The sequence below is a fragment of the Cetorhinus maximus genome, chromosome 10, assembly GCF_964194155.1.
Source record: "Cetorhinus maximus chromosome 10, sCetMax3.hap1.1, whole genome shotgun sequence".
Classification (NCBI taxonomy): domain Eukaryota; kingdom Metazoa; phylum Chordata; class Chondrichthyes; order Lamniformes; family Cetorhinidae; genus Cetorhinus; species Cetorhinus maximus.
In genome coordinates, this window is record NC_135888.1 from 136,072,634 (window position 1) to 136,194,529 (window position 121,896).

General features: G+C 41.9%; 2 protein-coding genes and 2 pseudogenes across 2 annotated transcripts; all 4 read left to right on the forward strand.

The window, feature by feature from the left end:
• The first annotated feature begins 8,872 nt into the window (after positions 1-8,872).
• Positions 8,873-19,033, forward strand: LOC144686074 (protocadherin-10-like). The gene is made up of 2 exons (XM_078551231.1): positions 8,873-11,105; positions 18,877-19,033. Exons 1-2 carry the CDS (start codon positions 8,976-8,978, stop codon positions 18,892-18,894), a joined length of 2,148 nt encoding a protein of 715 aa, XP_078407357.1. The 5' UTR covers positions 8,873-8,975; the 3' UTR covers positions 18,895-19,033.
• Positions 19,034-42,841: 23,808 nt separating this feature from the next.
• On the forward strand, positions 42,842-45,280 carry LOC144685379 (protocadherin-10 pseudogene; annotated as a pseudogene).
• A 1,622-nt stretch (positions 45,281-46,902) lies between these two features.
• LOC144685380 (protocadherin-10 pseudogene) lies at positions 46,903-49,389 on the forward strand (annotated as a pseudogene).
• Positions 49,390-50,419: 1,030 nt separating this feature from the next.
• Positions 50,420-121,144, forward strand: LOC144685381 (uncharacterized). Its single transcript, XM_078549777.1, has 8 exons — positions 50,420-52,986; positions 53,733-53,740; positions 54,289-56,833; positions 68,932-68,990; positions 75,363-75,592; positions 105,147-105,257; positions 112,710-112,809; positions 117,844-121,144. The coding sequence occupies exons 1-8, from the start codon at positions 50,527-50,529 to the stop codon at positions 117,998-118,000; spliced, it is 5,670 nt and encodes a 1,889-aa protein (XP_078405903.1). The 5' UTR covers positions 50,420-50,526; the 3' UTR covers positions 118,001-121,144.
• Positions 121,145-121,896: the final 752 nt, after the last annotated feature.

Consider the following 121,896-nt stretch of genomic DNA (forward strand, 5'->3'; position numbering starts at 1 on the left):
TCGAATTTCAATGTGCCTCTGTTCACCAATCAGAAGCTGAGATGTGATTGGGGATCCGGACTGCCCCCTTCACTACCCACCATCACGCACGATCAGACGCAGTGTAAAATTGGATAGCGAGCAGCTCGGTAGGATTTCTGCACGAATCCACTGGCAATTTTAGACAAAAATAGAAGATTTAAATGGAATAATCCGAGCGATTCGTAAAATATTCAGGTATTTGCTGCATCGCAGTTGTTCCGGCTTTATAATATATTGCGAAAACTGTAAAAAGGATAATTCATGGTACGGGCACGTTCTGAAACAAGGGGAATGTTTCTCGCTGGAAATGAGATATAAAATATATTGGTTGCTGAAATGCCAATTATTTTACTGTGTATTCTCCTGGTGGAATCTCGTGTTTGGGCAGATTCGTTACTCGATTCCTGAGGAACTGCAACTGGGCTCCTTTGTTGGGAATATCGCAGATGATTTGGGTTTAGATATAAAGCAGCTCTCGGCTCGCCGTTTTCGGATTGTACCCGGTCCCAGGAAACAATACGTGGACATAAATTTGGACACTGGCATTTTATTTGTAAAGGAGAAAATTGACAGAGAACAGATTTGCGGGCCTAGTTTGAGTTGTGTGATTTCCTTGAACGGTTTGCTTGAAAATCCCTTAAAGCTATACCAGGTTGAAGTGGAGATTCTCGATGTGAATGACAATGCTCCCAGTTTCCCAAAGACACAAATCCGCCTTGAAATCTCAGAGCGTTCTACGCCGGGAACGCGTTTTCCCTTCGAGTCCGCGCACGATCCGGACATTGGAACTAATTCATTACAAACCTACGAGATTCTTTCGAACGATTATTTTATTCTCGATGTGCGCAGTGGAGAAGGAAAGTCGCCAGTATTGGTGCTGCAGAGTTCCTTGGACAGAGAAACGGAATCCAGCCACATGTTAACGTTAATAGCCAAGGACGGCGGGGTCCCTGTGAGATCCGGCACGGTTCAGGTCACAATCATAGTGAAGGATACAAACGACAACGCCCCTGTTTTTCCCCAGTCAGTTTACAGAGTCAGCCTATTGGAAACGGCACCCACAGGGACTCGGGTAATCATATTAAATGCCACTGACTTGGACGATGGTCCCAATGGAGAGATAAGGTACTCGCTCAGTGGCCATTCTTCTGCTAGAGTTCGGGAACTTTTTGACGTGGATTCCAAAACTGGTGATATCAGATTAAAGGGGAATCTGGACTTTGAAGAGAACAAGGCCTTTGAGATTAACATACAGGCAATAGACAAGGGTTCAGACGCAATGTCCGGGCACTGTGATGTGCTGGTGGATATTATTGATGTGAATGATAACGCACCTGAGGTGACATTGACGTCTTTGTCCAGTACAATCTCAGAAAATGCTCCAGTTGGAACTGTAGTCGCTCTGTTCAGTGCAGCAGATAAAGATTCTGGACGGAATGGGCAGGTAAAATGTCAAACATCAAATAAACTACTCTTTAAACTGGATTCTTCTTTGAAGAATTATTACGCATTACTTGTTCAACATTCTCTAGATCGTGAAAATGCCTCCAAGTATGACGTCACTATAACATGCACCGATTCAGGAAATCCTCCTCTCACATCCAAGAATACCATTCGGGTGGAGGTTTCAGATATAAATGACAATGCTCCACGGTTTACACAGTCTTTATACACAGCAAGCGTCATTGAGAACAATGTTATTGGCGCTTCTATATTTTCCATTACAGCCTTTGATCCAGATGTTGGACAGAACGCTCGACTTAAATACTCTATGCTGGAGATGCAAGTTCAGAACGCCTCGGTATCCACTTACATCTCTATTAACTCGGAGACTGGGGTCATCTTAGCTCAGAGATCCTTTGACTACGAAAAATTGAAAAACTTTCAGATCCAAGCTCGGGCCATGGACTCTGGAACCCCACCACTCGCCAGTAATGTCTCAGTGAATGTTATTATCCTTGATCAGAATGACAATGTTCCAGTGATCGTGCGTCCATTAGCCGAATATGGGTCAACAGCAGTAGAGACAATATCCAGGTTTGCAGAACCAGGCTACTTGGTTACCAAGGTATCAGCCACTGATGCTGACGCCGGTCAGAACGCTCGCCTTTCTTATTCCATTTTTCAGGCTACCCAACATAACCTTTTTACTATTTCACGAGACACTGGAGAAATTTGGACTATCCGTCGTATTGCCAATAAAGATGCCTCTAAGCAAAGGTTGGTGATTGTGGTAAAAGATAATGGAACACCATCACTTTCTGCCACAGTGACCATCATCTTATCTGTGGTAGGTGGTGACACTGAAATATTCCCCAGCGTCAGTGGATCGTCTGAAGATGAAGGGTTCACTCCTGATCTGAGCCTTTCCTTGGTTATAGCATTAGGAGTAATTTCTACCATCTTTCTCGTGATTTTAATTATCCTCGCTGTGAAGATTCGTAAAAGCAGAAATGTTTTGGGTGGTCAGCACTGTTCCCTGGGTGTTTGTTGCTGCTTTGAAACGAGTAATTCTCTGAATGGAATTCAAAAGGCCAGTAGAAACCTTCAGATACCCCCGAACTATGTTGAAGTATTCGGGGGTGATCCACTTTCCCAGAGTTTCCGCTATGAGTCATGTTCAACATTGCAGTCACCAAAGAGAGACTTCATAACCCCCAACACACGCAGATCATCTACAGACAAGAATTCTGCCCGGAATGAGTCTAACAGGAAAGAAGACACGAAAGTGATTAATTTTGAAAAGTACAGCAACTCTGTAAACAACGAGGTGAGGTGCTTTTAGGAAGTGAATAAGGTCTTCACTGATTTGATTTGAATGCATAGATGTACTTAGGGAAATACGTACCTGTTGAATTCAATAGGATAGTTGTAATACCTTAAATGGATCTTGATCAGCTTTCTGCCATATTTCCAAATCCTTTCAACATCTCTGTACCAACGCAATGTAATGGCATCTTGTAGGATGAATTTGCATTGTTTCTTGATTATATGTAACTTGTTACATTGTCAAGCCAAGTTAATAAGGTGTTCTGGGTGCCCACCATGCCTGTCGGCACTGTCTAACTCAACTGGAGGTTACTTCAATGCATGAGAATTGTTGACTTTTTTTGCACACTCTGAACTTTAAACTGCAACTATCTTGTGAAGAGCTTTGTGCGTGCATGAAATTGTGCAAGTAAAGAACACTTTCGCTGATAGTGGATTAGCAGTTCCATACAGGTCCTGTAAAACAGTTGATTAGTTCCTCGTTGTCACGGTCTCAGCATACTAGTTCTGATTATCTAATATCAGCATGTTTTTGCGTAAAGGATCATTCCAAATTGATCAGCTTGTCCAAGATGACCATGTTTCAATTAGACTGCAGAAATAGTGACTTCGGGTCAATTCAATGTTTTTCAAAAATCCATTTTGAATTCTTTTGCTGTCAACAGGGAATCAATGCCATAGTTCTTCGAACTGATGTTTAGAGCCCTGTGATTGGAGATCTTCTGACATGCTTAAACATGTGAAACAAAATCTCCCTGTTTAGTAGAGTCTGCACGCGAGACAACCGCCCAGCTCCAGTCACTCACTTTGATGCCATTGCGCTCTCAGGGTATGGTAGAAACCTGGTATCTGGAACATCTGGCCCTTAACAGCATAAAGTGAGATGATAATTTTACCAGTTAGTCTGAGTGGAATTGAAGCCACTGCATTAGAGCCAAATGGGCCATGTGCTCACACAGCACGGGAAACTTCACTCATGGATTTGAAATTTGATCAGCAGTTTTTAAAACTGCGGCCAAACCTGGCATAACTAAGATCAAGTTGGGTAATTCGAATAGGGATTTATAGGATTGGGAACTCACCACAACATAAGCATGCTGTAATAGTCCTGTTAATAATATTCACAGTTCCATAAATATACAGCTAATCAGTTTCAATGTTCAAAAAATAAGCTAAGTAACTATATTGTTGGCACTTTCTAAACCAACTGCAGTATACTTAAATGTATGGGAATTGTTGATTTGTCTCACAAACTCTAAATGTTTCAATGTAACTGTCTTGTGAGGGACTCTACTTTCACAAAATCATGCAAGTGCTTTTGATGATAATAGAATATCAGTTCCTCACAGGTCCTGTAAACTAGTTGGTTAGTTCCTCGTTATCACAGTCCCTGCTCAGTAGTTCTCATTAAGTCATATCAACATGGCTCTGAGTGTCAGTTCATTTTAATTCCATCGGGTGATGAAGTATAATTCCACCAACCATCCAAATTGAGAAAACATTTATGAATCATTCGCAGCCAGGAAGCACAGAAATCCTAAGACTGTTTAAGTAATGAGAGTCTGCACTTAACAAAGAACAGAATTCTCTGAGTTGCATGAGCTTGGGCAGATCAAAGGGTATTGTTAATGAAGATTTTCAATGCACAATTGACAACAGTTCAGAAGTGAGACTGCTTCTGGATTTTATGATTCATCGAGTTGATGGCAGTTTGTCTAAATGAAGCAAGAATTGGTTTGGTGCTGGAAGGCAGTACAAGGCAGCTTAATCACTTTAGGGTGCTATGATATTCAAAAACGTCCTGATTTTGTTTATTTTTTATTTATTCACGGGATGTGGGCTTCGCTGGCTGGGCTAGTATTTATTGCTCATTCATAGTGGCCCTTGAAAAGGTGATGGTGAGCTGCCTTGTTGAACTGCTGCAGTCCATGTGGCATAGGTGCATCCACAGTGCTGTTAGGAAGGGAGTTCCAGGATTTTGACCCAGCGACAGTGAAGGAATGGTGATATATTTCCAAGCCAGGATGGTGAGTGACTTAGAGGTGGTGGTGGTGGTGGTGGTGGTGTTGCGATGTATCTGCTGCCCTTGTCCTTCTAGATGATAGTGATCATAGGTTTGGTAGGTGCTGTCGAATGAGCCTTGGTGAATTCCGGCATTGCATCTTGTAGATGGCACACACTGCTGCTACAATGCATCAGTGGTGGAGGGGTTGAATGTTTGTGGAGATGGTGCCAATCAAGCGGGTTGCTTTGTCCTGGATGGTGTCATGCTTTTTGAGTGCTGAGGAAGTTGCAATCATCCAGGCAAGTGGGGAGTATTCCATTTCAGTCCTTACACGTGCCTTGTAGACGGTGGAGAGGCTTAGAGGAGTTACTCGCCTCATGATTCCTCGCCTCTGACCTGCTCTTCTAACCATAGTATTTATATGGCTAATCCAGTTCAGTTTCTGGTCAACGGTCATTCCCAGGGTGTTGATAGTGGGGGAATTCAGTGATGGTAATGCCATTGAACATCAGGGGGTGATGGTTGGATTCATGCTCCTGGAGATTGCCATTACCTGATACTTGTGTGGTGCGAAAGTTACTTGCACTTCTTTGGCCAAGCTTGGACATTGCTCAGGTCTTGCTGCATTTTGACATGTATTGCTTCAGTATCTGAGGAGTCGCAAATGGTGCTGAACATTGTGCAATCATCAGCGAGCATCCCCACTTCTGACCTTATGATGGAAGGAAGCTCATTGATGAAGCAGCTGAAGATGGTTGGGCCGAGGACACTACCCTGAGGAACTCCTGCAGTGATGTCCTGGAGCGGAGATGACTGACCTTCAACAACCACAACCATTTCCTTTTTTGCTAGGCATGAATCCAACCAGAGGAGAGCTTTCTCCCTTGTTCCCATTGACTTCAGATTTACTAGTGCTTCTTGACGCCATACTCGGTCAAATGCTAGTTAGCTAGAACTGGCGCACTGAGACGGTAATAACAAGAACCAAGCAGATTTACAGTACCTGGCTGAAATTGCGAGGCTGTTGCTGAGGAAAGTGTCCTGTACTTGCACATTATGTGCATGCTCAGATTTCCTCGCAAGATATTTGAATATTTAGGGTGTGCAGAACAAAGTCAACACTTCCCATGCATTTAGGTTTTGCAAGTGACTGGAGAATTTCCTGACGTATTCTTCATGGACCCTTTCTTGGTTACCAACTTTTTACAATGCTTGTAAATCATATGAACACGATATAGCTGTGTAATCACTTTTCCCAGTGACGTATAGTGTGTGGGCAGATAGTGAGGTGAAAGAAAAATAATTATTTTCAGAATTAAATGGAACAATTATACAGATTGTTTAAAGATATGAAATGGATTTAAGATGCATAAAAATAGACTAATGCGCATATGATCGAGTACCAAAAGTAAGAAAAATGGGCGTGATCAAACAGCAAAAACTGAAATCAACTGGGCAATATGAAAGCGGCAGTAATATAGCAAATTGAAACTATAGAAGTATTGGAAGTTAATGGTTTTGAGTCATGAAAATGTATTATGAACATTAGAACAAGGAGCAGGAGTAGATCATTCAGGCCCTCGAGCCTGCTCCCCGATTTAATAAGATCATGGCTGGTCTGTTGGTAACTTAAAATCTGCATCCCACCTACCGCCGATAACCTATCACCCCCTTGCTTACCAAGAATTGATCCACCTCTGCCTTAAAAATATTCAGATACTCTGCTTCCACCATCATACGAACATACGAACAAGGAGCAAGAGTATTATGCTGATGTTACGCAAATTAATTAGAAGGCCCGTTCTGAAGTATGGTCTGTAATTTTGATCAAAGCTGTATTTCCTGCCTTAGAAATTGAAAGGTAACCATGATGATTTTAGCTCTTTGGGTGTTTTCGAATACCTTAAGGAATTACATGCATACTACACATTAGAAAAGGCGATGGAGGTGTCCATGTGCGCATTCCTTTAAGATATTGAGCTCGAAAGGTGATTGAAGATAATAAACTACTTGGATCCTTGGATCTGAGTGTAAGACGATGGGCGCTGTGCTTATTATAAAAGTCTCAATAATTGTGCAATGTTCAGGGTTAGAACATATATTTTTTCACAGGTTAATGGATGTTTGACGCAGGGATAGGAGTTCATGATTGATCAAATGACATTCTAATAAGATGGTTAGCTCGATGTTTGGACGAGAAGAGGAGGATTATGGAAATATCAGTGCTGCAGTGTCGATTCATTAGTTTTATAGGAAAACAAGGATATCATTTAGAGTTCTTTTATGAGAATCAATATCTGCTTGAGGATAAGAACATAATAAATAGGAGCCATTTCCAGACACCCAGGCCATTCACCCCTTCGAGCCCATTGTGCCCTTCAATGAGATTATGGCTGATCTTCTACTTCAAGAAGATTTTCCTGCATTATCCCCGTATCCATAGATGTTTTTAATAAGTAGAAATCTATCGATCTCAGTCTTGAACATACTCAATGACTGAGCCTCCACAGCCCTCTGGGGCAGAGAATTCCAAAGATTCACCACCTTCTTGAGTGAAGAAATTCCTCCTCATCTCAGTCCTAAATGACCTGCCCCTTATCCTGAGGCTGCATCCCCTGGTTCTAGGCCCCTCAGCCAAGGGAAAATCCTTCCTGCGTCTATCCTGTCCAGCCCTGTAAGAACATTGTATGTTCGAATGAGATCACTCAGAGATAAAGGCCCAGACTATTTAATCTTTCCTCACAGGACAAGCCCTCCACCCCAGGAATTAATTTAATGAGTCTTCGTTGCACTCCCTCTATGGCAAGTATATTTTTCTTTTGGTAAGGGCACCAAAACTGCACACAATATTCCAGGGGTAGTCCCACCAAGTCTCTATATAATTTCAGTGATGCATCTTTACTCGTGTACTTAAATCATCTTGTAATGAAGGCCAACATACAATTTGTCTTCTTAATTGCTTGCTTTTCTGCATGTTAGCTTTCAGTGACTCATGGACAAGGGCAGCCAAGTCCCTTTGAAACTCACTGCTTCCCAGCATCTCACCGTTTAAGAAATGCTCTATATTTCTGTTTTTCCTTGCCAAAGTGAATAACCTCATGTTTCCATACAATACATCCCACCTAACAAAAATTTTGCCAACTCACTTAGCCACTCCAAATCCTCTTTAAGTGTCTTTGCATCCTCCTCACAACTCACACTTCCACCTAGTTTTTGTGTCATCTCCAAACTTGGAAATATTACATTTAATTCCCACCTCCAAATCATTGATAAGCATTGTGAACAGCTGGGGCCCAAGCATTGATCCTTGTGGTACCGCACTAGTCACAATGAAGCAACCTGAAAATAACCCATTTAATCCTCCTCTCTGTTTCTCTCCACAAAACAGTTTTCACTCGACGTCGGTACATTATCCCCAATCCCATGTGCACTGATTTTGTTTACTAATCTCTTGCGTGGGTCCTCATCAAAAGCTTGCTGAAAGTCGAAATATACCACAACCATCAGTTCCCCCTTCTCTATTCTGTTAGTCACATTGAATTGACATCATGACGAAATAATGAAACAGATTCTGAACTGGGTGAAATTAACAGAACGAGTGAGTTAAGCTGACTCCTCAGGTTCCAATTTATTTTTTATTTTGATTTCTTTTATTGTTTTTTATACAAACCAGAGGCTTAAACTGTTGATTATAATTGAGCCCTAGAGATAAGTTCGCAAGAGATGGAAGGAATGCAGAATAGTAAAACAAACCCTTTAATCAATTTTCAGTAGTGCAACAATAAATGTATACTTCTGTGGTTGTTTCAGAACATCCAGCTTTAAGAAATGAGCGCTGTTCTGATTGGTCGAATTTCAATGTGCCTCTGTTCACCAATCAGAAGCTGAGATATGACTGGGGATCCGGACTGCCCCCTTCACTACCCAGCCACCAACACGCACGATCAGACGCAGTGTAAAATTGGATAGCGAGCAGCTCGGTAGGATTTCTGCACGAATCCACTGGCAATTTTAGACAAAAATTGAAGATTGAAATGAAAAAATAAGTGCGATTCGTAAAACATTCAGGTATTTGCTGCATCGCAGTTGTTCCGGCTTTGTAATATATTGATATAACTGTAAAAAGGATAATTCATGATACGGGCACGTTCTGAAACAAGGGGAATGTTTCTCGCTGGAAATGAGATATAAAATATATTGGTTGCTGAAATGCCAATTATTTTACTGTGTATTCTCCTGGTGGAATCTCGTGTTTGGGCAGATTCGTTACTCGATTCCTGAAGAACTGCAACTGGGCTCCTTTGTTGGGAATATCGCAGATGATTTGGGTTTAGATATAAAGCAGCTCTCGACTCGCCGTTTTCGGATTGTACCCGGTCCCAGGAAACAATACGTGGACATAAATTTGGACACTGGCATTTTATTTGTAAAAGAAAAAATTGACAGAGAACAGATTTGCGGGCCTAGTTTGATTTGTGTGATTTCCTTGGACAGTTTGCTTGAAAATCCCTTAAAGCTGTACCAGGTTGAAGTGGAGATTCTCGATGTGAATGACAATGCTCCCAGTTTCCCAAAGACACAAATCCGCCTTGAAATCTCAGAGCGTTCTACACCGGGAACACGTTTTCCCCTCGAGTCCGCGCACGATCCGGACATTGGAACTAACTCATTGCAAACCTACGACCTCCTTCCCAACGATTATTTTATTCTCGATGTGCGCAGTGGAGAAGGAAATTTGCCAGTATTGGTGCTGCAGAGTTCCTTGGACAGAGAAACGGAATTCCGCCACATGTTAACGTTAATAGCCAAGGACGGCGGGGTCCCTGTGAGATCCGGCACGGTTCAGGTCACAATCATAGTGAAGGATGCAAACGACAACGCCCCTGTTTTTCCCCAGTCAGTTTACAGAGTCAGCCTATTGGAAACGGCACCCACAGGGACTCGGGTAATCATATTAAATGCCACTGACTTGGACGATGGCCCAAATGGAGAGATAAGGTACTCGCTCAGTAGTCATGCCTCTGCTCGAGTTCGGGAACAGTTTGACGTGAATTCCAAAACTGGTGAAATCAGATTGAAAGGGAATTTGGACTATGAAGAGAACAAGGCCTTTCAGATTAACGTACAAGCAATGGATAAGGGTTCGGACGCAATGTCCGGGCACTGTAATGTTTTTGTGGATATTATTGACGTGAATGATAACCCGCCTGAGGTGACATTGACGTCTTTGTCCAGTACAGTCTCAGAAGATGCTCCAGTTGGAACTGTAGTCGCTCTGTTCCGTGTAGCAGATAAAGATACGGGAACGAATGCGCAGGTACAATGCCAAACATCAAATAAACTACCCTTTAAACTAGAATCTTCTTTGAAGAATTATTACGCATTACTTGTTCAACATGCACTGGATCGTGAAAATGCCTCCAAGTATGACGTCACTATTACATGCACAGATTCAGGAAATCCCCCTCTCACATCCAAGAAAAGCATTCGGGTGGAGGTTTCAGATGTAAATGACAATACCCCGCGGTTTACACAGTCTTTATACACAGCAAGCGTCATGGAGAACAATGTTATTGGCGCTTCTATATTTTCCATTACAGCCTTTGATCCAGATGTTGGACAGAACGCTCGACTAAAATACTCTATCCTGGAGACGCAAGTTCAGAACGCCTCGGTATCCACTTACATTTCTATTAACTCGGAGACTGGGGTCATATTAGCTCAGAGATCCTTTGACTACGAGAATTTGAAAAATTTTCAGTTCCAAGCTCAGGTCATGGACTCTGGAACCCCACCACTCGCCAGTAATGTCTCAGTGAATGTTATTATCCTCGATCAGAATGACAATGTTCCAGTGATCGTGCGTCCATTAGCCGAGTATGGGAAAACAGCTGTAGAGACAATATCCAGGTTTGCAGAACCAGGCTACTTGGTTACCAAGGTATCGGCCACTGATGCTGACGCCGGTCAGAACGCTCGCCTTTCTTATTCCATTTTTCAGGCTACCCAGCATAACCTTTTTACTATTTCACCAGACTCTGGGGAAATTTGGACTATCCGTCGTATTGCCAATAAAGATGCCTCTAAGCAAAGGTTGGTGATTGTGGTAAAAGATAATGGAACACCATCACTTTCTGCCACAGTGACCATCATCTTATCTGTGGTAGGTGGTGACATTGAAACATTCTCCAGCGTCAGTGGATCGTCTGAAGATGAAGGGTTCACTCCTGATCTGAGCCTTTCCTTGGTCATAGCATTAGGAGTAATTTCTATCATTTTTCTGGTGATTTTAATTATTCTCGCTGTGAAAGTTCATAAAAACAGAAATGTTTTGGGTGGTCAGCACTGTTCCCTGAGTCTTTGTTGCTGCTTTGAAACGAGAAATTCTCTGAATGGAATTCAAAAGGCCAGTCGAAACCTTCAGATACCCCCGAACTATGTTGAAGTATTCGGGGGTGATCCACTTTCTCAGAGTTTCCGCTATGAGTCATGTTCAACATTGCAGTCAACAAAGAGAGACTTCATAACTCCCAATACATGCAGGTCATCGACAGACAAGAATTATTTTCGGAATGATTCTATCAGGAAAGAAAACATGAAAATGAGTAATTCCGAAAATTACAGCAACAATGTAAATAGTGAGGTGAGATGCTTTTAAAAAGTCAATAAGACCTTCTCAGACTTAATTTCGCTTTATAGATATATTTAAGGAAATCCTGCACGTTGAAATAAAATGATAGAAGTATTACCTTACAGCCCTCTTTTGCAGTTTTGTGCCATGTTTCTATTTCCTGTCAACATCCGTGTGTCATACTGTGTAATGGTATCTTGTAGGTTGTATTTGCATTATTTTATGATTACATGTAAATTATTACACTGTCAAGCCGAGTTTGCATTTTTTTCTGGGAGGCTATGTTGTCTGTTGGCATCTGCTGTACAACCTGGGGTTTCCTTAAATGCCACGAATTGTTGCCTATATCCAACACACTTTAAACATTTAAATCTCACCAACTTGTGAGGAACTCTGTGCATACACGAAACCATGCAAGTACAGAACATATCACTTGATAGAAGAATAGGAGTTCCACATAGTCCTGCAAACCTGTTGGCTAGTTACTAGTTGTTGCAGTCATAGTGCAGTAGTACTAATTAACTAATATTATCATGTTTCTGGGAATCGGTTTATTCTAAATTGATCCGGTAGCCCTATATTATTCCACTTCATTTAAGCTACATAAAAACTGACTTTGGGCTAATTCAATAATTAAAAGATATTTGGATTGCTTTAGTGTCGACAGGGTATAAGTGTCATATTTCTTGGAACTGATATTTAGATACCAGTGAAAAGAGACCAATTCACATGCATAAAGAAATGGAAAGTATGCTCACTGTTTAGGGAACATTTCAGATGAGATTGTTGTCCAATTCCACTCACACCTTAGATGCCATTACACTCTAAAGGTACGTAGAAGTTTGGTACCTGTAGTGTCTGGCCCTTAACAGCTGAAAAGATGATGATTTCATCCAATTAGTCTGAGCTGAATTGAACCCCCTGCAGTATTCAACAAGGGCTGTCTGATAATGCATTATGTCAAACATCTCTCCTGGATTTGAAATTTGATCAACATTTGTTGAAACTGCAGCCCAACTTTGCATATTTAGAACAGAAAGTTGCAGGTTTGGTAAATCACTGCAACATAAGTATAATGAAATAGACACTTAGAGTGGACCTGCTGACATTTTTCAGACATCTATGAATAAAGCACCTAGGGATCTAAGGACAACTATTCAGTTTCAATACAGTGTTAAAAAAAAAACTAACGAACTATACTAGTGATTATATTCGAGTCCACCTAACATGCAAATTGAGAAAACATTTCGGAATCATTTGCAGTTACAAGTGACAGCTGGTGAGTACAGAAATGCTAAGACAGGTTTGCAAATGATAGGCTCCAAATGAAATATATTAACATATCCTGGGAGTTACCTAAGCGAGGATAAATATAGAGCTATCATTAAGGAAGATTTTCAGTGGACATTTCACAACAGTTCAGAAGTGAGAATGGTTCTGCATTTTAAGACTCATAGAATTGATGGCAGATTGTCTCGAGATGAAATGAAGATTGATTTACTGCCAGAAGACTGTCATGATTTTCCTAGGATACAAGGCAACCTGATCAGTTTAGATTGATCCGATATTCAAAAATGTCCTGATATTAATTGGTATAACTCACACACTGATGCCATAACCACTAAGAACTAACCATCTGGTTTAGAGCATCTAGCTGAAATTCCTAGGCTGTTGTCAAAGAAAGTGTTCAATACTTGCACCGTTATGTGTATGGCCCGAGTTCCTCACAAGGTACTTACATTTCAACATTTACAGTATGTGGAATCGGGTCAACATTTCCTATGCATTTAACTTTAGAAAGGATCAGTGAAACACCCTGGCACGGTCTTCATAGACGTTTCCCAGTGGCACACAGATGTGTGGGCAGGTTATAGAAAAATGATTATTTTCAGCGACATTTAACAACTATAAAAATTCCTTTAAGATACAAAATGTATTTGTCGTGGATAAAAATAAGCTAATATGTGTATGATCAGATACAATGAGTAAGAAGATGTGAGTGATCAGATATTAAACACTGAAAGGGCGTAGTCAATGAGAAAGAGTTGGTAATATAGCAAATTAGGAATGTAGAAACACTTAAAAGTTAATGGTTTAGAGTCATGACAAATTATTATGCAAATCAATTACTTGGCCAATTCTGGATTGTGGTCTGTAGTATTGATCAAAAATATATTTCCTGCCTTAGAACTTGAAAGTCGAATATGATGATTTTAAGCATTTGGAATTAGGTGTCTTTGAACAGTTTAAGGACCGAGATGTATGGTTCACTTTCATTTTAGAAAAGAGGATAAAAGGGTCATGTATGCGTGCATTTAAAATATTGAACGCTATAGATGAAATTGAAGATAACAGACGATTACCTTGGACCTGAGTGTAAGACCAGAGGGGTGTGCTTTAGGAATATAATTCTCGATATTCATGCAAGATTCAAGATTCAAACACATTTTTGTACATGTTAATGCATATGTGGCTCAGAGAATGGAGTTTATGTTAGGTCGTGAACACTCTAATCAGATGGTTAGCTGAATGGAAGAGAAGTGGAGGATATGGAAATTTCAATACAGTAGTCCCAATTGATAAAGTTTACAGGAGATTGAGGGGAAAAATTAGTCTTCAGTATTGCTGAAAAAAGAGGCATGTAGTCGATGCCTTTCATCTTCTACTTATCGGGACAGGTGCAAGAATGGTAAATTTCAAAGGGACCAACAATTTATGCTGCATGAGAAAAGGGTGCTGATTGTTTGGCAATTGACTCCGACTGGTCGAGGCATTTCCACAGAGATCCATTGACCCCCATGTTTCTGTTTAAATCACAAATGTACAGTGCCCGGGCATGTTCCCTTTCCCTGCAGACAACAGCTCCTTCTGTATGAATATATGTAGCTCCTAGCAAGGCTAAGAGAGCAAAATTACGAGCTCAAATGATAATCTTAAATTCATTATTGGTGTAATTCTTAGCACAGTCGGGATTGTTGAGCAAACGCTGGCCAATTGCAGAATCATATCTAACATTAGCCATTATATTCTGCGTTTTGGAAGCATGGGCTGGTTGACTATGGTTATGAGCCGAATGGACACAGAGTTTCACACAATTCACCAGCTGTTGGGATGAACAGCTTGTGTACCTGACATCGCACTAGTAGTGAAATTCATATACGAGGTTACTCCTTTGTGTGTTAGGAAGAACATCTGATTGGCTTGAGCACAGCATCCTGTTAGTGAAAAATGTAACTCGTGTTGCTACTGCATAGTAGCTGTGTGAAACAGCAAGCTAGCTGCTAACTGTTGCCCTTTGTTTTCAGATACCTAACCCTTCCAGGGATATGTAAGGTAGACTGGGCACCAACCAGCCAATATTCAACCAGCCCATGCTTGCAAAACTCAGAACTTAATGTCTAACATTAGACATAATTCTGTAATCGGCAGGATTTGCTCACCAATCCCGAATGTGCTACGAATTACAATAACCACCAATTCAAGATTATCAGTCGGGCTCGCAATGTAGCTCACTTAGACTTGCTAGGATCTTCGTATGTTTGTACACAGAGCCCTGTCCTCTGCAGGCTAAAGGGGAATCTCCACGCCTTTTTCAAATAAAACAGAAGTGTTGGGGCAAGTGCATTCTCCATGGCAACACGTCACAGAATCACAGATTTTTCACGCTGCTTATCGTCTCTGCACCCGCTCTCTAAGCATTTCAACTTAGTGCCAATCTCCTGCCCTTTCCCCATGACCCTGCACATCGTTTCTATTTAAATAATCATCCAATGCCCTCTTGGATGCTTCAGTTGAACCTGCCTCCACCACACTTCCAGGCAGTGCATTCCAAACCCTAACTACTCACTGTGTGAAAAAGCTTTTTCTCAACTCACATTTGCTTCTTTTGCAAAACACTTTATAATTGTGCCCTCTAGTTCACGATTTGTTTACGAGCGGGAACATTTTCTCCCTATCTAATCTGTCCAGACCCCTCATGATTTTGAAAACTTCTATCAAGTTTCCTTTTAGCCTTCTCCTCTCCGAGGAAAACAGTCCCAAATTTCCAATCCTTCCTCATAACAGAAGTGCCTCATCCCTGGAGCCATTCTCGTAAACTTCTTCTGCACTCTCTCCAATGCGTTCACATCCTTCCTATAGTGTGCTGCCCAGAACTGTACACAATACTTCAGCTGAGGTCTAACCAGTGCCTTATATAAGTTCATCATAACCTCCCTGCTTTTGTACTCTATACCCCTATTAATGAAGCCTAGAATACAGTATGCTTTAGAAACAGCTCTTTCTACCTCTCCTGCCACCTTTAATGACTTGAGCACATATACACCCAGGTATCCCTGATCATGCACGCCCTTTAGAATAGTACCATTTAGTTTATACTGTCTCTCCATGTCCTTTGTCCCAAAATGTACCACAACACTCCTCCACAAAGAACATTATCTGCCACCTATCTGCCCACCCCACCAAAGTGTCAATGTCCTTTTGAAGTTCTACACTGCCCCCCTCACAGTTTACAATTTCCCCAAGTTTTATGTCATCCGCAAACATTGAAATTGTCCCCTGCACATCAAGATCTAGATCATTTATATCCTCCGGACCTTGATCATTCAGAGTCGACATTCCAACATATTAGGAACCTCTCCTCATGCGCTATAAATTATTTCGCCCTTAAAAATTGGCATTCTTGCATTTGTCCTGATGAGTGCAAATCGGAAAAGCTTCGACAATAGGTCTCTTTTTGAGCAGTACTCAAGTGCTGTACTAAAAAGTGACGAACTTACTCTCCCTTTAGTGAGATTCAATAGCCTCTTCGGGATGGAAAGCTGTGACAGAAGAATCATACACGGTTTATAAATTGAATTAAATTAATTGGGCCAATGAGTTATGCTCGCTCGTTAGGTGCCTATTTATTTGTATTTTCATTGTTTCCATCGCATATTCCACAACACTGACAGTTAGGATGTTTGTTATAATTGGGTTCCAGAGATCTTTTTCAGAGATAATGCAGATTACTGAAAGAAATTCTTCATTCCATTTTTAATTGTACAACAATAAATCTAAGCATCTGTGCATATTTCAGGACATCTAGCTTTAAGAAATGAGCGCTGTTCTGATTGGTCGAATTTCAATGTGCCTCTGTTCACCAATCAGAAGCTGAGATGTGATTGGGGATCCGGACTGCCCCCTTCAATACCCAGCCACCAACACGCACGATCAGACGCAGTGTAAAATTGGATAGCGAGCAGCTCGGCAGGATTTCTGCACGAATCCACTGGCAATTTTAGACAGAAATAGAAGATTGAAATGGAATAATCCAAGCGATTCGTAAAACATTCAGGTATTTGCTACATCGCAGCTTTAAAATATTTTGATATAGCTGTAAAAAGGATAATTCATGGTACAGGCACTTTCTGAAACAAGGGGAATGTTTCTCGCTGGAAATGAGATATAAAATATATTGGTTGCTGAAATGCCAATTATTTTACTGTGTATTCTCCTGGTGGAATCTCGTGTTTGGGCAGATTCGTTACTCGATTCCAGAGGAACTGCAACTGGGCTCCTTTGTTGGGAATATCGCAGATGATTTGGGTTTCGATATAAAGCAGCTCTCGGCTCGCCGTTTTCGGATTGTACCCGGTCCAAGGAAACAATATGTGGATATAAATTTGGACACTGGCGTTTTATTTCTCAAGGAAAAAATTGACAGAGAACAGATTTGCGGGCCTAGTTTGAGTTGTGTGATATCATCGAACGGTTTGCTTGAAAATCCTTTAAAGCTGTACCAGGTTGAAGTGGAGATTCTCGATGTGAATGACAATGCTCCCAGTTTCCCAAAGACACAAATCCGCCTTGAAATCTCAGAGATCGCGACGGCGGGAACACGCTTTCCCCTCGAGTCCGCGCACGATCCGGATATTGGAACTAACTCAGTGCAAACCTACGAGATTCTTCCAAACGATTACTTTATTCTCGATGTGCGCAGTGGAGAAGGGAAGTTGCCAGTATTGGTGCTGCAGAGTTCCTTGGACAGAGAAACGGAATCCCGCCACATGTTAACGTTAATAGCCAAGGACGGCGGGGTCCCTGTGAGATCCGGCACGGTTCAGGTCACAATCATAGTAAAGGATGCAAACGACAACGCCCCTGTTTTTCCCCAGTCAGTTTACAGAGTCAGCCTATTGGAAACGGCACCCACAGGGACTCGGGTAATCATATTAAATGCCACTGACTTGGACGATGGTCTCAATGGAGAGATAACGTACTCGCTCAGTGGCCATTCATCTGCTCGAGTTCGGGAACTTTTTGACGTGGATTCCACAACTGGAGAAATCAGATTAAAGGGGAATCTGGACTATGAAGAGAACAAGGCGTTTGAGATTAACATCCAAGCAATGGACAGGAGCCCGGATGCAGTTCCAGGACACTGTGATGTTTTTGTGGATATTATTGATGTGAATGATAACGCGCCTGAGGTGACATTGACGTCTTTGTCCAGTACAATCTCAGAAAATGCTCCAGTTGGAACTGTAGTCGCTCTGTTCAGTGCAGCAGATAAAGATTCGGGACGGAATGGGCAGGTTCAATGTCAAATATCAAATAAACTACCCTTTAAACTAGATTCTTCGTTGAAGAATTATTATGCACTATTTGTTCAACATTCACTGGATCGTGAGAATGCCTCCAAGTATGACGTCACTATTACATGCACAGATTCAGGAAATCCTCCTCTCACATCCAAGAAAAACATTCGGGTGGAGGTTTCCGATATAAATGACAATGCCCCACGGTTTAAACAGTCTTTATATACAGCAAGTGTCATGGAGAACAATGTTATTGGCGCTTCTATATTTTTCATTTCAGCCTTTGATCCAGATGTTGGACAGAACGCTCGGCTAAAATACTCTATCCTGGAGACGCAAGTTCAGAACGCCTCGGTATCCACTTACATCTCTGTTAATTCGGAGACTGGGGTCATATTAGCTCAGAGATCCTTTGACTACGAGAAATTGAAAAACTTTCAGTTCCAAGCTCAGGCCATGGACTCTGGAACCCCACCACACGTCAGTAATGTCTCAGTGAGTGTTATTATCCTTGATCAGAATGACAATGTTCCAGTGATCGTGCGTCCATTAGCCGAATATGGGTCAATAGCAGTAGAGACAATATCCAGGTTTGCAGAACCAGGCTACTTGGTTACCAAGGTATCGGCCACTGATGCTGACGCCGGTCAGAACGCTCGCCTTTCTTATTCCATTTTTCAGGCTACCCAGCATAACCTTTTTACTATTTCACCAAACACTGGGGAAATTTGGACTATCCGTCGTATTGCCAATAAAGATGCCTCTAAGCAAAGGTTGGTGATTGTGGTAAAAGATAATGGAACACCATCACTTTCTGCCACAGTGACCATCATCTTATCTGTGGTAGGTGGTGACACTGAAACATTCTCCAGCGTCAGTGGATCGTCTGACGATGAAGGGTTCACTCCTGAGCTGAGCCTTTCCTTGGTCATAGCATTAGGAGTAATTTCTATCATTTTTCTAGTGATTTTAATTATTCTCGCTGTCAAGGTTCATAAAAGCAGAAATGCTTTGGGTGGTCAGCACTGTTCCCTGAGTCTTTGTTGCTGCTTTGAAACGAGAAATTCTCTGAATGGAATTCAAAAGGCCAGTAGAAACCTTCAGATACCCCCGAACTATGTAGAGGTATTCGGGGGTGATCCACTTTCTCAGAGTTTCCGCTACGAGTCATGTTCAACATTGCAGTCAACAAAGAGAGACTTCATAACCCCCAATACATGCAGGTCATCGACAGACAAGAATTATCTCCGGAATAAGTCTCTGAGGAAAGAAAACACTGAAATGATTAATTCTGAAAATGACACCAACCCTGCAAACAATGAGGTGAGGTGCTTTAGCGACGTCTGTGAGATCTTCTCAGATTTGATTTGGATATACAGATATATCTGGGAACATCCTGCACGTTGAAATTAATAGGATCGAATTAATAACTTGAAATCAACATTCGCAGCTTTCTGCGCTTTGTACTTCATGACAGCGGCCCTGTATCATTAGTGTGTAGTGGTATCTTGGAGGATATATTTGCATTCTTTCGTAATTATATGTAACTTGCTGCATTTTCAAGCTGAGTTTAAAATGTGTTGTGCAATTCCATGTTGTCTGTTGACAATTTATAAACCCACTTTAATTACTTAAATGTATCAGGAATGATGACTTTGTTCCACACTCTTTTAATGTTTAAATCTTGTGAGGATTGTGTGTATTCACGAAACCGTGCAAGTACCGAATACTTTTATTTTTGTTGATAGTGCAATAGCAGGTTAACCCAGGTCCTGTAAACTAGTCAGTTAATTCCTAGTTGTCAGGGTCACAGTTCGGTAGTTCTCACTAACTAATATAAACATTCTCGGGGGTTACCACTGACCAGAAACTGAACCGGCCCAGGGATATAAATACTGTTACCACAAGAGCAGGTCTGAGGCTGGGAATTCTGTAGAAAGTATCTCACCTCCTGACTCCCCAATTTCTGTGCACCATCTACAAGGCACAATTCATGAGCGTGATGTAATTGCCTGGATGAGGGCAGCTCCAACAACACTCAAGAAGCTCGGCATTGTCCAGGACAAAACAGTACACTTGCCTGGCAACCCATCCATCACCTTCAACATTCACTCCCTCCACCATCGATGCACAATGGCAGCAGTGTGTACCATCTGCAAGATGCACTGTAGCAACTCAACAAGGCTCCTTCAACAGCACCTTCCAAACCTGGGACCTCTACCTTCTAGAAGGACAAGGGCAGCAGACACATGGCAATGCCACCACCTGGAAGTTCCCCTCCAAGTCACTCAACAGCCTGACTTTGAAATATACCGCCATTCCTTCACTGTCGCTGGGTCAAAATCCTGGAACTCCCTTCCTAACAGCACTATGGATGCACCTACACCACTTGGACTGCAGCGGTTCAAGAAGGCAGCTCACCGCCACCTCCTCAAGGGCAATTGGGGATCGGCTATAAATGCTGGCCTAGCCAGTTATGCCCACATCCCATGAACAAATAAAAAAAGTCAACAGGTTTCCAACTGTCAAATCATTCTACATTGATCAGCTAGTCCTACATCGTTAGGCTTTAGTTAAGCTGCTGAAAAGCTGACTTAAATCAAGTTAATATTTAAAACATATTTATTTTGAATCTTTTTATTGTCAGCAGGGTATAGGTGTCGTATTTCTTCGGACTGATATTTAGATACCCAGTGAAAAGAGATTTGTTTACGTGCGTAAACAAGTGGAAAAATCCTCGGTGTTTGGGAAAGGCTGCAGGTGGGTCCACAGTCTAAATCCACACATCCTTCAGATCCCATTGCATTCTAAAGTGATGGTCGAAATTTGGTACCTGTAATGTCTGATGCTTAACAGCAATAAAGGGAGAAGGTAATTTCATCCAATTAGCATGGTTGGAATTGAAACCCCTACATTTAAGCAAAGAGGGCTGAGTGCTCTTGCAATATGCCAACCTTCGCTCCTGGATTTGAAATTTGATCAACACATGTAAAAATGTGGCCCAAATTTGCATGAATAAGATCAAGGTGGGTAATTAGAACAGGAGATTGTAGCTTTGGTGAATCACCACAAAATAATGGTTAGAAAATAGTAATTTATAGTGGACCGACTAACATTTTTCAGAGTTCTACGAATGCAGCAATTTGGCTCCGTAGGACAACCAATCTGTTTCAGTATTCAAAAAGAAGTAACAAACTATACTGCTGATAAGTCCGCTGGCCATCCAAATTGAGACATTCTGAATCATTCGCAGGACACTGCAAGTGACAGTCAGGGAGCAGAGAAATTCTAAGATGCTTTTAGAAATGATAGGCTGCTCCGTAAAATATAATAGAATTCCCAGAGAGTTGTCTAAGCTAGGGTAAATTCATAGGCATTGTTAACGAAGATTTTGAATGGACATTTGGCAGCAGTCCAGAAGTGAGAATGGTTCTGGATTTTAAGACTAGATAGCATGTTGTTTAGACGAAATGAACAATGCCTTGCTACGAGAAGACTGTGATTTTTCTAAAAGCCAGTACAACCTGGTCAATTAAGATGATCTGCTCTTCAAAAACGTCCTGATATTGATTGGTTAGAACTGTTGCCCCGACACCATAACAATTAGAAACAAACCAGGTTTACAGTGCCTGGCTGAAATTCGTAGTCTGTTGTCAAGGAAAGTGTCCTTTAATTGCATGGTCCTGTGCATGCTCAGAGTTCGTCACAGGATACTTACGTTTGAGCATTTAGAGTGTGTGGAATGAAGTCAATGCTTCCTATGTGTTTAAGTTTAGAAAGTGACAGGAGAATTTCCTGGCATGGATCCTGTCTCGGGTCCCGAGCTTTGTTTGTAAATCACACTGTAGTCATGTAATTACTTTCCCCAGCGATGCATAGGTGTGGGCGGATGGTGAGGTGGAAGAAAATGATTGTTTTCAGAGTCATATTTAACAATTATGAAAATTGTTTTAAGCTATGAAATGCATCTAATGTGGATCAAAATAGGCCAATACGTATATGATCGGGTAGCAAAAGTAAGAAAAAACGGAAGCGATCAGATATTAAACAGGGAAAGTGTCTTTGCAATGAGAAAGAGATAGCAATATAACAAATTGAAAACAGGCAATACCTAGAAGTTAATGGTTTCGAGTCAAAGCGGGTTATTATGCTTACATTATGCAAATTAATTATATGGCCAATTCTGGAGTATGGTCTGTCGTATTGATGAAAAATATATTTCCTGCCTTAGAACTGGAAAAGGGACCATGCGGATTGTAGATCTTTGGGATTAGGTGTTTTCGAATAGTTTAAGGATTTACATTATACTACACTTTAGAAGAGGGTGGAGGGGATCATGTATGCATGCCGTGAAAATATTGAAGATGATATTGAAGATGTCAGACCACATAACCTGGACCTGAAAGTAACACTGTGGGTGGGGGGTTAACTATATTATTACCGATATTCATGCAAGGTCCCAGGTAAGAACACATTTTTTCACAGGCTGGTGGATATGTGGAGAGAATTGAGATTATCGTAGGTCAGATAACCTACTATTCAGATGCCTAACCGTATGTCTGGAAGGGAAACGGATGAACTAAGAAGTGTCAGTACAGCAATGTCCAGTGTTTAATTGTATAGGAGAATGACGAAATCAATTAGTCTTTCATTGGTGAGGATTAACAGCAACTTGGGGATGGAAAACCATAACGCAATATCCTAGATGGGTTATAAATTGAAATGAATTAATGTGGCAATAAATTGTGATGACTCGTTAGGTTCTTATTTATTTGTTTTTCGATTTCTTGCATCGCATATTCTATGAGCTTGAGTCTTAAGATCTTCGTTGCAATTCAGTCCTACAGTAATTTTGGCAACAGACAGAAGCAATATAAGGTAGTGAAAGAAAAACTTCATTCAAATTTTAATTGTGCAACAATAAATCTAAAATCTGCGCTGATCTCAGAACTTCCAGCTTTAAGAAATGAACGGTATTTTCATTGGTCGAATTTCAATGTGACTCTGTTCGCCAATCAGAAGCTGAGATGTGATTGGGGATCCGGACTGCCCCCTTCACTACTCAGCCACCATCACGCACGATCAGACGCAGTGTAAAATTGGATAGCGAGCAGCTCGGTAGGATTTCTGCAAAAAAAACCACTGGCAATTTTAGACAAACACAGAAGATTTAAATGAAATAATCCGAGCGATTCATAATCATTCAGGTATTTGCTACATCGCAGTTTTTCCAGCTTTAAAATATATTGATATAGCTGTAAAAAGGATAATTCATGATACGGACACGTTCTGAAACAAGGGGAATGTTTCTCGCTGGAAATGAGATATAAAATATATTGGTTGCTGAAATGCCAATTATTTTACTGTGTATTCTCCTGGTGGAATCTAGTGTTTGGTCAGATTCGTTACTCGATTCCTGAGGAACTGCAACTGGGCTCCTTTGTTGGGAATATCGCAGATGATTTGGGTTTAGATATAAAGCAGCTCTCGGCTCGCCGTTTTCGGATTGTACCCGGTCCCAGGAAACAATATGTGGACATAAATTTGGACACTGGCATTTTACTTGTAAAGGAGAAAATTGACAGAGAACAGATTTGCGGGCCTAGTTTGAGTTGTGTGATATCCTTGGACGGTTTGCTTGAAAATCCCTTAAAGCTGTACCAGGTTGAAGTGGAGATTCTCGATGTGAATGACAATGCTCCCAGTTTCCCAAAGACACAAATCCGCCTTGAAATCTCAGAGCTTTCTACGCCGGGTACGCGCTTTCCGCTCGAGGCTGCGCACGATCCGGACATTGGAACTAACTCATTGCAAACCTACGAGCTCATTCCGAACGATTATTTTACTCTCGATGTACAGATGCGCAGTGGAGAAGGGAAGTTGCCAGTATTGGTGCTGCAGAGTTCCTTGGACAGAGAATCGGAATCTCGCCACATGTTAACGTTAATAGCCAAGGACGGCGGTGTCCCTGTGAGATCCGGCATGGTTCAGGTCACAATCATAGTGAAGGATGCAAACGACAACGCCCCTGTTTTTTCCCAGTCAGTTTACAGTGTCAGCCTATTGGAAACAGCACCCACAGGGACTCGAGTAATCATATTAAATGCCACTGACTTGGACGATGGTCCCAATGGAGAGGTAACGTACTCGCTCAGTGGCCATTCTTCTGCTAGAGTTCGGGAACTTTTTGACGTGAATTCCAAAACTGGTGAAATCAGGTTAAAGGGGAATCTGGACTATGAAGAGAACAAAGCCTTTGAGATTAACATACAAGCAATGGATAATGGTCCTGACGCAGTTCGCGAGCACTGTGATGTGCTGGTGGATATTATTGATGTGAATGATAACGCCCCTGAGTTGACATTGACGTCTTTGTCCAGTACAGTCTCAGAAGACGCCCCAGTTGGAACTGTTGTCGCCCTGTTTAGTGCAGCAGATAAAGATTCTGGACGGAATGGGCAGGTACAATGCCAAATATCGAAAAAACTACCCTTTAAATTAGATTCCTCTTTGAAGAATTATTATGGATTACTTGTTCAACATTCACTGGACCGTGAAAATGCCTCCAAGTATGACGTCACTATAACATGCACGGATTCAGGAAATCCTCCTCTCACATCCAAGAAAACCATTCGGGTGGAAGTTTCAGATATAAATGACAATGCCCCACGGTTTACCCAGTCTTTATACACAGCAAGCGTCATGGAGAATAATGTTATTGGCGCATCTATATTTTCCATTACAGCCTTTGATCCAGATGTTGGACAGAACGCTCGGCTAAAATATTCTATCCTGGAGACGCAAGTTCAGAACGCCTCGGTATCCACTTACATCTCTATTAATTCGGAGACTGGGGTCATATTAGCTCAGAGATCTTTTGACTACGAGAATTTGAAAAACTTTCAGATCCAAGCTCAGGTCATGGACTCTGGAACCCCACCACTGGCCAGTAATGTCTCAGTGAATGTGATTATCCTTGATCAGAATGACAATGTTCCAGTGATCGTGCGCCCATTAGCCGAATATGGGTCGACAGCAGTAGAGACAATATCCAGGTTTGCAGAACCAGGCTACTTGGTTGCAAAGGTATCGGGCACTGATGCTGACGCCGGTCAGAACGCTCGCCTTTCTTATTCCATTTTTCAGGCTACCCAGCATAACCTTTTTACTATTTCACCAGACACTGGGGAAATTTGGACTATCCGTCGTATTGCCAATAAAGATGCCTCCAAGCAAAGGTTGGTGATTGTGGTAAAAGATAATGGAACACCATCACTTTCTGCCACAGTGACCATCATCTTATCTGTGGTAGGTGGTGACACTGAAACATTCTCCAGCGTCAGTGGACCGTCTGAAGATGCAGGATTCACTCCTGATCTGAGCCGTTTCTTGGTCATAGCATTAGGAGTAACTTCTACCATTTTTCTAGTGATTTTAATTATCCTCGCTGTGAAGGTTCATAAAAGCAGAAATGCTTTGGGTGGTCAGCACTGTTCCCTGAGTCTTTGTTGCTGCTTTGAAACGAGAAATTCTCTGAATCGAATTCAAAAGGCCAGTAGAAACCTTCAGATACCCCCGAACTATGTAGAGGTATTCGGGGGTGATCCACTTTCTCAGAGTTTCCGCTATGAGTCATGTTCAACATTGCAGTCAACAAAGAGAGACTTCATAACCCCCAACACATGCAGGTCATCCACAAACAAGAATTATATCCAGAATGACTCTTTGAGGAAAGAAAGCACGGGAAAGGTTATCTCTGAAAATTACAGCAATGCTATAAACAACGAGGTGAGATTCTTTTGAAAAACGAATAAGATCTTCACGGACCTGATTTCAATGTACAGAGATTTTGTGGGGAAATCGTGCACGTTGAATTGAAAAGGATGGAAGCAATACCTTAAGTGGATTATTTAGCTTTCTGCAATATTTCTATTTCCTGTCAACATCTATTTTTCATGCTATCTAGTGGTATCTTGCAGGTTGTGTTTGGGTTGTTTTGTGATTACATGTATCATGTTGCATTGTCAAACCGAGGTTTAATTTTGTCCTGGGAATCCATGTTGTTTGTTGGCGCTTTGTAATCCTGCTGAATTTTTATTAAAATTAAGGGAATTTTCACTTTGTTCAACAAACTCTCAACTTTTGAATGTAACTATCTTACGAGGAACTCTGTGCATTCACGAATCTTTGAAGTACAGAACCCTCTAATCGGTAATTGAATAGCACTTTCACACAGTTCCTGTACACTGTTTGGTTAGTTCTTAGTTGTCATAGCCTTAGCGCACTAGTTCTCCTTAACTAATATCAGCATGTTTCTGATATTAGAACTTATCATTCTAAGTTGATCAGATAGTCCTATATTATTTTGAACGAAGATTTTCAATGGACATTTGACAGCAGTCCAGAGATGATACTGCTTCTGGATTTTAAGATTCATAGAATTGGTGGCAGATTGCCTAGATGAAATGAGACTTAGGTTGATGCTAGAAGACTGTGCTGATTTTCCTACAATACAATCTGATCAATTTAGGATGATCTGCTATTCAAAAACTCCTGGATATTGATTAGAACTGCTGCGCTGAGACGTTAACAATTAGGAGCTAACCACTTTTGCAGTATCTGGCTGAAACTGTTAGTCTCTTGTCAGGGAAAGTGTCCTTTAATTGCCCAGAGTTCCTCACAAGATATTTACGTTTGAGAATTTAGAGTGTGTGGAACAACATCGATACCTCCTATACATTTAAATTTTGAAATTGACAGGAGAGCTTCCTGGCATGTTTTTCATGGATCCTTTCTTGGATACCAACCTTTCACACAATGTGTACATCATATGGACACGATGTAGCTCTGCAATTACTTATCCCTGTGGTGCAAAGGTCTGTGAGCCAATTGTGATGAAACAAAAATGATTATTTTCAGAGAGACATTTAACAATTATAAAAACTGCTTTAAGCTATGAAATATATTTAATGTGGATCAAAGTAAGCTAATACATATATGATCCAGGAGCCAGAGTAAGAAAGAATGGGGGCAATTATACATTAGACAGTGAGAGGATCTTAGCAATGAGAAAGAGTTAATAATATAGCAAATTGAAAATGGGGAAGTACCTGAAAATCAATGGTTTCGAGATATGAAAAGTTATTATGCAAATTTATTATGTGGCCAATTCTGGAATATGATCTGTAGCATTGATAAAAAAAAAGTATATTTCTTACCTTAGAACTTGAAAGCCACGCATGATGGTTTTAGGCCTTTAGCATTGTGTATTTTCGAATAACTTAATGAATTACATGTATGATACACTTTGCAGCAGAGATTGAAGGCGTTCATGTATGCATGCCTTTAAATTATTGACCTCCATGGATAAAATTGAAGATAACAAAGTACTTATCTTGATTGTATGACTGGGGTAGGGGTGAGCGGGGTGGGGTGCAGGGTGTGCCAAATATACAATTCTCGATATTGATACTAAGTGCGAGATTCGAATACATATTTTTCACATGATAAAGCATTTGAGATGCAAAAATGGAGATTATTTAGCTCCAAAAGCACCCAATTAAGGTGGCTAGCCGAATGTCTAGAAGAGAAGTGGAGGATATTGGAAGCATCAAATGTATCAAGAATCAAGTATCATCCCTGGTGACCAAGGTTGGGAACTGAACATCCAGGGATAGTCAGTGCTTAGGAAGGAAAGATAAATAGGGAAAGGAGGTGGGGTAGCACTGTTAGTAAAGGAGGAAATCAATGCCATAGTGAGGAAGGATATTGGCTCGGAAAATCAGAATGTGAAATTTGTTTGGGTGGAGGTAAGAAACACCAAGGGGCAGAAAACGTTTGTGGCGTTCCCTATAGGCCCCCAAACAGTAACAGAGGTGTAAGGGAAGGCATTAAACAGGAAATTAGAGATGCATGTAATAAGGATGCAACTGTAATCATGGGTGATTTTAATCTACATATAGATCAGACAAACCAAAATAACAATAATACCGCAGAGGGGGACGTCCTGGAGTGTGTACATGATGGCATTTTAGACCAATACGTTGAGGAACCAACTAGAGAGCAGCTTAGACTGGGTATTGTGCAATAAGAAAGAATTCATTAACAATTTTTTGTGGGGCCCCTTGGGGAAGAGCGACCATAAAAGGATAGAATTATCCATTAAGATGCAGAGTGAAGAAGTTGAATCCGAAACTAGGGTCTTGAATCTAAATAAAGGGAACTATGAGGCATGAGTTGGCAATGATGGATTGGGCAACATTAATAAAAGGGTTGATGGTGGATAGGCAATGGCTAATAATTAAGTAACATATGCATGAATTACAACAATTATTAAATCCTGTCTGCTGCAAACATATAAAGGAAAGGTGGCTCACCATGGATTACAAAATAAATTAGGGATAATATTTGATCCAAAGAGGAGACGTATAAAATTGCCAGAAAAAGCAGCAACACTGAGAATTGGGAGCAGTTTAGAATTCAGCAAAAGTGAACAAAAAGATTGATCAAGAAGAGGAAAATTAAGTATGAGAGTGAACTTGCAAGGAACATAAAAGCTGTCTGTAAAAGCTTCTTTAAATATGTGAAGAGAAAAAGATTAGCAAAGACAAATGTAGGTCCCTTACAGTCAGAAACGGGGGAAATTATAATGGGGAACAAAGAAATGGCAGAAGAATTCAACACATATTTTGTTCTGTCTTCAGAAAAGATGACACAAATTATTTCCCGGAAATATTAGGGAACCAAGGGTCTAATGAGATGGAGGAATTGAAGAAAAACAGTATTAGTACAAAAAAAATGATCCTAGAGAAATTAATGGAGTTAAAGGCTGAAAAATCTCCAGGGCCTGAGAAACTACACCACAGAGTCCTAAAGGAAGTGGCCCTGGAAATATTGGTTGCATTGGTGGTCATCTTCCAAAACGCTATAAACTCTGGAGCAGTTCCTACACATTGGAGAGTGGCAAATGTAACCCCACTGTTTAAAAAAGGAGGGAGAGAAAAAAACAGAGAATTACAGACCAGTTAGCCTAACATCAGTGGTGGGGGAAATGCTAGAGTCTATTATAAAAGATGTGGTAACAGAACACTTGGAAAGGATTAACGGGATTAGACAAAGTCAGTGTGGGTTTATGAAAGGGAAATCATGCTGAACTAAGGATTTTTGAGGATGTAACTAGTAGAATAGATAAGGGAGAACCACTGAATGTGGTGTATATGGATTTCAAGAAGGCATTTTATAAGGTCCCACATAAGAGGCTAGTGGGCAAAGTTAAAGCACATGGGATCGGGGTAATATACTGGTACGGATTGAGAATTGGTTGACAGACTAGAAACAGGGAGTAGGAATAAATGGGTCTTATTCTGGATGGCAGGTGGTGACTAGTGGTGCGCCACAGGGATCAGTGCTTGGGCCCCAGTTATTCCTGATGTATATAAATGACTCGGATGAGGAAACCAAATGCAATATTTCCAAGTTTGCTGACGACACAAAACTGGGTGGGGTTGAGAAGGAGGATGCAAGGAGGCTTCAGGGCGATTGGGGCAAGTTGTGTGTGTGGGCAAACACATGGCAGATGCAGTATAACGTGAATATATGTGAAGTTATATGCTTCAGAGTGAAAAACAGAAGGGCAGAGTATTATTTAAATAATGATATATTGGGAAATGTGGATGAACAAGGGGATCTGGGTGTCCATATATACCAGTCAATGAAAGTAAACAGGCAGGTGCAGCAAGCAATTAGAAGGCAAATAGTATGTTGGTCTTCATTGCAAGAGCGTTTGAGTTCAGAAGTAGGGATGTTTTACTGCAGTTATACAAGGCCTTGGAGAGACCACACCTGGAGCGTTGCGTGCAGTTTTGGTCTCTCTACCTAAGAAAGGATATACTTGCCATAGAGGGAGTGCAGCGAAGGTTCACTAGGCTGATACTGGGGATGGCAGGACTGTCATATGAGGAGAGATTGGTTCGACTGGGCCTGTATTCACTAAAGTTTAGAAGAATGAGAGGGGATCTGATTGAAATGTATAAAATTCTAACAGAGCTAGACAGACTGGATGCAGGGAGGATGTTTCCCCAAGTTGGGGAGTCTAGAACCAGGGGCCACAGTCTCAGGATACGGGGCAGGTCATTAGGACTGAGATGAGGAAAAAATTCTTCACTCAGAGGGTGGTCAACCTGTGGAATTCTCTACCACAGGAAGCTGTGGAGGCCGGGTCACTGAGTATATTCAAGAAAGGAATTGATATTTTTTTGAACATTAAGGGCATCAACGAGTATGGAGAGAAAGCAGGAATATGTCTTGAGAAAAAGGATCAGCCATGATCACCTTGAATGGCGGAGCAGGCTTGAAGGGCCGAATGGCCTTCTCCTCCTAGTTTCAATGTATCAGTACAGTAATGCCCAGCCCTTAATTGTGTAGGAGAACGAGGAACTAGTTTGGTCTTTGTTTGGTGAGCATTATCAGCTATTTGGGGATGGAAAACCATAACGGAATTTTCCCAGCTAGATTGTAAATTCAATTAAATGAAGGGGACAAATGAATTAAACTGACTCCTTAGGTTCTTAATTATTTATTCATTTCTTCTGTCGTATATTCTATAAATCTGACACTTAAGCTGTTTGTTGTAATTTGGTTGTAGAGAAATTCTAGGCAAAAGACAGAAATAATGCAGAACATTGAAAAAAATCTTAATTCAAATTTTAATTGTGCAACAATAAATCTAAGAATCTGCTGATCTCAGGGATTCAAGCTTTAAGAAATGTACAGTAATTTCATTGGTCGAATTTCAATGTATCTCTGTTCACCAATCAGAAGCTGAGATGTGATTGGGGATCCGGACTGCCCCCTTCACTACCCATCCTCCATCACGCACGATCAGACGCAGTGTAAAATTGGATAGCGAGCAGCTCGGTAGGATTTCTGCACGAATCCACTGGCAATTTTAGACAAAAATAGAAGATTTAAATGGAATAATCCGAACGATTCGTAAAACGTTCAGTTATTTACTACGTCGTAGTTGCTCCGGCTTTAAAATATGTTGATATAACAGTAAAAAGGATAATTCATGGTACGGACACGTTCTGAAACAAGGGGAATGTTTCTCGCTGGAAATGAGATATAAAATATATTGGTTGCTGAAATGCCAATTATTTTACTGTGTATTCTCCTGGTGGAATCTCGTGTTTGGGCAGATTCGTTACTCGATTCCTGAAGAACAGCAACTGGGCTCCTTTGTTGGGAATATCGCAGATGATTTGGGTTTAGATATAAAGCAGCTCTCGGCTCGCCATTTTCGGATTGTACCCGGTCCCAGGAAACAATATGTGGATATAAATTTGGACACTGGCATTTTATTTGTCAAGGAAAAAATTGACAGAGAACAGATTTGCGGGCCTAGTTTGAGTTGTGTGATTTCCTTGAACAGTTTGCTTGAAAATCCCTTAAAGCTGTACCAGGTTGAAGTGGAGATTCTCGATGTGAATGACAATGCTCCCAGTTTCCCAAAGACACAAATCCGCCTTGAAATCTCAGAGCTTTCTACGCCGGGAACGCGGTTTCCCCTCGAGTCCGCGCAAGATCCAGATATCGGAACAAACACATTGCAAACCTACGAGCTCATTCCGAACGATTATTTTATTCTCGATGTGCAGATGCGCAGTGGAGAAGGGAAGTTGCCAGTATTGGTGCTGCAGAGCTCCTTGGACAGAGAAACGGAATCCCGCCACATGTTAACGTTAATAGCCAAGGACGGCGGTGTCCCTGTGAGATCCGGCATGGTTCAGGTCACAATCATAGTGAAGGATGCAAACGACAACGCCCCTGTTTTTCCCCAGTCAGTTTACAGAGTCAGCCTATTGGAAACAGCACCCACAGGGACTCGGGTAATCATATTAAATGCCACTGACTTGGACGATGGTCTCAATGGAGAGATAAGGTACTCGCTCAGTGGCCATTCTTCTGCTAGAGTTCGGGAACTTTTTGACATGAATTCCAAAACTGGTGAAATCAGGTTAAAGGGGAATCTGGACTATGAAGAGAACAAAGCCTTTGAGATTAACATACAAGCAATCGACGTGGGTTCTGAGGCAATGTCCGGGCACTGTGATGTGCTGGTGGATGTTATTGATGTGAATGATAACGCCCCTGAGGTGACATTAACGTCTTTGTCCAGTACAGTCTCAGAAGATGCCCCAGTTGGAACTGTAGTCGCCCTGTTCAGTGAAGCAGATAAAGATTCTGGACAGAATGGGCAGGTTCAATGCCAAATATCAAATAAACTACCCTTTAAACTAGAATCGACTTTGAAGAATTATTATGGACTACTTGTTCAACATTCACTGGATCGTGAAAATACCTCCAAGTATGACGTCACTATAACATGCACGGATTCAGGAAATCCTCCTCTCACATCCAAGAAAACCATTCGGGTGGAGGTTTCCGATATAAATGACAATGCCCCACGGTTTACACAGTCTTTATACACAGCAAGCGTCATGGAGAACAATGTTATTGGCGCTTCTATATTTTCCATTTCAGCCTTTGATCCAGATGTTGGACAGAACGCTCGACTAAAATACTCTATCCTGGAGACGCAAGTTCAGAACGTCTCGGTATCCACTTACATATCTATTAACTCGGAGACTGGGGTCATATTAGCTCAGAGATCCTTTGACTACGAGAAATTGAAAAACTTTCAGATCCAAGCTCAGGTCATGGACTCTGGAACCCCAACACTCGCCAGTAATGTCTCAGTGAATGTGATTATCCTTGATCAGAATGACAATGTTCCAGTGATCGTGCACCCATTAGCCGAATATGGGTCAACAGCAGTAGAGACAATATCCAGGTTTGCAGAACCAGGCTACTTGGTTACCAAGGTATCGGGCACTGATGCTGACGCCGGTCAGAACGCTCGCCTTTCTTATTCCATTTTTCAGGCTACCCAGCATAACCTTTTTACTATTTCACCAGACACTGGGGAAATCTGGACTATCCGTCGTATTGCCAATAAAGATGCCTCCAAGCAAAGGTTGGTGATTGTGGTGAAAGATAACGGAACACCATCACTTTCTGCCACAATGACCATCATCTTATCTGTGGTAGGTGGTGACACTGAAACATTCTCCAGCGTCAGTGGATCGTCTGAAGATGAAGGGTTCACTCCTGATCTGAGCCTTTCCTTGGTCATAGCATTAGGAGTAATTTCTACCATTTTTCTGGTGATTTTAATTCCACTCGCTGTGAAGGTTCATAAAAGCAGAAATGTTTTGGGCGGTCAGCACTGTTCCCTGAGTCTTTGTTGCTGCTTTGAAACGAGAAATTCTCTGAATGGAATTCAAAAGGCCAGTAGAAACCTTCAGATACCCCCGAACTATGTTGAGGTATTCGGGGGTGATCCACTTTCTCAGAGTTTCCGCTACGAGTCATGTTCAACATTGCAGTCAACAAAGAGAGACTTCATAACCCCCAATACATGCAGGTCATCGACAGACAAGAATTATTTCCAGAATGAATCTGCTGGTAAAGAGCACCCAGGGTTGATGAATTCTGAAAAGCGCAGCAACATTGTGAGCAATGAGGTGAGCAGCTTCGAAAAAGAGAATAGCTTCCACGCAGATTTCATTTGGATGTATGGTTGCTGTTGGGAAAATCCTGTTCCTGTAAATGGGAGAATGCAAATGTTTTCTTCAAACCATTTTTTCTTTTCATTTTTTGGTGCTATATCCATGTGTGTCAAAAGCCCTTTTAATGATTTGTTGCGGTATCTTATGGGATGTGTTTAGACTGCTTTGTGATCCGATGGAATTCCAATGCATTGTCAAACTGGTTCTAACAAAAGCTCTGTGGTCCGCATAATTCCGTGGATACTTTCTAAACGCACATGCGTTTATTTAAACGCGTGGAATACGTAGGCGTTATCTACACTCTATGATCATTTATCTTTCAACTGTTTAGCCAGGAACTCTGAGTTTGCATGTAACCTTGACGGCAGAATTGTTGTGCCAGCCAAACCTGTAAGGCCGTTACGTATCTGGTATAGGTCCAATAAAAGGAGATCTGAATGTTGCTGAGGATTCTGATCGGCATTCCTCTCTCCGCCATCATTTCTACAAAAAATAATAAACCTACTGATCATCTGTATACTTGCGGGTCCCTCCTCTGCATAAAAATGTTCTCTTTTATCCACGTAAAAGCAGTTGCAACGCTCCAAAGTGCTTCATGGCATATGCAGTACTTTAAGATCTTTTTTCGTAACTTGATAGTGTTCTATATAAATGCAACTTCTTTAAAACTTTAAAGAGAGGAATTCCGAGGATGTAGCAGGGTGGGATTGAGGGGGAGAGAGTCTTGGTAGGACCAGCGGTGGGTGGGATGCTTTAGGGTCGGAGGAGCATTGATGTCCACTGGCATCTGAAAAGTGCACTGAGGTCACAGGACCCCAATGTGTATACCTCATTGAGGTCGCCATCCATTTTTAATACCATTGGCAATGGCTGCAGGTGGATTGGCAGTCTTCAGTAGTGCACTGCTATTTTTCCTGCGTTGCTATCTTATTCCTTCCCAAAGCAAGGATGAAAAGTAGTCCTCGGCTTCCCTGATGCATGCATTGATGCATAAGTGCCGAGTAATAATGAGAACAGTCGTCCAGTTTCACTGTGCGCCGCTTGCAAGCTGTATTCAGTACAACTTCAACCTGTCCCATTTCTCCCCGCCACCACCCTCCCCCTATCCCCTTCGTGCGTATACAGTGCCAACCACAATCCACCTTGCTCTCGGATCAGTGACTGAAATCATACTTCTCAAGCTTTTCTGTTCTCCAGTCAATCCTGTTGTTGAGTCATAAAATATGGCCGCTGTGGATCAGTAGGCAATAAATATTATGCATGGCCAAGTACGAGGTTAAACTCAAATCAATGCATTTAATGTAGAAAAGCGCAGAAAATTAATGGCTTGCGTAATAAGTAGTGTCCGAAGAAATGTGTTTTGTTAAGCGAGAAGGAAATGCTTATCGGATATTCACTATAAAACATTCCCAAGGAGCACTTTACCTGAGGGAGCTAAAATTATGAAGGAAAAAAGAAACCCATATTTTAAATTGCACAACAATAAATGTTAACTGATACAAAATGATTTGTCAAGACATTCTAGCTTTAAGAAGTGGTCCGTACGGTGGTTGGTTGAACGTGAGAGCACTCTTGTTAACCAATCAGAAGCCGGGATGTGACTGGAGATCTTGACTGCCCCCTTGCCTGCTCACCAACCATCACACACAATCAGGTTCAGTGTAAAACCAAATGGCGAACTGCGTAGCATCTGTGAGGTCTTTGCGGCTATTGAGAGTTTTCAGGAAAGATAGGAATGCTTGTCGGGGGTAGTCTGAGTGAGGCACAAATCGTGCAGTTATTTTATACATTGTAGCTCCTTCTCTCCAAGAAAATGATATATAAAGACCTCAATTTTAAGAATTGAATCAACGGCGCTGCATAGCGCTGAAGCAGTTGGAATGCTTTGTGCCGGCGATGGGATATTATCAAATATATTGGTGGCTAACTTGGCAACTGGTGCATTGCGTGTCCCTTTTCTGGGCTGTTGTTTCTGGACAGATTCGCTATTCGATTCCCGAGGAGCTACCACCGGGCGCTTTTGTCGGAAATATTGCAGACGACCTAGGATTACGTGCAGAACAGCTCCCCGCTCGCAATTTTCGGGTTGTGCCTGGTCCCCGGAAGCAGTATTTGGAGGTAAATTTAGACAATGGGATTTTATTTGTGAAAGAAAAAATCGACAGGGAACAGCTCTGTGGGGCGGTCCTCGTGTGCATGTTATCTTTGGAGGCCGTGATCGAAAACCCATTGAACGTGTATCACATCGAAGTGGAGATTTCCGATGTAAACGACAACGCTCCCAGTTTTCCAAACAGCCAGTTTCGCCTTAAAATCTCTGAGCTTGCGGCACCGGGAGCGCGCTTTGCCCTGGAGTACTCGCACGACCCCGACGTTGGAACCAACTCCCTGCAAACCTACCAGCTGGTTGCTAACGAATATTTCGCATTAAATATTGATTCGCGTGGCGGGGAAGGGAAGTTGCCAGTACTGGTGCTGGAACGGTCCTTGGATAGAGAAAAGCAATCGACTCACAGGTTAGAGCTTCTTGCTAAAGACGGCGGGATTCCCCCAAAGTCGGGCACTGCTGAAATAATAATTACAGTGCAGGATGCAAACGACAACGCACCAGTCTTCCCAAATTCAGTTTACCGAATTAGTCTGTTAGAAAACTCACCTAAAGGGACGTTGCTTATCAAGCTAAATGCCACTGATTTAGATGATGGTCCCAACGGAGAGATATTGTACTCTTTCAGCAGACATACCTCAGCTAGGGTCCGTGGTCTGTTTAGTGTGGATTCCAAAAATGGTGAAATCAGAGTTAAAGGACCTTTGGATTATGAAGAAGACAGTGTCTTTGAGATTAACGTAGAAGCAATGGACCAGGGTCCGAATCCAATTCCTGGATACTGTCACATTTTAGTTAATGTTATTGATGTAAATGATAACGCACCTGAGGTGACGCTAACTTCTTTGTTCAGTCCTGTCAGTGAAGACTCCAAACCCGGGACTGTGATTGCCCTGATCAGTGCATCGGACAAAGATTCTGGAGAGAATGGGCAGGTAGACTGTGAAATCGCAAATAACCTGCCTTTCAGGTTAGATTCCTCTCTAAGGAACTATTACACATTGCTGTCCCGTCAGCTCTTGGATAGAGAAAATATTTCAAAGTATGACCTTTCCATTATCTGCAGCGATTCAGGGTCTCCTCCCCTGTCATCCAGGAAAACCATTCGAGTGGAAATCTCGGACATAAATGACAACGCGCCACGCTTTACACAGACTCCCTACACAGCCTATGTGATGGAAAACAACGTGATTGGGGCTTCAGTCTTCGCAGTGACGGCTCTCGATCCAGATTTGAACCAGAATGCCCGATTATTCTACTCTATCCTCGAGAGCCACGTTCAGAACGAGCCGGTGTCCAGTTACGTCAACATCAATTCCAAAAATGGGGTGATATTTTCTCAGAGAACGTTTGATCACGAACAACTGAAAAATTTTCAGGTCCAAGTGCAGGCACGGGACTCTGGGCCCCGACCTCTCATGTGCAATACTTCGGTGAACGTAATTATCCTCGATCAGAATGATAATGCCCCGGTGATCGTCCATCCTCACATGGAGTACGGCTCAACAGCATTGGAGACAGTGTCAAGGTTCACAGAGCCAGGCTACCTGGTCACTAAGGTCACCGCCACTGACGCTGACTCGGGCCAGAATGCTCGACTTTTTTACCAGATTCTCCAGTTTACTGACCCAGGACTTATCACCATCTCACCTGATACAGGAGAAATCTGGACAATCCGTGGCATCGCGAGTAGAGATGCAAATAAGCAAAGGCTGGTTGTCGCGGTAAACGACAATGGGACACCAATGCTCTCTGCTACAATGACACTCATCTTGTCAGTGGTGGAGGGAGATACAGAAATGCTCTCTGATATGAGCAATTTATCGGAAAATCCTGGCTTGACTAATGATACAAGTTTTTACATAGTTATATTTTTAGGGATAATCTCGTCCATTTTTCTAGTCGTTTTAATTGCTCTTGCAATTACAGTACATAAAACCAGGAACGGTTTTGGCGGCTATACCTGTGCTCTGGATATGTGTTGTTGCTTTAGAACGAGGAATGGGATTCAGAAAGCCAGTCGAAATATCCAGATACCCTCGAACTACGTCGAGGTATTTGGAGGCGATCCACTTTCCCAACGTTTCCGCTACGGGACCTGCTCGATTTCAGATTCGACCAAAGGAGAGTTATTGTACTCCGACAGGTGTAGTTCTTCTATCGGCAAGAATAATACCAGCAATGAAACTATGTGGGATAAAGAAAAACCACCAGCATCACATTCCACCAATTGTAGGAACATTAGTGAGGTGAGCTAGTTGTATTGTAACTTCCGAAGTTACAGCAGTTCTCAAGAAGTCATATTGGACAAACGTTAACTCCGTTTCTCTCTCCACAGATGCTGCTAGATCTGCTGAGTATTTCCAGCATTTTCTGTTTTTATTTCATATTTCCAGCATCTGCAGCATTTTGCTATTGTATTATAACTTTATTAGTTATATCTGAATCCACAAACATCCATTGTAAAGTTCGTCGAAATGTTTCTTTGGTAGCGTTGAGTTTCAATAGATAAACTTGTTAAATCTCGTTTTGCCCTTTCTACTCACCCTGCGCTAAGCAAACTCCAAACTCTGCGTGGTATCCATGAGAATGCTTCCCCAATAACGCAAGGTGAAATAATTGTGGCTCTTGGCTTTATTGTCCCCACCATTTTAACTCCCATTAATTGGGTAAATGAGCAGATAAGCCATTTTGGTTGGGAGTTAAATATTGACCAAGACATTGGAAAATCTCTCCTGCTCTTCTTTGAAAATGCCACGTAATTTTTACACCCACCTAAGATGATTGCACAATGTTCAGCACCATTTGCGACTCATCAGATACTGAAGCAGTCCATGTCCAAATGCAGCAAGACCTGAACAATATCCAGGCTTGGGTTGACAAGTGGCAAGTAATATTCGTGCCACACAAATGTCAGGCAATGACCATCCTCAACAAGAAAAAATTCAACCATCGCCCCTTGATGTTCAATGGCATTACCGTCATTGAATTCCCTACTATCAACATCCCGGGGGCTACCATTGACCAGAAGCTGAACTGGACTAGCCATATAATTACTGTGGCTACAAGAGCAGGTCAAAGGCTAGAACTCATGTGATGAGTAACCTACCTCCTGACTCCCCAAAGCCTGTCCACCGTCTATAAGGCACAAGTCAGAAGTGTGACAGAATACACCCCACTTGCCTGGATGAGTTCAGCTCCGACAACTCTCAAGGAGCTTGACACTATCCAAGACAAAGCAGCCCATTTGATTGGCAACCAGAAACATTCACTCCCTCCACCACTGATGCACGGTAGCATCAGTGTGTACCATCTACAAGGTGCATTGCAGAAATTCACCAAGGCTCCTTCGGCAGCACCTTCCAAGCCCATGACCACTACCATCTAGAAGGACAAGGGCAGCAGATAGATGGGAACACCACCACCTGGAAGTTCCCCTCCAAGTCACTCACCATCTTGACTTGGAAATGTATCGCCGTTCCTTGTCCCTGTCACTGGGTCAAAGTCCTGGAACTCCCTTCCTAACAGCTCCATGGGTGCACCTACACCACATGGACTGCAGCGGTTCAAGAAGGCAGCAACACCACCACCTTCTCAAGGGGAATTAGGGATGGGCAATAAATGCTGGCCCAGCCAGCGAAGCCCACATCCCGTAAATGAATAAAAAAAAGAGGGGGCAGATGGGTTTAATGAAGGTTCACCACAGTGATTCCTGGGATGATGGAGTCGCCCTTTGAGGAGACAGTGAGGAGACTGGACCTGCATTCTCTCGAGTTTATAAAAATGAGAAGTGGTCCGGTAGAAACATACAACACCCTTAAAGGGCACGACAAGGTAGATGATTGAAGGATATTTCCCCTGGCTGGGGGGGTCTAGAACCAGGGGACAGAGTCTCAGAATAAGGGGCAGGCCATTTAGGACTCAAATGGTAGCGGCTCTTTGGAATTCTGTACCCCAGAGGTTTATGGAGGCTTAATCATTGATTAAGTTCAGGACAGAGAATGATAGATTTCTATTTAGTAAAGACATCAAGGGATATGAGGACAGCGTGGGAAAATGGCATTGAGAAGGTCAGTTGAATAGCAAAGCAGGCTCAGGAGGCTGAATGGCCTCCTCCTGCTCCTATTTCCTGTGTTCCTATGTTTCAATGTCATGGCCCATTGTACATCATGTCAATTTATTGTTCATATACGATAAAGATGCAATCAAATAAGAGGAAGATGTCCAACAGAGGCTACTTAATGGTCAGACTTGGATGTGATGTCATGTATGTTGCTGATCTATAGTTGATGGATGTTGTGACACTAATAGGTTGATAACGTGTTACATTGAGGAGTGTTATTTCGTTTTGATTGGGCTGCTTTTGCTTTGGTGAAAGGATGCTGACATCAAAGGCACACTAATAGAAAGAGGTATGCGTGTGCGCACAAACAATAATGTGATGCATAGATAGCCCGCAAGGCAAATAACAAACAACATTGCAGCCCTATTCAGGAGGATTGAAATATCTCCCTGATAACTGCAACTACGGGTATCAAGTCCAGCTCAATGTTAATAAATGAACAATAAATGAAAAAGTAGAAACTGAAAAATATATCTCGGTGCAATGCTATATGCACGGAAAAGCGTATTGGGTTGTATATTCAGAGAAATGTGGCAGAAATTGAAATAATTTGTATTATTATGCAAAGGGAGTTGGCCAGAAGTTTTCTAAAATTCAATTTATACTATTACCTTTGGAACAATGCAGCAACGTCAAAAGATTGTGGACATCTGCAGTTTTATAAGGAAAAGCAAATAAATTTAAGCTCGCTACTGTAAAATTAATAATAATTTGAGGTGACCTAACAGGTAGTGAAGGAAACCGACAGGTATCATTAGGTAAATTGTTAATTATCGTAATTATTTCAAATGATAGGGCCACTTATTTTAAAGATAGGTGTTTTTAGAAGTAAGTAAGCAAGTCAGACAAATGGTGGAGTTGTGCGTGTACTGTGGGGATGGACATGAATCAACTCAATTCAGTGCAAGAAGAAAAAAGTATGAAAGAGAAGGTGGAAAGGTGGCAGGAAGTTATGTTATATGCAGCTGAAAAATGCTATTGTTCTGAGTAGCAATTTATTGCTCCTAAAATTCCGTACATTCCTCTGAGTGGCTTTATTACTTGGGATCAGATTGACATTCCATGTAAACAATCCATTGTAGCATCAAATACTCTTATGTTAGGTGTAATACAGCTACCTGTGCAGTAAAGCATTAAATACTCACAGGTGAGGTGTAATACAGCTACCTGTGCAGTAAAGCATTAAATACTCCCAGGTGAGGTGTAATACAGCTACCTGTGCAGTAAAGCATTAAATACTCCCAGGTTAGGTGTAATACAACTACCTGTGCAGTAAAGCATTAACTACTCACAGGTTAGGTGTAATACAGCTACCTGTGCAGTAAAGCATTAAATACTCCCAGGTTAGGTGTAATACAGCTACCTGTGCAGTAAAGCATTAAATACTCCCAGATTAGGTGTAATACAGCTACCTGTGCAGTAAAGCATTAAATACTCACAGGTTAGGTGTAATACAGCTACCTGTGAAGTAAAGCATTAAATACTCACAGGTTATGTGTAATACAGCTACCTGTGCAGTAAAGCATTAAATACTCCCAGGTTAGGTGTAATACAGCTACCTGTGCAGTAAAGCATTAAATACTCCCAGGTTAGGTGTAATACAGCTACCTCTGCAGTAAAGCACTAAATACTCCCAGGTTAGGTGAACAATCATGAAATATAATGAAAGAAAGAAGCTTGTACTTATGTGAAGTGGAAATGGGAACTCTGAAAGTGCAACACATTTGATCATGTCCTATTAAGGTGAGAAGAGGATTAGCTGAAGCGGTCTTGTCACATGAAGTTACTTCCAGTAAAATTTCAGTTTATTTAAAAGAAGTGGTCTTAAAATGGCATGAAGCATCAAATACTCTCACAGTATGTACAACACATAAAGCAAAAGAACCAGAGGGGAGGTGAGGAGATTTTCTTTTACACAGCGAGTTGTTAGATCTATAATATAAAGTCTGAAAGGGTAGTGATCACTTGTGACTTTCAAAGGGGTGTTGGATATATAGTTGAAATTAATCATTTGCAAGGCTATTGGGAATAAGCAAGGGGGTGGGATTAATAGGATTGCTCTTGCAAATAGGCAGTACAGGCATGAGGGATCAAATATCATTCTTCTGCATGATACAATTCTATGATCTTCCCTGCCCAGTACCCTAGCTCCATTAGTGCACCTATTCAGAACTGAGTTCTCTCTGCTTAAACTTTTTGTATATTGCTCCCAAAAAGTTAGCGGACCCACATGTTAATAATGTAGAGAGGACGCGGATCCATGCTTCGAAGTTTACAAAAAGTTAGTGCTAACCCAGTGATGTGTTCTTTCTCTTCAGGATCTCATATGATAAAATTATGTTAAAAGACTAGATAAAGCCAATGAAAGGACAATAATATCAGAGAGTTTAGGATGTGGCTAAGTGCCCTCAGTGGTCTCTAAGCAGGAAGAATTTTCCTATGTCCATTGTATCCATGGCCATAAAATAATTTTTCAGAAAGAAGAAAAAAATTCAAAGCATTAAAAAGGTGTGTTATATTTTTAGTTGTACAACAAAAAAAGGAATTAATAACGCTTTAGCAGGACATTCTAGCTTTAAGAACTGAAAGGTGTTCTGATTGGTTGAATAAGAGTCCGCCAATCAGAAGCTAATAAGGGCCTGGTGGTCCTGACTGCCGCTTCCCTTCCCATCCACCATCACATACGACCCGAAACAATGTGAAATTGGAAAGCGAGCTACGGAGGGTTACAGCAGTTTTCTCGGATGGGTTTTAGCAACAAAATGAAAACCTTTCTGAAACCATTTCGACGATTTCTTTAAAATGAAGGTATTTTTTATGCATTGCAGCCTTTTTAGCAAAGACAGTAGACATTCATAATTTTAACCTGAGGAGAAGCCGAACGCCACGGAGCCGTGCTGAAACAATTGGAATGTTTAACACTGGCGATGAGATGTTATAACGCATTTTGTTTTTTAAAATGGAACCTGCTATCTTGCATGTTTATCTCCTGGGATCTAGTTTCAGGAGAAATTCGTTATTCGATTCCTGAAGAATTGCAACTGGGTGCGTTTATTGGGAATATTGCAGACGATTTGGGATTAGATGTTAAACAGCTTTCGGCTCGGAATTTTCGACTTGTATCAGGTCCAAGAAAGCGGCATTTGGAAGTCAATTTAGACAATGGGATTCTGTTTCTAAAGGAAAAAATTGACAGGGAACAACTCTGTGGCCCTAGCCTCACTTGCGTTTTGTCTTTGGAGGCCGTGCTTGAGAATCCTCTGAATCTTCACCAAATCGAAGTGGAGATTCTGGATATAAATGACAACGCTCCCAGTTTTCCAAAGAGCCAGATCCGCCTTGAAATCTCCGAAGTTGCTGCGCCAGGAACGCGTTTCGCCCTCGAGTGCGCGCACGATCCGGACGTTGGAACCAACTCCGTACAAACCTACCAGCTCGTTGCAAATGAATACTTCTTGCTGAATGTTGAGGCGGGTATTGGGGATGGAAAGTTACCCGTGCTGGTGCTGGAAAAGTCCCTGGACAGAGAGAAGCAATCGACCCACAGGTTACTGCTATTAGCCAAAGATGGCGGGGTACCCGAAAGATCTGGCACTGCCCAGATCAACATCATGGTTGAAGATGCCAATGATAACGCGCCGCTTTTCCCTCAGCCGGTTTACAGAATCAACCTGTCAGAGAATGTGACCAAAGGGGCCCTAGTACTCCAGGTAAATGCTACCGATTTGGATGATGGCTCTAATGGGGAGATTGTGTACTCTTTCAGCAGCCATACAACTGCCAGGGTCCGTGAGCTGTTTGGTTTGGATTCCAAAACTGGCGAAATAAGAACTAAAGCGAATTTGGACTATGAGGATATTAGTGTTTTTGAGATTATTGTACAAGCAAAGGACAAGGGCGCTCACGCGACTCCGGCGTACTGTAACGTTGTATTGAATATTATTGATGTAAATGATAACGCGCCTGAAGTGACACTGACTTCTTTGTCCAGCCCGGTTCCTGAAGACTCTCTGCCTGGGACTGTAGTGGCTCTGATCAGCGCGTCAGACAGAGATTCCGGTGAAAATGGGCGGTTGCGATGTCTAATCGGAAACAATCTTCCTTTCGCGCTGGATTCGTCCTCGAAGAAGCATTTAAGATTGCTCACCCAGGGCCTGCTGGACCATGAGTACATCTCCACCTACGACGTTACTCTCACCTGCAGTGATGGAGGGTCCCCGCCTCTCACCGCCAACAAAACCATCTTGGTTGAAGTTTCGGACAAGAATGATAACGCACCACAATTTGCGCTGCCTTCCCTTACAGCGTACGTGATGGAGAACAACAATATCGGTGCGTCCGTTTTCTCCGTGACAGCATTTGATCCGGACACAGGTCAGAACGGTCGTCTCTCCTACTCTATCCTGGAGAGTCGGATTCAGAGCGAATCAATAAGCAAATACATCTATATTAACGCAGAGAGTGGCGTGCTATATTCCTATAGACCTTTTGACTATGAACAATTAAGAAAAATTCGGTTTCAAGTCCAGGCGCGTGATCATGGAGTCCCGCCACTCGCCAGCAACGTTTCTGTCGACATCGTTATACTCGACCAGAATGATAATGCCCCAGTGATCGTGCATCCGATAGCGGAGCGCGGGGCAACAATGACAGAGACGGTGTCCCGATTCGCGGAACCAGGGTATCTGGTGGCTAAGGTGACGGCCACTGATGTGGACTCTGGACAAAATGCTCGCCTGTCCTACCGGATCCTCCGTGCTACTGACTTGGAGCTCTTTACAATTTCACTGGAAACGGGGGAAATATGGACAAGCCGTAGTATTACAAAGACAGATGCACCCAAGCAGAGGTTGGTCATCATTGTAAATGACAATGGAACCCCAGCCCTTTCTGCGACAATGTCTATCATCCTGTCAGTGGTAGAGGGGGATGCAGAAATGCTCAACGGCCCAGGCAGCTTGTCTGAAAACCCAGACTTCACTTCCGACACAAGCCTCTACTTAGTCATATCGTTAGGGATCATCTCATCCATTTTTCTGGTGGTTTTAATTATTCTAGCTATTAAAGTTCATCAAAGCAGAAATACTTTTGGTGGGCACAGTTGTGTTTTGGGGACGTGCTGTTGTTTTGCATCAAGGCCCTCGCGGAATGGAATTCAGAAAGCCAGCCGGAACCTCCACATCACCCCCAACTATGTTGAAGTATTTGGGGGCGATCCGCTGTCCCAAAGTTACCGCTATGAGACATATTCACGTTCGCTAAAGAGGGACCTCCAGTTTCCCAACACGTGCTGTTCGGAAAAGAATAAAGCCAGGAGTGAAATCATTGCAAACGGGGGGAAAGCATCTTTCTCAAATTCGGAGAATGCTATGCTTAGTGAGGTGAGGTGCCTGAATGGAAAGAAAATTCGATCTTAATCGGGCAAATGCAGATGGAATGGTATCAGGAATTTAGAACACTCGTTTTACTGCTTTATGTTTTTCCTTATGGCTATTTACTCAACGGCTCAGATGTGGGGTAACAAATAGACATTTTAATATTCGTTTACAGGTAAACAGCTGTTGTGGCTATCTCTGTCACTGTTCTGCACCCCCATTACCACGCACAGTGAGACATTTTCTAAATTGGGTGCTTCACTGCTGCAGCTAAGACATCTGATTGTGAGCTCATAAGAAATAGGAGCAGGAGTAGGCCATTCGGCCCATCGAGTCTGCTCCGCCAATCATGGTTGATCTGATTGCGGCATTCATGCCACTTTCTTGTCTGTCCCCCATGTCCCTTGACTCCCTTGTCAATCAAAAATCTGAATATATTCAATGACCCAGCCTCCACTGCTCTCTGTGGAAGAGAATGCCAAAGGTTAGCGAGCCACGGAGAGAAGAAATTCTTCTTCATCTCCACCTTAAATAGGAGGCCCCTAACCTTTAAACTCTGCTCCCTAGTTCTAGATTCTCCCACGAATGGGAACATCCTCTCAGCATCTACCCTGTCAAGTCCCTACTCAGAGTCTTATATGTTTCAGTCAGTTCACCACTCATTCTTCTAAACTCCAATGTGTTTAGGCCCAACCTGCTCAACATTTCTTCCCTTCATCCCACTTATAAGACTAACTTATGGGGCTAAATATGAACGATTGTCATTGGCTCAGTAATTATGTTTAACGGTCCATCATAGGTATTTCATTATTTGTTTACATGTTTCTGTTCTGAAACCAAGGCCCATAATATGGGGCGGTATTACTGTTGCAACCACCTAATTTCAACTCAATGTGGGGGTTCGGGAGAGGGGTCCAGGTGGAAATGTATTATGTTTTGCGCCAATAGTTTATTAAAATTCACACCTCCTAATTTTTTCTCGATAGCATTTTCGTCACCCGATAGCCACAATACGTCCAAGTGAATTAGATATGTTTAATGGAGAAATGAATTCAACACCCTGAGCACTGTGGTGAATCAAACGTTCGGCTCATCAATGAAGCATTCAGTGAAGTGTATTGTTCGATCGGGTTCCGATATCCTGTCAACTAAGTGTCAAATCTATTCAAAATATAATTATTAATGTTATTGAATGAAAACAGCTCCAAAATGGCGAAGGAAACGGTTAGTTAGATTTTACATTGCACAACAATAAATGTAAATATTGCGCAAAGGTTTTGAAAGACAGTCCAGCTTTAAGAAATGCTTAGTGTGGTGATTGGCTGAATGCAAGTCAGCCCTTTTGACCAATGAAAAGCTGTACTGTGACTGGAGATCCTTACTGCCTTACCCTCCTCTTCCGCCATTATATACGACCAGATAGTGTGTAATGTTGGATAGAGCTGCGTCTCGTTACATTACGTTTTCTACATTCATCCACTGGCGTTTTTAGAAGGAATAAGAAGGTTTGTCAGAAATAATTTCGCCGATTTATTTTTTTAAATGTACGTTTGTTCATGCAAACCAGTTGTTTCGCCAAAATGAACACGTAATTCACTCTTTTGCGAGGAATTATTCAACGGAGCCGCGTTGTGCTCAATCACTTGAAATGCTTTGTGCTGGAAATGGAATATTATAAAATATATTGGCTATTGAAATGGCAACTTCTATATTGTATCATCTCGTCCTGGGAAGGAGTTTCTGGACAGATACGTTATTCAATTGCTGAGGAACTGAATGTGGGCGCCTTTGTCGGGAATATCGCAGAGGATTTGGATTTGGATAAAAAGGAGCTCTCCGCTCGCGGCTTTCAGGTTGTGCCCGGTCCCAGTAAGCAGTATATGGACGTAAATTTAGACAATGGGATTTTGCTTGTGAAGGAAAAGATAGACAGAGAGCAGCTCTGTGGGCCGAGCCACACTTGCACATTGTCCTTGGAAGCCGTGATTGAAAATCCCCTGAATGTGTACCATTTTCAAGTGGAGATTCTGGATGTAAATGACAACGCTCCGACTTTCCCAGAGAGCCAGTTCCGTCTGGAAATCTCAGAGGTGGCTGCCCCGGGAACGCGCTTTGCCCTGGAGTGCGCGCACGACCCGGACGTTGGAACCAATTCCGTACAGAGCTACCAGCTGGTAGCCAACGAGTATTTCAGCCTGGATGTCGAGACGCGCGGTGGGGACGGAAAGTTACCGGTTTTAGTCTTGGAAAGACCCCTGGACAGAGAAAAGGAAAATACACACAGGTTAGTGCTAATTGCGAAGGACGGAGGGGTTCCTGAGAGGTCAGGCACTGCTGAAATAATGATTGCAGTGGAAGATGCCAACGACAACGCACCTGTTTTCCCCCAGTCAGTCTACAGGGTCAGTTTGCTGGAGAATGTACCTAAAGGAACATTGGTGATCAAACTAGACGCCTCTGATTTGGATGCGGGTCTCAATGGGCAGGTAGTTTATTCATTTAGCAGTCACACTTCGAATAGAGTCCGTGAACTTTTTGGCCTGGATCCAAAAACTGGTGAAATCAAAATTAAGAAGAATTTGGACTATGAAGTAAACAGTGTTTTTGAGATTAATGTACAAGCAAAGGACAAGGGACCTCACGCAACCCCTGTATACTGTCACGTGGTGCTTGACATCGTTGATGTGAATGACAACGCACCTGAGGTGACCCTAACATCTTTGTTCAGTCCTGTCAGTGAAGACTCTCCCCCTGGAACGGTGGTGGCTCTGATCAGTTCAACAGACAGAGACTCGGGAGAAAACGGACACGTACAATGTCAGGCCCCAAATGGCCTTCCCTTTAAACTGGATTCGTCCTTAAACAACTACTACAGATTAGTTACCAGGGAGGCGCTGGATCGGGAGCGTGTATCAAACTACAGTGTAACTATCGTGTGCAGGGATGCGGGAATCCCCACACTCACCTCCAACAAAACCATCCTGGTGGAGGTTTCTGATACAAATGACAATCCACCCCAGTTTCCTCAGCCTTTATATACAGCTCATGTGATGGAGAACAATGCTATCGGTGCGTCCATATTCTCGGTGAGTGCTTTCGATCCGGATTTAAATCAGAACGCTCACCTGTCCTACTTTATCTCGGAGACTCTGATTCAGGGCAAGCCGGCCTCCACTTATGTCTCCATTAACTCGGTCAGCGGTGTCATCTATTCTCAGAGAACTTTCGACTACGAGCATCTCAAAAACTTTCGAATCCAAGTTCAGGCGCGGGACTCTGGAGCCCCGCCACTTTCTGGCAACACTTCAGTGGATATAATTATCCTCGACCAGAATGACCACGCCCCCGTAATCGTGCAACCGTTACCCGAGTTCGGCTCCACGGTATTAGAGACGGTATCCCGGTTCGCAGAACCAGGCTACCTGGTTGCCAAAGTTTCTGCTACTGATGGTGACACAGGTCAGAATGCCCGCCTTACTTACCAGATTCTCCAAGCTACTGACGCTGGCCTTTTTACTATTGCACCAGACACAGGGGAAATTTGGACTATCCGTAACATAATGAATAATGATGCTACTAAGCAAAGGTTGGTAATTGGGGTTAAAGACAATGGATTACCTCCGCTTACAGCCACAGTGACATTAATCTTGTCTGTGACGGGAACTAATGTACAAATGCTCTCCGATGTGGCCAATGAAGATCCTGGGTTCGTTTCTGATACCAGTTTTTACCTGGTCATTACTTTAGGCATCATCTCGACCATTTTTCTGGTGATTTTGATTACCCTCGCTATCAAGGTCCACAACACCTCTTCTCTGGACACGTGTGGCTGTTTTGCAAGAAACTCCCGACATGGAATTCAAAGGGGCGGCAGAAGTCTTCAGATACCACCGAACTATGTTGAAGTGTTTGGGGGTGATCCACTCTCTCAGAGTTTCCGTTACGATACATGCTCAACTTCACACTCCACAAAGAGAGATTTCACGCCTTCCAACAGATGCAGCATGTCTTCACGGAAGAACGACGTCCCAAGTGGTATTTTGGGGAATGGAGATACCCCTGGGGCACCAAACACTGCGCAGTACAGGAACTCTGTGAATAATGAGGTGAGGATCTTATTCGAGGCCGAAGAGAACACCTCATGGGTTTGATTTGGAAGTACAAATATCCACCGAAAAAATATCGATCCTGGAGATCGGATTATACCCAAGAGGGAATCCTTTCAATCTGCTTTGCTATCTGAATGCCCAGTCGCTAATCCTGGACCAGCTCCTGTGCTATTCAATAAGCTGTCCTTCGGTGCGTTCATATGGCTTTACCATCACGCTGATTGTGCCTGTTAGAGAAAGTTACCATTGTGTAAGTGTGGATAAAGCACAATCCACAAACCCACCTGTAACATGCTTTCATCTAAACTTTAGAAAAAGAAAGAAACGAAAGATTGCTCACTCTAGAATTCCACCTGGGTCTGTGATGTTAAAAGAAATTAGGTATCAGTGCTCTGATGGGCGTACTCCATATGGTTGGCATGAGTTATAGTCTTACATTTACATTTACCATCTTTATGGAGAATTATAACATCGCATGTTTCTCTCAGGGAAATATTCAAATCAACTGAATATATAATTAATAGACTCAGTGGGGTTTAAACGTTGCAGGTGAACAAAGTGTGATCCTGGCAATTTGTGTTGAAAGGGGCCTGAGGCAAGATTTTCTGGGGTTTCAGTCTAGTCCCATAATGCCTCATTAGGAAAGAGATAACACAAGTTCAGGTTTTTTAAATGAATTCCGACGAAGCAATTCTTAGAAAACCCACTAAAGTTTGGAAAAATCGCCAAAATAATTCAGGAAAAGATAGGAGAAATTTAGATTGCACAATACTAAATGTAAATATCACGCAGCGACTCACAGAGGCATTGCAGCTTTAAGAAATGTTCTGTATGGGGATTGGTTGAATCCCAGCTCACCAATGAGAAGCTGTAATGTGTCTGGAGATCTTGACTGCCCTCTTCCCTCCCCATCCACCATTACGTACGATCAGATACAGTGTAAAACCAGCATAGCGAGCTGCGCGGCGCTTCACTGGGTTTTGTGTTCGCATATATTGGTAATTTTTAAAAGAAATCTGCAGAATAGAACGAAATCTCAGTGATATTTGAAAGAAATACAGGTATCTTTATTAAATATCGCCCCCTTTTATCGTTGAAAATGGTTTATATTGAATCTTATTCCAAGAAATGATTGAATGGCGTCTCGCGCTGAAGTAATTGGAATGCTTTGTGCGGGAAATGGGACTTTCTGAAATATGTTGGCTGTTAAAATGGTCACTTTTATGCTGTGTGTTGTCCTCCTCGGTTCTGGTTTCGGGACAAATTCGCTATTCAATTCCTGAAGAACTGCAACTGGGCGCCTTTGTTGGGAATATCGCAGACGATTTGGGTTTGGACGTGAAAGAGCTCTCGGCTCGCAGTTTTCGGATTGTGTCTGGTCCCAGGAAGCAGTATCTGGATGTAAATTTGGACAGTGGGATATTGTTCGTGAAAGAAAAAATTGACAGGGAACAGCTCTGTGGGCCGAGCCCCATTTGTACATTGTCCTTGGAGGCTGTGATCGAAAATCCCTTGAACGTGCATCATTTTCAAGTGGAGATTCTGGATGTAAATGACAACGCTCCCAGTTTCCCCAAAAGCCAATTCCGTTTGGAAATCTCAGAGGTGGCCGTGCAAGGAGCGCGTTTTGCCCTCGAGTCGGCGCAGGATCCGGACGTTGGCATCAACTCCTTACAAACCTACCAGTTAGTGGCTAACGAATATTTCACAATAGACATCCAGTCGCGCAGTGGAGATGGCAAGTTGCCAGTCATAGTGTTGCAAAGGCCGCTGGACAGAGAAAAACAAAGGACACACAGGTTAGTGCTAATTGCCAAGGATGGGGGCATCCCTGCAAAATCTGGAACTGTCCAGATAATTATTACCGTCCAGGATGCTAACGACAACGCGCCCGTGTTCCCACAGTCAGTATATCGGGTGAGGCTACTGGAAAATGCACCCAAAGGAACTCTGGTAATCAAATTAAATGCTACTGACTTAGACGACGGTCCCAACGGAGAGATTGTATATTCTTTCAGTAGTCACGCCTCCGCCAGAGTCCGTGAACTGTTTAACGTGGATTCCAGAACTGGGGAAATTAGAATCAAAGGTAACTTGAACTATGAAGAAAACAGGGTTTTTGAGATTAACGTGCAGGCGATGGACAAGGGGCCTTATGCAACCCCTGTGCACTGTGATGTGCTGGTGAACATTACTGATGTCAATGATAACGCACCTGAGGTGACTTTGACTTCGATGTTCAGTCCTGTTAGCGAAGGCTCTCCGCCTGGGACCGTGGTGGCCCTGTTTAATGTGGAGGACAAAGACTCGGGTGATAATGGGCAGGTCCAATGCCAAATTGTAAATGGCCCTCCTTTCAAACTAGATTCTTCTTTGAAAAATTATTACAGGCTGGTCACTCAGCAGCCACTCGATCGCGAAAATATCTCAAAGTACGACATTGCAATCCTATGTAGCGATAGAGGAATCTCTCCCCTCACAACCAAGAAATCCATCCGGGTGGAACTTTCCGATATAAATGATAACGCGCCCCGCTTTACGCAGCCTTCTTACACAGCCTACGTGATGGAGAATAACCTTATTGGCTCTTCCATCTTCTCAGTGACAGCTTTTGATCCTGATTTAAACCAGAACTCTCGCCTGTCCTACTCCATCCTGGAAACTGGGGATCAGGACCTGCCAATTTCCGCGTATGTGCACATTAATTCAGAAACTGGTGTTATCTATTCTCAGAGAACGTTTGACTATGAACAAGTTAAGAACTTTCAGATCCAGGTCCGAGCAGAGGACTCTGGGGCAGTACCACTGACCAGCAACGCCTCAGTGGACATTATTATCCTTGACCAAAATGACAATGCCCCGGTTATCACACACACATCTCCAGAGTATGGCTCTACGGTGATAGAGACTGTATCGAGACTCGCAGAGCCAGGTTACCTGGTTGCTAAAGTATCCGCAACCGATGCAGACTCTGGCCAGAACGGTCGCCTCTCTTACCAGATCTTTCAGGCTACTGATCCTGGACTTTTTACTATTTCATCGGACTCGGGGGAAATATGGACAATTCGTGGTATTCTGGACAAAGATCTCAGTAAGCAAAGGTTGGTCATTGTAGTAATGGACAACGGGGCGCCATCACTTTCAGCTACAATGACCATCATTATATCAGTGGAACAAAGCAAAACAGAAATGTTATCCGAGGTGGACAGTTTATCTGAAGGACATGTTTTTGCTTCGGGTACAAACTTTTATTTAGTCATATCTCTCGGCTTACTTTCCGTCATTTTTCTGGTCATTTTAATTATCCTCGCTATTAAGGTTCACCGAAACAGACCTGGCGTTGATAGCTGTATCTCTTGCCAGGGCACCAGTTGCTGCTTTGAGGCAAGAACTCAGAAGGCCGGGAGGAGCCTTCAGATTCCTCCAAACTACGTGGAAGTGTTTGGGGGCGATCCACTGTCCCAGAGCTTCCGCTACGACACGTGTTCATCCTCGGATACGGTCAAGAGAGACTTCATGTTTCGCAACATGTATAGTTCACACGCCGGCAAGAAGAACACCTACAGAGGCCCTACTGGAAAGGAAGAGAACCCACCGGTGCTGAATTCTGACCATTCTAGAAACACTGCTAGTAGTGAGGTGAGACATCCCTCTGAAGGGTGGGACGGGAGAACACGGAATGTGTTTGATTCTGATGTACTCATATCACCCTAAGGATTTCTACAGGTGCAGATGAAGAGATGGGAGAGATGCTGCCTAAGCTATCAATATTCCTCGCTTTTTAAATTCTACATCATTATCTCTGACCAGGCTCAACGCTAGAGGCGTCTTACCATTTCCTTGATAATTAATCCATTATATTTATAATTATAATTGTTATCCAGCATGAAGGTATCTTTAAAATGCTTTGGTACACAATGCAGAATCCATTATTTATAGACAAAAAAGAACAACATGTTTGAGATGCTGACAGGCTGTTTGCCAAGGCTGGAAATGCAGGATTAATGGTCACAGTCTCAGAATGACGGGTCAGTCATTTTGGACCGAGATGAGGAGGAATTTCTTCGCTCAGAGGGTTGTGAATCTTTGGAATTCCCTACCCTAGAAAGCTGTGGATGCTCAGTCACTGAGCATATACAAAACTGAGATGGGTAGATTTGTAGGCATGAAGTGAGCCAAGGGCTGTAGGGATAGGGCGAGAAAGTGGAGGCGATGAGTTAATTGAGCCATGATCTTACTGAATGGTGGGGCAGGTTCGATTGGCCCTCTGCTCTACACCTGTTCTTATTTCTTATGTTCTTATGGTTTAATGACAATAGAAATATTAGACTGTTTTCTGAAGCATTTATGCCTACCTAATGAACAAGCTCCTGTGTTTTGTGCAGGATCCTTCGTAAGGGACAAACAGTTAACAGATCCACGTTAAAGGGGTATCTCACCTTGGCCACAACCTGCTATGCCATTTACCTGAAAATAACAGCAAGCTTCATTAGCCTTGCTTTTTATTTTGTCAGCAAATCTTGTCCCATAGTTTAAAAGATTCCTTGGCAGAGAAAATAAAGTCAAAATATTGAAGGAAATGTTGGAGATATTTTTGGTTGTACAACCATAAATGTTACTTTTACGCAGAGGTTGACAAAGCTGTTCTAGCTTTAAGTAATGTTTAGAGCAGTGATTGGTTGAATGTGAACATGCCTACGTTCACCAATCAGAAGCTAGAATTTGCCCGGAGATCCTCTTTCCCTCCCCATCCACCATCAACGTAAGATCAGCCACAGTGTAAAAAATGGACAGCAAGCTGCGGATCGCTATATTACTATTTGTACGTGCATCTATGGATGATTTTAGAAACTATAAGAACATTTGTCACAAATAACGGCAGGATGTTCAAATAGTACAGGTATTTTGCAAATTATAGGTCTCTTAAAATGATATATAAAGCAGTTTATTGAGGCGAATTGGCGAACGGAGCGGTGCTGCGCTGAAGCATTTGAAATGTTTTTCGCTGGAAATGGGATGTTATAAAATATATTACTTGGTAAAATGGCAACTGTTGTACAGTGTATTCCCCTTTTGGGTGCTGGTATCGGGACAGATTCGCTACTCCATTCCTGAAGAGCTACGACTGGGCGCCTTTGTTGGGAATATCGCAGGCGATTTGGGTTTAGACGTGAAAGAGCTCTCGGCTCGGAATTTTCGAATTGTGCCTGGTCCCAGAAAAAGCTATTTGGATGTCAGTTTAGACAATGGGATTTTGTTTGTGAAGGAGAAAATTGACAGAGAGCAGCTCTGTGGGTCGAGCCCCACTTGCCTATTGTCTTTAGAGGCTGTGATCGAAAATCCTTTGAATGTCTACCGAGTGGAAGTGGAGGTCTTGGATGTAAACGACAACGTTCCCCATTTCCCAAAGAGCCAAATCCGCCTTGAAATCTCTGAAGTGGCGGCACCGGGCGCGCGCTTCCCCCTCGAGTGCGCGCAAGACCCGGACGTTGGAACCAACTCCCTGCAAAGCTATCGGCTGGTGGGAAACCAGTACTTCGCACTCGACATTGAGAGCCGCAGCGGAGACGAGAAGCTGCCAGTGTTAATGCTTGAAAGGCCACTGGACCGAGAGAAAGAGTCAACCCACAGGTTAGAGTTAATTGCCAAGGATGGCGGGGTCCCTCCAAGGTCCAGCACTGCTCAAATAATAATCGTGGTACAGGATGCCAATGACAACTCTCCTGTGTTCTCCCAGTCGGGTTATAGGGTCAGCCTGAATGAAAACGTGCCCAAAGGAACATTGGTGATTGAACTTAATGCAACTGACTTGGATGATGGTGCTAATGGTGAGATAGAATATTCTTTTACCAGTCATACCTCCGCTACAGTGCGTCAACTGTTTGGTCTGGATTCCAAAACTGGGGAAATCAGAGTGAAAGGGAATTTGGACTATGAGGAAAACAGTGCTTTTGATATCAACGTTCAAGCAATAGATAAGGGGCCTTATGCAGCTCCTACATACTGTCATGTACACGTGGACATTACTGATGCGAATGATAACTCACCTGAGGTGATAGTGACTTCTCTGTTCAGTCCAGTTCGTGAAGACGCTGTGCCCGGGACTGTGGTAGCTCTGATTAGCACCACAGACGAAGACTCAGGAGAAAATGGTCAAGTTCATTGCCAAATCCCAAATGACCTTCCCTTTGAATTAAGTTCTCCCTTAAAGAACTATTACAAATTGCTAACCCAGGAACAACTGGACCGTGAAAATACCTCCAAGTACGACATCGCTATTCTCTGTAGTGATTCAGGATCGACTCCTCTCACTTCCAAGAAAACGGTGCAGGTGGAGATCTCAGACGTGAATGACAACGCGCCACGTTTCAAACAGTCTGCCTACACAGCCTATGTGATGGAGAATAACATTATCGGAGCCTCTATCTTTTCGGTGACAGCGTCTGACCCGGATTTTAACGAGAACGCTCGAATATCTTATTCCATTCCGAGGGAGCTGATCCAGGATGAGTCCGTGGCCAGCTACGTGTATATTAATGCAGAGGATGGAATCCTGTTTTCTCAGAGAACTTTTGATTACGAGGAACTCAAAGACTTTCAGCTCCGGGTTCAGGCTCGGGACTCTGGAGTGCCACCACTCAGCAGCAATGTTTCGGTGGTGGTTGTTATCCTTGACCAGAACGACAATGCTCCGGTGATCCTGCATCCGCTACCTGAGTATGGGTCAACAGTAACAGAGACAATGTCCCGCTTTGCAGAACCTGGTTACCTGGTTACCAAGGTGTCTGCCATCGATGCTGACTCCGGCCAGAATGCTCGCCTCTCTTACCAGATTACCCAGGCTACTGACCCAGGGCTTTTCACAATTTCGCCGGACACAGGCGAAATCTGGACAGTGCGTGGTATTGGGGACAAAGATGCAACGAAGCAAAGGTTAACAATCGTAGTCAAAGACAACGGAACACCACCGCTTTCAGCGTCCATGACTATCAGTTTATCGGTGTTCGATGGGGACACACAGCTGCTTTCTGACGTTAGCAATTTGACTAAAGATCCTGGATTTACTTCCGATTTGAGCTTTTACCTGGTGATATCCTTAGGGATAATTTCGTCCATTTTCCTGGTAGTTTTAATCGCCCTGGCTGTGAAAGTGCATCAAAGCAGAACTGGGTTTGGTGTTTACAGTTGTGGCTTGGACGCCTGTTTCTGTTGTGAATCAAGAAATTCGTTCAATGGGACCCAAAAAGCCAGCAGAAACATTCAGATACCTCCGAATTATGTGGAGGTATTCGGAGGCGATCCACTTTCGCAGAGTTTCCGCTACGAGACATATTCAACTTTGGGTTCGACTAAGCGAGACTCCGCCTTTCCCAACACGTGCGGTTCATCTGTATTGAAATATAACGTCAGGGGTGAAAATATTGAGAAGGAAAAAAATCCACACACGTCACCTTCTGCAAATTATAGAAACCCTGTAAACAGTGAGGTGAGGTGTTATTTCAAAAGGGCAAAATAAATACCTCACAAGTTTGGTTTGGTTGCTCTTAAATCCACGGGAGAAGTCCGACGGATAGCTAACTATTTCCGTGTAGTAACGTGAAGTTGAAGGTGATGCTAAACGTTACAATCTGAGTACCTTATGTTATTTACTTGTACTTTCTGAACTAGCAATATATCGTTTAGTGGCACCTCCTCGAGGGGGAGGGGACGCTCAGCTTTATTTACCATTAATACATAATGATCGTTCCCAATTGGAAAAATATACAAAATATTATTCTAATGTGTAACACAGAAAATGTTATATGATAAACAAATACATCTACCAATGAGGAATTTTGAAAAAAAATCAGCAAAATACTATCACCTTATTAGCATTACTCCAATTGCTGAATTCAAATTTGACCTAGGAAAAGTTGTAAAAATCACATTTCTTAATGTTATTTTTTGTTGAGGAAGAGCCAACATCTGAAATAAAAACAGAAAATGCAGATCATGCACCATCTGTGAAGAGAGAAACAGAGTTAATGTTTCAGGTCAACGGCCTTTCATCTGAACTGGGAAAAGTTAGAAATGTAATAGGTCTTGAGCAAGAGATGGTTGGGACAAGGTTAAATGAAGTTTTGTCATAGGGTCTTTTTATTCCTTCACGGGATGTGAGCTTCGCTGGCTGGGCCAGCATTTATTGCCCATCCCTACTCTCCCTTGAGAAGGTGGTGGTGAGCTTCCTTCTCCAACTGCTACAGTCCATGTGGTGTAGGTACACCCACAGTGCTGTTAGGGAGGGAGTTCCATGATTTTGACCCAGTGACAGTGAAGGAATGGCAATATATTTCCAAGTCAGGGTGGTGAGTGGCTTTGAGGGGAACTTGCAGGTGGTGGTGTTCCTATCTATCTGCTGCCTTTGTCCTTCTAGATGGTACAGTCATGGGTTCGGAAGGTGCTGTCGAAGGAGACTTGATGAATTCCTGCAGTGCTTCTTGTAGATGGTACACATTGCTGCTACTGTGCATTGGTGGTGGAGGGAGTGAATGTTTGTGGATGTGGCACCAATCAAGTGGGCTGCTTTGTCTTGGATGGTGTCAACCTTCTTGAGTGTTGTGGGAGCTGCCCTCATCCAGGCAAGTGGTTTAGTCCAGGGGGCTGTAAAGTGTCTAATTTAAAGATGAGGTGCTGTATTCACTGCTCACAACGTGGTCAACTCTCAGATTGGGTGACTGCTTTGTGGATCACCTCCGTGTTTCTAGTGGCCTTTCACTTTAATTCACCACCTTACTCTTACGCTGACATCTCTGTCCTCAGCCTGCTGCACTGTCCCAGTGAAATTCAATGTAAGCTTGAGGAACAGCTCCTCAACTTTCATTTAGAAACTTTACATTGAGTTCAGCAACTTCAGACCATAACCTCAGCCCACATTTTATTTCCTTTTCTTTGCTTGCTTCAGCTTTTCTCTTACTTTTGCTTTCAGTCAGCAGCACACCTGCTCTAAGGACTTTTTTTGTTTCTTTGTTTCTTTTCTTGCCCCATCTCCATTCCTCTTGGCCCTGGAAAAACTTTATTCTTTGTCATTCAATCTTCATGTCCTTTACCCTATCACAGGTCTTCCTTTGCCCTTGTCCACCCACCCCTTGCCCAAAAACTAGTAAATTCCCTGTTCTGATGAAAGGTCATCAATCCAGAACGTTAACTCTGTTTCTCCCTCCACAGATGCTGCCTGACCTGCTGAGTATTTCCAGAATTTTATGTTTTTGTATCACTTATGTCTGGTTCAGAAGTCAGATTATCAAAAATGAATACAAGAATAAGACAAGTGAAGCTTTCATATTCGGCATAGGGTTGAAATAGATCGATTGGGGATTCTGGCTAAAATCACTAGCTAGTAAATTTGCCTACGTGACGACATGTGTTCTGCAAGGAATATAGAGATAGATGGTCCTTAAGTTCCCCTACCTGAGGCTTCTCTTGAAAATATTTTCGCTGGGACAATCAGATTTCTAAAATAATGGATCAGCGATGCTGGCTAAAATTTTGATTGCACAGCAATAAATGTTCAACTTCTAAGGCTGCCAGCTTTAAGAAATGCTGCCTATTGTGATTGGCTAAAGACGAATGTCGCTCCATTCGCCAATCAGAAGCTGAATGGCCACTGGAGATCCCGACTGCCCCCTTCCCTTCCTATTCGCCATCACATAGGATCAGCTACAGTGTGAAATTGGGTAGCGAGCCGTGTGACATTATGTCAGGTTTTGTATGTCTAACTATCAGTGATTTTAGAAGAATTGAGGATATTTATCAGAAATTATCTCGGAGATTTATCACAACTACAGGTATTATGGTACAATGTAGCTCTTAATTTTAGATTTTGAAAAAAATGATACGCAATTATTTTATTCCAGTGAATAATTGGGTAGCGCTGTGACGTGCCGAAGGAATTGAAATGCTTTGTGCTGGAAATGGGATTTTATAAAATATATTGGCTGTTAAAATGGCAACTATTGTGTTTAGTGCTCTCCTCCTGGATTGTGGTTTCTGGTCAGATTCGGTACTCGATTCCTGAGGAACTGCAGCGGGGCGCCTTTGTTGGGAATATCGCGGCCGATTTGGGTTTAGATGTAAACCAACTCTCGAGCCGGAATTTTCGGATCGTGTCGGGTCCCAGGAAACAGTATTTCGACGTAAACTTAGACAGCGGGATTTTACTTGTAAAGGAGACCATTGACAGGGAACAGCTCTGTGGATCGAGCCTCGGTTGCTCTTTGACCCTGGAGGCTGTGATTGACGAGCCACTGAATGTCTATCATGTCGAGGTGGAGATTCTGGACATAAACGACAACGCTCCCCATTTCCCAAAGGAGCAGTTCCGTTTGGAAATATCCGAGTTGGCGGTGCCCGGATTCCGCTTCCCACTCGAGTCTGCGCACGATCCAGATGTAGGCACCAACTCCTTGCAAACCTACCAATTAGCTCCGAACCAATATTTTAAGCTGGATGTACAATCTCGCAGTGAGGACGGTAAACTCCCAGTTTTAGTGATGGGGAAGCCTCTTGACAGAGAACAGCAGCCCACACTGCAGTTACTGCTCACGGCCACCGACGGGGGCAATCCAGAGAGGTCTGGCACTGCCCAGATTGTCATCCATGCACTGGATGCCAACGACAACATCCCTACCTTTAGCCAGTCCCTTTACAGGGTCAGTTTGTTAGAAAACGTGCCCATAGGAACGTTGGTGATCCAAGTGAACGCCACTGACCCGGACGAAGGCTCCAATGGGGAAATCGTTTACTCTTTTGGTAGCCACGCTCCTGTCAAAGTGCGGGAACTGTTCAGTGTGGACCCTAAAACGGGAGACATCAGTGTTAAAGGACATCTGGATTATGAAACAGCAAAGAAGTTGGAGATTAGTGTGCAAGCTGTCGATAAGGGTTCCGTTTCTGTGCCTGTGCATTGCGATGTGCTGGTGGACATCGTTGATGTGAATGATAATGCGCCGGAGGTAACAGTGACCTCCTTGTCCAGCTCAGTTCCTGAAGATGCCCAGCCTGGGACTGTGATAGCTTTAATCGGTGTAACTGATTCAGATGTGGGAGGGAATGGGAACACTCACTGTCAGATCCCAAATAGCCTTCCTTTCAAATTAGATTCATCATTTAAAAATTACTATCGATTGGTCACCAAAGATCTACTAGATCGAGAAATGGTCTCTCAATATGACATCCCCATTACCTGCAGGGATGAAGGTTCGCCCGTGCTCACTTCCAACAAAACCATTCAGCTAAAGATCTCAGATATAAACGACAACCCCCCACGTTTCTCACAGACTTCATACACAGCCTATGTGACAGAGAACAATATCATCGGTAGTTCTGTCTACTCGGTGCCAGCTTTTGATGCTGATTTAAATCAGAACTCCCGACTGTCCTATTCTATTCTAAGGACACAAGTCGGCGACCTGCCTGTAACTAATTATGTCTCCATTAATTCAGACACTGGCATAATATCTGCTGAGCGCTCTTTTGACTATGAAGAGTTAAAGAAGTTTCAGGTCCAGGTCCGAGCCGTGGACGCTGGGGTTCCACAGCTGAGCAGTGAAGTGTCCGTGGATGTGGTCATCCTTGATCAGAATGACAATGCCCCAGTCATCATATCCGCAAGGCCGGAGGATGGTTCGGCATCAGTAGAGACAGTATCTAGATTAGCAGAGCCGGGTTACCTGGTGACCAAGGTGTCAGCTATTGATGCTGATTCGGGCCCGAATTCAAGACTTTCTTATCAATTGGTCCAGGCCTCTGACCCTGGCCTTTTTACTATTTCTCCAGACACTGGAGAGGTCTGGACCATCCGTCGCATTGTGGACAAGGATGCAGCTAAACAGCACTTGGTTATCCGGGTAAAAGACAATGGGATCCCACAGCTTAGCGCAACAATGAACATCATCTTATCACTGGCGGACAGTGATGCCGACATTCTCTCTGAAGTGAACAGCCTGACAGGAGATCTCGGATTCCCTTCCGATGTAAGCCTATACTTGGTCATCGCTTTGGGAGCAACCTCGTCCATTTTTCTGGTGGCTTTGGTCATCCTCGCTGTAAAGATCCACAGAAGTAGGAACGTGTTGAACCGCCACAGCTGCTCTCTGGATACATGCTTCTGCTTGGGATCAACACATTCTCTTAACGGAGTTCAAAAAGCCAGTGTCAACCTTCATATCCCCCCGAATTACGGTGAAGTGTTTGGCCGGGACCCACTGCCTCAGAACTTTCGTTACGAGGTATGTTCTACATCGGATAGAGACACAAGCGGCAACACATGTCCCTGGATTCAAAGTCCAACTGTGACGGGCAACCGCATTAATGTGACCAAAAGATATGTTCAGAGTTCAAATGTTGTAAATAATAGAGCCAATTAATTCAATGAGGTGAGATACACCGTACAAAGAAACCTGGTGATTCTCAAGAGCCGCCGTTTGATTTGTGCATGTCTCTGATTCACTGTCAACAATTGACAGAATAATATCTATTTGTTGGTCTTCTGTGTGTGGCATAGTTAAAATATGCGCCCATCAACCACCCGGAAATGTTTCCTCGCTTCAATTTTGGCTGGTCTCCAAGTGCAAATTATATTGTATATTTAAATTGGCAAATGCGTAAACAGAATTGGCCGCCCTTTGTACAAGTTGTTTTATATCGGTGCGCACCCGCGCAATACTGATGGGTAGTGTTGCAAATGTTAGATTCATACGCTGGAAAGCCATATAAATTCAGTGGCGGGGCAGAAATTGTGGCCTGGGCTATATATGATGAACAATTTCAATATTCTGGGTGCTTAACGAAACAACGTGCGCTCGATGTCAGGAATATTTGGAAACAAAAACAGAAAATGCTGGAAAAATTCAGCAGGTCTAGCAGCATCTGTGGAGAGAGAAACAGAGTTAACGTTTCGAGCCCGTATGACTCTTCCTCAGAGTTAAAGGACACTTTAAACGTTAACCCTGTTTCTCTCTCCAGACCTGCTGAGTTTTTCCAGCATTTTCTGTTCTTGTTTCGGATTTCCAGCATCCGCTGTATTTTGCTTTTATCCTAATATTTTAGAAGCATTGGAGGGACATTGGGAATTCATACTCCCACCCAAGAGTACTAAATCATGTCAATCGCTTAAGGTTTTTTGTTTGTTTTTGGAGTATATTTTAATATGAAGGTTAAAATTGATTGAGCGAGTAAGGTTGTTCATGACACAAATCAGACGAGGAAGTTGTGTTTCTTTTGAAGAATACTGGACGATACAACCAATCTTCGTAATATAACCATGTTTAATTGGTTAGAAAGTCAAACGCAAAATACTGTGGGTACTGCGAACTGAAAGCAGAAAATGCTGAAAATACTCAGCAAGTCAGGGAGCATCAGGGAGAGAAAAACAGAGTTAATTTTTCAAATTGAAGGCCTTTCACCTGAACTCCCTTAGAATGTGTTGGGTGCACTTGCTTCAATTCTTCTACAAATTAATGGTGGATTTGGACTCCAATGCCCATGACAGTTTATAATATTTACAGGTCCCATTTTGTTAGCCAAGGAGTATCCTGAGATAAGTTCAGTGGAATATGGGGGGCTATCTTTGTCCCTTTTTTGGAATCCAATTCCTTGCAAATATATCAAATGTTCCAGGAGGACTGTGTCAGGGTAGTTTGGTTTGGACAGTTACATGCAGTATTGTTCCAAATGTCAGAAGAGATGGAGGTCAGCATAGACTGCTCACCTCTGACACCAAGAAATCCTATTTGGTGAACAGTTTAGAGGATTGGTTTCCATTTGTGAATTAAAAAGATAGAAACCCCTTCAGAAGCAGAACCTCTATTTATTCTAGGCCAACCTTGAAGTTCGATGAACAATGCACCCAACTGAAGAAGTGGATGTAAATGAAACATTATACTAGTTTTCCAAGAGATGAAGTACCCCTGAAACTGCTGAGTTTGCTGTTCTACTGCACCAGGAGCACATTTACATGAACAGAGTCCCAAGTGGATAACTGAGCACCATCCCAACCGTAAATACAACTGACTGAGATTCTGGCAAAACCAGCACAATGATTTCAACAAAACTCTTCTTGAAATTGTTATGTGCTGGTCAGCAAATCGATTTTGGGCTGTGGACTCGTTCACATTAGAATATCCTCCTCAATACTAACAAAAAAAAATGGATTGCTTTCTCCACTAATTTAATCAGCCTGCTGCAGATTTCAGATGTGAATGGCAATGTGGTACATTATAAAGAGCTTTTATATATTGCCTGTATGCTGAAAAATAATGTCAGCATTTATCTGCTCCATGATGTTTCCAGCAGAATATGTATTCGGCTGTTCTACTCCGTAGCTCCATATAGTGGAGGCACTTTTCCATACTCATGTCTCTTGGCAAAATCATACAATGGGAACTACCCAATTCTTGCCTTTGTGTATGAAAACATATATACAAGTTCAAGCCAAAGCCCAGGATACTAGAATCTCACCCTTTGCAGCAGTGTGAACACATGGGCTAATATGTGCTGCAAGGCATTGATACGCGTAGGATTTTATAATTTTGTTAGATGCCAAAAATTCGTATCTTCTCAGTTCCACAATGAGTCACCTTATTCTATTTCATGCCCTCAGATAGACTTGGGTGTTTTTTTTTCCCTTGGTGAATTAAACTTGGTGACTTTCTTTGTCCTTTGTTTGTTCTATTTTGCCATATACAAAATTTAAGTTAACTGTCTAATTTAGTTTCATTCAACTTAGCTCTTTATTGAATATATTTGCAAAGTGGGTGAATAACACTAAAATGTCAGAAGTAATATAAACGATAGCCAATAAATTGACCTCAAACATTCTAAATAAATTTAAATTTCACAGCAAGTTTGATTTGTATTAGAATAATTTATAAGCTGTTCCCCTTCACTCAGAAGATTGTTTTTGCTATTATATTGAAGCTCGTGTTGGAATCTCTACATCTGTACAGGATTTAGCTGATATAGATATAGTAAAAGTAAGTTCTTATAGTTAGAGAAAGGTTGTTCCTATGCTGTGGGTATCTGTTTAAAGCTAATGCCTTTGCAAAGGATCCAGATTACCAAGTTATATTTTCAGTTCTGCATTGTTTCGGGGTCCAGAGAAAATGGAGTAAGATGCTTGCAGACATGCATTAAGTTCCACTCACTGGTTAAATTTTAATGTTCAGAGAAAGCTGTCTGCCCATTTGGCCAAGTGTTCAGATTAAATCACAAAACATTAAGTTTGATTACTTTCCAGGCCACATTAGCAGTCACATAGAAGCTGATATAAAGCTTAAATGATGTGAGACAATCCCATGAAGAGGCACTCACAGTACATGCTTTAAGCTGCAATGATACTGCCAGTGTTCCATCAAAGTTTAAAAAGTGTTCAGGCAAACTGTTGATAAACTTTAATGTTACATTTTTAATAATTTGAGAAAACAAGCATTGTCACTGACTCTAGCTCAATATTAAACAGTAGCCACAGAAAGCATGCAATTTTCTTTGTATGCAAATTATGCATCAAACCTTCAGTATAACTTGGACCTTCTTGGCTGGACTACACATTATAATTGTTATTCACAGCTCAATTATGCTGTATGGTCTGTATCAATGCAAAGCCAAAATCATGCCAAATGAATGCAATCTGTATATCATCAAAAAGTGAAATAATGCAGTGGAGATTTGAGGAGATTTATAAGTGTAGGATCAGAACTCAGATGATCTGAACATTAGATTAATTATTCAATTTCATACAATTTAGTAGAAATTTTGTCATTAATTCACAAAAATGTTAAAAAGTTGCATCATTTTTGTTCTTTCACCATTCTGCAGAATGGTGTGATGCTAAAAAAGATTTTCCTATGAACTGAACAATATATAAAGAAATGGGTTCTCAAGCATGCAGAAAGTAATTACACTGAGTACTGGAATGATATATAAGCTAAATCATTAGAATTGGGTTGGTGATTAAAGAAAAACCTCAGGTGATATACTGCAAGAAGCTGTTCCTAAGCAATAGGTATGTTGGAGGGTCCAAAGTACACCAGTAAATCACAAATTTAGCATTTTAATAGATGCAGACTTTTTTCAATTTAATATTGGACATCACATGATGTGAAAATAGAAAATAGTTTTCATTTATTTAGAATGTGCTTTATTTCACATTGGTTGAGTGATGCTGGGTTTTGTTTCCTTGAGGTGATATACTAGATATAGTTAGTTCCCTGAACAATATTATCTATGTATTTATAAATCAATCATACTACATATTTTCTTTTTTTTACATTAGTGTAAATATGTAGAATAACTCTAATGTGAAGTTCCCTAAATAATGTTTATGGAGGATCATTGGCAACGCTTCTTGGAGATAGCCTCAGTGCACTTCTGTATTACAACTGTAGAAAAACTGTGCACTACTGCTCATTATCTGAATCTCTTACTTTACACTTTACAGAACCAAAGTGAGAATCCTTGGAAGGATTTAAGTGAGAATCCTTACAGGGACTCGCACTTCAATCGAACTTGATTTATGATCAGAGTTTAACATAGAGGGAAAAGCAGTTTTGGCTTCACACCTACATTAAACACGATGGGTCTCAGTGCACCATTTGGATACATATACACAGCATGCTTGCTGTGCCACCAAAGCTGGTGGTTTAACACCCAAGCTATAGATCTCAGGCTATAATGGAAGAATAACCTTCAGCACTAAGTGCGCAGTTGAATGAGGGAATGTCTGGTACATTGCGGTGTGATAACATCAATCAGTTGTTTATCACTTCCCACCTAATGCTGGAAGCTGCTCATGTTTAATCAGAGATCTGCAGTTTGGCATAAGCTGGGATATTTCTGGCTGCTAGCCAATTCCTCATCCGTTTGTCCTCACAATGGACAACCACTTTTGCAGAAGTGATTTTCTGCTTTGTTATTTTAGTTGTTTCTGATCATAGCTAGTATAAATTAATAAAATAGAATAAAGTTACAAATTGGCTCTGCAGAGCATCTGACTGCAATCAGAAATACAACCCTTTGGAGCTCTCTGATTTGGCTCTAAGTCCTGTTGTTCATTGAAACCCAGTTTGTGACATTCTCATAAAGATGTTATTCCAAAATAATTTACTCCATGATCAAAATACATTAAGTGGAAAATGCCCACGAAATCAGGGAACATATAGATGGGTTGGTGGAGTGGGCAGTAAAGTGGCAGATGGATTTTAACATAGAGAAGTGTGAAATCATACATTTAGGGGGGTCAAACAGTTACAGGGATTACAAAATAAATGGGAATATACTAAGAGGGGTCAATGAAGTGAGAGATCTTGGCGTACAAGTACACAGGTCCCTGAAGGCAGCAGTTCAAGTAGACAAGGTTGTAAAGAAGGCATATGGAATGCTCTCCTTCATTGGCAGAGGTATAGAATATAAAAGTAAGGATATAATGTTGGAATTGTATAAAACACTGGTGAGGCCACAACTGGAGTATTGTGTGCAGTTCTGGTCACCACATTACAGGAAGGATGTAATAGCTCTGGAGAGAGTGCAGAGGAGGTTTACAACAATGTTGCCAGGGTTAGAAAAGTGTAGCTATGAGGAGAGATTGGATAGGTTGGGGTTATTTTCCTTAGAACAAAGAAGGCTGAGAGGTGACTTGATTGAGGTGTACAAAATTATGAGGGGAATAGATAGAGTGGACAGGATAAAATTGTTTCCCTTGATGGAGAATTCTAGAACCAGGGGACATAGATTCAAGATAAGTGGCAGAAGGTGTAGGGGGGACATGAGGAAGAACTTTTTTATGCAGAGGGTAGTGGGTGTCTGGAATTCGCTGCCCAAGTTGGTGGTAGAAGCAGAAACTTTAAACTCTTTTAAAAAGTACCTGGATCTGCACTTAAAGTGCTGTAAGCTGCAGGGCTATGGGCCAGGTGCAGGAAGGTGGGATTAGAAAGGGCACCTGGGTGACCTTGGACTGGCATGGACAAGATGGGCTGAATCCTTCTGTGCTGTAACTTTTCTTTGGTTCTATATGAATTTTTAGAGGTATAAAACATAAAAGCTAAGAGACAATGATGAGCCTGTATAAAATTTTAAAAGTCTTCAGAGTACTTTGTACAGTAGTGGACTTGACACCTCAGGAAGAATCCTGAGACTTTGGAAAAGGTACAACACACATGACTCAGATTCTGTCAGCAAAGAGGTATTACAAAAAAGGATTGAAAGTGCAGGCTTTTTATTGGAACAATACTGATTATGGGTCAGCATATCAGAAATATGTAGAATTCTGAAAGAATAGGACAGGGTAGTTGGAGTGGTTGAGGAGTTAGGAATGATTTCAAGCCATTGGTTTAAGGCAAAAGATTTAGAACAGAGCCCAAGATAACTTTTTTTGCATGAAGATTTATGAGACCGTGGAATTAATTTCCAGGGTAAATGATTGAGGCAAAAACTATGTCAATCGATAATATTTTCTTATGGGTTTCAGGATGCTGACATCAGGGCTAAATGGGGTCCCAAGCCCACACCTACCAGCAGCCAGACTGGTGAAGCTATTTTCCAGAAGGCAACCTCCTAATTGGCTGTCTCTGCCCTTGTCATCTTATTAAGGAGGGCAGGCGGGTTCAGAAAGCTGCTGACCCAAATGCAGAGCCAGCAGCTACAGAGCCTTTGCAGAACCACGAAGTGAGGTGGGCACTGCTGAGGCAGGTGGGAGACCATGAGAGAGCCTCAAAATGGAGGCACTCATGAAGATATAAAGATAATTAAATATTTCAGAGGTGGGGAGGTGGCAGTTCCTTCAGGTTAGAGGGAAAATCCCTCGAGTTGGATCGTTGAAGCCATGGGTAGCCCTTCATGCCCACAGCCCCCTCTTTAGGGGATGGAGCCTCTGGCTCCCAACCCCACTCCAGACTTCCAGAAATAGGCTGCCTGCATGGAGTCTGTGACCTCCCCATGCAGCAGGATACTGTTCCACAACTGGCAAAATGCCAGCACTGCCACAATTCCCGTCTTAACTATTTAAATTGATTGCCTCCTCCATGCACCTGGCACGGATCTGTTTCCCAGGGCACATCTGCAAAGCTTCCCCAGCAGTAGGAGTGAACGGGGAACCATCTTGGCTTGACTCACCACAGTCCCACCCCATTCCCCCCATCCTACCTGCCACCACGCTCACCACCATGGAGCCGAGAAAATTCAGCCCAATATTCAAGAGCAGACTGAATTGATGAAGAGAGGAAAAAGGGTTTTAGTGATATGGGAACAGAGAGGGGTAAATGGGATTTGAACTATGTTTTCACATAGAAAGTAAATACTGCAATGAATTGATTGGGATAAATGGCCTCTTTCTATGCTGGAACTTCTATATACTTCTATCTTTATTTGAGGAGTATTTTTTAAATGTATTTTCATATATGCATTCGGGAAGTGCTTGGAACAGAAAGAACAGCCCTTTGAATTTCCTTCCTCTTTATTTGAGCTTTCTTCATGGGGTCAAAGTGGTAGATGACATTTAAAGCTTCAGTAGGATATCATGCAAATTAACCAGTGTCTTAATTTTTTTTTTTGTAGGTGAAACAACCAAATGCTGACTGGCGTTTCTCACAGACTCATAGAGCTGAATTAAACAGGTACTTGATAAGCTTTTTTTTTCATTTTCTGGCATTTGCTCTGTATACATTAGATTCAAAGTTAATGGTTGTGGATGTTGTACAGACATCGATCATTTATTTTTAATTTATTGGTTCATGGGATGTGAGTGTTGTTGGCTAAACGAGTGTTTTTTGCCCTACCCTAGTCACCCTTGAGAAGGTGTTGGTGAACCACCTTCTTGAACTGTTGCAGTGCATATGTTGTAGACACACCCACTGTGCTGTTCGAGAGGGAGTTCCAGGATTTTGACCCTAGCAACATTGAAGGAAATGGAAGGGAATGGACCACATCAAACACACTGCATAAATATGTCTCAGTATTTTGTAAACCTTAGTGATTTCTTCAGGACATTTGTCTGCTTTCGTAGAACATCAACAATTCACTCTTTCCTACCCCATTGCCCAATGGTGGAATGTGTAGAAACACTGTGCTCAGCCATTTAAACCTAAAAAAGCCCAGGGTCTGATTCCCTATTTGTGCTGAGTGGACTAGGGTAATAGTAGGGATACCACAATAGTTCTTAGAGACCCTGAACTAAATAGAAGAAAAGAGTAACACTTGTGATTTCTACCTAGTAGCTCCTGGTGGAAAGAGCATGTGTGAATGTCAGCTGTGGGCAGCATTGAGTGTGACTTTGAAGTTTTTGGTAGCTGAATAGTTTGTTGATGCTTGCTTTCTAGGTTTGCACATGAAGTAATGTACCAGGGAGGGGTAAAATTTTGGAAATGGTAAAAAAAAATGATTGTTTTCAAAAAACAGCTGAGGGGAGATTTAATTGAGGTGTATAAAATTATGATGAGCCTAAATGGAGTAGATAGGAAGGAGCCATTTCCATTAACAGAGAGGTCAATAACCCGGTGGAATTGATTTAAAGTAACTGATGGAGGATTGGAGAGGAGGTGAGGAGAAATCTTTTCACCCGGGAGAGCGATATGAATCTGAAACTGACTATGTGAAAGGGGGGGGGTAAAGGAGAAAAATTCCTTGGGAATGCACGGAAAGCATCTTAACCTACAGGGCTATGGATCAAAAGCTGGAAAGTGGAATTGGGTATTTGGTCTATCGTGCTTGTGACAGCTGCTTGAAAGAGCAAACAGAATAGTCTCACTTCCCTTCTCTTTGCTCATAGTATATTTTTATTTTTAAAGTATTCAGCCAATTCCCTTTTCAAAGTTGCTTTTGAATCTGTTTCGACCACCCATGCAGGCAGTGCATTCCAGGTCATTGCAAGCTACTGGACGAAATAATTCGCCTCCTCTGCTTCTTATGCCAATTATCCTAAAACTGTGTAGTCTGGTTACTGACCCTTCTGCCAATGGAAACAGTTTCTCCTTATTTACTGTATCAAAACTCTTCATAATTTTGTGCACCTCTTTTAAATTTTCCCTAACTTTCTCTGCTCCAATTAGAGTTTTCACTGATTCTCTAGTCTCCCCATGTAACTGAAGTCTCTCATCGCTAGTATTATTCTAAATCCCTTATTTGTGATCTTATTCAGGTACATGAGATAGCTCAGTGAATAGAAAAAAAGTATATGCCAAATATTACTTTAAATGAAGTTGCAAAAGCTGGACAAAGTAAAAACTAGTGTCAGGAAATTCTGGAACTGAAGTGTTTCATATGAAAAGTAATCAATGTATGGAATTCACCACCGATAGAACGGCAGAGGAGAAAACCTTGGAATTATTTAAAAAGTAAATGCAACACTCTGGTGGGGTTACAATGTAAGATCTCCCAAGATGGATAAAGAATTAAGGTGGGCTAAATAGTTTTCCTTATGAAAACTGCTTGCTCTAAAAACCTTAATCCTGTAATCCTGTTCATTAAGTGAAAGGAATTTAAACTAAATTAAAATTTAAATAGCACCAAGAGTAACAAAGTGGCATTTAAAAATAGGTTTCTTTTTATGATTTGTCAATGTGACTAAAAAACATTGTCATCGAGCAGAGTTGAACACCCGGCTTGTAAACAAGTTAAAGAAAATTTTGCAAGCTGTTACTCATATTATTTTGCAAAATTGTAGACTTGTACATCCTATAAGTCAGGTTAACCTATAGAAAGAAGTATGTACAGACATTGTTCCCAATCTGAACAGCTAATTCAGCACAGTGTTACTCGCTCTTCCAATTTCTCCATAGAAGTCTGAAATTTCTTCCCCCAATCTGAGCGTGCTTTCCATTATGTAGGGTTGCCTGAATGTTATCTTAAATGGTCTACGTAGTGTTTACAGTGGCTGCAGTTTAATTGCAATCCCCACTTTAAACTTAATTTTTCAATCGAATAAGATTACATGTTCTTTATTCCAATGTGAAAAATGTTCACTGGTAAAAAACAGATGTTTCCACTTACTTTGTACTTTAATAAAAACAGACTGTGAAGTAGCGGGGAAAAAAAAACAATTCCTGGACATAAAGGCACAGTGCTAAAGTGATATCTGTTCAACCAGCACATGCTTACAATTTAAAACTGTTTGATCTCTAAGCAGATGGCACAGATATTGCAAGGTACGATAAAATGGCATGAAAATACAGATATTAATCTTCATTGTATAAATACTTACTGTTGCTTTCATTACTCAACCTGTGTGGAATCTCCAAACAAGTTTAACAAAACATTCCAGAAATACACAATAAGCCTGTGGAGAAAAGATAGATTAATACTTTTTGTGTATGTGATGTTGACCAACATCCATGTATTTCCAGCATTTCCTGGAACTATTTTCAACATTCAGTCTTTCAATAATGAGTTTAGAGTCATAGTCATTGAGTCACAGTTATACAGCACAGAAACAGGCCCTTGGGCCCATCGTGTCCATGCCGGCCATCAAACACCTATCTATTCTAATTCATTTTCCAGCACTTAGCCCATAGCCCTATATGCTATGACATTTCAAATGCTCATCTAAATACTTCTTAAATGTTGTGAGGATTCCTGCCTCTACCACCCCTCAGGCAGTGTGCTCCAAGTTCCAACCACCTTCTGGGTGAAAACATTTTTCCGCAAATCCCTTCTAAACCTCCTGCCCCCCACCTTAAATCTATGCCCCTTGGTTATTGATACCTCCGCTAAGGGGGAAAGTTTCTTCCTATATACCCTATCTATGCCCCTCATAATTTTGTATAGCTCTATCAGGTCCCCCCTCACCTTCTCTGCTGTAAGGAAAACAACCCTAGCCTATCTAATTTCTCTTTATAGCTGAAATTCTCCAGCCCAGGCAACATCCTGGTGAATCCCCTCTGCACCCTCTCCAGTGCAGCTACATCCTTCCTATAGTGTGGGGACCAGAAGTGTACACAGTACTCCAGCTGTGGCCTAACTAGCGTTTTATACAGCTCCAACATAACCTCCCTGCTCTTGTATTCTATGCCTCGGCTAATAACGGCAAGTATCCCATATGCCTTCTTAACCACCTTATCTAACTGTGCTTCTGCCTTCAGGGATCTATGGACATATACACCAAGGTCCCTCTGAACCTCTGTACTACCTAGGATCCTACCATTCATTGTACATTCCCTTGCCGTGTTAGTCCTCCAAAAATTCATCACCTCACACTTCTCAGGATTAAATTCATTTGCCACTGCTCTGCCCATCTTACCAGCCCATCTATATCATCCTGTAATCTAAGGCTTTCCTCCTCACTATTTACGACACCACCAATTTTTGTGTTATCTGCGAATTTACTGATCATACCTCCTATATTCACATCTAAATCATTAATGTACACTACAAACAGCAAGAACCTCAGCATCAATCACTGTGGTACACCACTGATCACAGGCTTCCAATCGCAAAAACAACCTTTGACAATCACCCTCTGCTTCCTGTCACTAAGCCAATTTTGGATCCAATTTGCCAAATTGCCCTGGATCCCATGGGGTCTTACCTTCTTGAACATTCTCCCATGCAGGACCTTGTCAAAAGCCTTACTGAAGTCCATGTAGACTATATCAACTACACTACCCTCATCTACACAACTAGTCACCTCCTTGAAAAATTCAATAAAATTTGTTAGACATGATCTCCCCCTGACAAAGCCATGCTGACTATCCCTGATTAATCCCTGCCTCTCCAAGTGGAGATTAATCCTTTCCCTCAGAATTTTTTCCAATAGTTTGCCTACCACTGATGTTCGACTCTTAGGGCAGAATTTTTCCGTCGGTGAGCTGGGGGCGGGGCCCACTCGCCGACGCGGGATGACATTGGGAGGAACCCCCGATGTCATCCCGCCCCATTTAAATATTGAGGAAGGCGGGGGCACAGCGCGATCAGCTGTCCACCCGCTGACCTGTCAGTGGCCAATCGAGGCCATTGACAGGATAATTAAGGTAATTAAAGGCCCTGCCCGTCCAAGCTTAAGGCTGATGGGCAGGCCAGGAGCCCCAGCGGGCTTCTGATGATACATGAAACCTTATCCACCGGCGGGATGAGGTTTCATGTTGGTTTTAAAAAACTTTAATAAAGTTTCTGTGATACTTATTAACATGTCCCATCTTGTGTGACATTGTCACATGAGGGGGACATGTTAATTATTTTTTTTTTCTATTTTTAAACTTTCAAACACTTTCAACGCTCTCCCTGAGGCAGCACTTAGTCTCAGGGAGATGTGCGCACATGTGTGAAAGAGCACACTCTGGCAATTGGGGAATCCAGCCCCCCACCCGCACAGGGAGCGCCTAGCATTTCCCGTCGGGCGGCCCACTGGGCAGGCCTTAATTGGCCCGCCCACTTAAAATGGCGGCGGGGCCCATTTCGGCAGCGGCAATCAGCAGCCCGCCCGCCCATCAAGAGCAAAATTCTGCCCTTAGTTTCTTCAGTCAGTAAGTCTGGATACTTCAGGAATCATTTCAGGAATATTTTAATGCTGGCAACACTGAATGAATTATTCTATAAGCGGTACCATTTTCTGAGAAGATTTTTTGTTGACATTTACGATCTAGGTTCACACTTTGACTATTTACTCAAATCAGGGCAAGTCACCTTAGAAATGTGGAACCCGTTAAGTCCAACGCTGTCAGAAGAGTATATGGGGAGGAAGAGGAAGGGGGTAAATTCTGCTCCTTCCTCCCAATTTTCTCCACTTTTTTCCCCAAAAGTTTTCCCAAAAATTAATGCTGAGGTGCAGGGTCCAAAAACCCTCTGATTTTACCCAACTGACCATTTTCACATATGAAATTTCCAGTGTTCATTGAATCATAGAATTATTCAGGCCATCATGCCTTTGGCAGATCTTAAGAAGAGTTATTAATTAGTACTGCTCATCTGATCTTTCATTAATAGCCCCACAAATTTTTATTTTCAAATACATATCCAATTCCCTTTTTCTACCACCAATTCAAGCATACATTGCAAATCATTAAAACCTGCTGCGTAAAACTCATCTCCCCTTAATTTGGGTACTGACTCTGCAGGCATTGTAAACATTTTCTCCTTTTCTCTATCAAAACCCCTCATTACTTAGAGCATCTCTGTTAAATCTCCCCTTAACCTTCCCTGCTTTAAGGAAAACAGTTCCAGCTTCTCTAGGCTCTCTATGTAACTGAAGCCTCTCAGTTGTGGTATAATTCTGGTAAATGCTCTCTGCACTCTCTCCAAGGCCTTGACATCCTTCCAAAAATGTGGTGCCCAGACTGAGCACAATACTCCAGCTGAGGACCAGCCGGTGACTTAGGACAGTTTAGCATAAATTCCTTGCTTTTGGACTCTATTCCTGAAGTTAGAAAGCCCATGATCTCACATGCTTTTATTTAAGGGCATTATCAAATTGTCCTGCTTTCTGCTACCTCCAAATTTTAGTTTATTACAACCATTCTTAACTTTCCCGTCACCAAACTTTTGAGGCTGTCACTAGAATCTTTCCCCACCCTAAAAAAGAAAGCTTGCATTTATATAGTGCCGTTAATATAGTACAATACCCCAAAGGCTCTGCACAAGAACAACCTCAAACATAATACAATGTGCCACATGAAGAGATATCAGACACGTGAGCAGAAGCTTGGTAAAAGTGACAGTTTTCGGGAGCATCTTAAGGGAGGAGAGAGTGGATGAGAGGAGCGATCTGGAAAGGGAATTACAGCATTCAGGGCCAAGGCAGCTGAATTCACAGACACCTTGGACACAATGGTGAGGTATTGCAAAACCTGCACCTTCAGCAAATGAGCAAAGGGAATTTGGGGAATGGAAGAAACCTTGTGGGGGGGGAAAGATCCTTGATTTGAAAAGACAGTGTAAGCAGAATGCATGTTAGAGAGTGAAACTCCCAATTTAGGTCAGCTCAGACTCTGGATCACTCATCAGTGATTTTCATACATTCCTCAGCATGCCCAGTGACTGTGTCCCTATTGTTTCAGCAGTTCTCAATACCTGGAGGAGGAAGGAGTGCAGCGTGATATACAGCGCGAAGTCCAGCGAGAGGTGCAGTGTGATGTACAGCGTGAAGTGCCGCGTGACGTGCAGTGTGATGCATCCTGTAACATTCAGCGTGAGGTTCAGCATGACATGCAGTGTGACGTTCAGCATGTTGTCGAGAAAGACCCTGGCGGACCAAGGAAACCAATGTGTGCGAGGCCTGCAGCCATCCCTGGTCAGTGCTGGACAAATAGCAACATTCATGTTGGAGTCTAATGTTCAAAAATGTCAAAATTAACCTTCCTCAAGTGTTTTCCCTTTTACAGTCATGACAGAAAGGTATGCCTATTGCATGACTTGCTATGAGTGTGTACAGCATAAAGAAATGAGCAATTGGTCAAGCAGTGCTGGATTTAACAGGCTTGGAAATCATGCTGTGCAAATATTTGCATAAAAAACACATGGCCTAGTTCCATGAAATGCTTTTCCCCAGCTTCTTAACAGACATGCTATAGTAGTTAAAATAAACCATTAGCATTTCTGTTAACATAGACAAAGGAATATCATTCACTCATGCTTCAATAGCTGGATTTCAAGGCTCTCACTGTATAAAGAGAATTAGTACATGTGGCTTGTGAAGAAACCCCAGCAAATATAATTTGGGAAAAATAATGAAATTCGAGAACATCTGGCATGTGACATGCCTCAGTAAAAGAATAATTTTGCGACAAACCATTTTGATGTCAGGCCTCATAACCTAGGAGCAATCCAGGCACTAGCAAGTGCTGTGTGCAGAGCGCACACCAAACTATGGTGCATCTATCTGTTCGACTAGCCAAAGGTTCCATTGTCATTTTAGTATTATAGCCCACAAAATGGACGAGGAGAGTGGAATCACTGTGAACAATATTTGTAACAAAAGAGGTACTGTGATTTGTATGGAATTGCTGGGTATTACTTTAATGCATTTGTTAATCCATTCAACATCAACAGATTAACAAATGCATTACACATTTCACTGATGGCAATTCTACCACCAAAATACTGAAAATGTACAATATTAAAGAGCATCAGAAAAAGGAAGAAAGGCACCCTCCAACCAAAACACAGGATACACTCCGAGCCCTAGAATTAGTGAGATACTAAAGTACAAATGCTTAATGTCTTCATCTCAAATTTCTCTCTCTGCTCTTTTAGGGGAGGCAGTACAACGTCATTTACTTTAAATAGGTTATTGCCTTCACTGAAATGCTATTAAATATGTTAAACATTTGTGCACTGTTATCTCACTGAGGGGGCCTTTGTTTCCTTGAGCAAGTGGTTTGTTCCTACAAAGAATGAGCAGGATGTAAAGGTTTTTGGATTTGTGCCAAATGCACTTCCTCCTTGATAAATAAGAAGAGAATATAGATCTAAAGGAAAATCACTGTCTTCAGCTCGGTGAAGTTATACTCGGTCAATATTTTTCCAAATAAGGCAGTGATTAAATTCATCAATCTTTGTGTGCTATTTTTGGAAATAAATAAGAACACAATGAGTGCCAGAGTAAGTTAAGATTACAGGATCTTGCAAGCACAAAGCAGAAACACATGCTGCATTTCCACATCTGGGGACTGATCTAAATCTCAGATGGAACAATTTAGGGGCCGTTGTAAGGGAGTTCGCTCTCTGCAGTATAAACTATCAGTTTTCTCATTGAAATCCCTGTCAGACCTATGTCCCCTTGCCAGGAGTGAGCAGGGACATAAGCTGACATTGTTATCAATGTAAGCTTCTCTGTCTGAGGCATATGTCACATTGTTGGGCGAACTCAGTGCCTTCCGTTGTTGAATTAGAAGATCTTCATAAATTTTGCTTAAGAGCATGACTTTCAGAATCAGGAAAGGTTATTCGTTCTGTCTAGCAATGTCATTTTATAATCTCTGTACATTCATCCCAATCCAGCACATCTCTTTAATTTCCTGTGAGAAAAGAGCTACAGAAATATTCCCTAATTGCACAAAGGTTAAGAAGCAAATTGGATGCGAGGAGCATAGAAATCGGCAAGCTCGCTAAATCACTTGCAGCAGTGTCATAAAGAATGGAAAACAATTTATAGCAAACTTTACTTTAGAAATGAGTTTGTTTGTACTTTTTCCTTTTTATTTTTGGATAGAGATGCCATCAGTGAGCTATAGCAGTGTTCCCTAGTGTCTAGAATATAGGCTGAAAATGAGGCCATGTTGAGCTTCACACCACAATTATGCTTTTACGGAAGTCTGTGGTTCACTAAGTTATGTCCTGTTTAATAGTGGAAGCTGAGAGAGTATCATCTGCACAATATAATTGAAACCAGCCTAATTACTGGCATTAATCCAAACCCTATATGGCTTCCTTCCTTGAGTTGATAGACTCATGATGAAAGGCTGAACTAACATGGGTCTAGCAAAAAGGGTCCCACATTCAACTGAACTTGATTAAAACTCAGAGTACCAGTGCATTACATGATGCAGCATTAATACCCTGTGCTGCAGGATGTTGGTATATACTGTGCACTACAGTATGTTGTTTTATGAATTTGTGCCTATATCTCCCCACTGATGATGACATCAATGCCAGTTGTGCCACAGTGGAAAGGGTGCGATAGAGGCTGAAGGTCACACCCACAGAGAGTTGAACAAAGGGATGGGATCCTGGTGGTAGAGTCACTGAGGGTTCTCAAGCATCATTTAATGGGCAGCTTAAAAGCAGCAGTGCTGGAGGCCAGGGAGTAAGTTACCTGAGGTGTTGGTTATGAGTGACGTTGTCGTTGTCATCACTGTCTTTGTGTTCATCCTGCGTACTCGAAGATGACCAATACCTAGAATTCATTGAGTTAAGTTTCAGGTGTGATGTGCTCAAAGTTGACTGATCAGTCTGACTGAGCACAAAACTATCTGTTACATGTTGTACAGATATGTATTGTTGGTGTGGAAGAGGTGCTTGTGACTCAGGCTTCCTGTTGGCCAGTGCAATGCTGCTCTGTTCATAGGAGGTGGCGTCTTTGCTGATAGGACCATATCATATAGAGTGATCCCGTGTCCCATGTCTCAGGGACAATGTTGAAATTGTTTAACTGGGAACTTCAGGTTGTCCTTAAAGTGCTTTTTCTGGCCTCCATGTAAACATTTCCTTCAATTAGCTTGGCATAGATGAGCACTTTTGCCAAACACTCATCCAGCATTCTGGCAACATGTCCTTTCCATCTTACCTGAGTTCTTCTTAGCAGGCTGTCGGTCAGGGAGAGAATTTCAGTCTTAGGAACCTTGGACATATGACACGCATGGTCAGTGTCTAAGCCTTAAGCTGAGCCAAAACAGCATTGGGTATCTTTAATGCAGAACCGTCAGTGTAACTCAGATGTCAGGTAGACCACAGGAAAGGCAATGTGCAATTTGGTGACAGGAACTCTTCACATATGGACAAGCAGGCAAGTGCAGAACTCCATGCTGGTGTAAAGCAACATGGGAGCTGGCAGATTAATTCAGGAATTGCAGCTCTGTGAGATATTCCACACGCACTGTGTTGGAGATTGATATCTGTAACATAACCTATCTCTCAGCATGCATTGACATCACAGCATCAGTTCTGCTGCAAAGCGCTTTCGCTTAGCAACAACACTGTGACTATAGTAGAAGTGCACTGTCAGTTCAGAGTCAGTAACTGATCTGACAGTGGAGCAGTAGGGCCTACTCCTGCTCCTAATTTTCTTGTGTTCGTAGCAAAGGAGTCATGGGTCATGGGGGGGTGCAGACAGGAAAGTGGAGTTGAAGCCACAATCAGATCAGCCACAATCCTATCAAATGTGAGGGGCCAAATGGCCTACTCCCACTCCTAATTCTTGTGTTCTTTTTTTCTTATGCTGTTCAGCACAGCAAGATTCCCTGGATCATGAAGTTTGTTCTGCTACATTTTGGCTCCTCTTCGGGTCTTGACGCACGATTTACATCCCACAGGGAGGATTTTAAATCAGGGTGCGGTGAGCAAAGATGGAGTGAGGCTTGGTCCATTTCAAGGCCCCAGCCTCATTTCCATGTTGCCGGCAACCTGCCGTGGCTCACTGGTTATGGGAGGTTGACCGGCTCCAAAGCTGAGCAACCTGACAGTCGGAACCTAGGGTGCTGGGAGATGTAGCAGGTTGGGATAGCGATCTCATTTAGGCCAGCAATGCAACAGCTCCTCCAATCAAAGATAAAAGGTGGTATTTAACAGCCCCATTGCAGCAGGGATGGGGCCGTACAAGCAGCTTGTCATTCAAAATGCAATTGACTGGCTGGACTGTAAAATCCCAGCGGTGTAAAATTCCTCCCAAAATGTCATGGGCCCGATTTGTAAATAAGTAATTTTAAAGCCGTTCCTTTAAGAACCATTGATTAGTCCATTCAATATCTGGGACAAATGAGAGGAGAGGGTGCTACACTCAAAACCCATTTGTTTGTACATCAAAATTGCAGTTTGTGTTTTATGTACATGACAAGAACCCAACTTGCATGTTACAGTGGCTTTCTGTCTAAAACAGGCTACCTCGCCAGCTGCCCATCCCAGGACTCTCCCTTTATTCATTTTGTGTCTCCCTCTCCCATCCCTAGTTATAAACACACCCATCTTTCTAAGACCAGCTATCTGACCTGCACACATCTCACTGGATTCTGTCCCAGAGAAGCTCCAACCAGTTAGCCACCCCGTCAATTGCTGTGACATTTTTTTGCTTGGTTTTGGGTTTTATTTTATTTCCACAAACAAACACAAAGCAAAATTGCAACAAAACTCACAGAAGATGAAAGATCTGCTGCAGAGAATAAATCCTGCACAAGTGTTACAATATCTCATAAAAACTGCAAATTTATAACAAGACTGCGTTGTTTTCATGTATAATTAGGCAGGTACTATATTCTCCTCTACCTCACATTTTAAACAGCCTGTATACCAATTGTATTTGAGAATCGGGAATCTGTGAGAATGGTCGGAACCATCTCTAGCAGCTTCGGGGAGCTAAGCGATGGATGTTTTCCATCATCTCTGAGTGGGGGATGGGTGAGGTTGCAGATGCAGTGTACAAATGTTCAGACATGCTGCAAAATGCTAAACCAATCTGTCAGCGTTTCAGGATCATATCAGAAGGTATTTTTGAAATCACTCAAGTTCTCTTGTAATGTAACACGTGGCAATGGCAGAGTTTCAGATTTTAAACTAAATAACCTCCAGTAAAATCACTGGTCTCTTAACGTGAGCTTTTAAGCCCATGGTGTTGAATGCAATTTTATGTCGAACATGTTTTGGCGTCATATGGGGATGAGCTTCTCCTTGAGAAGAATTAAGTTAATTAATTTTATACATTATGTTCAACCCTCGGTACTTTTGATTGAAAGGGACATTTTGTCTGCCTTAGCTGTCGTCATTGTGCTGATTCTGAATTTAATTTGCTTTATTAGCTACAACCTCTTTATAGCCCTCATGTCTATGTCACTGACAGTCGTCCTTTCCACAGACATTACTGAAGCGTCACTAGGGAGAAGGAGAACAGAGGTGGTTCATGCATGGTTTAGGCTTGAGTTTTTTTTAAAATATCAACCGTGGTTCAGTAGTTAGCACTCACACCGCCGAGCCAGCAGATTATAGATTCAAGTCCCACTTCAGAGGCTTAATCACATAATCCGGGCTGATACTTTGTGCAGTGTTGAGAGAGCGAGATGCCATATTTCATGTGAGACATTAAACTGAGGCTCCGTGTGCTCCCTAGGGAACATAAAAGATCCATGGTACTTTTCAGAGAAGAGCAGGGGAGTTTCCTCCAGTGTCCAGCTCAATATTTATTGCTTAATAAACATCACTAAAGATTATCTGCATTTAAAGAGATGGACAGATTATCTGGTCATTGTTGTTTGTGGGACCTTGTTGTGTATAAATTGACTGCCAAATTTCCCGACAGGTATCCACACTCCAAAAGCATTTCATTGTCTGTTAAGCACTTTGGGCATCTTGCAGTGAAGAAAGATGGATATATGGTCACTTGAGCAGCTGTGTTACTTTGTGTGGTGCTGAGGGGTAAAGATCGGAAGACAGTTGACGTGCTCTGAGTTGGCTGAGCTCAGAAAGACCAGTGACAGGGACGCTAACATTGGCCTCAAGACCTGTGCTCTTGAGGAAAGAAAAGCCAACCTTATTTAGAGGCCAGTGTCGGGAAGTGAGAGTGTTTGTGGATTTTGGTTTGTGCTCCATCGTTGAATACATTTAAGGCTGGCATTGACAGGTTTTTGGTTTCTCAGTGAATCAAGGGATATGCGGAGAGGGCAGGAAAGTGGAGTTGAAACCCAGGATCAGCTATAATGCTATTGAATAGCAGAGCAGGCTCGATGGGCTGTTTAGTCTACTCCTGCTCCTATTCCTTGTGTTCTTATGTTCTTGTGTTTGGGTGAGAACAGTTTCAGACTGAGCTGAGATGCCCTCACAGTTGAATAGTTTGTTTTTTAAGAACCCATTACCAGTTGGATCAGGTACTACATGAATTTCAAGCTCCACTGAACTGGCCTAGCATGACGCAGTCTCTTCAGAAGAGATTGGAAAAAATGAATAACCTAGCACCAAACCATAAGCATTCACTATCAAAAGCCTAATTACAATTTTATAACAAAAATTCATCTTACAGGAAGAGGCCCCACAATTTATTTTATATTACCTTAGTAGAAAATTATGATCAAATGAAAAAGTATGCTGGGAAATTGTTTTTATTTAGGTTTCAGCCACTCATTTTCATTTAACCACACCCTCTTCCTTTTCTTCACCCCACCCTCCCCCAGCCCAGAATCCTGCTGCAGCAGCCAATTAGAACCATGACTGGAGGATATTTGTCCATGTGAGGGCCATCAAAATCAAACTGAAACCGAACCCTCACCCAAGAGCAACAGACTCATTTTCCACCAGGGGGCAGTACTTAAAAATCAGGAGCAAGGGCCTGGCTGATTTTTTTAAAATGTTCGTTCCTAGCAAATGAGCATCACTGGTAAAGCCAATATTCATTGCCCTTCAGAAGAATTTCCCTTGATAAAGGTCCCAAAAATCAAACTTGGAACTTGCCTGAACTTCACAGTTCTGCGCCACAACTCACACTTAACTCACTTAGCCATCGAAAGGACCAGCGATGGTAAAAACCACCTTTCTCATGCTTAACAGCTGCAGTTCCCCAGCACACAATTTAAATTAGCGCCTTTAGCACAGAAGTAATTTGGGTAAAGTTGAATTTGCATGAGAAATTATATGACAATTTCTGGTGTGAACGCAATATCAATACAACCGTAAACATTCCTCTGCATATACTCACTTACGTGTGCTTCATCTGTGACAGATTCTTGGTGAAACTTTTTAAGTGGCTGGTGGGTGAACTGTCTTGTTAACTCTTAATTAAAATTTAAAGTGTGACTGCGCTTCCAGCCTGGTGATATATTAAATTTTAATTTTTTACAGATTATAAAGTCATGCTGCAGTCAATGCAAAGATTAGAGATGAAAGCTGAAACCTTGGCTTTTATTTTGTTTTAAGGAGGGGTGGGGAATACATTGCCCACTTGACTCGATGAGTGCAGCCACAACACTGATGAAGCTTGACACCGTCCAAGACAAAGCAGCCCACTTGATTGGCACCCCATCCACAAACATTCACTCCCTCCACCACTGACACACAGTAGCAGCAGTGTGTGCCATTTACAAGATACACTGTAGGGACTCACCTTAGACAGCACCTTCCAAACCCACAACCACTACCACCTAGAAGGACAAGGGCAGCAGATAGATGGGAACACCACCACCTGGAAGTTCCCCTCCAAGTCACTCACCATTCTGACTTGGAATTATATCGCTGTTCCTTCACTGTCACTGGATCAAAATCCTAGAACTCCCTTCCTAACAGCACTGTGGGTGTACCTACACCACATGGACTGTAGCAGTTGGGGAAGGCAGCTTACTACCACCTTCTCAAGGGCAATTAGGGATGGGCAATAAATACTGGTGCAGCCAGTGAAGCTCACATCTCGTGAATGAATTAAAAAAACTGGCCCCAAAATGGCAGCACATTAAAGGAGCACGGTGATATGGAGGCCAGGCCATTGTTAATGGTTGGGACTCCTTCCTATCTATTTTTACAGTGACCCATCTGGCCCCTGCCAGATCCACTAACAGGGCAAGAGAGGCAGAAAGCTGCAGCCAGAAACCTGTGGCAGTTAGATACATGGTGGGTAGGGTAAGGTTCTCTGATGTGATTGGTCAGAGGGGTGGGGAAGGGTAACCATGGCAATGGATGGCCAAGCCCTCCGAGAGGAGCAGTGCAGCCCTCCAAGTCCACAAGGAACACCTAAAAAAAAAACTAAACAACTTCAATTCCTGGGCATTTTCTGGCCCACGATCTCCCTCCTGACAACTATCCTGACAGGTAATCTGTCACCATCTCATCTTGGGGCTTCTTAATAACCTGGCAGATTGGGTCACAATGACGTAATTGGGTCCCAATGTGCACGTTTAAACAAGACCCAGCAATTTGGGTAAGGTCTAACTAAAAGAGCAGGTTAACTTCGGGACGCAGTGGGAATGCAGCAGGTTTGGGGGGGGGTGGGTGGGTGGGTGGTTCAGACGCTACCCTCATTTTAACTTCCCCTTCCTGCCCTGTTTCCAGCAGATGAGGATAGTTAATGTCAAGGTCCTGAACTCACGGCAGGTTCCAATGCACAAACCAGAATGCTTTTCATAGTGACACAAAATCTGCAGTAAGATTTCTCTCGGAGCAAGCTGTGGCAGTGCCCCTAGGGTTCATTTCATTTGCAAAACAACAAATAGCCATATGTTAAGTCAAATCTGATCTCATCTTTGTTTTAATGCAAGTGATTATCTGGCAGATAGATGGGAACACCAGCTTTGTTAATATTCAGCAGTTAAATGGTACACACCAAGGTGCCACAAAACATTTTGCTGCATGCACTTTTATAATAAATTTCCTTGGATTGCATTTTTTGTTCATTGACACATCTTGAAGTGTTAGTCAATAATTCCATTATTGTTCTGCGAAAGGGAAACTAGATAGAACTTGAGTTTTGCCCTGCCTAGTAACTCCTGTTTTTGGGAGTTGGTTAGGGCAGCATTTATTGCCCATCCCTAATTGCCCTTGTTTAGGGGGTTTTTAAGAGTCAACCATATGTAGGCCAGACCAGGTGAGGAGAGCAGATTTCCTTCCCTAAAGAGCACTGGGGAACCAGATGAGTTTTTACAATTGATTCATGGTCACCATTAGACTTCCAAGTCCAGATATTTATTGAATTCAAATTCCATCATGGTGGGATTTAAACCCAGGTCCACAGAATATTACCCTGGGTCTACTGGATTACCAGTCCAGTGACAATACCACTATGCCACCTCCTCCCATCTACTGAAGACATATGCAATATTTTGGTTTTTCCTCCTACTCCAAGTACAAAATTATCAGACATTATTTTTTATGATGCAAGTGTCCCCTTAATATTTGAATACAACTTTCCTTTTCAAGATTGTGAATGAAAATACCAGAGTTGATTCGGGGGAAGTTTTCATAGGACAGACAACATTAAAGAAATAATTTTTGACACTGTCAGAGGAAGATCCAATTGAAAGAAAGAATTTATTTTCTATAACACCCTTCACCACCTCAGGATGTCCCAAATTTACAACCAATGAAGTATGTTTGAAGTGTAGTTACTATTGTAAAGTAAGAAACACTGTAGCCACAATTACCAATGTTATAACAGCCAGATAATCCACTTTATTGAGGTTGGTTAAATAATTATTGTCCTAAACATGAGGGAGAGCCCTCCTGTGCTTTTTCAAAGTAGTGCCACACTGAGGGCAGGCATGGCCTCGGTTTAATGCCTGATCCAAAAGACAACGGGCAGAATTTTACAGCCCAATTTCTGCAGGGCGGGGCCACAAAATGCGAGGAGCTGTTCAAACGTCCATTGACTTCGGTAGGACTGCAAAATCCCGCCCAACATCTCTGAACATGTTGCATTCCCTCAGTATTGCACTGGAATGTCAGCTGTGACTTTGTGCTCATGTCTCTGCAATGGAACTTAAACCCCATAATCTCTGACTCAAATGTGGAGACTCTACCACTGAGCCACATATGCAATTGTTAGAATTGTTAGTAAGGGAGAAGTGATGTAGTTTAGGACATGATTGCCTGTTATTTAGAAATGTTGTAGCTGATGACTTATTCAATAGTTAATTGTTGCCCCCAAGCTTAGTTGTGTTATCCGACTATAACAAGTTAAAATCCGAATATTTCACTCCCACAAACTTGGTGAAGTGCTGCAAGCTCATTGAGTATTGCACCTCAGAGCAAAGAAACACTGGACCAGACTTATCTTACAGAAGGGCCCATCCAGTGCACTTGTCTGTCCATGGGAGGATTACCAACCCTCCAAGGACCAATAGGAATCAAAAACTAATTTTCAGGATACTGTTATGAGCAACCCAGGAAAAAAAATTGTGTGGGCATTGAAAAATTGTTTTTTTAATTTTATTTGAACATTGTTGTTTGCTGGCATCAAAAATATTGGACATGAGCTAAGAGGCTGTTTGATTGACAGTCAAGAAACATCCAATCGGGTAATGAAGAATCTATTCACTTTCTAATTGGTGTGGGAAGGTTGGGTGACCATTGGAAGAGGTATGGGAGCGAGGTCATGTCTCATCAAGTCATGTCATACCTCCAGGAATATGGCCAACCAAAGCTGTCAACCATGAGCATGGTCCAGACAAAACTGTCAGTGTGGCTGAAGGACCGCAGCAGGGGGCTGTAGTGCAGACCCTAATTATAGATCTTACAGCTGAACGAGGGCTGGCATGAAAGGGAAAGAAAGTGATTCAGTTTCCTTCCTGTTTCCTTGGCCTCACAGATCACTCAGCAGTCTGGCTACAGGATGTGAACCGGTCTGGAACTCATCAGCGCTTTGTTAGAAACTGACAGTTTGTGTACGAATGTTTTTGCTCAGTGCCCAGGCATATTAAATCAGGACAGAAGTGAAACAGTGCGAGGAGCAATAGGAATCTGGGACTAGCATGTACTGTGACATCCTAGATAATTTAGCTGCACTTTACTTATTACAAGCCATGTATCATTGTTAATTTGAAAAATTGATTTTCCCGTAAGAGACTTTGTCAATTATAATAAAACGCATACATCGCCTTCCCTGAAAATGTCTGATAACTGCCTCAAATATTAACCCTTAAAGCTACAATTGCAGTATTTTTTGTGTTACTGTATCTGCAGAGTCCATGTTCATTTTGCAGATTAAGGGTTAAATTTGCTTTGACCACCCATCCTCCAAGCATTTGTATATAGTGGCAGTGCCATTTATGAGATTATGAAGGATTGATCCATTTGATGTGCCTATAATCTTTGGAATCTAAGTTTCACATCGTTTTCTATACTGCATAAAAATCCAAAATATAAAACACATCAAAACTAAACAATGTAAATTCCTCACAGCTCCAAATCGTGCTGATGTAACATGTTAATATTGGTTCCATAACATCCCTGACATACCTTGTTTGTGGTTTGACTGACCTCTTACAAATCTTTTCTATTACTGTTTTCCTGGGTTTGTCTGTGATAGTTGGGACAAAGTAAACCACTTTGATATAAATGTGATTTATTATATGAAAAGATGCCAAAGCTTCATCAACTTGGAAAATGATAAAAGGCAATTTAAAAGGGCAATTATTGCGAAGGACTAAACCTTTTCCATTAAACAAGTCGGAAGCTGCCCTTACAAAACCAGCTTTTGTTTTCTGTTTCAACTGCAAGCAATTTTAGTTTTCAAATCATGAATAGTTCTCTTTCTATCTTGCTGAGGACATTTAGAGTGTTTACTTAGAATTACTGGTACTGACATGAGACAGCAAGCTCACAAATTACTCGGGAAATCTAGCCAGCCACTCTGGAAAATTGTATTTAGGGGGGATTTAAGGTGTGGCATTCAAATACTTTGGAAATGACTTGCATTTATATAGCATATATAACATAGCAAAAACGTAGCACGCATCAAGAGAGATGAGAAAAACATATGCCAAGCCAACGAATGATCAGTTAGGAGGGGTGAACAAACAGCTTGGTCAGAAAGACAGGCTTTAAGGGGATTTTTAAGGGGGAGAAGGTGGAGAGGTAGAGGATCAGACAGTGAATGAGAGTGAGCGGGAACTAGATGGCTGAAGTCATGGCCACTAATAGTGGGCAAAAGGAGATATGGCTGGCAGGGGGCTGGACAAATTAAATCTGTCAAATACATTTCTTGTTAGTTTATCGCCTCCAGATGTCTCCTCTTTTCTCTTCAAGACACTAATGCATGTTGAGATCTGATTCCACAGGGAGCAATTATGCCCATACCTTACCCAAGAGGCCATTCTACGTAGGTATAAGCAATAGGTTATAAGTAATGCCTGTTGTGGTTGGATAGCCCACTATGTAGCATACTCCTACATAGAATCACATTTCATTTTTATTCATTTACGGGATTTGTGCGTCGCTGGCTAGGCCCATTTGCACATCCCTAATTGCCCTTGAGAAGGCGATGGTGAGCTGCCTTCTTGAACCGCTGCTGTCCATGTGGTGTACGCACACCCACAGTGCTGTTAAGGAAGGAGCTCCAAGATTTTGACCCAGCGACAGTGAAGGAACGGCAGTATATTTCCAAGTCAGGATGGTGAGTGACTTGGAGGGGAAATTTACACTTGGATGAAGTACTGGAGGGCTAAGGATCTGGCGATCTGGAGATATGAGTTCAAATCTCATCACGACGCCTGGGCAATTTAAATTCAATTAATTACATGAATCTGGTATACAAAACCAGTGTCAGTAAGTGACCATGAAACTGACAGCTTGCCATAACAATCCAAGTAGTTCACTGATGTCCTCTGCTGTTCTTACCCAGTCTGATCTATGCATGACTCCTGGCCCCCAATAATGAGGTTTACTCTAAAATGGCCAAGCAAGCCAGGCTCACGTATTTAAGAGGGCTGCATGCCACGCCCTTCTCAATGGCAGTTAGGGATGGGCAATAAATGCTGCCCTTATCATGTTGCCCATATCCTGCGAACGAATAAGAAAGGGACAAACAAGTAAAGGAAAAGGCAAGTGTGATACATCAATTTACAAATTCCTTATGCCAAACCATAGAGATTTTTGCAACCAGGTGTAAGGAGCAATGGTGAATTAGCAACGGAAGAGACAATGAGCGCAATGTAAAATGGGTTCCAATTTTGCTATTGCTTGCTTTGCGCTACCAGCACAGGCTAGCTTCATTCCCTTTTTTTCTGAAATTAGCTTTGCAAACTTTAGATAAAGAGCCACTTCAGGACTGTGATGGTAGGAGTGGTCCTGCAATCCAGTGACTACTGCCAGCCAGGACAGACTGGGCCTGATCAAGTTAAGTCTTTTATTGCTTTGGGGCAGAACAGACCACAGTTGGATGAATGCAGGAGTTTGCCTTGCTGGTCACTGCCTGTCCAGCAGTCATCATTTAGGGAGGTTGAATTTTATACAATCATAAGAACAACAGAAAGAGGCCATTCGATCCAATGTGCTTGTGCTGGGCCTTTGAGAGTGCTGAAAGAGCAATTAATCCCCTTCCCCTCTGCTTGTTCCTCACAGTCCTGCAATCCTTTTTCCTTTTTAGGTAAAGATCCAGTTCCCTTTTGAAAGTTACTATTGAATCTGCTTTCCTTGCCCTATCAGGCAGTACATTCCAGATCATTACAACTCACTGCATAAAAATTGCCTACTTATCTGGCCCTGGATCTTATTAAGGTTATCTTAAATCTGTAACCTTCAGTTACTGGCACTCACAACAGTGGAAAAAGATTCTCTTTTCTCCCTATTTATTCTATCAAAGCCCTTCAATTGAACACTTCTATTTAATGTCCCCTTAGCCTTCTCCACTATACATGGAATAATCCCAGCTCCTCTAGTCATTCCAATTCGGTGAGTTTATGCAGGTGTACGTTCAGTGTGCTCTATGAGTTTCATATACCTTGCTACATGTGATAGTTGTGAAGGTTCGTTTCTAAGTATCTTGCCATATTGTCCTTTGTTATTTAGTATTCTAAATCTTGTTGTCAGCCCCCTTCAGATTTTTTGTGGTCAGTGGTCATTGAGGTGAACTTAATGTACAGAGTGAGGATGTATTTGATGGAAATTACCAGCAAGTGAGCTGTGATCAAGTTTATGGAACCCTGGAAGTGCCTTGGAAGTGGAAGTGGAAGTGGCGTTGGGCCTGAGTTAAAAGTTTTCAGCCATCAGCTGTAAGGAATTTTCTGTCTCTCTGCAATGGTATCTTTCTTATGTCAAGTCCCGAATCCACTTGGCACAGATGTTCTTGAGGGCATTCCATTGTGCCAGAAAGGACAGAACCATAATCCCAGGGCATAGGTCACCACCCAGACTTAGATCAATAGTGTTCTAAAGATGTCTTTAAAGACATCTTTTGACCTAATGCAGAGTGTATCAAGGCAAAGAGAAGGGAGGTTGTGAAGGAGAATCCAGTTTCCATATCCAATATATAATATTGTTGAAGGTTCTTGCCTGCAGACTATACAAAGATATCTCTGGTCTAGGCTTCGCAAATTAAATTGTTTATACAGGGCTGGAACTCAAGGGACACACCAGACAAAGAGACATTGTGATACGTCAATGAAATAGAACCAACACAAACATTTGACCTTGTCATTTGGGGATTCCTTCTCAACATGATGTAACTAATGACCTGGAATGACACATTCAGAAAATTGATTTGCATCATATCTTACTGCTACAGTGTGGAGCAACTGCCTCAGTTCTCCTATTTTCCCCCTGTAATAAGGTAACCAGCCCTCCCCTCTCTAATCAAAGCATCCCTGAAGACATTGGATCAAGCACTGACATCCATAGAGTTTAGCTGAAGGGGCTAACAAGCTCTGGACCTTTGCCACCTCACTCCCCGACAACTCCAGGAAACTCAGCAAACTCCCAGAATACAAACTCAGCTACTGCAAAGCGAAGGCTGAGCTGATGGAAAGAACTTGCATTTAAATAGCGCCTTTTCCAACATCCTAAAGTGCTTCACAACAATGAAGTATTTTCAAATATATTCATTGTTATAGTTAGGAAATACAGCAGTTGATTTACACACAGCAAGCTCCCACAAGCAACAGTGAGATAATAATTAGGTGATCTATTTTTGTGATATTGGTTAAGGGATAAATATTGGCCAAGTCACCGGGGTGAGCAGTCCTTCTGTGCCTCAGATATTGCCATGGGGTCCTTTGTTGCCCACCTGAAAGGGGAAAACAGGGCCCCATTTTTACATCTCATCTGAAAAACAGCATCTCCAAAAATGAGTATCAGCCGAGATTATGTGCTCATGCCTCTCTCTGCAGCGGAATGCGAACACACAGCCTTCAGGCTCAGAGGCTACACAAATATACTCAAAATTCTCAGTCCAACACAGACGGGACTGACTGATTCCTGAGCATATCAGCAATGCTGAAACTGTCAGGCCCACTGATAGGAAGCTTTCTGCCTTTCTACTAGCACATCTGGTGACCTAGATAGATGGAAACATCCAGTCACATCATCTCTCAGAGGTATGAGCATAGTAAAGTCGATTGCACTCCCTCGCTTGTACGCCTACTTCTCACATTGTCTGTCAAGGCCCCAGCTCCACAGGTGCAGGTCTAAAAATAAACCCTCGCTTCAAAGCAACACAATCACATGGGATTCAGTGCTGTTCAGCAGTAACACTCTGTAAAGATTTCCCCCTCCCCCACCTGACTTCATCAGAATACATTCATTTTAAATTTTCCTGCACTTATATAATTATCTCTTGAACTGAATTTGCTTGGTGAATTTTGCTAAGGGCGTTCTTCACATTTCCATTAAAGAAACAGAGACTCCCTTGGCTGACAAAAGAAATTCAAAAGCACTCAATAGGTTAGGTAGTATCTGCACATATCTGAGGTGCAGTGGGATGCTTCACCAGTTGGATTCTGATGAAATATCTCATTCAAAGTATTAATCCATGTTCCTCTTTCAAATATTGAACAAACTACTATGGATTTCCACCTTTTTTTATATCCTCATGTACACATTCCATTTGAACGTTACAAAGCAGGCAAGAGTGACACTTCTTTGTGAGCTTGTTGGTTAAGTGCACGATGGAATGTATTACTGAACTATGTAGAGCAGGAAGATCCTGGGCTCGTTTCCTGATCTAAGCTGAATTGAATATTTTTCCCGTGTCGGTCAGAGAGGGTCCTGCAATTGATTCCACCACCACAGGGCTAGGGGGGGCGAAAATTAACCAGGTTCCTCTTAAAGATTGTGAGTCATGCCGGGATCTGCATGTGCATCAGTTAAGGGCAGAGATGGGCTCAACAGTGATGGGGTCACTGCTTGACCAGCCTGCTAAAACTGACTACCATTGTTCTCACGTGAAAAATGACTATTTGGATAAGGATATCCAGTGCCTTGTTGAACTGGATTCCTGTATAGATCAATAATTTCATGAGAGGAGGCAACGAAAGAAAAAGGTTTTGATCAATATTTTAAATTTGATTTTCTAGTACTTTCCTTTCTCTTTGCACCCCTCCCTGTCCTGAAAAAAGTCCAGTAATGCAGCTTTAAGAAAGTCTTCTGAACCTTGAAGAAATGTAAAATGAGTCACTGGGGAGACACTGTCATTATTATGAAGTATTGGACTAATTCTGTACTGCAGAATGATTCACTGGCTTTCTGGGAACAATGCAGTTTAAGCCAACTATCAGTACCCCCGCAGGCAAAGGAAACTGAAGGTACAATCACAAGATTATTCCCTTCCATTGTGGCTAGTTGGCCCAGAAAACTATACATGAGCTAAATATTTCCAGCAAGAAAATTAAGTTGCAGTGTTTTTTTTTAAATGCAGAGCAATCTGCATTTCTAATTACAATTATATTGAATGTACTTTCTTTAAAAGGCCATGTAAAATAGCATCAAAAAATTTGGAACAGTTCAGTTCCAAATCTATCTTCAGTAAATGAAGTGCCTTTGCGTCTGAGTTCCACAAATGAAGCAACATTTATTTTTTTAATGAATACACCTCCTCTGGCCATCAAGTTCTGAAGTGGGACTTTGAAGCTGGATTGCCTAGCACAGAGGTAGGGACACTACCACTATGCCACAAGATCACCCTATCAAAGCTTAAAATAGGAAAATAGGAAATTTAATTCCACAAATAGCATATGATCATTAGTACAAATAACTGCTGGAGGAACGGTAAGGAGATAATAAGTTTCATATCCCAATAACTGAAAATGCTGGAAATACCCAGCAGCTCAGGCATCATCTGTGGACAGATAAATAGAATTAATGTTTCACATAATTATTCCCACTATCCAAGGCCACAAAATCTCTTCCCAGGTGAGACAGCGATTCAATTGTTTTTCTTTCAATTTAGCGTATTGTATGCACTGCTCAAGATGCGGTCTTCTCTACGTTGTGAAGACAAAAATGTAGATTGGGTGAAGTTGCTTTGTAGGATACCTTCGTTCAACCTGCGAAAGTGACTCTGAGCTTCCAGTCACCTGTCATTTTAATCCTCCGCCACACTCCCGCTGTGACCTCTCTGTCCTTAGCTTCCTACCCTGTTCCAATGAAGCTCAGCTTAAGTTTGAGGGACGACCCCTCATCTTTCTACTAGGCACCTCTGGATTCAACATTGAGTTCAACAGTTTCAGATTGTAGACTCTGTCCCCATTTTTCAGACAGCATCTGTTGGTGATGATTCCACTATTCCCATTTACACCTCCTCTTGACCCATTTTATGTTTCTTTACTTGACCTATTAACACTTCCCTTTTCCTTGCACCATCATCCCTTTTGTCTTTTAATCTCTCCTGCCTTCCACTCTATCACAGATCTTCCTTTTTGTTATTTCCTCCCTTTCTTCCTGGCTCTGTTACATCTCTGACGTAATCTGGTCCTGATGAAAGGTCATTGACCTGAAATGTTAATCCTGTTTCTCTCTCTATTGATGCTGCTTCACCTGCTGAGTATTTCCACCATTTTCTGTTTTAATTTCAGACATCCAGCATCTGCAATACTTTACTTTTGTACCTCAATTTTCTTTCTTTAGTTTGCAATGAGAGGATATTCATATTAAAAGTGTCAGAGTTTCTCTTAACCTTTAGCCGTTAGCTAGTCTATACCTTTTAATCTAAAAATAGTTTAAGCCCTTTGAGCAGTTTATTTACAAAACAGTAGTTCCAGCCAAAGTTTTAGATATTTAACCCTTTCAAGCCTAGTCCTTCTTAGTTCCATTTCAAACCTATATTTTCTAGAGTGAATTATACCTGAGTGTTGAGGATAAGAGGGCAAAACATGAAGGAGACAATTAAAAACATGTACTCAGAATATGCTGTGATTCAGGAAATGGCTCAGTACGTATTTATAATTCTAATTTATAAAGTTCAGCAGTCCAAGACATATATAAATATATTTTTTCAGAGTAAATAGGAACATAGGAGCAGGAGTAGACCCATTCAGCTCCTTGAGGCCATTCTTCCATTCAGTTAGATCATGGTTGATCTACACTTCAAATCCATCTACTTGCCTTTGCTCTATGTCCCTTGCTTAACATAAATCTATTGATCACAGTCTTGTAAACATTGATTGTTTCCCAGCATCCACAGTCTATTGTGGGAGAGAGTTACAGTTTTCTACCCTTTGTGAGAAGAAATGCTTCCAAATTTCACTTCTGAATGACCCGGCTCTAATTTTGAGGTTATGTCTAATAGTGAAAAACATACATGCAATTTGAAAGCTGCCGGGTGCATTTTGTATTTTGTACTCAGTGAGTTAATGCAATCGAGCCCGTTAAACAAAGGGTTAAAAATAGAGATGTGACATTCTCTCTCATCCATCATGTTAATAACAAATTAAAATAACTGCCTGTAAATGTCAGACAAAAAAAAAAGATATCAAAAGCAGAGGTTAACAGAGAAACACAGGAGAGATTATGAGCCTAATCCTAGATGCAGGAAAGCAGCTGAACAAACGGGCTGCCATGGAAACTCAGGAAAAAGGAACAGAATTGAATTAATGGTGAGAAACATTAGTGTGACGGAAAGGGAGGAAGGGAAAATGCATTAAGTATCTATTATAAGTTATTGTGTTAATTTTTCAAATGCAGAGATGCTCAGAGCCCCTTGCATTTGGATTCCATTATAATATTAAATCACAGTATAAATGTTATTACTGTATTAACTGTCTTCCTCATTGGATGGTATTAGACAAAGAGGAAAGCTTGATTAATATGGGAAGGGAAAGCACTGAAACAACTACAGTAAATAAATTCAAGATATCATTTATGATGGAAGAAAAGATTGAAGTTATGATAAAAAGACAGATGCAGGATCTATCAAGAGAAGACAGTCTTTATTGGCCTTAATAAACTATTCCTGTTTCTAAAAAATATTTTCTTCTTACATACATAACATTTAGAGGTTCATCCCAAAATGATCAGTGTAATTCTAGACAACAGTTTTGGATCTGAGATTAACTGGTTTACTAATTCTCAGTGAACTGTGAAAATGACAAATATTAATCCAATAGTAAGAAAGATTTGGAGTGATGTAATGCCTTGTGCCTCTCAGAAATATCCTAAAACATTTCTCATAATGTAATTATGTTTTGAATGCAGTGACAATTAGACAAGTATGCAGAATGATTACACAAACTGCAGCCAAGGAGCTCGATACCATCCAGGACAAGCAGCCCATTTGATTGGCACCCCATCCACAAACATTCACTCCCTCCACCACCGATGCACAGCAGCAGCAGTGTGTACCATCTACAAGATGCACTGCAGGAACTGACCAAGGCTCCTTAGACAGCTCCTTCCAAACCCATGACCACTAACATCTAGAAGGACAAGGGCAGCAGATACATGGGAACGCCACCACCTGCAAGTTCCCCTCCAAGTCACTCACCATCTTGACTTGGAAATGTATCGCCGTTCCTTGTCCCTGTCACTGGGTCAAAATCCTGGAACTCAGTCCCTAACAGCACTGTGGGTGTACCTACACCATATGGACTGCAGCGGTTCAAGAAGGCAGCTCACCACAGCTTCTCAAGGGTAATTATGGATGGGCAATAAATGCTGGCCTAGCCAGCGACACCCCTACCCCATAAATGAATAAAAAAAAGGAAACAAATTGCGTTAACTAAGAGAGGAATAATAGAACCTTAGAATGATAATGCTCAGCAGGAAGCCATTTGGCCCATCATGCCTGTTCCAGCTTTTTAGTAGAACTATCCAATTAATGCCACCCTCTTATAATTTCATTTTCCCTGTAAGTTTGGTCATTGATAAAGCTCCTTACTGTTCTTTGAATAATGTCATCTGATCTTTAATATCTAACTGAACTACTGAAAAGACAAGGGAAGCCCTTGGTTTAACATCTCACCTGATATCGCAGCAGACACATATGCTGCATAAACACCAGCATGGATCTGTTGGGCTGAATGGCCTGTTTCTGGGGTGTAAATAGTACATAACTAGCACTTGCACAGTACTGTGCTGCACCAGCAGCGTAATTGCTTCTGAAACTTATGGGCACCATAGGCACTGGAATATACTGGGCATGAGCAACAATATTATTAATTAGTTTTAGTTTTCCTCCATGGTTTAACTCTTTATTGGTTGTGCTCCTCTAGAGAGTGGAGACATTTGGTTAATAATGCTGGGGCAGCTAGCCTTGCCTTATTAGTTTAATTAGAAAAGGCACATTCAAATCCTTGATCTCACAGCCTCCTGACTGAGAGATGAGTGTTCTAGCAGTTGAGCCAACTACTGCCTATATAGTAATCTGTGATTTGATGGCTACACATATAGGACAGAAACTGGACTGCAGTGTGTCACAAGGCATGAACACAACAAGTGACTTGGATGATGCAACAAACTGACCGCAAAGTTCTGGTGATGAGTTGCATCCTTGAAGCAAATTGCGGTCTCTCTAATTTATTGAACTACATACAATTAGAGTTTCGAGTTCCAATCTATCTCCACCTCTTTTACCTTCCTATTCTGAAGGCAGTGACTTTTGTTTGGATGTTTCTGCAGGTTGTGGCAGCCTTGCACAAGAAGTCAGCCCACATCTGAAACCCCAGCCAGTGAGTGATGGCAAAAAGTTCGACCGTGCAGCAGGCACGTGAGAGCTGATCCCTGACCCTCTTCCCATAGGAACAGGTATAGGCCGTTCAGCCCCTTGGGACTGTTCCGCCATTCATTTTTTAAATTATTATTCATTCATGGGATGTGGCCAGCATTTATTGCCCATCCCTAATTGCCCTTGTTCAGAGGGAAGTTAAGAGTCAACCAGATTGCTGATCAATCAAGTCCACACACACAGGTATTTCCTAGCAGGGGTCATTGGATAGTGATCAGGAGTTGGAAACCTCACTCTTAAATTTCTCCTCCCAACCCTAGGAACACTGAGGCCAGTTGCAGTTCTATCACTGATCATGTTGACTTACTCTGCACAGACTGGGGATCAAACGTGGTCCCTCTGGTGTGCACAACTCAACCATGCCTCGTGGTGCACTTTCACACTGATTCATAGAATCATAGAACCTTGTAGCACAAAAGGAGGCTATTCAGCCCATCATGTTTGTGCCAGCTCTTTGAAAGAGTTATCCAATTTAATCCCACACCGCACCTTTCTCTCCACAGCCCAGCAATTTATTTCTCTTCAGAGAAATATCCAATTCCCTTTTGAAAGTTCCTGTGGAATCTAATTCCACTACTCTTTCAGACAATGCATTCCAGACCATAAAAACCCTTTCTATGACATAATTTCTGTCCACCTCCCTTCTAGATTTTTTTTAACCAATTATTTTACATCTGTGACCTTTGGTTATTGACTTATTTGCCAGAGAACGCAGTTTCTCTCTCATTGCTCTATAAAACTCCTCCTAATTTTGAATCCATTATGAGCTCTTTATTCCAATTATATAGTCTTGGCTTTGAAGGCAGCAGATGTCAGTGTGGTTATCTGGAGGGCTCCATGGTTGTATCCTGGGATTTAAACTGAAGGATCTTTGCCACATGTGATTTGAAATTCAGTAACCTTGAGTTTTTTTTCAGTGCATTTTACAGGAAAATAACGTACCTGTGCAACACACTCAAAATAATTCTGTTAGTAATATTAATGCAAGAATGTTAAATGCATTGCTGTGACCTTTCTTTCTCTGCTATTCCAATGAAGACATTGACCCCTGTGAAATAATGGGTTGATCCTTCCCTCTCAAGCAGCAAACAGAGTGCAGTCATATGACTGTTAAGGATTGGTGTGCAGTATTGCAAATCAATACAGCATTTTCACATTGAACAACGGGTTCTACTGTCACTTTGTTAACAATAAAACTGCTACACATACATTTTGGCAGAAATAATAAGGAACATGAATATACACTCAGTGAAATTGGACAGAATGTCTTACTGGAAATCTTGTAGAAAGTACTACCAGGGAAGCTCATTGAAGCAGAAATGTCTTTGCATGACTCTAGAAATCTCTATGTAAATCAAGAGCTTAGCATTGGCAGTGAAAGCTGCCTTTAACAGTTATCTGTTTACCTGCAGCAAGCTTTCAACTCCCACATACGTTGTAGAGGCTGTGATGTCCAGTCATTATCTGTCTTCATTGAGAATCGTAGCTGAATTATATTAAGTGTGCAAGATAGTTCTGTAACTTTAAAATGAAAGAAATATCCATCTGTTAAAAATTTAAATTGGTCTTACATTATTTAATAAAATAATATATATTTTCTGGTAGTGTAGTTATCCACCTACATCTCACATAATGTTTCCATGTGTTATAGGACATTATTAGTTTTTGCTAAAAAAAAATCTATTTTTTATGTTGATGGAATTATAAGTGAGATGGAAGGAAATTATGAATTTTACAGCAACTTGCATTTATATAGTTCCTTTAACATAAACAAAACCCACCATGCTTCACGGGGATGTAATCAGACAAAAATAGACATAAAGACAAAGGATATATTAAGGAGGGTGACTAAAAGCTTGGTTAAGGAGATGGGTTTTGAGGATCACCTTAAAGGAAGAGGAGGAGGTGCAGAGGTGGAGGGAATTCCAGAGTATCAGCTCTAGATGGTTGAAGGCACAACCAGCAAAGGTGGGATGTGGGATGCCAATGAAGGTCAAAAGAACAGAGTTCAGGGCAGGACATAGTGCTGGGGATTTGTTAGGCTGGAGGAGATTAGAAAGATAGAAAGGGGCAAGGCCATGAAGGGATTTAAACACAAGGTTGAAATTGTTTAAATTGGGGCAGCGGGTGACTGGAGCTAATGTAGATTAGCACGGGTAGGGCTGATGAGTGAAGTGAACTTGGCATGAGTTAGGATACAGGCAGAAGAGTTGGGGATGAGCTCAAGTTTATGCAGGATGGGTGATGGGAGGCCCTCCAAAGGAGCATTAAAATAGTCGTGCTGGAGATAACAGCCATGGACGAGGATTTCAGCAGCAGATAGGCTTAGGTGGGACAGAGGTGGGTGATGCTACACAGCTGGAAGTAGGAAATTTTAGTGATGGAGAGGCTATGGAATCAGAATCTTAGCTCAGATTGAAATAGAACACTGAGATTCCAAACAGTCTGGGCCATCCTGAGACAATGGCCGGCAACAGGAATGGAAATGGTCATTAAGATTGAACACTGGTTAATCTCTTTCAAAATGTGAGGTGAAAATCAAACAACCTTTGCAGATTCTAAATTGTAGAAAGGAATTTTTCTTGACTTGCAGAAAGTGAATATAAGCTGGAAGTTGTATTGTTCATTTTCACATAATGAACACTTAATGGGTTAATATTTCTGTTATGAGTAGTTGACAGAAGAATTTAAATAGTCATTTGGTAGTACAGAACTTGAGTATTGGTTGAAAAAAGACATGTTGTCAAAGTTTTTCATCTTGCACTCATCAGGACAATCGCAAGAATACCAATGTCAGGGGAAGCAGCAACTTCATAATGTATGAGGAGAGAGTGCTGATTGGTAGCAAGTGGACTCTGATTGGTAGAGGCATTTCCATTTGCTCACCCTAAAGCTTGATGCTGAAACAGGGCACATCAAAGACATCCTGAGGGATAATGGCTAGCCTGATCAGATGATTTCGCACTGTATATCACGCAAACCCATGAATGGGCCTAAGGCCATCACTTTCAGCCCTAAAAATGTGCCCAGTCTAGCTCAGCTTACATTGAAATGGCAAGGTATCTCAAAAATTTGAGCAACAGGTGAAGCTAGCTGTTTCACACTGCTACAATGCAGTAGCAACATGAGTGGTATTGGCCACTAACAGGCCGCTGCTGTCAGGCCAAAAAGACATTCTGCCTATCACATTAATGAGTAACGGGGTATGTGAATTTCAGTGCCAGTGTGATGCTAGGTATGTAGGCCATACATCGTAAAGACAGGTGGATCATATCAAACAGCATATCCCTTCCACTGTTCGCAACAGGCAAGATACAGACTGTACCCAACCAGCCTGTGTTTGCAAAACTCAAAACACAGTGTTCAACATCAGATGTGATTCCGCGATTGGACATTTGCTAAATAATCCTCAGTGTGCTAAAAATGACACTAACAACAAATTTAAGATCGTCAGTTGGGCTTGCAGTGTGGCGCATTTGCGTGTACTGGAAGCTACATATAACAATACACAGGGCCCTGTTCTTTGCAGACATAAAGAACATGTACACACATTGCGCTTATTTCAGCTAAACAAAATAAGTGATAGCCATTTGTTGGTTCGTTCCTCAGGACAATGCCTTGACCAATCAGAGTCAAGCTGCCTGGTTTAAAATTTCAAACAATGCTTGGCAGCTAACTGTCATTCACATAATCTGGTGCATTTGCCATGACAATGCCTCTACCAATCAGAGTCTACTTGCCAACCAATCAGCACTCTCTTCTCATATAGCATAAAGTTGTTCCTTCCCCTGACATTGGTATTCTTGTGATTGTCCTGATGAGTGCACAATGAAAAACTTTAACAAAAAATCTTTTTTCAGCAATACAGAGGAATTTGGTAAATTGTATTAAGTATTCATATGATAATTTGGTAATATTCAGGTTTATACATCATCTCTATTGAATATTTGTCGGGCAAATACTTAAGACAAATCTGTTAATGTATGAGGACATGTAACTGTTTTAGTTGTGTGGATATCAAATTAAGCACAAAATTAAATTATCACAGACTATCCATCTGCATGTTATTGTAAATTAAATTTTGTCAGCCAAATGTTTGAGCACTATGTGAGGTAGGGTTTCTGAAAAAATAAATCAAGGTATGTAAAATCATTAAATCCGTCATTTACTCCTAAATATCAACCAGTGCGCAATGTCAGGATGACTTAGCAAATAGCTATCAGTACCTTGATATAAGGAACCTGCATGATGAAGGAAATAAAATGCTGCTGCAATATCCAGATTGCTTTCCTACCCAATTGAATTAATTGGCAAGGTCAGGGCAATGTGCTGGCAAACCCTGATTGAATTGATGTAGCAGTAACTTGATGATTATTTGGAACAGGCGTAGCATGTCTATATAATCCACTATAATTATTGGCAGAATATAAATAGGCTCAGTCTGTTGTACCAAAGGACATGCTGCAGCAGCTCGCAAAATATATCTTTTATGGTACCCTGTCGTCTGTCAAACTCCAGATAAGACAATTAGCTTCACTTTCTATCTCCAGACTCCACAGTCTGTGATCAGTCAGTGTGAAAATTCTTCCAGACCACATATTGCATATTAATTACCATTTGTTTCCTTCGTTTTGCATTCACATCTCTCTATCGCCTCATGCTCTAAATATCCCTGTAATCCCTCCCAGCACTACAAGCCTCTGAGAATGTTGTGCTCCTTCAGTTCTGGACTCTTGTGCCTTGCTGATTTCCTCCATTCCACCAATGATGACCATGTTTTCCCCTGCCTCAGCCCTAAGCTTTGTAATTCCCTCACCAAACATCTCTGCTTCTCCATCTTTCTCCCCTCTTTCAAGCTGCTCCTTAAAACCTACCTCTTTGACCAAGCTTTTGGTTACATATCCTAATACCTCCTTATTTGGTTCAACGTCATATTTTTTTCTGGTGACACTTCAATGAAACGCTTTGGGACATTTTATTGCATTAAAGGCACTAGATGAATTCCAGTTGCTGCTATTATTCCTCCAGGACAAGAGTCAAAAGTCTCAAGTTCTTCAATTGAATTTTGATGGTTATGGCACCGAGTGGAAGGGTGGCAGCCTATGTAAACCTATGCCGTTTGTGTATGACATTTTCTTTATGAATTTAGAAATATGAGTCAATGTACTGTCTGAACTGTGCAAACCAAGAAATCCCCAGGCCCTGAGGCTGTGAAAGGCTTCCCAATCTGAGCGTTGCGACCACCGGTGGGGTCGCCAGATGTGATTTTGGGGTTGCAAGCTCCAAGGAAGCAATGACCCCGGTGGAGCTCGGACTGAACGCCAACAGCTGTGAGGCCCCTTTAAATCCTCCCATTTTTTTTTCTCATGGTGGGCGTGGCTTAACAGACAGATCTTTGGGGCCGCATTGCTGCTGCAAAATAAAGCCTTCAAGAAGGTAGGTGTTATTTTAAAATAAAACCCTACAGCTGGAAACTTCCTACCATGCTCAACCTCATTCCCCCCGACCTGCTCAGTAGCTGAAGCCCACCCTCATCCCCAAGGAGTTAAAGTCACCCTCCCATCCCCCTGCCCACACCCTGCTTAGCAGCTGAAGGCCACACTTACCTCCCTCCCCCACCTGCTCAACAACTCTCAGACCCCCCCCATATTTTCATTCTGCAGTCTCACAAAGTCTGGGGCATTAAAATGGGGTCATACCAGGAAAAGGTTTGTGAAACACTAGATTATAAATGCAAGTTCCACCTTTTTGCATTGCTCTTCTCCACATTACCAGTGAATTTCCCATTTGAGTTCTACTGCTTGAGCATTATGGCGTGCATGTTTTTTTTTAAAAAAACAGTTTTCCCACATGCCTACACTATTTTTGTCCACTCCCTGATGCCTCAGCTGGCAAAGGCAGTCTGCAGCTCAGCCATACTAAACTAGAAAGTCCCAGATCAATGCCAGCCCATACAGGAGCACAGTCAGAGCAGCAGTCAGCAGTCACATGTCAGCATCGATGGAAGAAGGAAAAAAACAAAATAAGTCAGGTCTCGAAGCTGCTGCTTATACCCAGTGATCCCAGCTAGAGAAATGCCTGCATGTGCACAGAGGAGAATCGTGATCTATGCCCTGTAAGGTCGAGTAGCTTGCCAGAGCTCACAGATAAGCAGTGGCCGCTTTGGATGTAGTCCATCACTTGTCGAATTGCATCCCAACATGAGTCAGCACCTTTGGGAAAAGACAGGACAAATTTGGAAGGAGAGGGGTGGGGTGCTGGAGGGATGGTGAGTGGGTGCCAAATATGTTTTAAAAGCATTTGGGTCATCAGGCTATGACTGAGTTCTCAACTTGGTTGCTGGCAGAGACCCACATTCTGAAGCATTCTGTTTCTAAGATAGCATCACACTGTATTTTTAGGCCTACACACAGCTGACTTCCTTTCATTGAGAAACCAACAAAGACATCATACAACTGAAATATTCCATGAATGAACTTAACTAAAATAGATTCAATTCAGCAAGGACTTGCAAGAAACAACAACCGTGGGCAGAGTGTTAATACCATGTCTCCAGCACCATGCTTTGGTTGACGTCAGTGTAAATGCTCACTTGCAGCATATGAGAAAAAAAATAATTTCTGTTTTGTAGGACGAATTAAGAGTCCTGAAAAACATTGAAGCAAAAGCTGTTAGGAGAAGCATTACTAGTAAAATGTATTGCGTTATACTGCAGGTATTGGTTTGACACAAACCCTTGCTGTTTGATTGGTGTGAGTGGACAGCATTGAGCAATAGTGCCTACCTTGCTCTGCCCACCCCTCAAACAAGCAAGAGCTCTGCTCACAAGTGTATCTTAAAACCAAAGCATAAGATGTTGGGTTTACAATGACTGAGGTCACGGGAATAGTGGTCATAGTAGCGTGGCAATTTATTGGATGGAAAATGTGCCTTCCACCCAAAACAAGCAGAAAGTTGGTGGAGTGAATAAAGTTGGCGTAGGGACTACCGGCAAGCGTCAATGCTAAGCAGGGGGTTCTGGGACCCATCTAGCTAGTCAGGAAGGGCGGGCGTAAGCAATCCTGTAACAACACGGGACCTCAGACAGAGTATCTATTGTGAGTTTCAAGATCCACTCTCCTGTTCCTGTTGGCCCCCACATAATTAAAAAAAATAAACCTGGGCCATTTTCTGAGCAGTTTCAAGCCCCTCTGAAGATACCTGGTTAGTCTGCATAGTACCTGGTACAAATGGGCAGATTGAATTGTTTCATCTTAGATCTACACTGCGCCATGGGATGTTTTACTACATTAAAGGTGCTACATAGATGTAAGCTGTTATTGCTGCTGCAACCATATAAAGAACATGTATCTCCTCTAGAACCCTGTGTGTCTGCTACATTAATACACATACATATATACCAACTATGTGACAGAGAAAGTAATCCCAGGACAATGCTTTAAAATATGCCAAGTTAGTCAGGCATTTGTGCTACAGCTTCATGGTTAGTTTGGAAAGATGCCAGGAAGTTAACCTTTACACTGAGGGTAATTAGCTGCTTAAACAGATTGTCAAGCCAGGATGGACATCTTTGCAATGTGGCTAGATGAGGGAAATGAGGAAATTGCAGAGTTGGTATCCTTGGATGATGAGATCAAATGGGCCAAAGAACCATATTCATCCAGACTTATCTTGTGTTATAAATGGTACCACAGAATTGTAGAATGACTTATCACAGAAGGAGACTATTCAACCCATCACGTCTGTGCTGGCTCTTTGAAAAAGCTATCCAGTTCGTCCCCTGCTCTTTTCCCACAGTCCAGCAAATTTCAGCTTTACAAATATATATCTAATTCCCTTTTGGAAGTTATTATTGAATTTGCCTTTCAGACAGTACATTCCAGATCAGAACAACTCTGCTGTGTAAAAAAATTCTGTTGATTTTCCTTTCTGATTTTTTTTGCCAATTACCTTAATTCAATGTCCCCTGGTTACTGACCCTCCTGCTAGTGGAAAGAGTTACTCCCGTTCTATTCTATGATTCGCCACTGTATTTCTGCAATGATCATTAATGAGACTCTATGATCAGTTGGCCAGAGGAGCGGTTCAAGTGGGGCGGAATGGACAAGGTCTGCCTTCCTTCGACAAATTGCAGTGCCCTAACTTGTTCTGGTGTGCATCCAGTATATGGTCAAGGATTGATCAAACGCACCCGACAGAGGTAGGCTAATTTGACTCTCTTTAGAAGGCAAAACATTCCTGAACTTCACTGAGTGGGTTATTTATTATCACATGCATTATGCTCACTTTATTGCTTCAAACCTGTCCACGTTTTCTTGTGTTACAATGCACATTTTCCCCTTTAAATTTGCTATGCTCATTCAAGGTTACTTTTTATTTAAATGCCATGATCCCTTTCTGCAGCGGGTGCTATAATTTCTGCATAACTTCACAAGTTACTTATTTTTTGCATTTGTTTCCCTGATTTGTTTTATATTTCTCCCCACGTTTCCCGCCTCTATGTACCCTCCATCAGCCGGTAGAGATGGGTGGACACTACCACGGACAACTCCACGAATGCAGTTGCAGATGACGCTAGGCACTCACGTACCAGGAACCTTGCGAAGTCAGTATCTCCTCCCCCGAGGTGAGCTCCTCAGCCAAGATTTGGTGAAGCACATCACCAGGGTTTCCCTCTGCTTTGCTTTCAAAGTTGTTACCTTACTTGGTGGTTCTCGAAAGTTGTTACTGATGATTACTAACGCTGGCTTTTGCACTTGATCTTCTAGTGTGTTTTCATTAGGTCTGCAGTCATTACTCTGCTGCCTAGGACTTAACCATCAATATGTTCATTGTACGAGGCTGCTCTTGCTGACTCCAGAGCTTTGTATGGCTGCTGCTGCACAAACATTTCTCAGTTTTATAACTTGCCACGTTCTTTTATTTCTTCCTACCCTCCTAAGGATGCCATCCTTTGATGGCAGCCCTCCTGAGCCTCGCCCAGCTGGCTACTCTTCAATTATGAGCTTCAACAGTGACAGTCAGTAGGCTATTTAATTTTATTGGGCACCCATGCCTCTTGGTTATTGTCCTTGTCTGGTGTTCATGCTGAGGCACTATCCAACGAAAATGACCAGAGAGCAATCAGGGACCATAGCCCTAAATGATACTTCTTCACCCTTGCTCCTCCAATAACACTGAGGGCGATTGTAGCATCCCTACAACCCCCCAGCTGAGGTCAGCTCAGTCAACACAAACCGGTGACTGAGCCTGGGACTTTTGTGTTCTCTACGGCCCAACGTTATTGTGCCCTGACGGTGTCCTGTGCCATTGAGGAACTTTACTTTTTACTTGTAATCGTCTGGTGTTTTTCTCCTCTTTGTGTTGTTGTCCTGTGCTTTTCCATTGTCTCACTGTCCTGCTCCAGGTGAACAACAGTACAGTCCAAGCCACAGATTTCATCATAACTCTAATATTATAACATCATAATGTAAGGTATACCTTACAGAAAGAGTAGCTTCTCTGATCCCTTGGTGATTTTCTGTAGTCCTTGCCCTGTGACGGGACTCAGCTGCAATGAAGTTTGACCAAGACCTCCATCCACAAACCAGTGAAATGAGCCCATGGGAAATAGCTGAGGTTTTATGTCAGTTAAGGCTGCAATTCAAACTAGGAGAGTGAGCACTCAGTGATTGGGAACTGATGACACAGTCAGTTTCAGAGTTGGAAACTGGACAGTAAGAGAGTGAAATTGGTCAATGGCAGCAGTGGAAACTGGGTTGATAATGAATCAACTTTTTCCCCTTTTTTAAGCATTCGGTTTTCTCTTACATGTGATCCTCCTCTGAGGTCAATATTCTATCATTAGAACTAACAGAATGAAACAGGTTAGTTAGTCCTTTTTAAGAATTTTTGCAAGAATACTAATTGACAGGTAGCACTTCAGATTCATCATGTTAAATTATAACTGAAAGAAAGTTAATAAGCAACAGACATTGTACCTAAGTGCTGCGAGCACATTTATATTTCAGGAAGCTCATTGACTCTGGTTAGGTCCCTGTAAGTATCTTATCTCTAAATAATGGACATGCTAATATATAATGCAATAATGTTAATGACCTGGACTGCTTAATTTATATAGTTTAAGTGCATTCATTCATTGCACACACTTAAATCTTTGATAACAAACCTGACAAATTCATTCACATTTAAAGAACAACTTGTCACTTTTTCAAAACTTGCTAATTAGTCAACATGAAGATAAAAGCCGTTCCTGGAGGCAGCAGGATGCAGTCAGATTTTAATGCTTTTAGGAGAGGCCAAAGCAAAGTGGCGATGTAAGGATATGCAGCTTTAGATTATTACATAGAGTAAGCTGATTGGCATTATATGGAATTATATAAATAGTTGAGCATGGTTAAAATGCACTTTAGGCAGTTACACAGATTTGCCGAATAGGCTCTTCACCCCACTAGCGATGAGGATGAGAATGGAGCGTCAATTGTTGAATGGGCATGAGAGTGACTAGAGAAATTCCCTTTTGCAATAAAGACTGGAAGAGGTAAGGAATTAAAGACTACATTTGGCCACTCATGCATGGAGTAATTAACCTAAAAGTCATGTGAACTGAGCGAGTGCTCCTGACTTAACAACTAATCGAGTTGACGCAGCAACAGCATGTACAAGAAAGTAACGACATATTGGGCTCAGTAATTAACTATACAAATACAGTCCACACTGTTGTACTTTAGGAACTGGGCTGAATACAGTAAGAACAAAAATAAGTTAGAGAAGCTTTAGTGATTCCAAAAGTTGGAATTTTAAAATCTGTAGGAACAAAGAAAAATTGAGTGAAAAATGAAATCCATATTCTGGACGTCCTAAAAAGGAATGGATTTGAGTAGGAGGATTGTGTGAAGAGTTTTGGTTCCAAAGTAGGAAGGACGTGGGCAGAAAGAACAGTGTGTACAAGGGGGTATTTAGAGAACAAGCACCGAATGTTCAGAGGATCAATGGAGAGCAGTACCGGGGGGGCAAGGAAAGTTAATACTTTTGTCCTTTCACTTCTTGGACCAGATTTGCATCTAGTTCAGACAAATTGTTGTTTCATCACTGGCAGCTGTTCAGCGTGTTCAGAAAATAACTTTGGCAGGCCTGTATTCAGTGCACTAAATTTCCCACAGGATTACAACGGGAGTATAATAAATAAATAGAGTCAATTAGCTCTACATTAACATTTTGGAATACACATCACTAGCAAAAACATAATCAGTGCCAAGTTAACTTAACTCATTTGAGTATTGGTACAGTGCAGAGAACAGCCCTGTTTTATATCATACAATAAGTGGTAATGATATTAAGTTAAAAAAAATACTTGTTTTCAGAAACAACAAGGCAACAAAGGTCAAAAAAGCTCTTCGACCTGAAACATTAACACTAACGTTAATGACCTTGCCGCCTCACTTGCTGAGTGTTTCCAGCACTTGGGGGCATTTTCCAGCACCATAGAGGTTTCTTTATGGATAAAAATTTGAGCCTTGTTAATTTATTTTCAAATTGTCTAAATAGACTTCAATGATGATGGGTTGATAGAATAAGGACATTAGTCAAAAGAAACAACTTTCCCCCAATAGCAAAACATTCTGGAAAGGCACCGAAGTCAGGCATTTGGAAGGAATCTTTTTTTCACACAGAAGGGTGGTAGAAGTGTGGAACACTCTCCCACAAAAAGCAGTAAATGGTAGCTCAATTAATCATTTTACATGTGAGATTGATAGATTTTTACTAGTCAAGTGTATGAAAGACAATGGAACCAAGGCAGGTGTGTGGAGTTAGGCTACAGATCAGCCATGACCTCAGTGAATGGTAGAACAGGCTCAAGGTACTGATTGTCTGCCTCCTGTTCCTATGTTTCTAAGGTAGGGCATGGTCCTTGAACACAATTGTATGGTAAATGTATAATAGCCCCTAATGTAGAACTAACATGAGCAAAACCCAGGACTTGCAAAAGAAAGCAAAGTGGGGTAAGAGAGAGTAGAACAGAATGCTATCTGCTGCTTTGGCACATGGAGGTTTGACAACTTTTCAACAAAGGAAGGAGTTCAAAACTAAATTACGTTGGCAATTGATCTGAGTCAGTGAAAGATCATCAGTTACTCCCCAGTAACTACTCTAATATGGTTTGTTGTTTCCTATCAATGTCTACATAGATGATGCACTTTCGAAAAGTACTAAAGGGTAACAATCAGGAGAGGAGTCTTCTCTCAGGTTCCTCTGACTCAGGGCCTCATGTTAGCTTGGCTCCGTTGGTAGCCCTCTCATCTCGGAGTCAGAAGGTATGGAGTTCCAGCTTAATTAAGGAACTGAGCACCCAATTATTGTCGACAGTCCAGTGCAGAGTTGAGTTAGTGCTACATTGCCTGAAGTGCTGTTCTTCAGGTGAGATATTAAATTGAAGCCCAGCCTAGTGGTTCAGGTTTATGTGATATTATTAGAAGAAAGGCAGAGAGTTCTCCAACTGCGTTAGCCAAACATTGCTCTGTCAACCACCACCACACAAAATTATGGATTACCTGGTCAGTCATCTCATTGCTCTTTGTGGGACATTGCTGTGTGCAAAATGGCTGCCCCATTTGCCTACGTAACAACAGTGATTGTAATGCAGTGTTCGCTTTGCAATGTGATAAGGTACTTTATAACTGGAAGTTCTTTCTTTTTCTTCCCCTAGCATAGGAACAATGAAGCAAAATGTAGAACCTCAGCTACTGCTCTGGTTGAAATCAGCTAATTCAGCAGAGCCCAAGGACCTTCTGCATGGTTCAATGCACATTTGGCAGTATATTTACTCACTTATCCATTGGGGAAAACTATGATGTACACATATTCCCATTCTGGCAAATGCCTAGGCTCATGAATGGTTTCCAAAATTTATCAGACATGAATACAGCACTAAAGGGTAAAGGATTGGTTTGCTGTGGTGCATGAATTTGTTGGTATGTTCCCCCATGGTTTGCATTTCAATGAGTTAACTTAGTTAGACACATCGGCCAATCTTGCATTAGCATTTTAGTAGATGCAGATACCTGAACCCTGCTCTCCGAACTGATCCTCCACTGTGTTGCATGTGTGTTTGCAAGAATTTTATTCACTGTGGCACGGGCACCATTAGTATGCAAAGGTGGCCTGCACACTTCAGCTGCTTGTCATAGATGATGTTACTAATGGCACTTTGATGGATGGATTCATTTTCTGTCTTTCCAGCAAGAGATGTTGAGAAGTGTGCTCATGCAGTTCCTCTGAAATATCTCAAGATGCTACCATTCATTATTTGAGAGCACTTGACAGGACCAGCCTATATTAAATGCCCCAAATTACACCAGCAACTCCAGTGTGTCTGAGCTACAAAGATTTCATGTTTCTGTAACTGTGTTGTGCATTTAACTTGTCTCTATTTTGTGAATGGGGTTTTTTTTGTATTTTGATTTCCATTATTTATTATTTTTCTTGTCCTCGCCTCCAGATCTGTTGAAGTCCAAATTCCTTTGGTTGCTTTGTGTAGCTGTGTTATAAATGTATTTGTGAAGATTTTTCTTCATCACTATTTCTAGTGAAGCCGTATCACATTATAATAGAATAGGATAAATTATCTGACTGGTATTGTTCTCCTACTAATGTGTAATGCATTCATATTAAATGTGTCTGTGCAATATTTTTAACACAAGTATTAACCATTTAGAAAAGAACAGAAAATATACCCCAAAGTGGTTTGGATTTCATTAAAAATACCAGAGTGAATCCTTACAAACACATTTATAAATGTCATGACATCTAAGCAGAGTAATTCTTAACATCACTTTCTTCAGGAGAGGAAAGCAAAAATTGGAAGGATAAAAAATATATAATTGGAAAAAGATTCAAATGTATCATCGTATATGTTAGTCACTCAAAGAACCGCATCTCAAAAAGTATATCAGTTTTATGTGTTGTGAACTATACATGTATAAAAAGCATTGTCATTCTTGATCAATATTCAGCCTCGGATGAGTCACAAATTCTTCCGCACAGCATCAGGAATACTAAAGTCAATTCTTCAGCACCATCACCTCCTACCCCTGTCAGAAATGTTTATGTCCTAACACAAACTGAATGCCCTCCACCACCCCGCCCCCACCGCCCCACACACACCATGACAACTGACTCAGACTCCAGCAGATTAATTAGATCATTGGTATCTTGTTCAACCTTGAGTTTAGCTTCAGGCTGTACCACAAAAAACATTCGCTTTCACCTTCGCAGTATGCCTTGCTCTTGTGTCTACTTCAACTCTTCACCATTGAAACCTTCTCTTTTAGTTAGCCATCCATTTTTCTTATTGCAATCTGTGAAGCATTTCAGGATATTATTTGTTCAAGGTTCATTAATGAAATGTAATTTGTTGTTCTGTCCCTGTTATTATCTATAGACAGCTCCATGGCCTTCTCCTGTCTAATTTCAAGCATTTTGTCCCCTCTCCTACACTTTACTTCTCAGACTCTGGCCTCATGTAACTCCCCCATGGCTATTTGCCCATCATTGGTGGCAAAGCCTTCAGATACATTAGATCTCCTCTCTAGAACACTTTTACAAAACCTCCCTGCCTCTCCACTTCTCGCTTGACCTTATAAAAAGAAAAGAACTCTTCTTTTCAACCAAGCTTTCAATCATTTGGGCTAATCTCTCCCATTGTGGCTGGGTATATAGACTCTTATCTACCTCTATCTTGAGAATTGCTGAAAAAAGAGACATGCTGTTAAAGCTTTTTGTCTTGCATTCATCAGGACAGATTCGCAAGAATACCAATTGTAAAGGGAACTACAATTGTAAAGTAAGCTCCCTTTAAGCCCTATATTATCTATGACTAGTTCTGCACAACATGAATTGGCCAAATGGTTCAGCAAGTTGCTACAACCAGTTCTAAGCAAGTTTTCCATGGTGAAGGATTCCTTCACGTTTGCGAAGACCATACAGAACTTGCATATTGATAGCAATGCTGTGTCCATGTGCTCATTTGACATCACTAGTCTATTCACCAATGTATCTCTCAAAGAAGCCATAGGCATTTGCACTGCATCACTCTATCATGATGACCTTGACATTGCGCTTGTCTGTATCTATACTCATTGAACTTATAAACTCAGCAACTCATGCAGTTAAGTTCAGTTTCAACAACACCATGGACGTCCAAATAGATGGTGTTGCCATGGGATCCCCTCTAGGCCCAGTTGTCACAAACATCTTTGTCGGTTTCCACAAGAAATGTGTCTCCAATGGAATGACCCCTGACCTCCTACCCCTTGCATATTCAGATATGTAGATGATACATTTGCTATATTTGAATCTACAGCTGCATGTCAAAATTTCCTTACATGTCTTAATGGGCTCCATCCTGCATTCAGATTCACCTTTGAAATGGAGCAGTCAAATGAGCTCCTTTTACTCGACATGCTAGTTGAGAAATCTGCCAGTGGATTCTCAACTACTGTCTACTGCAAGCCTACCTTCACTGGTCAATATACACATTGGGATTCCTACAATTCCACGTGCTATAAGATTGGCCTTATCAACAACCTCATAAATGGGGCCCAAGCCATTTGCTCACTGTGCAAGATTGATGCTGAAATAGGGTGCATCAAAGCCACCTTGTGGGGTAATGGCTACCCTGATCAGATCATTGCTCACTATATATCACACAAACTCCTGAATAGGCCTAAGGCCGCCACTTTCAGTCCTGAAAAGCACCCAGTCTAGCTCAGATTTAAATTTGGTATTCTTGTGAATCTGTCCTGATGAGTGCAAGATAGAAAGCTTCAATAGCATGTCTCTTTTTTCAGCAATACTCAAGTTCTTTATAGCCAAATGAATATTCATCTACCTCTATCTGTGAATTGCATTGTGTTTTTTTTTTAGTTAAAATGTCAAACTTAAGTAGCTGTTGTCATTGTTATCGTTGTTGTTGTGTCATAAAGTTTGAATGCTGAATGTGTCGGACATACTCCCAGATGCACATTTGAAACACAAGTGAAGCTTTAACTTCATGTGTCTTCTGTTATCTTCTTTACAGGGGTTCATACAAGTGGAGCACGTATCAGTAATTCAAGCGTGGAGTTCAGTGCGCCTCTTATTGGCAGCCTGCATGGTCCATGGGCTGCAAATCAGACACGGTAACCGCTACACTTGAATTCCTGATATGCGCTTCAATCTGTGCCTTGAGCACAAAATGATTGCACTAACCCTTTGCACAATAGCTTTAAAATGATTCTATGTGTATGTTGGTGTGTTACTGCCTAACCTTCTCCATTATATTTTAACCAAGGCATTAATCCATTTGAATTAAGTAAGCTAAGGCTTTTAATAAATTAATGCAATTTCATTAATGGGACATAATTTCAAGGCCAACAATTTTTTTAAGTCATTTTATCAGGAGGTGGTTGCACCTGTTATCACTTTTCAATTCCCAAATTCTTGGGAACCTTCTAGTACAAGGAAGAAAGATGAAGACTATTCTTCCTATCTGTGTTAAATGTTCATTTGTTACTTCTTTTGAAGTTATTCACTAAATTCTATGGATTCATTGAGGTAAGGAGCCAGACCTAAGGTCCTTAATTCCAGGATGGGACTAAACCCCAGTGGCTAAGTTGGGAAATGTATTACGCAGTGTGTGATTGAGTGACACAGACAAGTAAGGTCCCAGATCCAAACCCTGGTCTGTGCTGAGTCCCCTGAGATGGCAGTAGAAATGCTATAATTCATTGGCAATCCACTATTGAGGAGAAAGTGAAGTGGGGTTCACATCCCTGATAGTTTGCCTGCTGGAAATGTGCTTTCACGTGCATGGTAGATGAATGGTCCCTTTGGTGAAGCTCCCATAGGTAAACAGTCTGAAACACTCACTAGGTTCACCAGTGGCAATTAGAAGGATGCACAAAAGGGCAGCCAGCACCTAGGGAGCAGGAGTCAATGCCTTTAGGAGAGGAAGATGAATAGGGAGGAAAGTTGAATGGACAAAAGGATTGCTAAAAAAGTAAAATATAGCTTCATGTCCTCATAGAGATTACTTTAAATACCTTTTATATCCTGTCTTTTATTCCACAGCTTTAAATGAATCATTAAAGTTCCTCACCTTTTCATTTTTTTTCATTTGTGCATGGGATATGGGCGTCGTTGGCAAGGTTAGCATTTGTTGCCCATCCCGAATTGCATTCTGAGCATAGTTAAGAGTCAACCACATTGCTGTGGATCTGGAGTCATATGTAGGCCAGACCAGGTATGGATGGCAGATTTCCTTTCTTAAAGGACATTAGATGTCCTTATACAATGCTTAATTACTGGTTGACCAACAGGAATGTTAAGGAATGGAAACTCTCCTTAAAACATCCACTGATGTGTAAGCAATTGGAATTTTGTTTTTAAGTAGAAAAGATATAGGAGCTGGAATAGACCATATGGCCCCTTGAGCTCGCCCTACCATTCAGTATGATCTTGGCTGATCATCTACTTGAACTCTACTCGCCCCCCCCACTATCCTCATATCTCTTGATTCCCTTAATGTCCAAAAATCTATCGCATTCAGTCTTGAGTGCATTTACCAACTGAGCAGCCAGGATTTTCTGGGACAAACAGCTTCAGAAATTCACAACCCTTTGAGTGAAAGAATTTCTCCTTATCTGAGATTTAAATAGCCCAACCCCTTTTCCTGAGACCATGACCCCTAGTTCAAGGTTTCCAGCCTGAAGAAGCAGCCTCTCAGCATCTACCTTGCCAATCCCTCTTAGAATTTTATGTTTCAATGATATCACCTCTTGGTCCTCTAAACTCCAGTGTTTATCAGCTTATTTTACTCAATCTCTCCTCGTAGGACCACCCTTTCGTTTCAGAAATCAACCCAGTGTATTCCGTCAGAACCATTTAATAATTGAAGGATTGGAGGGCAAGTATACAGTTCCTTCCCAACAGGAACCTATTCCTCTCAGTGCCCTATCATATGACCCCTTGTATTGTTTTGTGAATCTAAATTTTACAAGCCCCCTCTGCTACTGAGGCAATGACTCCTGTTAATGTTTTGTTTGAGCTGTCCTTGGTACTGGATCTCACCCAAATGACCAGTATTCATGCAAAAGTCTGGACAAAAGTGTTGACAGGTGACTCGTCCATCATGCATATCATATCTGAGCCCAATCATGACATTAATGAAAACACACTTTTCAGCAGGACTCACTACATAGCGATCAGGAGTAGTGACTGTAGTTGCTTTACTCCCCCTCCCTTACGCTGGGTTATAAACGCCTCTATTGCTACCTCAGTTGACATCAGCATAGAACCAAGGAATAAAACTGGAGTGGCCTTCCCTGTTTGTATGCAAAGTGCATGTTTCATAAAACATTTTTTCTCTGTGCTGCTGAAGACCACACAACAGATGAAGAATCTTGACTCTTCCTGTTAAATCCACTCAACAGGAACTAACCAGAAAGCCCTTAAGTGTAACTTCTTTATTTCTGCATGTGTCTTCCAGTTGACAAAGGTATGATCACTAATGAGCAGCTACTGTGCTGTGATTGAATATCTAGCGGCAGTACACTGCTTCACAACATGTTCCTGTTGTGCCAAATCTTTCACATAATCCAAACTTGCAAAGATAAATGTGTTTTACTCCTTCATTTACTGCAGTGACAGGTGTTAATCCAGGAGAGTGTAATCCTCTTTTAATTTGGATAGATTAGTATTTGGCAAAGCTATCTCTGTTTCCTGCAGAAATGATGAGATATTAGTCATTTTATTTAAGAAATAGCATCTGAAATATTTATGTTACCAGTTCATGAGCATTAGCATATGAAACAATTCAATTACCAGGCACACAGCTGCTGGAGATATTGACATGAATTTCTTATTTAGAAATGAAAAGGTTGCATTGAACTAAAACCAAGCTTGAGTCTGATCTTGGCTCTTAGTTGCTAGGACCCTAAGATTAAAACAGATGACAAAGGCCATTTGGCCATTCTGAGCTCATCCATTCACAAAGGACCTATGGTCAACTTTCCACCCAAGTCCCTCCATCACAGCATCCAGCTGTTTCTGAAATGATACACAGGGCTTGATGTCATGGCCTTAACTCTATTCCATTGGTAGAACTTCACTGGGAGGGGGTTGGAAACACAATTCACACCTGAACATGGAGTGACCGCCACATACCCAGCAAATATGGAGCAGGATTAGCTTCAAGATCTTCAGGCCCAAGTTTTCTTCCAATAGCTCGATCATATCTCTGCAAATTATTTTTATGCGTGAAAATATTAGGCTGGTGTTCATCATTTTTTTTGGAAGAGAAAGAAAGCTTTGACAAATCAATACAGAATGAGTAGCGGAATCAGGAATATGTTGGGCTGTGAACTGCTGGTTTAGAGAGTGCTTTCAGACCGTGATAGAAAGAACAGTGCTTAATAATTTATAGAGCATCCTTGACCTCGCATACCATCTTGAAATTAAGGTGACTGGAGCTCTACATGGTGATCTGATTAGGGTTGCATGAACAGCTTGGGCTTCCCTGATCCTTTATGGGCATTTCCTTTTTTTTCCCCAATTGCTTCAAGTTTGAAAAGTCAGGGTTATCACTAATAAGGCATTACCCTGCAGTGTTCATAGACATCTTTCAGATGTGACATTAAACCAAGATCCTGTCTGCCCTCTCAGTTGGACATAGGATCACAGAGCTGTTACAGTGTAGAAGGAGGCCATTCAGCCCATCGTGTCTGCACCAGCTCTCGGAGCATTTTAATTTAGTGCCAATCTCCTGCCTTTTCCCCGTAACCCTGCACATTGTTTCCATTTAAATAATTACCCCCAAAAAAATCCCCTGACGCTATTCGAAGAGGAGCAGGGGAGTTCTTCCCTGGTTATCCCTTAATCAACATTACAAAAAGAGATTATCAGGTCATTATGCTATTGCCGCTTGTAAGATCTCACTGTGCACAAAATTGGCAGCTATGTTCCCTATATTTCTGATTTTTTCTGAAATACTTTTGGACGCCCTGAAGTCATGAAAGACACTGCATGAATACAAGCCTTTCTTTTCTTTCTTGCTCACTTTTACCAGGAGAGTAAAACGTCCACCTATAAAGTAAATCAGTAAAAAAATACGTTTTGAAAAGCTGATTCTGGCCTCAAAGATACTAAAGAAAAAAATGAAGAGATAGCCAAGATGGTTCTAGGTATCAAGGACCTAAGTTACATGGGGAAATTAAGGAAGGCTTATGCTAAGGTAGTTTTGCAAGGACACTGATGACAGTGATGTCCCCACCTCCCTCAGCAGCAAGGTGCTGATACAGGTTGCTGAAATAAAACAGAAAAAGAGGCTGATTTTCCTGCAAAATTCTATTCATGGGAAAGGTAAAAATAAATTGCAAAATTAAGTGGCATTGTAGTGATGGGAATAAACTTGTGCCTCCAAGCATCCACACACTGGCTTTCTAATCGCATGCTGGGCAATGATTCCCCACAGTGGCAAATTGAAGAGTAATTAGTTAGACCGCACCCGGAGTAGTGTGTGCAGTTTTGGTCCCCTTACCTCAGAAAGGATATTATTGCCATAGAGAGAGTGCAACGAAGGCTCACCAGACTTGTTCCGGGGATGGCGGGACTGTTTCATGGAGAGAGATTGGGGAAACTGGCCCTCTATTCTCTAGAGTTTCAAAGAATGAGAGGTGATCTCATTGAAACCTACAAAATATTTAAAGGGATAGACAGGGTAGATGCAGGTAAGATGTTTCCCCCAGTTGGGGAATCGAGAACCAGTTGACACAATTTCAAAATAAGGGGGAAGCCACTTTGGACCGAGATGAGGAGAAATTTCTTCACTCAGAGGGTGGTGAATCTTTGGAATTCTCTACCCCAGAGAGATGTGGAAGCTCAGTCATTGAGTTTGTTTAAGGTAGAGATTGATAGATTTCTGACGAACAATAACGTAAAGGGTTATGGGGATAGTGTGGGTAAAAGGCATTAAAGTGTTTGATCAGTCATGATCGTATTGAATGGCAGAGCAGGCTCGATGGGCTGAATGGCCTTCTCCTGTTCCTATTGTTCCTAGCAATATAAAAAATGAAACTTGGGCTGCTGTCTACTAACCACGTGAGGCGAAAGCAACCTTACATTATTGGCTAGTGCTGGAGTAATAACTGATGTTTTACTCAAAATCGCCTTTTCAGAGATCATAGAGGCATCTCCAGTTCGGGTGGCAGGAGACCAGAGTTGGACACCCAGGCTCGCGGTGAAATTCCCTGCTCACCACCAGGCCAACGACTATCTACACAATGTCTACATTCCCGGGACCACCACCACCCTCTCCGGGAAGTCAACTACTGAGCGGGAGGGCAAGAAATCCTTCATTACTTTTGGGAAGAAGAAGAAGGGTGGTAAATAAAACAAAGAGGTAGCAGAATGGAATTGAATATAATGGTGAGAATTATAAAATGGAGCTGCATGACTGAAGCACTTTTTTTTTTAAATAAATTACTAAATGTCACTTAAAAAAAATCACTGGGCCAAAGCAGGTCCTTTGCTGCACTAAGTATTAATTTGATAGGGAATGGAGTTTTTTTTAATTGCATTTCCAATGAGCGTGTTCAGAATGCTTCAATACTCCTCAATTAAACAAGTAATTCAAAGAAAAGAATGACAAACTGTGCCTACAGCACATGCTATGTTGCTTAAGATGGTCTGTATGCCTAAAGATGTAAAGAAATTTCTTTTTTCCTGGCAACCCAGAGATTAAGGCAACTTACTCCTGACTATGTGGTTGTGATTCTGAGTATCATTGCCACATGGGACTTGTCAGGAATGCTGTCACTTCATCAAAAATGCCAGGGAACAAATAAAATTGGTATCAGGCCAGTGTTACAGCATTTTTGTCAATGAGGTACAAACCCTTGCATTGGCCTGATTAAGGAATACTCCAACATGATGCACTATGAACTGATGGGACTTGAGTCCCTCTCCCTTCCATGATTCCTTACATGGTAGGCATCTAAATTCAGTTCTGCTGTAACGACTGTTGGACCCTTGGCTAGCATTGCCACAAAATAGCATTTCTTTGCTGTCTCTGTGTGAAGATCAACTGAGGGAATGTGATGAAGCCCATCAACATCTGGGATGGCTGGAACCAGAAGTCTAGAGACAGATCAAAGAAGAAAGTTTTCTGAGGTTCTCAAGTAAGGAGGAGATAGGCTGAAAATAGCCCTTGGGCCATACGGTGAGAACCACTGGCATAGACCCATCTTGCTCCACCACATGTCAGCTGAGGAGGGAGAGAGGTATTCCAATTTAAGTCACTGAGAAGTTGTGCCTTTCCCAGAGAAATGAAATATTGATTCCCCCTCGCCACCATGATGGAGGGAAATTAAGGAAAACATTTAAAGAAAACCCATTCCCTTCTGTAAACAGCTGTTACACAATAGCTAGCAGCCACAATTTTAATTCAGTCAACCATTCATTGTGTCTCCATTTATTCAGTCCAAAATGTCACACAGCCTTAACATAGATTAAGGAACACTTTACGAGTCCATTTTCTCATTGTGCATGTTGGCCACACTGAGGGTTATCGCTTGCATTACATTTTCTGTAATTTAATCACTGTTTAACACCTCATATTTAGCTTTAGGAGGGGTGAAACAGAACAGAAAAGAGCAAAAAGAAACAAGCAAGTGAAAAAAGAAAATAATTGAGGCTTGATTTCCTCCATTAGGAACTGGATCAGGCGTCAGACAGGGCTGCCAGATGGAACAGTCATGGTCTTATCGAATGGCAGGCAGACTTGAAGGGCTGAATGGCCTGCTTCTGCTCCTAAGTCCAATGCTCCTATGTTCCTATGGAGTACCAGCTAGAAACAGTATCTGGCCAAGAACCTTGGCATTGTCCATCCCACTCCTTTGGAGTGCCATCTGATCTTAGGATGGCAGTGATGTTGACTGTGGGCATTCAAAAGATCATGGCTTTGAGTGCCCTTTTCATCTGCCTAAAGTAGAAAATATGAAGGACAAGGCTTCTTAAGGGAGAAAGTATAGGCAGTAAGAAAGGAGGTTAGAAGAGAATAATGAAATACCAAAAAAAAACAAGGTTATATATGGGGCTAGGGTTGCCACCTACTGAAGGGCCCAAAACTGGACCGGGGTGGGGGGTGGATCAGACTGAGCTGCAGAATGAAATCCTGGCTTGTGTTCAGAGGTATCCTTTGCTGAAGATGAAAATCCATCAAAAACTTAATAATGCCTCCACCTCAAGAGACATGGAACGGAGAATAAAACCCAAAAAGCTTTTAGTGTCTGCTCCAAAGTTTAGAAATTTCCAGACATGGGGTAGATTCTGACCTTGCCTGATCGTGTAAAACAGATGATGAGCGTCAGCAAGCCTGGTTACATCTCTTTCTGTTTTTATTTCTGTCAACGTGGATAGAAATAAAATCTGGTGGAGATGTAGAATGTGTTGCCCACTCGGTATCATCCCTTCTACACTGTCGCGCAACGTTACGATCTACCTCCCTGGTCTTTACTGTCAGCTGTCCTCAGCCAGATAGTTAATAGAGAGAGCCTCAGTATCCTGAGCTTAGCGAGGAACAATCACCTGGCCTTCCTGCTCCTGCCTGCAGCCTAATAACCGTTACCAGAAGGTCCATGTGAAGAGTATCACCGGGGCAAGGTACGGGAGTGCAGGCTGCACACATGGACCCGTGCAATCAGAGTCAGTGCCTTCAGGAGAGCAGAAAAACAAAGGACAGAAAAAAAATTGGGAGAGAGGAAAAGAAAATGGGTCATCCAGTTGAACCCCAGCTAGGTGGTAGACATGAATGGGGCTAAAGTTTTGGGGAACAGGGACTTTAACTATTTAGAGACTCTAAGTCCTGTCATTTAACTTTATTTAAATACTAGCGATAACCCTATAACATACTTTCTCTAAGACTGGATCAATCAGCCATAGCTTTGAGAATAAAGCCTTGGCAGCCAGTTCAGGAGAGGTAGTCTGTAGCTGTTTTAATATGTAGGCATGCTGAATGTGTCTTGTGAGCAATGAATATGAATATATCCATATACAAGTATCTGTCCTATTTCTTAGAAAAAAAATTAAAAGACTGAATTAGATCTGGAGACATTGTGAATCTCTTTGTAGTTTTTTTGATGTTTTTTGCTAAAACTTGTTTTATTACAATTATACTGTGTGATGTTGTAGATTTCTTATACACTGCTTTTTAAGTACAATAATCCTACAGTAGTGGAACATGAAGTGGTAGATTCTTTCTAATAATGTACATGTCTATTTCTGAGGTTTGCTTGCAATTGCTAACATCAGCATAATAGCCTGTATGACACCGAGTATATTGTGCCCTGTATTTTTCTCAAAACTAAATTGCTGTAATCCTAGTGCGAAAAACTTGCATTCTTTAAATTGCAGTAGAATATAGTAGTAATGTTTTGCTCTAAATTCAGTCTTTCCATTAAAATTATTCCTTTAATTCAACCATTGTGTATGTGTTTTGCTATTCAGAAGTTCGCCTTAAGTAGGACTGACAAATTCAGTTTTGTAATACATTACTGTGTTATCCCATAACCAAGGCATGTAAAATAATACGAGAAGAATGAGGGTGAAGAAAGGCTATTTATCTGTTAAACTCTTCCCTCTCTTATGCAAATTCACAGAATCACAGAATCACACAATGCAGAAGAGGCCCTTTGGCCCATCAAGTCTGCACCGAAACATGAGAAACACCTGACCAACCTACCTAATCCCATTTACCAGCACTTGGCCCATAGCCTTGAATGTTATGACGTGCCAAGTGCTCATCCAGGTACTTTTTAAAGGATGTGAGGCAACCCGCCTCCACCACCCTCCCAGGCAGCACATTCCAGACCGTCACCACCCTCTGGGCAAAAAGGTTTTTCCTCACATTCCCCCCTAAATCTCCTGCCCTTCACCTTGAACTTGTGTCCCCTCGTGACTGACCCTTCAACTAAGGGGAACAGCTGCTCCCTATCCACCCTGTCCATGCCCCTCATAATCTTGCACACCTCAATCAGATCGCCCCTCAACCTTCTCTGCTCCAACGAAAATAACCCAAGTCTATACAACCACTCTTCATAACTTAAATGTTTCATCCCAGGCAAATTGTTTCAACATAACACCCAACTGTACCTTGAAAACCCAATAATTTGTCATTACTACCTTATCTTGAAGATAATTCCAAAAATTTTTCACTCATTCAGCATAAAGAA

Coding starts and splice junctions, on each gene's coding strand:
- LOC144686074 (XM_078551231.1), top strand. CDS start 8,976: ATGAGATATAAAATATATTGGTTGCTGAAATGCCAATTATTTTACTGT.
- LOC144685381 (XM_078549777.1), top strand. CDS start 50,527: ATGGGACTTTCTGAAATATGTTGGCTGTTAAAATGGTCACTTTTATGC. Junction 105,258..112,709: donor TCAGTATCTCCTCCCCCGAG/GTGAGCTCCTCA, acceptor TCTTCTTTACAG/GGGTTCATACAAGTGGAGCA. Junction 112,810..117,843: donor TGGGCTGCAAATCAGACACG/GTAACCGCTACA, acceptor TCGCCTTTTCAG/AGATCATAGAGGCATCTCCA.